The sequence below is a fragment of the Toxotes jaculatrix genome, chromosome 19, assembly GCF_017976425.1.
Source record: "Toxotes jaculatrix isolate fToxJac2 chromosome 19, fToxJac2.pri, whole genome shotgun sequence".
In the NCBI taxonomy this organism is placed as follows: domain Eukaryota; kingdom Metazoa; phylum Chordata; class Actinopteri; family Toxotidae; genus Toxotes; species Toxotes jaculatrix.
The window spans coordinates 19,360,135-19,504,313 of NC_054412.1; the positions used below are offsets into that span (position 1 = coordinate 19,360,135).

Consider the following 144,179-nt stretch of genomic DNA (forward strand, 5'->3'; position numbering starts at 1 on the left):
CGCTGGCTGTTCGGTGCATTCAATGTCAGTGACCGTTGCTTGTGAAGAGCCAGTTGTTCCAATTTGTTATGCAGTGAAAACTGTTTAAATACTGAGCTTTGACTGTAAAGATAAAGAGAAAACATATATATATATATATATAAGATATAAGACAGACAATAAAAAGAGAAATGATAACACTAAACCATGAATCGTCCTGGCCTTCAATGCTAAAGTGCTATGGGGTCTGGGCCTTGAGTCTTGAGCATGGAAGGTCATTCTTAACCTCAGGATGAGTGTGTGTCATTAAATATCTCAATTTCAGGTCAATTTACAAGCTTTTTTTTTTTTTAACACTTCATGGTCTTCAGCATTGAATGAAAGTCTGAAAGTGTCATCATGTGGCTAAATCATGACTGCAAGTGGCAGTATCGGTGAGGAGGAGTTTAATCATTGGCAAACACGTAGGAAATCTGCAAATCCAAAGCAAGAGCACTTGCTTATACATTAATACAACGTACTATCTGATCCTAACGTACTAAATAACAAATAAAGTTGCCCATTGCTAACGTAAATGAGGCATGGCTAGCTAAACACCACACATTTTCAAACAAATAATGATGCACCTGTGTCACTTTTATGCAAGCAAACAATGCAACTTACAGATGATGCCATCTACCACCACGAAGGAGAGGATGGCACTGGACTGTAGCCGGCAACGACATGTGTCTGTCTCTGTCGAAGATCTTAACAGGAAATGAAGTACTTCCTGTTCCTGTAGCGAATGAAAGAAAAAAAACACATATAACAACCAGTAGGGGGTGTGAAATGCAGTATAAAACAGATCTGGTTCCATCACATCGCTGTTAGATGATCAAGGCCAAGAGATGTGGCCGAAAGCCCTGACAAAGACCAGTAAGGGGAACTTGAGTTGGGATTATTTTGTCACAAAGCATAACAGGTTCAGTAGTGTATTCTTAATGTGTGTGTCACAGCTCCACACCTTGAATAATGTATCTACAGGAGGTCATTAGCATTTCATCTCAGCATCACCTCTGACCTACTCCTGTGTGGCTTATGTGACTTTTCCTTCATGTTGCTATCTAAAGCCAGGAAGCCGAGCCGGTACCACTCAGACCTGACGGCACTGATTCAGCTGGGGAGGAGGAGGTTTTTTCCCAGACTCACTCTGTGCAATTTAAGTTCAAACCAAACCAAACACAGCCTTTGTAAATTAGAGTGAATATCAACACATAATCCATTCAGTTTTACCAAATGTCAGTGCATTATTGCCACCCAAGTGAATCTGTTTAACTTTGAAAAGAAAAAATAAATAAAATCATTGTGTGGTATTACAAAAGTCTCTTTGTCTGATCAACAACAGACACTGCTGCTTTGCAAGCTGTTGGAAGTGAGTAAAGATGGCAGAGATATTTGCACCTACTGATGAGACAGTGAAGCTATCACCATTTCACCGTTAACCTTCTGCACTACTGACTTTCACACCCTTTTGTTTTGCTGCTACAAGTGAAATAGTTGTATTTCATGCAGCTAACACTGCTATCTGGATTGCCGGATTAACCTGCTAGGGGGCCCCGGGACTGAACATGAGCTGCTGAGCCCCCCCATTAAGCCAGCATTCCGTTTGCTCTCTGTACAGCGTGTGCACTTTTTCTGTGATGGGATACTAACTGGCCTCGGTTTTGCTGTGTGTTAAGTTGACTAAAAATGCAACATATAAGCATAAAGCTGAACAGGTGATGATCTTAAAACTAGATTTTGACACATGGAGCTAATCTTGAGATCAACTTGTTTTTAATTAAATGTTTCATGCTTCGCAGTAAACACAGTTGTGGCTCATAATGTATATATTATTCCAGTTTCCAGTTAGGGTTACTTATCTGTGCTATGATATATACTTTCCTGAACTTTGTTCCCGTACTTTGTTTTGTCTAGACAATTCAATTTCCCTGCGGAGGAGTTTAAATAATCAATCTCACACCTCTGTTGTTTGCGATTTAAGGGCGAATTTTACAAGATAAAGAGAACATTTCTAAAAAATTTGGCCTAAGGTAGAAGGAGATGAGTTATATATCTCTCTCTACATGCACGTACAGTTCAACCCTTGGAGTGATTATGCAGAGAGTCTGAAGTTAGTGAGCACTGTCTGAGAAAGTGGAGATCGGCCTTTGTGCAGTCATCTACCACAGTCTCAAGGACTTAACACCAAAGGAGATTTCTGGCCTGTGCTCCCTGTTCCCCAAGATGAAGAGGGAGCTCAGTGGTCACCATTTTGACAAGTCCCCAAGAACCCAACTTCTACAAACAAAGGGTCCGGATGCTCCACAGCTGCTGGACTAAGTGTGTTAGAGTTCCCCCACTGACCTATGCACTTTCAAATTGAATTGGCGAGAACAGGTTCTGTTACAGAAAAGAGTGTTCAGGATGAGTCCAGCACCAGCAAAGCTGCTGTTACATTTTTTGGCTGGACCACAACAGAGGTGGGGCCAAGCCCTGTAAACGTGAATATCTGTCACTGTCTGAGCGATAAACTTACATCACTGGTCGGCCAGTCGAGGGTTAGAGTTTCATCCTTGTTCCACTGTCTGAAAACAGAAACAGAAAAACGTGTAAATAAGAGCAGCTTTATTGTAAATTCTGCTGTATGAAATTACTGTATATGTGAGCACAGAGAGGAAGAGAGGAGCAAAAAGATGGCGAGCTGAAACAGGCTGACACCAGGCAGAATGCAAATACGACAAGCAGGCTTTAGCTACTTTCCATTGAAAGTAGCTGTTCTGACATTGACCATATGGGGTCCAGGCATATGCAAGGTTTTGGCCTAATCATATTTGTTTCCAGTCAAAGTCCAAATATCATTTTCTCTGGAGAATCACAGTACTTTTTCCCGGTGTGTTGACAGATACAGTGTTTTTCAGGTTCACTTCAGTTATAATAGCATGAATAGCCTGAAACCCAAACAAGATGCTATGCATGAAATATAAACATGGCATGCTAAAAAACGTATTTAAGTAGTGGTCCTGATTCTACTCATTATTAAAGTTGTATAGTGTGATGTGATTTCCATGTAGGGCCTTAGATCATGTGTTGGTTTGTGATTTTGTTAGGAGCCTCTCCTGAGCAGGAAACAGAGCTGAGATTCTCTCAGCAAGCAGCGAGCTAATGGCAGCAGCACCATCACTCACTGTGCTCTACTGTGTCTTTGAAGAAACCATTGTAACTGCCAAATCCATCAACCTTTCCCACTAAGGCATTTGCCAGCCTGTGATGAAACCGATCATCTACCTTAGGGACTGAGAACCAGTGTGTGTGTGGGGGGGGGGGGCATATTTTACTGTCTCCTTAAATATTTGATGCGGGAAGGTGCCACGGGGCCCAGCCATAAAAAGGACCCCATGAAACCAAGGTGGCCAGGCCACTCTCAATCAGCCCAAAGCATCCTTAGACGCTCTGAATACAGACGTTTGATGAATCTGACTGTGGCTGTAACATTTAATCAAGATGAAATGTAGCTTCAGGGAGAGGAGGAGGAGGATGGGATTGTAGTGTTCTTCAAGGTAAGGCGGTCAGATTTGCATTAGAACCACATTATACTTTGATTTGCCAGGAACAAATGATTGTAATCAACTTGTGGTGTACTTATCTATACGATCCTGTATGAATAACAATGTCTACTTTAGGCAAGTTTCCCACTTGGAGACGAGTATGTTCGCATTATTGTAGACGAAAGCACACAGACAGGAGGTTTTATCCATAGATCTTTATAATAGATAGATTTAATATATAACAATAATTTAGTGAGATCTACCTGAATTAGAAATGTATCTTTCCACTTCACAGACAGTTTTGTAAATGTACTGGGTCCAGGAGTGTATGGGTAGGTAATCTGGATAAAATCCTAATGAAATAAAAGCTTATTTTGATCCAGTCTGAAGCTTGTGGCAGCATAGTTAGAATGGCAATGAATTAAAGCCACAGCAAGACTTTCAGCTCAGTATCCCTATGAATTATGTCCATACTGGACGATTCTGCATCTCACGATTTACATCCTGTGCCAAGATTCAGTGTCCGTGCAGGAAGTAGTGTGTCCTTTATGTGGAAGGTAGAAAGTGGCGATTTGTGTGGCAGATGGACGTGAAGCAATTTTGACATTCATGCATGAGACAGGAACTTTTTTTTTTATTAACCAAATCATAACCATACTGTAGTTGCAATGTGCAAATACTGTAAAAAGCAAGCATCCTTAAAATTTGTTTGTGGAGAATATTTCATGAAAACCAAGACTATTTAAAATGAATAGCCTTTGTTTTCCTTAAATTAAGGGAAAAGTTTATTACCAGAGATCTAAACAATGACTCTCTGCTTTTGTTTTATCTTTATCTGAAGCTACAGATGTGGCATGATCAGCATAAATAAAAGGGCAGATTTTAAAGCCACATCCACCAACTTCTGAAAAGGAAATATTGGCCTCTTCAACTGATTCATGTTCCACTCTATTCATTAGCAAGTTATTAACTTTGTCTATCAGTAAAGTTGATGTAGAGTGGATTTACCAAAACCTTTGGAATAATCGAGCTCTTGGAGACACTGATGACGTCTCATTTAGATACAACAGACGGGCACTGCACTTCTGGTTTTCAGAGAAGATGGAATTTTTTTTTTTTTTTAAAGTACCTAATCTTGAATATTAATATTTATGTATTATTATTATTATTGTTTTTCCAGGAAATAATATTAGCTGAATCAACGTGCTGATCACCAACGTCCTCTCTGAAGGCTGCGTTTGATGATTTAACACCACTGCTTATTATTGACTCGTTTTTCCTCAAAAGTGACTTTCCGTTCAGATGCCCTTGCAACTGTCTCTCAGGCTTCTTAATTACCTCTGCCACAATCATTTATCCGGATCTGTCGATTAAGAGTAAGAGTGGCTTCAGAGGAACGCGAGTGCTTTTTGTGCTGAAAATATGATGTTTACCCTCGTAATGATGAAACCAGAGAGAAGATTAAGCCCGAGAGATGGTGTTTGATTTTCAGATTATTTTGTTGACGTTTGACACATGAAGCCTGAGTAGCTTTTTTCTTTTTTTTTTAACTTACTTACAACATGAAAAGAAAAAATTTGAAAAGAATTTGAACAGTTCTGGTGAGTGAGTGGCCGGGCTGTCGAAGCAGGAGCCCCTCACTGAGATAAATACAGTTGTTATGATGTAATACATTTAATGCTGTTTAAGGTCTGTGCTCCAGTCACAACCAATCACTATGAGGTTAAACACTGACTCACACTTTTGATTTACAGGTGTTTATATTCACACCGATTAAACTGTTTAGGAAGTATAGCCCTGGGAACACTAACTGTAAATGTGTTGAATTGTGCAGTCTCATTCCTCTACAACCTTTGCAATCTTTTTTTTTTAAATAGTTCATTTAATAATTGTTTTAGAAATGATACTTCTAAAACTTTAATGTATAACTTCACACTTTGCTGAAGCGATGTAAAAGTCTACACCACGAGTGTCCCAGTAGCCAAATAGTAAAAGTGCATGTCAAATAATCACAAATGGTTCCTGTCTGTCTCCACACCATCAACTGCCCAGTAAAGGTGCATCAGTACACTGTGAAATTACACTGTTGACTATGGTAAACAAAATCTATCCAATGTTTTATCACACTCACTTTGTGATGGCTCTGGACTTTTTTACTATTATTATTTGAAACATGCAAGAACACATAGTATTTACAACTTAGTCTGATTTAAAAAACACTGGGATTACAGTCTTTCTACAATATCCACAACAAAATGAGACTGGATGTCTGTTCTTCTCCTATAGGCAGGTCACGGCTAAACTTTTGATGAAGCACCAACTCCTTTTTCTTTTTTTCTTTTTTTTTAGGATACAGGCTCCTCTTTCCCCAGAAATCACCTCTATTTTTCTTCAAGACAAGAGCAACAGATTAGGCGTGAAAAGTCTACTTTGTTGCATCTGTAAATACCACATTATATTTCCCCAAAGGATACATCTGAACTGTGAAAAGCAAAGCCTTTGTTTTCTAAATGGGTCATGATCTGTTTTCCGTGTGGAGTCCAACAGGTAAACCATTAGTCAGGCCTGCTCGCTCCTCCTAATCAATTTATACACTTTCAAACCATTCATCTCCATACCCCCGTTTGACTTCTATATTAGATGCAAAATGTCAGATACTGTAATAACGGCGAAGCAGGGCTCAGGATTATTGCAGAATCGCCAAATACAAATGATTTCTTTCCCCCCGTTATCGTCCTCTGGCAGTCTGCCCGATTCCTCTGGTTTTTTTTTTTTCCGTGGCAGCACATCAGTGTAATCGAGAGATGCAGATGAAGACATTTTGTGCTCTTATAAAAAAGATCCAATATGTGATGCATTGCAGGGCAGTGATTAGCTAAAAAAAAATTATTTTATACTGGAATGTAAGCTGATTGCTTTCAGTTACATGACGGTTTATTTGCCATCAATCATCGCTGTTAATGTCTTTTCTGTGAGGTCAGTACAGAAGTAGGTTGGGGCATGTGTTTGGCCAACATTAGCAGAAAGAATAAAAGCTAAAAGCTATGCTAAGTTTAGCTGTGCAGAAAATGGGGGAAAAAAAAACCTCCTGCAATGTCTTCCAACAACCCAAAGCTTGTCTTAATCACTGTATCTATTTAATTTGTGTAGACATAGAAAGCAGACACAGCCCATCCCTGACTTTACCATGAAAAACACTGTATCTTAATTACTATTCATTATATCATTTTTGATAAGAAGCCATTAAATTTGTGTTTGTGTGTGTGTTTATCAGCACACATACACAACACCAATGTATCAGCAATGCATTTTTTCACCATGCCATACCATACCAACTATGGTTTGCATATTCAGTTCTGGCTGTTGCAGTTCAGTGATTTCTGGATCTAAATGCAGACACATGCAGAGGTAGTATGGGTACATGTAACAAACTTACAGTCAAGCCGAAGGATGAGATGGCAGGATGGAATCTAGGTACTCGGGAAACAGAAACTCGATGGAAACTAAAGGAACTCTTCCATGAATAAAACAAAAAAGGTGACAAATCCACAGAAACAAGGGGGAAGGAACAGAGAAGGGAACACTGAAACTGCAATACACAGGGAAGGCAGAGGTAATTAGGAACAGGTGAAACACATCAGGGCGGGGCAGACAATCACAAAAGTGGGGACCATACACAAGGAAAGTAACTTCAAAATAAAACAGGAAACAGAAAAATACCAAAGAAACCAAACAAGAGTCCAAAAAGAGCCTGATCATTACACTGGCTCTTGGTAGTGAATGCAGGAACTTGTGTTGCTAAAAAAAAAAAAAAAAAAATTGCAGATTGCAAAATAAACCAGGCCCTGCTCAAATGAGCCATGAGGGCATGATGCTGCTGGTAAAGTATGTGCTATGGTTCTGTCAGAAAGCTGCTGGAGTTTAGAGATCTGCTCTACAAGGTCTGTAAACCGAATAGCATCAGTGTTCAGTGTCATAAATTAGTCATTTATACCCTCAAGTTAATAATTCTCTGCATGATCCATGCTATGCAGGTTGGGAGTTTATGGCACCGGCACCTTTTATTTCAGTTCAAGCAATAAAAAGTAAAAGTATCCAGATGCATTGACGTTAGCATGACGTTCAGGTAAGCTGCGTGGTAAGACATGTCCACAAACACACTCCTGTCAGGACCAAATTCTGAAACAGTGACAACAGAAGACCTGCAGAAATAAACACAATAATAACAATAAAAAACAACAACAACAACAACAACAATAAAAAACCTCTTTTATCTGCTTAATGTTGCTAAAATATTTATGATGAAGAAAACTTCATGTAACTTTCTCACTGTAGCCTGCCAAGATGTGCAGGTGGTAATATCTCGGAGATAACATTTAACGGCTCGGATGAATAATAGAGGCTTTTGTCTCTCGCGATGGGTTTGAACAGGTTTTCATAATAATGCCTTTAACACAGTTCAGTCAGCCAACTCATGTGGAATGAATCACTGTGTGGATGTAAGTGTAAATGTTGAGTATGTAGAGAGTTGATATTTGGTATGTAGGCTCTGACCCTGTCAGTCCGTGAAAAGGAAGAACCAAGCTCAGCACATTTGGGAGTTACAGGAATAACTTCATCCCCAGGGGAGCGCAGGGTGTTTTGATCCGACCGTATTTACGCCCATGTTCAATTTGCAAAACAGGAGAGCCTGCTGGAAATACTGCAAAGTTTTTGTGCTGTTGCTGAGTTTGAAAATCTGGCGTATCTGACAAAAACAAAATGCAACAATGTGCAACGGAAACAGACTGCAGCGTTAGATCTGTGTGGAGCGATGAGGAGACTGGAATGATCATGAAGGCCATGTTACCATCACATTATGCACACTAATGCTCGAGGCGCTTTTAATTGTGTCATCTCAATGCATCCTCTTCTGCAATGGTTTAAATGGCACCTGACTGCAGAATTAGCACCGACTCTTTAGCTTGATGAACCGTCTCCTAATGGCTGCGTGATAGTATTGAACAGAAATGTGCAATTTGCGATGGAAACTTGACTATAGACACAGAGCTGAATAAACAATCCCACTGGAAAAAAAGGTCCTTTTTGTGTTGCTGTTCTGGAGCTTTCGACCAGAACACATAATCTTCATCAGCAAATGGATTTTGTTCAGTTGCCATAGAACAGAACAATTACCACTGTTTTTCTTTCTCTGTGTGTGTATGTTAGCTGCTTAGTTGTGCGCACTGGTTATTTAAATGTCATTGGTAACTTGGGTGAACTGACCCTCCTTTAACTACCGACTATAAAACAATGTTTAGATTTTAAATCCAGGCTCTAAGACGAAGCACCACAGCACGTTTTCCTCGCAGGCTGCTACTACAACGCCTCTGAAGATGATCTAACCATTTAAATGGGATCTGACTTCTAGCTCAAGTTAACGGGAAGTAGAAGGAGTAGCCACAGAGAAACCAAATGGAAGGAGGCCAAATTCATGTGAAAACCAAACTGGTGCTTCACAGAGGCAGTCGAGCAGGCTCGGAGGCAGCACGCTGAGCCACGGACTTACCAAAATAAATATCCCAACTGCTGAAAGATGCGATCAGGAGAAATCCATTCTCAAGCTCCTTCAAAGAGTTGGAATTTCTGCAGGATTAAATTACAAAACGCGGGAAGACTGTTTGGACAGTTCTGGCTGTCTTATCATGTATGCATGTACAAACAAGTTTGCAAAGTGTGTCCACACTGTTTCTCAAGCACATTGATACACACACACACACACACAAAGCACAAAGCACAAGAGTAACTGTAAGTGAAATCCAGAAGATAATTTTTTAGAATGTTTACGGTGAAATATGTGACAAAGACTAAACAAACTCAAACTAAATCTTTACATATTTGGATTTTAGCTGAATAAATGTGTCGTTGGCACAGATATTATAGATTTCAGAAAGGTTGGCACTGGATTTTCGGGGTTTTGCAGAATTGTCTAAAATCCCCGTCCTTGTCTAACGACAGCGCCGCAACTGCAGCTGCAGTGCAGCGCCAACAGTGCTGGAGCTTAGAACTGGAACTTACTGCATCCTACATCCTTTAAGAGCCCTGTGGCCAATTCAGAAGGTGACAGAGAAATAAATCATAATAAAAGCAGAACTTGGCAGAAAAAAAAAAAAAGGGTTATGTGTAGCAGTATTGAGAAAAGATCACCACGGGATCCTGATATTATTTGAGTCAGTAATTCTGAAACTGGTTTGGGAAGGTTTATTCAAGCTGTTGGGATTGGTTTGATTTTGTGAGGCTCAACACTCTGTCAAACACGCTTAGTTTGTCTCGTCTTTAGATCTTGTTGTCCTTGTATTGTCCTGTTCATCTGAGAACTGCACTGTTTAAACAGTGTTCAGACATGAGACTGTTTTGCTGATGATTAATATTTTCTCATTCTCCTGATGGTACGTCCTGTCTGCAAACAAATAAACTAATCAGAACAAGACTCATATCTGATGTATTCATCAACATGGTACCAGTTTATAAATGTTTATAAGTTAAGTAAGTAATTAAGTAATTACTAACTTAAAAAATGTTAGCAAAGCTTTATAGATCATTTATAAACCACTCGTAGGAACAAACGTTGGGTTATGAAAAATTCCTTTGACTTTGATTGGAGCACATGACCACTTACCTTTCAGACAAAGGGCTTCAAAGGATTTGTACCAGCATCTTATTGGGCATTTTTTTTAATGGATGATCAACATTACAACTGTGTTATTACCACATAACACCACTGCGAGGGGCAGTGTCTCAGGGCTAATGCCTTAGAACAGATCTGTGAAGCCATGGGTCACAACTTATAAACGATTTATGAAGGGAACCTTATTGGACAGAGGCATCAGATCAAACCCTACAGTATCTGCATTTTTAAGAATGAATAAATAAATAAAATAAGAAGCAATTACTGAATCATACAACCTGCCATTTTCTACAAAAGTCAAGTCATTCAGGTGGATTTTAACCAGGAAGTCTATCTGACTAAAATGCTCATATTTGGCTCAAACTAAAACTAGACTAAGACTCATTTGTTAGTGCTTGCTTCAACTAAAACCTGACTAAAATATTAATCAGTATCTTTGAGTAAGACAAGACTAAAATATCCTTAGTTTTCATCAACTAAGAACTGATTACACATATGAAAGATGTGGTCGACTAAATATGACCAAAACTCAAATGGACTTCTGATCTTCAGATTATAAATCTAAAAACAGCTTATGAAAATGAACACCATCCAGGAAAAAAGAAATGATAAAAACACCGCAAAGGACACCCAAAGCTTCTATAGAGATTGTATTATATTTCCAAAAATATATGTACAGTCTATTACAAAGGTTACAAAGCAAAAAGAATTGTCTATGTAACAAGAAATTGTCTAATTAAATGATCTTCTTCTGTTGGGGAAAATACTTTTGACCAGTGAATATTCTCAATACTTTCATCACAGAAAAATAAATAATAAATTGACAATTTGTATTACTGTACAACAAACTAAAAGGCAAAATAAAGACAGAGTCAAGGTAAAGATGGAGATCCTATCAATTGTCTTTGGTCCTAAATGAGAAATTATGTACAACTGAAATCTTGTGGGTGACAATAATTCATCTGCGAGATATAAAAATATAGTGCATTTTCAATGTATTCAGAGCTCTCTACTGAGTAATATGTGTAAAAAAAGAAAAAAAAAAAAAAAGAACAATATAAATAAAATGTACAAGTTTTACAATTAGAACATATACAAAGATTCCCTCAGATCTCGACTCTTTCTGACACAATCAACAGTGCTGCACTCTTTGGAATTATCCACCACCTCGCCAAAGCGGTGAAACTAATTTCCAACTGCTGTACTGCAAGATTTGAAAAATAACTTCATATTCTATCTGCTATTCCTGATTCCAACCAACCCTCTACATCCTGCAGGTTCCTGCTTTTTGTCTCTTTCTTTTTCATTTTTTTTTTTGTGTGTGTGTCTTTTTTTGTTGAAATAGAGCCACAGCGAGTCCAAAGCTGACCAACCTCAAGTTCAGGATGTGGATGAAATGAGCTGAAACAGACAGTAAAGTGACTTCGTCGGTGAAGGTTACAGGTGATTTGGACGTTGAATCGATTTTGTCCGGGACTTAATCTCAATTTGGCCCTAACTGCTGTTTCCCCAGCACAGGAAAAAAAAAATGGGGTGGGGGGCATTTTACCTTAGGGGTGTGTGGGGGGGGCCTCCAGGGGCCCGGTTTTAAAATCGGAGCCGGGGTGGGGGGGTATGGGTGAGGGGGGGGATGATACAGAGTGCTGCCTGTGAACTGGGGAGTTTTGTGCTGACTGAATGCCTTTATGCCGGTATTCAATTCAAAGGTCTGGCCAAGACCCAATTGCTGAGCTTTGCTGTATGGATAAAAGGGGGAGGGGGCGTGTGTGTTACACGGGGGGCTCGGAGCCGCTCAGGGTGAGTCCCACAGAGAAAATGGACCTAAGAGTGCGTCCACGATAAGGTGGACGATTCTGAAAACCGTGTTTAAAGTTTACCGATGTGCATCCTTGCATGTTCAGGTCATTTTCGCAACATTCTCCATTCACTCCATGTTTCACCTCTTTTGGTTTGTGAACAACAAAACAGAGCGTTACAACCAGAGGTGCTAGCTAGTCGTCCTATCAGAGTGTAGAACATCAGCCCAAATATCAGAGAAGGACTCCAATTTTCATATTTTCACTTAGGAAAACATCTTTTTATGAACATACACTCTTATGAACAGAGTTTACGCTTTTAAATGTTGGGTCCAAACACAATTTTTTTGACATATACACATTATATGACAAGAGTCAACGTGTATGGGCACAGTTCACAAGAAACAAAAACAGGAAGATGCACACAGCAAAGATACGGAGCTGGATTCGAACCAATGACCCTGCTGTCACATGTCTAGTCCATCAGGACAGGACAGCTCACACTGACGGCAATGGACACTCGACAACTAACTGAGTTCTACATACAATCAGTAAAGTAGTGCATTGAAGTGAATAACCCAATGACCTGTGAGTTACTGTGGTGGTGATAGGCCTCCTACACCTTTAACACCCAGTCAACAGCAGCAGAAGTCAAGGGATAGAGTGGAGGAGTGACATTCAGAACAGGTCCCCCCTCTGGGTTTAGACCCGGGACCTTTGAACCAGTGGGTCGTCGTCAGCACCTTTACCCCAATAATGTCAGCTCTGCAAGTAAACTGCCCATATTTTGTTTTCAGAACCCTATAGTTAAATATAACGGGGAACCAAATGCAGTTGAAGATTTAAAATTTTTCCAAAAAGAAAGAAAAGAAAAATAAACAAGTGGTGGACCCCCCTAGAGCCTGAACGACCCACGACTGAACAGCAAAGCTTGGAGTATCAAAATAAAAGTCAAGACTTTTGTGCGGCTTGGTCAAATGTGAAACCAGCTGAGTTGTAATAAACTGCATTTGCTTTTTGTGGGTCATCAGTTGTTGAACATTGTCATACTGAGTCTGTAGAACTCACTGCCATTAATTGCAATATAACCTGCTTTTTTTTTTTCTTTAGAGGGTACAGGTTCATGAGTTTGCCATTTTCAGTTACACATTTTTCTGTTTGTGTTGTTAGACAATAGAACAACAGTAAAACAGTGATCTGTGTGTGGCTTACAATTATTACCTGTTAAGCAGGTAAACCAGTAGGACCGGTAAAGGGACAGACAGGGATGGTAAACCCACATTACTGTGGAAGAAATTCCCCATCAGATCTGTTTACTTATTAACTGAAGGTGTCGGGATGCGTTTCCGGCCCATTTTAACTTTTATCCTGCCCGTACTGAGTAACCCACGTGAAATACGCCATTAGAGAGAGGGCTTAAGGCGACAATGAGATGTAGTCTTAGCTTCACTGCACAGCCCTCGCCCATGACGGACAGACTTTGGTGATTGTTTCCCAAAACCTCCATTACACTAAAACATGGAGCAGACGTTCTGAGGTTTTAGCCACTCTGGAGAGTGTTTATGAAAGGCTTAGTGTGGAAGGAGGGCCAAAACAAAGAGAAAAAGATGAGTTTTAAAATGTGGCTGACTTAATGTGGGAATGGGCTTGGAGAGACTGATGAAAACTAATAGTTGTTTTACTGCTTATCAGTGAGCTTAAAGTTGATTCCTGATGGGTTTTTTCCCCCCTCACAATGAATTCTATGCAAAACTTTCAGGAAATGACTAAACTTTGAAAATATAGATTTATATCTCAGGTTACAGCAGCAAAGAAAGATGTTCTAATGGTTTTCTTGTGTGAACTCCACTCCTCTTTAAATGACAGCTGAATAATTCTTATCAAAGTATACTCCACTAAAATGTTCTCAACACGGAAACTTTCTCTTTTCTTTTTTTTTTTGCATTTGAAGTGGAGACAGATGGCACCAAATAGGTTGACTGGCTTTTAGGACATCCTCTGCAAAGCCCGCCCCCTCCCTCTCGTCTCTGTTCTCCATACAAAGCCATATGGAAGAAAAGAGGAGCAATCTTAAGAGACACTTTAATGCATGTTCCATCTATGCCTGGGAGGGATGAGACGCACGAATAAACAAGGGGAGCTGCATGGCTGCCTGGAGAACCGGGACAATGGGATTTAATAGCACGATCTGCGTCTGACACGGACTCCATTGTTGGCGCCTACAGTTTTCATACTCGAAACCCTGAAGGGGATCTTTGATTTCTGGGCGACGCGTTGGTGTCAGAAGACGACGTCAGCAAGGCTAATTGGCACCTTTCTAGTGTTTCGAACATTGCTTCTTTCTTCTCTGCAGCCACTCACTTCAACATTTCCACGCCATGTTAGAATTTCATCAAAGGTTTAGCATATATCATAGTGGCAAAATACGACATGATTATTTCATCGGATGACTTGGCACAGCAGTTTGTTTTTTTTTTTGTTCTGAGCACGTTCCAAACCATTTTTTTTTTTTAAAGTCAAAGAGGTACATTCCTTTCCTTTCCAGCGGCGACTAAATCTTTCCAAAGGGTTTTGTCTCAGCACAGCACACACATTCGTTTATACCTAGCACCTTATAAATCTCAGGTGAGGACCATTACTACCTGGTAATTATTGCTCTGTTTAGTCCATCTCTTCTTCACTGACTGTATCACTTGTGGCATGAAACTGTCTTTGTGGACTTGATTTCAAAAAAAAAAAAAAATTGGGACCATGTCCACCCTCAAAATGAGCCGCAGAGATCATTGCCATTGAAGTGCCTAAAATAGTGGCAATACTTAATCGAACATATTTTAAGGCAGTATTACGTCTACACCTTTCTTGGATCCACCCTTCAACACTGGATTTTGCAGCTGAATAATGCGCCAACAGGTGTGTGCGACATTTTAGGCAAAATGATGGCAAAACAACACGCGGTGGCTTCAACTTCAGTACAATCTTTCCACAGTGCTAAGACATTCTACTCAATAACCAAGGAACGGTTTCTGCATTTCCTGTAGTCAACACTAAGACAAAGGATATTGCTACTCTGATATAAAAGTCTGGTGATTCGAAGAACAGTTCACGTTTTCGCGTCTCCTTTGTGTTGCACTCTTCGGAAAAAAAAAAAAAAAAAAATTCCTTAATAAAAAAAAAACTTGGTAAGGTTGAAACCACGTCAAAAAAAGTCACTCCTGTAGGCTGCAAACAAGCGCGTGAGGATACCACGAAAACACGAATCACCGCAAACAGTTCAAACAGTCCAGCATGTTCTCAGCACAAAAAGTACCTTGGAATCTGCACCTAAAAAGTTCCCTCTGTTTTGGATAAAAGAGAGTTTACCCTGTTGTCAAGTCCAAATAGAAGAGCAAAAAGAATTGCTGCATGCGCAACAACATGTCACTGTGGCACATACGAAGAAAATCAACAAATCCGAAAAACAACAAAGTCAAACCGTTGCAAGAAGACTAGATGGTTTTTGTTTTTTTTTTTTGTTCTTTTCAACGGAAATCCATAACCATGGTGTGCACTTAAAATCAATCGCTAGGTTGAAGAAACATAAGCGTCAAACTCCTTTCCAATGTGCCATTTGATATGTGGTTGAGTTTGTAAGCGTCTCTTAAACAAAAAAAAAAAAAAAAGAAAGAAAAACGGAAGTCTCGTCCAGGTAGTTTCTTTTTTTTGTTGTTGTTGTTGTTTTTTTTTTGCCCTTTTCCTCTCTTTAGTGCCCTTTGAAGATGCAGACCACAATCCTTCACTGAGGAACAAAGGAATGATTTCACTCCGGACACAGCCGGAAGAGTCAGACATAACAGATGCCTGTTTACTTTGACGATTATCCCGGTTACGTCCCAGGCGCTGCTCCAGGTAAGTTCTGTTTTTGTTTTTCGCCCCTGCCCGAGGTGGCCCGTCCCAGTCACACCTGGACACCTGTGCCATGGAGATGCAGCATCTGGGCTCTCATAGTCTGTATGCTGCTCATGATCTTTTTCTGATGGCCCACCAGCGTGATCCCCAAGCTCATCACGTCCCTGGAAGACAGGACAAAACACATCAATCAGTGCACTGGACCACAGCGTGGGACAAAACAAGTGAGACTTATAGCTTCAGGATTTTCATTATTGTGAGTAAGAGGGACCAAAAAAAAAAAAAAAAAAGGCAGCCAACCACACAGCTCTGTTTATGAATCTCAATAACATTTTAACATCAATCTCAAATATGATGTAGCAAAAAAAGTACAGTAAAGTATAATACACCAACAGACTCATGCCACTTTTACTTTATAAATGTTCTCGCGAATGAATTCCGATCATCACAATCAGCTACAGCTCGATCATTTCTGTTGATGCTGACTCTGAAGTTCAACCCGAGAGAGGGAAGAATTACGTCCTTTGAGTTTTAGTCATTTTCACAGATAGTAGCTTAACACTCACTGAAAATAAGGTAAAGTAGTCAATAATTAAAAGTAATTAGAGAATGAAAACCCTTTTTTCTGATATAAAGACACACTCAGACCAATAAAGCCGTGGGTGTAACTTGACTCTGTGTTTTGAACGGATGAAATTAGCGCTGTGGGAATGTACACTTTATTAGATTCACCAACACAACAGGTAAACGCGGAGGAAGTGTTTAGTTTGCATTAACAGCAAATTAAAACAGGTGCAACAGGAGAATCAGTAAAGGGAGAATTATAGAAACAAAACAGGGAAAATTAGAAATAAATAACATAGGCCGGTTCTCTCTGGGTTAGGCCACTATTCGGAAATTTACGGTAAGTTACCCGTAAACCTCACGGGACGGCAAGTCAATCACAACTCTACTCGAATGTAAAATGCAAGAAAGTAGATTGGTTTACTCAGGCTCAGATGGAGGAAAGTATATGTGAGATCACATGGCATTAATGTTCTCTTCTGATGCTTAACCCCTTGAGGGCTCCGTATCTACTTACTCGATTGACATCCTGGCCACAGATTCCAGGGAACTGTAGCCAGCTGCTGTGAAGTTGTCTCTGTATCGTTCCATCTTGATGGCTTCCAGCCACTCTCCCACCGAGCGGAAAGCGGTGAAGTCTGGTGTGCTCTGATCTAACAGTGGACTAATTGGTCTGCGGGATGAGCACAGAAAGATGTTTATGTCTTATGTGAAGAGGAAACGTCCCCACCGCCCCCACCCAAAAACACAATCAAGCAGGAGATGAGACAAAGCGACAACCAAAGGCATCCAGCGGTGCAGCAAATTGCAAGAAAGGGGAAAAACTAGCTGAATGGAGGCTTCAATCATTACACAGATTCACAAATGCAGCATGTCAGCTTTCTGTGTGTGAAAAGTATTTTGGTCAATATCTTTTCAATCCCGAATACATTCGCTTCCATACAGTCTCAAATATAGTAAAGTGCTTTTTAACCAGTTGTAACCTCTGAGTCTCAATCTCACCTCGGGAAAGTATGTTCTGACTGCAAATAGAATTCATTTGAAAGACGTCAGAGTGAGGTCTGGAGTCCCCACTGCACTTTAAAGTACCAGGAACTCATTATAGAGATTGATTTAAAAGCCCTGCTACTGACCATAAAGCCATGGAAGCTGCTTTGGGGTATCGATCCCCCGGGATTTATCTTTCATCTGTGAACTACAGAGGCTAAATCATCCACTGGACACTTTGGATCATCCACTAATGCACTAAAATAAAAGTTCACATTTTTTATCGTATGAAGCAATTTTTTCTTTTCTTTTTTTTTTTTTTTTTTAAATCAATCACTGGGTTTTATTTCCTCACCTTGTACACGTTCCCACTGGGGTTTTCAAGGTGTTAGGGTTACGGATCATCTTATCAAGGATGCCAACTATCTGATCGAATTTGGGACGTTCGGCTCTGTCTTTCTGCCAGCAGTCCAGCATGAGCTGATGCAGGCCTGGTGGACAGTCCATGGGGGCAGGTAGACGGTAGCCCTCCTCTATCGCCTTTATGACCTGGAGAATGCAAAACAGATGGATCATTAGTTTCACCCTAAACCCCAACCCTTAGCCATAACCCTTTTATTATCAACCTAACCCTAACCCTTTAGTATCAGCCTTTGGTATCATCTTAATTCTAACCCGTTCTGGCAAAGTTTGTAAGTTTGTAAACAACAGTAGTGGAGGTTCATCATCAGGCACAGGAAGTATTCCATGTCCAAATCCATCCTCTTTTTAAACAAGGCCGCTCAGATCCTTCTACTGTATCTGCTGCTGCTGGACCTATTAATGATCTTTCAATTTGTGAAGCCTGTCTGTGGAAAACACCGCCTGTTTTAAAAGCTCACTTCACCAAGTTTATATTTTATGTCCATGTCAATTTACTCATCATATTCTACTCAAGTTGGGGAAAAAAAAAAAACCTCTCTGTATTTCATCTTGAGATTAGAGACTTCCAGAAGTTTGAAAGACGTGGGTATTTACCAGTCGGGGAGGCTCTAACCAAAGATGTTCCAGAATCGCATGGTGGAGGAAAGTGTAGGATTCAGCAAGTTTGGCATGTGACCCATTCTAGGGATTAAAAGTCAGGATATCTCTGCCTCTGCAGAACTGATTTAGACATTTCCGTTTGTGATCTGTCTCTCACAAGTTCCCCCAGCTTACACTGTGGAAGTGTAATAACAAACTGCCAGAATACTCCGTGAGATCTGGGTTGTTTTCTGTTTTACAATAGGGTAAGAACATTAACTCAGACATACAGACACGTTTTAATGGCCTAAACAAAGGAAACTGAGATCCAGTGTGTGTAATAAATAAATGAACTTTAATTTGATAGTCATGTTACCATGGACACGTTACCAAAACCAAACCTTTTTCTAGCATTCACTGATGCTGGAAAGGTTACGCGTGCTCTTATTTTGCCTCGGCTTGATGAGTGCAAACTCACCTCTCACCGGGCAGAGTCAGCAAACAACCCCCTGCCTTCAGTCAGAGCTCACAGCTACAGCTAGAATTTTAACCAACACTCGAGGAGATGGAGTCATATTACACCAGTCCCTCTCTCTCTCTCTCTCTCCCTCTCTCTCTGCTGGTTGACTATGAGTTTTAGGATTGATTGTTAAGATTTAACTGATAACCTTCAAGGCAATACGGAGCCATGCTTCTGGAGACATTGTAGGTTTTTACTGAGATGTATGCCCCAGTGCAGACAGAGCTGTTTCACTGACATTGTTCTCTGATGTTGTTTATATGTCTAAACATATAATATATATTTATATCTCTCATGAATAATAGAAAGGATATTCCGAGGAGCCTATATACCTAACGTATTGTCACTCCGCGTCGTTTGTGCGGTTTAGCAGAGTTCATTAAAAGTCAACGCCATGACAACAGTGGGTGCAGTGGGCACTTTGATTTGAGTCCCTTGTTCTCCTTCCTTTTCTTTTTTTTTTTGTGAGGATAAGGAGCTGTGTATGTTTCTGCATATATTCATCAGCTATTCCAGTCAGGACCTCTCAGACAAGAATAAGTCACGGAGGGAAAAGGGGAGGGGGGGGGGGGGATGCAAATAATGTTCTGCCAGCATCCCCCCCGGAGGATGTTTGCTGACGTCTTGACAAAGCCCCCCCAAAAAAAAAAAAAGATTTTCTGACATGGATGTCTGTCAAGTAGCGAGAGTGGCAAAAACACCACATATGCACCACTTTAATGCCCGGACATCTTGTTTAGCATTTCTAACATCTGATCGTTCAATCAGCGGGCCTCTGCTTCGGAGCTCAGAGGAATCTTAATCGTGTTTAGCTCTGATGCTGCGGGTGCTGAAACACACCGGGCACCGTATAGGAATCTTAAGACCAGAACTCACTCGCTCACGCCTTCTGCCATCAATCAAAACGTGTCAAGTGTCCAACAATAAGGAAAAGCTTCAAGTGGTCTGGCGCAGTTTGACTCCCTCAGTGGGAGCTGGCAGGAAAGCAGGCAACAGCACTCAGAGAACTGCGGGTGAGTCAATCATTATACCAATTTGTGACATTTGTAAAAATAAATAAATAAATAAAAAGATTGGATTGAATACGTTCTTTGAGGAAGAAAAATGTGAGCCCGCGTCGTTTACTATATATTTAGTTGGTGGTGAGACAGGATTGGTGTAGAAATGATCATGTTGATTATGAATCATGATTACCCATCTCAGATTCACAAGTCAAATTAGTTTTATCGTTCTGCACCTTTAAGACACATTATCTTATTTAATTACAGAAACTAATAGAGCCCTGAAATCTCCAAATTTCCCTTCCAGCTCTGGTACATTGAGTTTCATAACATCAGCAGTGAGGTGTGAGGAAATTCTGGCACTTTGAAGCAGTGTGACTGTTTATACTATATGTGTGTGTTTATTTTTATTTTTTTTCCCATTCTTCCAGAGCTGCACTGCTACAGGAGGAGGAGGAGGAGGAGGAGGAGGATGGAAAGTCTTGTTTTGACTGTTTTGTGGTTGACTGAGGTTTAAGCTACACGGATTCTAATATTTAAATTAGGGTTATTATTTTATTACTTTGGGATACGAGTACCACCTAATGTTGTTGACTCCTGTTTGGGTTTTATTTCTTATCCAACATAAGTCTTGTACAATTATTGCAATGTTTTATGCACAACAAGGGAGATGTAAACTAATTCCCCCGCAGGGAACGAGTGTGCTAAATATTTCATTTAAAGGTGTCAAAACAACTATAAAGGGGGGGTGCTCAAAGAGGTACGCAGTAATTCAGTATTACACTTCCATAAAGCTGGGGGACTGGAAAGACTCATTTTTTAAAAATGAGTCTGCTGAACTCTCACCTCTTTCGGACCCAGCTTTTCTATTAAAGTCATCTGTCATCCTTTGTGTCTCCTGAGTTAATCCTGAAGACATCACAACAACATAGACCAGGGAGTATTTTCTCAGACCTTCTACAAAGCTCCTCTACAGCTACAGAGCACATTCTAAAACTGTTTTCACAGGCTTGAGTGGCACCGACCAGGATCGGTTAAACCTGATGTGCCAATCTATGACTCTTTGGATTCTACATCTAAAACAAAGCAGCCGATTTGGTGTAAACAAGCAAAAATAAGCAGTGAATTGTTTGCTGCTCGCACCGGTTCCCATTACCATAAGTCATTATGAAGTTAGGAAATCTGAACCGAAAGCATTCTGCATGACAAGTGTTTTCCACTCTTGTTATTTATATTAATGGCACCATGAAGTCCGTTGTTCTGCCCAGGACTTCATTTTTATGCCTGTCCCACTTCAGGACTGTTTCTCCTTCAAACAGATTCAAACTGCATGAATATAGCAAGACTTCTTGAACTAATTAAGGCCAAGGTTACCATCCCCGCTGAGCTGCTCTCATGAGGGTCCCGCGAGAACGCCTCAAAGAAAAAAAAAAAAACCACAAACTGGGATTTTCGTCAGTGATTTTCGATGTTTTAGTGGGATGACTTCATTAGGGGTGATTAGAGATGAGAACGTGGGAATATCCTGTATTCTGGCAATTCATGCCCCGTTTAGATCATTAGTTTAGTTAAGATAGTGGTGCTCAGTGGAGACCCAGACTGGAAGTAATGCATAGTCTCCACTATGGTATCACTATTGATATTAAATCTTAGGCTACAGAGTTAGTAATGTTATGACTTTGCATCAGGTAGTAACTCACGTCTTGATTGGACATGTCCCAGTAAGGCCGTTCCCCATAGGACATGACCTCCCACATGACAATACCATAACTCCACACGTCGCTCGCGGAGGTGAATTTACGATACTGGATGGCTTCTGGCGCGGTCCATCGGACAGGTATTTTGCCACCCTGTTCAGTAAAATGCAGGTCAGTGGCTGGAGTAAAGATCAAATTCATTATATCCTGCATCTTCCCCTAAAACATCAATTAGAGAGAGTTTCACAGTTACACACATGGTCAAATGACAACATCAGTATATTAACAACTTAAAAACATTTACGACTTGGTCGCTAAATCACTGGTTAAGATGTTTCTGGCTGCTTTATTAGAACACTGTGCTGAAACATGGGTGGTCCAGGCTACTTGGGCATGCACTCGTACTTCTGCTCTATTTTCATGCACCGGCTGTGACTTGATTAGAGAATTCTGACAGGTCTAGGGTTAGAGAGAGAGAGAGCAAGCGCTTTAATTGACTCACAGTTGTTGTGTAGACAGCCTCCGGATCGTCGTCTATCACCCTTGACAGGCCGAAGTCAGACACTTTACATACGAGATTGCTGTTGACGAGGATGTTTCTCGCAGCCAGATCTCGATGGACGTATCCCATATCGGAGAGATATCTCATTCCCGCCGCGATGCCCCGCAGCATCCCCACCAACTGGATGACTGTGAACTGACCGTCGTGTTTCTGCACAGGCACAGGGAAACACAAGGCAGGTCAGTCGTCTTCACTGACCATGAAGGAAATGTAGGTCACAGCACTGCAGCAGCTCTAGCACAAGATTTATGATATTTATGCAATGCACAGATCCCACTGCAAAACGGCCTGCTCTTCGGGACACTTTCTAGACAATGCAAAGAAAAGTTTTATAAAAGATGCTGCTTTGAGCTTTCTGTGCTTCGAAGGTGAGACTCACCCTGAGGAAAGCATCTAATGAGCCATTCTCCATGTACTCGATGACAATCATGACTGGTTTTCCTGGTGAGGAAAAGAGGCAAAACAAAAAAAAAAAAAAATGGACAAGAAAAAGGAGATGATTAATTGATACCTAAATTTTGTTTGCTTACAAAATGCTTCACAATAAACGGCTAAGTCGAAACTGCTTCCAAGTTATTTTTAGCTGCGTGTTTCATTGGCTTTTAATTAAAAGTTACCATCTGCTCCTTTTATTACAGTGTCTAAATGAGAAAATGTTAAACAGGGAATGTGGCTAATTTAATCAGATATAATGTCACTCTAACTACGGCGCCTTTACCTCCCAAAGCTAAATATACTCTGAGGATCAGGATTAATATTGTCTCATGGCATCAACACAGACTTCACAGTTTCCGTTTCCATTTCACCTTTAAAGCGTGTTTACCTCTCGTCACGACTCCTTCCAAATGGACAACATTGGGATGGTCAAACTGTCCCATGATGCTGGCCTCGCACAGGAAGTCCCGCCTCTGCTTCTCCGTGTAGCCCACTTTTAACGTCTTGATGGCGACCGACACGTCCCGCTTCCCGGGCAGCTTCAGTCGGCCGCTGCACACCTCCCCAAACTCTCCTGTGTGGAGGGGGGGAAGCTATTTGTGAGTGAGGGACTGGTGTGTGGGTATTTAAAAAAAAATCAAGCATCTCACAATGACAAATTTATTAGAGTATTTTGAGACAAAGCAGCTGTCCTGTGGTGGAATAGAAATTGGAGTGCGACATCTTGTTATACTCAGGGGAGTGTAACCAAGACCTATAATAAGACATGTTAGAGTCGCATAGATACTGTCATTGACCGCCTCTGTAAAACCCATGTGGCAGCAATTTTTCAGCGGCGGGGATCACCGCGATTGCCTCCACCAGACACACATTAATTTGCAATGAACTTTTTTCCCCCCTCTTTGCAATTGCGCTATCAATATACCAATGCATAAAGCTGTGTCCCTACTCAAGGTGTAAATATTTGGCTGTCAGTATGACATATGAGAGCTCGGAGTGACTAAACTGCAAGAGCTGAGAGACACAGGATGGGGCTCACCTGCTCCAATAACCCGCTCGATTTTAATGCAGGAGGCGTCCAGCTCCTTGGCAAATTGATGGACAGCCCTGTTTGGGTCCTCGTACGTTTCAGGGTCAATGTAGGTTTTGGTGCCTGGAAATTTAACTGTAGAAAGGTAAGAGGATTACTGTTACGATTAAATATGCACACTGCGCACCAGCGGAGCGCTTGACAGGCAAACGATAACTAAGAGCAGTGATTCGGAGGGAGCTGCTGAATAGCGAGCGGTCAGTGTCAGAAGGGGTTTCACACACACACAAACGGGAAAATTCATCACAAAAGGGAAGCAAAAGGTTTGAGTAACCCGTACGTGGCGCTTTTACGAGGCTGCCAGTCACCTTCCACCTCCCTGCAGCTGAGACTGCCCCGCCCGAAGAACAGGAAGCAACTGAATTTTTTACAGTTACAATGAACCACTTTTGAATCCTTCACGTTGAAATTTTAATTCCACTTTCCAACCTTGAAATATTTTACTTCGTAAACAGCCTATCAGAATTTGTGTGGCTTGAATTCTCTTTGAAAACTGTTTCACAGAAAAAGGTAGTCTCTGGGATCACATGACCAACAAAATTAAGTCGTTGATGAAGTTCAAATTCTTAGAGCATTTCCGTTGCCATCCCATCAGCCTTTTACATCTGACTGGTGGAAGGTGTTGACACTGAAGAATCAATGATTTAATCAAAAATAAATCATTTAATCCAGATGCTAGTTTATAGATGACAATGAGGGATTATAACCCGACAATGATACTAGAATTCAACATCAGTGACAGGATAACATTCATAAAGGACTGTGGTCTTTTCAAAGTAAGTCTGAAACAAAATGAGGTCTTGTAGGGAAGTAGGGTTCCACATTTTTAATTCTTCTGTTAGACCGATGCCTCGGGCAAGACATTTAGGATTTCCCTTAAAATTAAATCCATGGAATTTCAAATAACACTGATATGGGACTGGTTTGTGAATATCCATGAGGTGAGAGTGGAAGCAGTTTGTAGAAAATAAGGAAAAAACCAACAGGGTTAGAAACAGGCCAGAGACCGGGTGGGGTGGGGGGGTTTACCATTTCGCTCAGTGCCCCAAATTAACAGCAAATTACAGTATTATGCACTATTAGATGAACGGACCACTCATGGGGCCTATTGCACTATTGCTTTCTAAACTCCACTGATAACAATATAACCTGTCAACTTTAGAATTTAATGAGATGGTAAAGCCATAACACACTGGGTAAACACAACACAACCCAACAGCCAGTTCACCCGCTGCAAAGAAACCGTACGGTCTGTGTGGGGGGGAAGGCACGGTGGCCAATCCGCCAGCCGGAAATACAACAAATGCATTGTGCTCCGGCGAGGGGAGGGGGGAAGGGTGGTTGGGGGGGCGCCGGCAGCTGAGATTTCCCTCCACTTGCTCCTATAATTGCTTCGTCCATTCGAGATGTCAGCGGATCTGATAGGAGATGTCTTATCACGACTTCCTCGCCGCTACATGGCAGACAAATTGGGTCTATATGTTGAATTTGTGTGCTATCTAGCTTCTGTCACCCTGGCAGCCTCTCGTCATTTGATAGCGCATGGCAGATCCCTCCATTAAGCTCAACACTAGCCTTGTTTGTGTTTTCTCCCAGTTTTTTTTTTCTTTCTTTCTTTCTTTCTTCAGCAGGTGTGACCTGTGAGCTACTGAGGTGGATCTGTCAGATACTTAGCAGTAGCCAACCTGGGCTCGCTAGCACTGCCTCTGCTCTAGCTCCACGATTCGTGACACCCCTGACCCTTTGTTTCCAAATCAGCAGTTTGCCTACAGCGTGGATCATTACGGCTCCACTTGGGGAAGCTGTATCTCCAGAGGCATCATTAGGGGTGGTGTATCAGTGTTATAAAAAAAAAAAAAAAAAAAAAACCTTCTTACTGATAGAAGGCGTCTGGAAGCAGCACCTAGGACACAGCAAAGTGCTTGTACACCACAAACTCTGTCATTCGCTAAAACCGTCTAAGTTGTGGCTTTTTCTTTTTTTTTTTTTTTTTTTATACGAACACCCCTTCCTCACGGGTCAGCCCTTTTACTCCCTCCCTGACAGCTGTCACATTCATGTGTTTGTAGTTTCCTGACTTCTTCATCTCCACACCCTGAGTCTCACCAATCAGCAACAGATGTTCGCCTGATTGTTCCCGACTTTTGAGTCAAATCAAATGAACTGGGATAAAACAGTCATGCCTGTGGGTGCTAGAGGTTTTTTAAGGTATCCTCCCTGTTCATTATTTCATTATGCAGTGATGGAGATGTCTCTGTCTCTGTGTGTGTGTACATATATATATATGTATATACATATGTGTGTGTGTAGGCTGACGAATGAACGGCACTCACACTGGAAGTAAAGTTCCTCGTCTCCCTCCTGATCCGCTTTGCTGTACCCGCAGTGCCTGCACAGGGGGAGAAGAAGAGAGTGGCAGAATCGTGGGGAGAAGAAGAGAAGAAGAGAGGGGCAGAATCAACTGATTGTGCAGCAGAAAGAAAAAAGGTCTAAATTACAAGAACTTTTAAAGTGGCAAACTAATGCTGTGCATGACAAATCTCTTTGAGAAACCCAGCTGAGCAGCGGGAGCTGGGAGTCCAACAGCCTAGCCTGGGAAAGTAGCTTAAGTATCTCATCATGCAACATGTGAAATAACACACACACACACACACACACACACACACACACACACACTGTAAAGGACTGTTCAACATGTCTTGTAATATTCATTTGTAACATCAACCTGTTGAAAGTTTCCTCAAGCAAGTGGCAGGCCACGAGTGATGGATGCAGGTGTGTATCAAGTCTGTACAGTTCAAAATTTCACTGCCTTTATTTACAGGCCTATGACACTGTCACTACACGTCTTAGCATCTTAGCTCGGTATGTGTAGGTATTCTGAACTATTCTGAGCTCTGCAAACAGCCAGGACGTGGATCTTGTGTTTGTCAGACTCCTTTTTCCAAGAAAGACATGTTATAAGAGAGTATATATATCTATATATAGAGAGAGATATATATTTTAGGTAGCTGTTACATGAAAAACAAAATGTTTTATGCAGGTATTTGGAAACTGTTAGATTCTGCATTTTGTCCCTCCTGCTCTTTTTTCTTTGACATGTGGGAGCCGTGCAGGGTTCCCACAGTAAAACTCTCATTTATTTTAAGCAAAGACTGTGTTTGGAGACATACACCTGAAGATCTTCAAGGCTTAGATGGACATGAAACTCTCATGGTTGAATCATCGGTACAAAAGATGAGCAACTGCATGAGAAAATGCCTGATTCTTTGAGAAAAAAGTCAAAGCTTGCGTACATTCATGACATCCAAGATGCATCCAACCAAAAGAGTTTAAAACTCCGTGACATGAAGAGCTTGCAATGGCTGACATGAAAACATGTTGAAGTTAAAGCCACGCTGATTCCAGTGGGATGTGTGTGTGATAACTGTATATTCTGGTTTGACTAAGTTATGACTCAGAGAAGAATTTCTGATGCAAAATGCACCATGGGAAGGCGAAATCCGATGAAGCTACTATTTAAAAGCAAGCTCTGATGAAACGTGATTCGTGCAGATGAAAACACAGATGAAACATGGGAGGGAAATGGTGATAATGCCAGTGGGCAGGGTGCTTTGTGACGGCGAGCAGTGCGGCAAAGCAGTGCCATACTTCATCCTGCCCTCAGGATCTCACACAGTCACACACACAGGAATGCAGAGCCGAAGCGTTCTCACTATGGAGTACTTGTCTCATAATGGCTGTGTAAAAATAGCTTAAAAATTTTTGTTGGAGCTGGTGAAAAAAAAAAAAAAGGAAAAAAAAATTTGATGCATCACAACCCATTAGCACAGCATGCCACAAGATGATGGGGTGCACGTGTGTGCGCATGTGACGACTCCACAGACAGTGGAGGCCCGTGAGTGACAGAAAGGCTAATTGACAAGCGCAGACTCACAGGAGCGGAGAGTCAATGGGGCCCGCGAGAGCGTACCTTCTCCCGATGATGAAGCCGAACACCATGAACACCAGGATGATGGTCCCCGCCACGGCCACCACCGCTATGATGATGACGGGGTTCTGCTCGCTGGAGACAATCGCAGCTGATGAGACGGACGCACAGAAAACACACACAGACAGACAGACAGATAGACATGCAGAAAGAAAGAAATGCACAGTGTGAACTTCAGCACATCAAAGACCACAATCTGCAGCATATAATTGAGCCCAATGAGTGGCATGGAGATTGATAACCCCCCCCCCCCCCCCACCGCCCACCCCCTTCCTCAGAGAGTGGAGGAGGGACGCTTCTATTTTTGAGCCGTCCTTATACACACGGCTCTACTGTTTCAGAAAGTGGGCTTAATAGTCCCAGACGGCGACGGCGATGCCCTTCATCTCAAACAAAGACACATTCAGGTTGGATTGTTTCCCATTCAGAGCTCTCACAGTGCTCAGACTGTTTGCGTTGACACACTGCCGATTGCTCCGAAAGAATGACTGGCCCTATAAAGTCAACGCAAGTGGTTTATGTGTGTGTGTGTGTGTTGGGTGAGGGGGGGGGGTTTCATGCATTTTAAATCAAGTGGATCTGAGATGTATAAATACTTGCAAAGAGAAGAGTAGGTTTTTTCGGGGATGAAAAACGTGCTGACATTTGATCAGCTGCTCCTCAATCAAGCCTCAATATTTCACCAATTGTCTATTTAGGGAGGAATTAAGAGGACTCGACTGTCATATTACACATTAGCGGGTTTCCCTCATGAGGCTGTCACAGAGGAGCCTAGTGGTTTCACTGTGCTGGTCAAGGACACTTTGACTAGACGGCAAACTTCTAACCTTGTTCCAGGACACACTCTGCGTGTGGTATGAGTAATTAATGTGTCCTTTCGTGCAGAAGTGTTGGATGTAAGGCGGGTGGGTGGGTGGGTGTTTTGGTGGGCAGGTTGGATGGTGGGGCTCTAAACTAAAGAGAGATGAATGAAACAGAGGCTAACGGGGGGTCTTCACGAATCAGAAGAGGGATTTCAACTTAAAAGAATTAAAAATTTAAATAAAAAAAAAAAAAAACAGATGTTACTACCATCAAATGAGTCACTCTTAATAAAGGATAATGAGTTGGAACTAAAACTTTAATAATGCCTGATAAATCATTTACTAATGCTTTAGTTATCAGTTATAAGCCTTTACAAAGTACAACTTCTGGATTTCTAGACTCTTAAAAATCCAGCATGATGCCTTCAATGACCCTCTTACCATGTGGTGAAGTGCTATAGAGCAAAATCCATTTATTATCCACTCAATAACATTCATAACAAACCCTGTGTTAACAAATTATGAATTATTATTATTAACATTACCAACTGCCGATAACTTGGCTATTTACAGAGTAGTTAAATAGCTTGTTGTCCTCCTTTGAAGAGAGAGAGAGAGAGAGAGAGAGAGAGAGAGAGAGAGAGAGAGAGAGAGAGAGAGAGAGAGAGAGAAACAGCCGGCCTGGCTCTGTGCACACTGAAAAAATACATCTACCGCCTCACTAACAAAAACACTGTATGCAACTCGTTTGATTAGCGCACAAAGAAATTTTAAAATGACATTTTGTGCTTTCAGAGGGAGTCACACGCTGGAACTATTTGTTGGTGGACGCAGTGACAGTGCACAGCATCCCAGAGTCTTGGGCTGTGTCCACAGTCCTCCCTGTGTTCACTCATTTCCTGCTTCCTGTATAACTGTCACTGAATAGTTCAACCGATGCTCTCCTGAGCAATAAAATTTGGGATATTAAACACTTTATTATGAATCATAATAATTTTTGCGTCATCACTGACAAGCCGATCCATAAAACATGACCCAGTGGTGGCTTGTAGCTGCAAGTGGAGTTGGTTTCATGGTGAGATTCAATGACAGCACTAAAACATGTAAAAATTTGCATGTACATGTAAATTGCAACACCCTCTGCTTACAGTCATTATGCTAAGCTAAGCTAACCACCTCCTGACTATACCACACAGATTAAAATCAGTCTTCACATCTTAGTCTGGGAAAGAAAGTGAACATATTTCCCAGAATGTTGATATGTTAATATAGAACATGTCATGTTATTACCAACATGTTTACTGTGATAAAGATGGAGCAGCTGCTTTGTTTTCTTATCTATATCTCTATATACAGTATAAAGCTTGTATATCATGCTAGGCATTATTATCCGTTGCACAAACAGCTCGCAGCAGCATCCCTCACCAAAACTCACAATAACACACTGTGACACTCCGGGTAGAGCTAATGTAAGTGATTAGCTTTAAATGAGTTTATCCTCATGACGCTACAGTAGCTTGTCCTTATGCTTCCAGATTTTTCCCATGATGTCTCGTCAGCATAAAGTCAAAGCAATTTGTGTTTGCTTTGCTTGAAAGCAAATAATTTCCCAGGGCTATTACTACATTAGCTGCAAAACATTAACAGGTTGGTACATAAATCTGGAGCTGAAAGCCTGTGTTTGGAAATGAAGAGCTGATATACTGCTGTGGTCAAACTCTGCCTCTGTCGGAGCGCGTGGCGTCGGAGCGCGTGGCATCGGTGCATTTGAAGATATAATAAAATCTGCTAAATAATTTAAGTGCAAACACACACACACACACGGGGAAAGTGGGAGTGAACTCTGAAGAGATGAATCACTATGAGATGAAAAGCATAAGAGAGACTGTAGCACAATGACACAACTAATATGTAAAGTTCATTAATACTGTTACATTATTGTTGTGGCCACTTAGTGTGGGTTTCACTTCACTTCTTTTTTGCAAGTTCCCCATTTCCCTACTGAACAACAAAGCTATGAATCAAACACACTATACGCTATACAGAAGTTGTTAGAAATTGTCTATATTACTTCTTTCTTCACGTTCAGTTGTTTTCTAACTCTTGTTTTCTGACTCTGGCTAAAAGATAAGTGTTAACTGTTCATGGTTCTGGGTGGAAATGATTAGAGTGGAGACAGAATGGGAGGTTTTAACAGGACAATCCCTAACTCCTGGTCCCATCTCCTGTCAGGTCTTTAAGTTGGATCACGAGGTGAAAATAACACCTGCGCAGAGTCAGTCAGTTTTTATTCTGCACGGCACAACAAATCTGGAGGAAACGGATGGAGAGTGATTGAGGATAAACCACTGTGAATAACTGAATTTTGATCTGAATATCACTGCACAGATTCAGGTGCAGTTTATATCGGCTCAGAGCCCATTTTCTCCTCATACCTGAATAATGTATATACGTATTTGTTCACATTCCGTCTATATGCATTAAGCATATAATGCTTAACTGCAGCAGTAGCAAAGGAAAAGGTGTGTGTTCTTGCATATTCAGTCTGTGCGTAACCCTCCTACCTGTGGCCTCTTCCTTGGTGGTTATCTCCAGTCTGGGGCCATAGGTCCCATATCCTGCCTCTGTGAAAGCCCTGATTTGGAACACATAGGCTGTGCTGGGCTTTAAGTTGTTCACAGTAGCTGATGTGGACTTGGATCTCACCGTGGAGTAGATCCGATCCTTCTGATCCTGGGAAGAGAATAAATCATCTTTTATTCCAAAAATTTTTTTTTTTTTAACCAAAAAGGCAAAAAAAAAAGAACATAGAACATCTGACTGAGCTGTGTGAAAGTCCAGCTAATAATTGAGTTCTATTGAAGTGTTGTTATCTTAACGTCTTTGCTTCTAAAATACAGCAGATATACTTCAGAGGATGTAATTACCTGCACTTTGTAATTGAAATGAGTGTGATATAACAATGTTTCATCCGACTAGAATCAGAGTGATGATTTAAGATGAAAATATTCAAATTTAGTAGCCAGTAGCACACACACACACACACATTTAAATATATATACAGTATATTTATATATAGACTTTTAATGTGAAATGTCAACAGGAAGCAAGGTTTACTGACAGTACCTTATCAGTGATCATTAAAACAAACAAATCAGTTGAGTCCACAGAGTCATTGGTGTGGAAATGTGCATTACGCTGTATACAAGCTATTGAGCTATAGCTAATTCTTCCTACCAGCTTTTCTTTGGGGTACTTGAAATTTATTATATTAAAGAATGAAAATGAATTTTGCCATTATGCTTTACACTGCAAGTGCAGAGGACAGAAAACCTCAGATTTGAACTAAAATCAGTGTCTTAACATAAGATACCCTGCCACATTGAGAACATACACACATATGCGAATATCTTCTCCATCAAAGAAACCATTTGGATGCACAGGCCGCACGCGTTGTGTACTTTGTCGGTGAACTGTAAATGTTTTGCTCGGCAAAAGCCCAAATGGAATGCCAGGGTCTGTTAGGGGTGTAGTCGTTGTTTCCAATTTTCCACTTTTACAGCTGGGCAGGCCACAGCCACCGTACGTGACATAGGAGACTGATTTGTCGGCGTGTGTGCGAGAGGCTGTGGCCAGCAGGACCTGCGTCGAGGGGGGGAGCTCTGCTACCCTGCTTTTGATTTGCTGGGTTAAATTCGCTCCATTAAACCTTGCTGTAAAAAAAGCTGATGTGTTCAGACTTGAAACACAGGGAAGCAGCGGTATAATCTATGTGGGAGGGGAAAGGAGATAACAGTAACAGATTGCTAATTCTGGCAGTGCGGCAGCCATGGATTGTGTGTGTGTGTGTGCTAACATGTGCGTGGGGGTGGCTGTGAAGGACTATAGCCTGATTAAAATCTTATGAGCATCTCATTCATTATTGCAATTATGAGACAAAGAAGGTACTCGCACAATCTTGTGAATTCCACTCACAGCAGCATGCAGATAGAATACAAAATGAAGAGTCGGCAAATGTGAACTGAGAGAGACGGGGAAAAAGGGAAAAAGGGGTTTGAGAGAGAAACAAAGGCCCAAACGAATCTACTGCAAACTCACTTTTTCATAGTATTTGATTTCGTATTCCGTGATGACGCCATTGGGTTGCTGGGGCTCCTGCCAGGAGAGCTGGATGCTGCGCTGTTGCACTTTCTCCTTGATGACCTCGCTGACCTGGGACGGAGCTGTTTAGACAAGAACATGTCAATAAGCGAAGGGCAAAAAACCCCCCTCTCTGCACACACACATGCATACAGCCAGCCGCAAATCAAGCTTCGGCGCCGGCTCCTCCTGCCGAAGCTCAGAGAGGTGTTCGGCGGTGGGGCGGCAGCGGTGGAGGGGGGGGGGTGGGGGGGGGGGCTTGTGAATATTCATGGGGACGCTTCAAAATGTTTACACCTCATGATCGAAATTTCAATTACAGTGCAAACAGCGGAAGATAGCGTTACCCTAGCCGGTGGAAAACTGCAACATGTAGATTATGAATGACAATTCAGTTCAATTAATTCCAACATTTCCAGCAGAACAAGCAGGCACTTACTCTCCCTGATGACAGAGCTATTCAGAAAGCCTCTTAGAGGGAGAAGGGTGTACCTGTAACCCTCTGACACCAGTCTTATGCACACCAATTATCTCTGGCTCTTCCAGTGACTCATTTTAAGTGTCTGCTCGCCCGATTAAGTGCTATCACATTTAGATTTGCTAAACAGCGCACATACGCAGTTATATTGTATAGCTGTCAATACCTAAAGCGTAAACGATGGTACTGAACTCAACAACCATGTGTAGATGGAGATTAAGCTTCCGCTGGTGCCGTGTAATGTCTCAGCACAGGCCTACAGCCCTTTCAATTACTGTAACTACCCTTAATGCTACTGCTGCAACAACTGGCACAGCTACTGCTACAAAAACATCTGCTATAACTACTGTTACTGCTGCTGTTGCACCAGCTACTGCTACAGGAACCACTGCTGCTCAATCTACAATTATAGTTACATGCAAAACAAAGAAGACGCAGTCCACAATGAGATGAGAGACGCTAAAACGGAAGGTAACTGCAGAGTTATGGATTACTATTCTTTACAACTTCGATACCGCAAACGACTCTGTTCATATAATAAAAAAACACTGATTGGTGCCACCTAACCCTATAAGTATTTTGTAAAATGAAGGTTTGTTTTCCTTGATTCTTTTGCAGCAAACTGCCTCGTTCTTTCTCATTTTAAGACATAAACGCTGTTTTCTAGAAAGTTCCTGAGGAAACTTTTTTTTTTATTGTTAACAGCCTGAAATACTCTTAATTCACTGACTTTCAAGGTCTTGACAATGAAAGAAAATAAGGCTTTTATGGCTTTGGGTTGGATGAGCTGGAGCGTGGCACTGCTGCTACAGAGTTCTGCAGCTGCGCTCGCTGCTTCTAGTGCAACTTCCATTACCTTCATATCATTATCATCATTATCTTAATTATAATCACCATCATTTTTACAGCACCGTTCTTAAGGACCCCAGTGAGAAAAAAGAGGGCAAGCTTTTTGGATTACTAAACCTCACCCCAAGGAGATGTTGCTTTCAAAAAAACAAAAACAAAAAACTATATGCTTATTGCAATTCTGCACAATAAACAGCCCAAAATCACTTCTGTAAACATACTGTGAAATCTTGATGACTCATGCTGCTCTTGGGGCAAAACATATTAATTAACACGTCTTAGCACGTTTGAAACGCTGTCCCGGGGACGACTTGAACTCCAAGGTAAGAGCCGCTTGTCAGACTTGGTGGTGATTTTGATTTGTTTTCTGGGTCTTTCAACGAATCAGCAAAGTGCTTTCTAAAGCGAAGCATGAACACCAAAGGACGCTGCAATCACATGGCTGCAGTTCATCATCTCTCACTGAGAAATTAACAAATGTGTGTGTTTGAGACTGCACAACCACCAACAAAAGACAACACCCCATTCCCTGGAGGGGCAAAAACTGCTGAAGTGTGGAAGTGTCAGTGCCATGCTCAGTGATCCAATGGGAGTGGACCTCTGTAGCCTTAATACAGCCTGACCCCAGGTTGTTTTAAGATGACCTGCCACTAATAACTCCAGCTGGATTAAAACCTCATTAGGCCTCATCAGCATTCCTGACAGTAACGCACACAGCGGCGGACACCCGAGACCTTGTCAAAAACCTGCTGTTGTGACATGTCCCCCTCCATAATCCACAAAACTGTCCAAAACACCAGGAACAATGTATCCTTTCTCAGCGGAGTCAGGCCGGTCAAAGGGACGATTGAGTTTTCTCTCTTCAGTCGCAAAATGCAGTTAGTGCGGCTTAACTCCATCCAATTTGGCTGCTTTCTCTTCTCCCCATCTAGACCGTGTCCTTGAAATATGGACCTTTCTCTTCCCGCTTCTAATTCTGGTTCGGGTTTATGGGCACTCAATGATGCTTCTTGTCTGTGTTTACTGCTTTAAACTGACATTTGCTTTCATGGCCTGTAAATGTATTTTTCTGCCCTCCATGTGCACTAGATCAGGAAATACACCAATCAGCCACAGCATTAAAACAACTTATAATGCTATGGCTGCATGTTTCATATATATATATACACACACATAGCTGTTCACTTTCTTAAATAATTTGAAATACCGTTCATGTCCATATGAGTTTGATCACCGCTGTCCTAATTTAAAAAAAAAATAGGGCCCTTGCTGAGAATGGCTGCTCTCCTCACTCATGATTTAAGTGGCAGCGGTGATATTGCCTGACACACAGAACCAGCACGCAGCATGATGAGCTGCTTTCCCCGCAGACACTTCGCTTCTTCTCTTTCCAGAGTGTGACGCAGGCTCAGGCACCAGATCTGCCCCATTTACCCCCTTTGGCCTGCAGCTGTAGTAGCAAATGACTCAGTACCAGCCCCGCCCCTCTCGTCGATCCCTTACCCCCCCGCCACGGGTGACAGGGAAGCCGGGGCCCTGTGTTTCCACAGCGATCATGAGATCAGTGAACGGTATTAGCAGACGCCGCGCTCCACGGGCTAAAAGGTGTTCATTCCAGGAAGGTGGGTTTTCAGAATGGAAAAGCAGTCATTCTCCATTTCTCGGGGGGTGCGAATGAAGACCAGAGTTGTGCGTTCGTTTTAGAAAAACCTGCTCTTCTGGCTCTGTCTGTCTCCCCCGCGGATCGCTCAGGAGGCAACCGTGTGACAACCGTTAATGCCTGACTTGACATCATGGAGACCAGAACCAGTCAGTCGCTCTCCAGACTTTTAACGTACCTGTGGGGGCTTAACGCAGCGGAAAACTGTAACTGCATTCATTTTTGCAATATTAGAGAATGTGTTAGTGACCCTGAAAAACTCCTCCTTTAAAGCTAACTGATCCAGAAGCCCGCCGCCGCCGTGCTCGGCATTTGAATATCTTATGAATACATTAGACGGTGCGTTTTTTAATATCCTCTTCTTTCACTTAGCTGGCTGATTCGACTCCGAGGCGAAAAGCAGAGCGGAGGTAGTTCATTACATAAGTGTCTTTCCCTGCCTCTGTGCTCGCTTCATGGACCGTACCAATGCTGCAAACTCGTATATTAATTACTGCTGTTTTCAAGATGTGCTTGTGTATCTTAACGCCTACAGCACCATCTGTGTTGAAGTGCACAAGACTGTTAGTGTTTAGCAGTGTTTCAGAGGTTTTTTAACAGGTTTTTAATTTGAACAGGAAATTTCAACGTCTCCCGGAGAAAATAATAACAACAACAACAAAAAAAATCCTTTGTTTATGTGGCTGTATTGGGCCCAAACATAAAGCACATCTGACGGAAATGAAATATGATTGACAAAGGAAACAGTGCAGACCTCTGGACGTGCTGGAGACTTTTTTTTTTCATTTAGAAACTGAGCTTTCTGTGCACTGGCTGACACCGTGTGCTGAATAAACGCAAACGTGACACATTAATAAAAGTTCTTTCATCATCCTAAGGCTGCACACTTCTTTTTTTTTTTAAGAATCTGTGTTAACATACTTAAAATCCGGCAGGATATATCAAGTATTTAACACATTGACAGCTATTGATGCATTTAACATACTGCACAGTTTCCATTTCGGTTCCATTTTCAGTTCAGGGGAGTCTGGTCATTAGACTGAGGTCTTTTTAACACATCATCTACAGCAGCCTGTGGAAAAAAAAAACGACTGGCGGCAGGTTGGTCCCGGGCTGGGTTGACACTAATGAGGTATGACATAATCAAGATTACTTCTACTTGATGCTGTGACTCCCATAGCAGAGCAGAAAGTGACTGATGGTAAATGCTGACTTCTCTGCGTGATACCCGAAAAATGTTGATGACTTGTGGTGGACACATAAACTTCTACAGAAGGAAATTACAAGACAACCTGGTTGTTTAGTACTCATGCTCTCCTCTAGAGCCATAGAAAACTAGTAAACTGACCTTTATGTGTAAAAATGGTGGAATCCCCCTTTAAGATAAAGGCTGGACAGTTGAGTTTTGCTCATGGTTAAATGAAAACCACTTTAGGTGAAAGTAAAAACTTCACTCAGGTTTGCATGAGTTGAGGATTACACGTGGGTCACTGGATTTAAAGGCAAATGTATCTGAACGATCTAGCCCCTCCATACCCCCACCCATCCACCCCCTGTCTGACCTCCACTCCCTCCACTTTCCACCGCTCTGCCTGCTCCTAGTCGTCTGCTCTCCATCTAATCCCCTCATGGTGGGGAAACGTTTGTCTCTCCCTGCACGGAGGATGCAATTTACATTTTAAAACAGCGCAATCAATTCGCCAAATTTCGTGTGACCTCAGCTGGTTTTTTACAGCTGGAATGCCTGTGTACGTTTGTGCGTGGGTGTTTACTTGCCTGTGTGAACCCAACAGAAAGTGTTTTCTGTTTGTATATATATATGTGTGTGTGTGTGGGTGGGTGTTGTCTGCCCCCAGCTATTGTTCACCTGTCTGAGTATAAAGATGGCCAGACTGAAACACGGCCCTGCTCTGAAGGCCATTCATCCGCTCGGTGGGCACCATACCTTGTGCACAGCTGATTTAAAGACAGAATCCCCTTTCGTAACCGTGTGCCACACTCAGTAACTCACAGAGGAAAAGGACGAAGGACAATAACAGACCGGGGCTCTGATGAATGTGAGGGGAACTGTCAAAACTGGTGTGACGAGTTTCTTGCTCTTGGCTTATAGAGCCAGTGTCTCGCTGCACGACACCGCAGACCAGCCCCTGCCACTCGGTGCCACGTCGCCTCTGCTTAGACCAAAACAGGGAGGAAAAGGCAGGGCTGATGGAGACAGCAGCACCTCTAGGGTTTCTGAGGGGATCATGGTTTTAACTTAACTTAACGACGGTAAATTGTAATAACCGTAACCATACTTTTAAATGACTGTGCAGCTCGTATGTGTTTGAGTTTTCTGGCCCACAAACCTGTCTCTCATTAAGTTCTTTCAATAGCAGGCAAGTGTTTGCTCTGATAACTTCATGGTGTCCCCCTCACTTTGGAAAGCAAACTTACAGGAAGCTATACCATCCAATCAGATCAGTGTAAATCCTTTACAAGCTCTCCTTCGGAAAGATCATGTGGAATTTGGCCAGATGTAGCGAAAGCCGCAGCGTATCCTCCGATCAAAGGCTCGCGGTATCATTTCTGAAATAGTTTGAAAGCCCAATGATTCCGATTCACCGCAAAAACACTTCGGGTGGAGGTGCGTGAAATACCCTTGAACCAACTGCGTTTGAAAAATAGATGTTTTAAAGAGGACAGAGCACTGGCTGCATAACAATGCCGGTCCATGGCAGGGACACCTTTGGTGACCATGCGGGACGGAGGGGGGGGGGGGGGGGGGGGGCTGGGGGTCAAAGGCGGCTCTGTTTGAAAGCAATTAGCCAGGGCCTGATTTGAAGGAGACCTAGCCTGGATCTTTCATGTTCTATAGGTCTGACAGCTCCAGAGGTGATGGGATGATTATTAATACGTATCAGATGCGTTCACAGCTGACAGCTTAACACAGCCATCAAATTTCCTCTCATTATCTTCTAGTTCAAGGACCCTGGCTATCATATATTCACATCAGTCCTGCAGATCAACACAGAGGTATCAAATCCAATTCTCTTTGCCTCCAAGCTTTTTTGGTTTCTTAAGTGTAAGTGTCAACAGGTCTGATAGAAATGTGCTTATCAAATGATGGTGTTTGGCCATAAAGGAAGCGCATTAGATGTCAATAAGAGTTTCTTCGGTTAATAAAATGCCTTCTTGAATTCTCCTAGTGCTCAAGTTTTTTTTTTTGGGGGGGGGGGGGGGGAGGGGGAGTGATTTGGGGATGATTCGCTGAGTGCATCACCCACACTTAACAGCTTAAGTATAGCCCTGCGCTGCAAGTGCGAAAGCCAGGAATCACAGGAATCACAGCGAAAAGGTCAGCGAGGGAAATTGCATTCATGCTACACTGACATGCACACACACCAGCCACACTGTGCTGTGCATGATTGCTCCTCCACTGCTCGCCTGACAAGTTCATTTTAACCTGCAATGGTGTGCTCCGCGCCGCACACTCACGTATAATATCAAAATGCCATTCAATGGTGTAACACATGCAGAAATCACTGGTCAGCTTTGTTACATAATTGTTAAGCCAGCGGGGGACGACCCCCCCCCCCCCCCCCCAACCACCACTTATTGAAGAAGCACTCAGCTTTCTTGTGTCAGTATCCAAATTAGGGAGCAGGGCTGGCAGCCTATCATCAGCAGCTCTTAGCACACACCCTGATTTCTTCAAGTCAGCTAGAATTGGGTCTGCAATAGCCGTATTTATTTTCCCTCATGTAGGGCGAGAATAGAGTCATTTTGATTCCATTGTACCATGGGCCTGAATTTACATAATCATATACCAGTAATGGTGAAATGACAATCCTGTTCACAAACGGACAGGTCTACATCCTGGGGGGTGAACGCACTCATAACACAGAAGGCTTGAGGCTAACAGTTTTTAGCTTTTAAAGATTTTCACAGACAAACAGAGCGGTCCTCTTTTCATATTTCCTTCATAGGTAACATGAAACATGAGCAATGATGCAAGGTATGAACTGCAGTTTCCTCCTCCAGGTCGTGTTGTAGAAGGTCATAATGATTAGCTGGACAGATGGGAAACATGATTCAGACCTCGATGACACGGTACATAAACTAAATATGTGCTGCAGCTTGATTGTGCGAAAATCATTTTATTTACCACAGACATAAAACTGAGCCTCGTGATCTGAAATCCTTAACCGTTCACATAAGAATCACAAGGCCCAGTTGTTTGTAATAAACGTCCCGGGCTGCCAAATAAGAGCGGTGTAATGTGATGCGGGGCGGCAGGGCGCGGTGGGACGGAGCTTAAACGCTTTGAGATGCAGACTTGTTTCAGGGAGGTCGCTGGAAGCAAACGACTGGGTCAAAAACAGAGCTCTGTCAGTTTGTAAATAAACCTTGGTTTTGTTCACAGACCATTTTCATCTGAACCCACTTAATCACAGTAAATCCCCGAGAACTGCCCGGCTGCATGATGCACAGCCTGATATCCTCACTCTTAATTGCCGAATTTCCTGAAATCTGCAGAATTCATTGCCGAGGCAGCCTGATGAAGTCATAAAAATATGCCACGCTTGTCCAAATCCCTTTTTGCTGCTAAGCTGTGTTGCAACGATGCTATCTAACTCCAGCTCAGCACACGGACTGTCGGGGAGAATACACTGTGAAACAAACAGGCGCATGGCCAGATGAGAAATGAAAGCACTGGTACTTGTTATAATGTACACGCTTGGCTTTGCTTATCCGCTGCCTCGCTGACCTTTTGTTACAAGCAGCTGCGAGGCATGTCTTTTCAAATACATGACCAGGCTAAGCAGAGATACGCGCGTGCATGCACAGTGGCTTTATCGTTTATCTTAATAAAACAAAAGAGTGTGGAGAGAAAAGGCACAGAGCCGATTACGGCGAGAACTCGGCACGGTGGCTGTGGATATTTACAGGGGCTGCTAAGCAGCCAAACGGCCTTCCACCTCTTTGCTTCCCTTAAAATGTCAAAGCACAGCCTGAGGGGCCCTGCGCTCCAATCTGAAACCGTGATTGGACATCTGAGCTCCATGGGGATTGATAAGTGAGATAATTCACAAAATGCACTGCGCCGCAGACTGATGGCGCACACACCGGGTCAGAAACCTAAGGCGCTGCTATTATTTTGAGGTTTCAACCCCTATAGTCACACTTATCTGCAGCTTCACACAGAGGCAGCTGCTCCGAACGCCGCTCTCGTTCCCTTTTCATCAGCGAATAAATCTAATGTTTGGCATTCGACTAGAAAAATATCAAAATTTTAAAAATTAAACTCACCGCTGTCGTTTCGCAGAACGCAGGGACATATGATCAGTGAGGGCTGGCATCATAAATATCCATTTATTATAGAAATACCTCTGTCATCAGGAAGATGATCATATTAATCAGTGCTCATATGCTCTTTAATCACAGTCTTGGACAGGCTCCATCCCAGGGAAATCACATCCAGGGCTCCTCCAGCCGCCTCTGTAATTTCGCACAGAGCAGTCTAGTCCAATACACAGCTGATTGCCAACAGATCTAGGCCAGGCCTGCAGCTCTCCGAGACACCGTACAGTTAAATCAGATCAGAGTCTCAGACAAGTCCATCAAGCACAACAAGCACATGCTCAAACTACTGTGGACAGTTGCGTAAGACGCTGAATGTGCTCCCTCTGAGTTGCTGAGCACCTTGAATCCGTCAACAACTTCAGTCCTCTGCCAGTTTGGTTGTTTCATCGCTGGGCTGCTGTTCAGATATTTCATTTTTGCAAGAAGACACAAAACAATCTGCAGCACATCAAGTGGGGACGAATCTGCACGAGTGCAAAAACGCACCTCATTCGAGGGGGATTGTCATCTCGAAAGCAAAAATGACCCAGTTGGAAATGAGGACCAACAACAACCGAAATCAATCAATCAATCAATCAATCACTCACTCACTCACTCCACTGACCCTTCAGTTCAAACTCTTGCTGTTTTATTCCAGATTCTAGTGGAGATCTGAATCTTGTGTAACGCGATGAACAAGACATCCATAAATATCTCCATCGGATGTTAATCCAACCAAGGCTGGTTTACCAACCGAGCAATGTGGTCAACAGCCCCGGGGAGCACAGAAGCACCCGGGATGATCTGTGATAATCTGATAAAGAGCTCATTTGTTTTGAAATATGTGAAGCTCAGTAGAACTGATCATCTGCTCCTGGCCTTGCGATTCTGACGTCTCTGTTTTAAAACTACCTCATGCCATAGGTGTGAATACTTAGGTCACATGCTGGCAGCTGGAAGGTAATCACTCTGACGGTTTTGTGTTTTAAATCCCTCACTGATCCAGTAAATGCCTGCTTCAGAGCTCCTAGCCTAGCAACACCTAATTCTGCCTGAGAAAACAGCCTGAGAGCGGACGGCGATAATGACCTGACACGGAAAGTATAGAACTCATTTCAATGGGCCGCTCGGTTTGAGTCAGTCGCATGCATCTGCAGGGCGCAGAGCTGTGCATAGCTGGGGTAAATGCACCTGGTGATAAGGGATAAGACTGGAACGCCCAGGCAACTCAGCAGCAGCAGCCCTGTAATCAAGGGGACGGCCTGATGCTGGCAGCTGCGCTCGTGATGAGTAACCCCCCAGGCCAGACACTCCAGACAGGCCTTCAGCCAGACGGCATGTGGAAGAGAGAGGGGAAAAAAAAAAAAAAAAGATTGTACAAAAGCCTACTTAGTGGCAGACTGTAGTTTTGGGGATTGGTTTTTTTGTGTCTGTCATCAGCAGTGAACTCTTCTATCGCTCATCTGTCTGCTATGAGCTCACTTGATGTCTTCTTTATGCACAGACAAAGAGCAAATGACAGGACGTGAAGGGAACCAGACGGCAACGCACAAGCGCTTACTGACTGGGTGTGTCGCTTCGCACTCGACAAAAACACACACACATACACACACACCAGGCATATTTGTCCTGGAGGAATACTTTATAGTGGTAATAGCTCATGTGTATCACTGCGTAGAAAGTGTTGATCCTTTAAATGACTGGCCTCCTGAGCCACATCTTTTCATTTTTTTTTTTTTTATATTCGGTTAAGTTATGGAAGCAGCTAACTGATTATGATTAATGACGGCTAAGAGAGACAAGCAGTGACTCCCGTCTCTGTCAGGCTTATGGATATTGTGGGATTTAAAGGTCCCATAACATGAACATTGGTTTCAAATGTGTTTTGTGTGTTTTTTTTTTTTTATAAACTCAGAGGTGTTTGCAACAGCTCACTGTATGTAACAGCCTGTTTAGAAGAATCTATAACTATGCCTCTTTAGTGAGTGTCATGTAAAAGCTGTTAGCAGTGTTGAAGAGATGTCTTGCCGAGCTAAAGTATTCCCAGACTCGGGTCAGAGCAGCCTGACCTCCACCCCTCCGAACAGTTTTCAACCGAAACTGCGGCTGAGTGATCGGCTGCTCGCGGAGACAAAGCCAGCTCTCAGGTTGCCCCGGCTGAACTCGGCACACACTCGGCTCCCTCTGCCCTACAAAGGCATATCTACTGTCCTTTGTCCTACCTATGCCCCCCCCCCCCCCCCCCCACCTCACACACACACACTCTCAGTCACCACTGGCTTCCAGGGTAAGCGACTGGCCGTAATCGCTGGGCACGGAGTCAGATTCGCTGCATGGAGAGATGCCCGGTAATGCTGGAACACCTGCTAGATAAACAAGAGGGTTCCCAGAGAAAGCAGAAGCCTAAATCCTCTTTCCGATTCTTTTCTGGAGGAAGAGGATAATAACGACAGGGTTTGGTAATGACCAAATGTGACCTTTGACCGAGGCCAGAGAACGGCAGGAGGGCTTGCTGAGGTGAGAGATGCTGCTGTTTGCCACTGTGCTTGTTCCAAGTTAAAGGGATAATCCACATTAAAACATTTGCAACGATGGGAAAAAAAAAAAAAAAGCTTTCAGAGCTTTTCAAAATAAGTTTTTTATTTAATAGTAAACTTGTTTTGGAGCATTTTGTGCTCACATGGCATTATGGGTAGCTGACACAAATAAAATCCTCTGTTATGGCAAATATAAATTTACATCTTGCTTACATTTGCAACTAACTGTTATTTATTGATTAATCTATTGATTATAGTTCGATGAATAATCGATTCTTCCTTTATTCTACAAAATGAATGAAACTGTCCGACACAATTTCCCCACAGCCGATGACGACATCTTCAAACTTCAAACTGCTTAAGCAGCATCATCACACGTGTAAAACACTCAAAACTTTTCATGATCACAGAAAAGCCTTTCGAGACAATCCAGCGTTCTAAAACATGTTTTCCTCAGGCCCTGTCATCTTACAGCAACACGCAACGAATGAATGAATGAACGATATATCCGCAGAAGAGACGGAGGTGCCACTTTCTCCAGAACACAGACTTAGAATCCCTCACAGCCACAGGACTATTTCAGTCCGGGTCGTGACTTTCGCTTTCTCTCGACTCGACTTTTTTTTTTTTTTTTTTTTTTTTCCTCCTCTCACTGCTGCTCTCTCCACCTGTGCACAAAACCCACAGCTGACAGCAGAAGTTCACACCGCCTCTCAGAGGGCTGTCAAAAGTCTGGGAAATGGAGGAAATCACCAAAACAACAGCGAATACCCAAAAATAAAACATTATACCTCATCAAAGAAATTCATAGAACGAATCAAGTGAAGCGCTGGACATCAGAGCTCGATAATATCAGCCTGTAAGAGCATCTGAGGGTGATATTCTCATTTAAAGCTGATGTTTAAATTCAGAAATCTTAGCAGAAATGTTTGTTTAAATAAACCCACCTGCAGCTTCTTTGAATATTTTAGTTATTGTCTATGAAATGATTTGTTTTAGGTGAAAAAAAAAAAAAAAACTGCTTGTATGTGGCAGCTCCGTGTGAGCGTCGTGCGAACAAAGCTTCCCTCTTCAACAGTCTGCGCCCTGGCTCACTATCATTCTAATGATGTCATTATTGCGAGATAATTAGCCTTGAAAATGTATCTTGGGAAACAATCTCATAGCTTGTACTTTCTCCTTCGAGCAAAGTGTCTCTGTTTTGCTGCCAACTATATATTGGACTTGATAATGACTCTTTTCTTCTTTGGCTGGTTACAGAAATTTGCTTCCCAATATCCAGCGTGATCACTTTGCCTTAGTGCAGGTAACAGGAATAACAGACACTCTAATGAGATGTCAGAGATCATCAGTGAAGCCGGGGAGAAAATAGCGGTGATATTGAGAAGGAACTTCAAAAACACTACTGTGAGCTGAGCAACATAATACACCCAGCATGCTCAGGGTGGCACCTCGTGGCATTAAGTAATCCAGAAAGGTTTTTTTTTTTTTTTTTTTTTTTTTTTTAGAAACAGCTCTATTAGCTGCATAATGTTTTCTCATTTTGGCTGTTTTTCACAGCTTTGTGGTGAGCTTATGGAGAGAGCTGCTTAAAAACGACAGGAGCATGGAATGGTTACATAAAAGTACAGGTTGAGCAGATGAATCACTTTCCCTACTGGGTAAAAAAAAAAAAAAAAAGACCCTGTACCTCCTTGAAGTCAGCAAACTGATTAAAGTTTGGAAACTGGCCAGACCAAAAAAAAAAAAAAAAAACTCAATCTGTATTTAACTGTCCTTTTTTTCCCCTTTTGCTCTGAATCATATTTCTATTTTCTTTGAGATGGAGAAAGAAGGTACAGCACAAAGAGAAGGTATCAAAGTGGTTTTTTTTTTTAACAGAGAAGAAATTAAAATGGAATAAAAAGCTATTTCTTATGCTGTTTTCACACATGAACTGAGGACAGTGTCCAGAGCCTTTCACACATGTAGCACACAAATTTTTTGATTGTCCACGTCAGCCCACGTTCTCACCTACTGCACATACTCCCCTTGGTTTAGGAGGGCAGAGCATGGAGAGGGCAGGATAGAAACCTCACCAACATGCCCACTCCGCTCGCCGTGAACTCTTCGAACAATGACCGGCTCTATTCACACACACACACACACATCGGCTCAATCGGACGTTACACTGACTTTGTGCTCAGGAGCCAGGCAGGGTGAAGCCCCACTTAATGTCTGGTCCAACTGATTCGGACGTTTGTCTCTGTGTAGTGTCTAGAGAAGTTCAGGGTTGCAGTGCATGTGTGAAAGCAGCTATAATCTATCCCTGCTGCACACACCGCGCTCTGGTCAAATAAATTCTAAGCCTCCACATGGAAATAATCAGCAGCCAATGCCTTGAACGCATTGTGTTGTCTCCTAAAATGCCCACAACTGCCATTAGTCACACAGGGGGACAATTAAAAAAGCTGCCTGTCAGCCTGTCTTTTGTAAATCTGTCTGAATTGCCCTAATCCTTCACTATTAAATCAAGAATAGTTGGTGGGACCATTCATATCTATATAGACGGCTGCTCTGTGCAGCAGACTAGCAGGGCTGTGTGGATTCAGGCTCAGAAAGAAGCAGCAGGGGGGCTGGGGGCAAGGGGGGGGGGGCGCTGGGGTGGGAGGTGTTTGTGATGCAGATTCCCTACTAGAAGAGGACCACCAGCAGTGTGGGGCACAAACACACACAGACACGCTCGCACACTGTGTTGTGTTTGTCAGTATATCAGGCAGAGCCCGGGCCTTGCAGAAGTCATATATAAGCCAGCGTTGTCAGTGCTGTCCCCCTGCTGATGTGATGGAACGAGGTCCAGGATTTCACCCAGCAGACCGCAGAGATGTCAATCTGCCTCAGCCTGCATTAACAGGCCGATGAAAGAACTGAATTCATACTGGTATTCATACTGGCTCGAAAATGTGTCTGTGGCACTGAGCATTGATGCCAAATATCCAGATTTGGTGACAAAAATCTGATCCGATTCACCATCGACTCTTTCGTTACATTGATCTCGCTTTAAATAAATGCTAATGACAGTTATGGGACAGTTTCATTTGGGTGAAGTTCTTGTGCATGATGCATTTCATAACCGAGAAGTTTGAGAGTCTTTGTTCTTGTTGTTGTAAACAGTGTTTTGTATGTATGTATGAATGTAGAGCAGAGTCAAGGTGAACCTGAGTTACTGGCCGTGATTATACACAGACAAACACCCTCACAGACAGTTTCTCTCTCTCTAACAAAGTCCAAACAGCATAACAGCACCATGTGAAACAGGGGCCAAAGCGGATTAAAGTTGTGTACCAAAGCAAGTGACAGAGGGTTCCCAAATTGAGAGATGAAGCCCGACATCCTGATTAAGGCCGGCAAGGTGTCACATCATTGTCAGCCTTTGTGTATTGGCTGCGGGATTTGCCATTACTGTAATTGGTGATTTCTGTCTGATAGGCAGCGAGGGAGACGAGGCTTAAGACTTAGTGGGAGGGCCCGTGCGAGAGTTTGCTTTTCAGGGTGCTGAGCTTCTCCCAAACCCCTTCCCAATTACCCCTGGAACAATGACAGACAGCGGCTTTTGCCTCTTTGTGTCAGACGTCCGGTGTGTTTACTTAGCGTATCCCCAATCCACTTTGTCACCAGTTAATTAGAGAGCGGTGAGTTATTCTAATGCAAATGCTGGGCATGTTCACACACAATTTAAGGCGAGCTAACCTTCAGTTAGCTTGAGGTGACAGGAGCCGTTTTCTCTTAAGAACAAGGTCCGGAGAATCAGGTCCAGAGATTGTCTGAAGTTGCCCCTTTCACACATGCAGCACACACACACACCGGGATTGTCCATGTCAGGCGCGTTCACAGCTACTGGACATACTCTGTTTGGTTTAGGCGCCTGGGTAGAGCGTGCAGGAGGCAGGATGGAGACATCATCAACACACCCACTCGCTCGCTGTGATTTCTCCAGACACACGATGTTCACACATCGGTTCAATCGGACATCACAGGAAATTTGCACTACTTCCATTTAATGTCCAGTTCGGCTGATTAGGACCTTTCCGTTCACACATACACACACACACACACATGTAGCTCCTCTGGGTAATGTCAAGAAAAGCTCAGGTTTGCAGTGCATGTGTGAAAGCAGCTAAAATAACCAAAGCCGTGTTGACAGTCCGGGGGAGAGGAGTCATCCCCTCCTGCAGCACACCATGCTATGACTGTAGGGTACGCACTCGTCTCAAGCGGCTGTCACACTCTGGACTCCCAGACTGAATTCACCTTGTGTGTTATCAACTGCGATTTAAAGCCAGAGAGTACAGGATGTTATCTGTAATACGTCAGATTAACAAGCCCGTACAGCTGAAATACACCCAGTTAGTGCATTAAGTCACTGAATCTTGCAAGCGAGATGTAATTTAATTTTTGCGTGGCAGACAAAATCAAATAACGTCTTGACATTAATAAGTGATTATCTCTCTTCACTGGAGGAGTGTTTTTACAAAAGCCAAGCCTGCTGAAAACACAGGGGTCTCTGCAGGCCTTTCATTTCATCTCTCATCTAGACGTCTACTGCCAAAGTACACTGGTCTTAACACATTGTGACATACTTTTTGGCAGCATTCTGTGGCGAGTCACCAGTGTGATAGGGAGATGATTTGGGAGGAATTTACAAATTTAATTAACTCAGTCTCTGAGGATACAAGCTCTTCCAACTTTCATTTAGATGTAATCTTTCTTAGGAGAATACTTTTCAGCACGCAGTTTTCACAGAAGAACGGCTCACAATACTTCACCGCTCGCAGTACACAGAGGCTGCTTAGTCCCAGGGAGTGTACCGTCAGGAAAAATAGCTAATGGTAAAGGAAAATAATACACATCCATTATTAAAAAAAAACAAAAAACAAAAAAACATGAATAAATGTGATTGAGTAGGAGGTTAAATGGCAGACGAGAGCATCTGTTGGGCAGTGGATAATTTCTGGACAAGTGCAGCTTGTGCTCATTTATATGAGGCAAAGGTGAAGGGACATTTTTGCAAGGCTCAGTCTCAAAAGATTGTTCCACTGTTGCAGTAATTTACTGGCAACACCACAATGCTTCAAAACGACCAATTAAACACATACAACAACTGTCCTACTGCCAAAGATTTAGAATCAACAGTGAGCTCTATGGCTGCAGTTAATTATTTTCATTATCAGTTAAAATAAATAAATAAATAAAACAACCCAACAAAGTTTCCTCTAGCCCATGGTGAGGTCTTTATATTCATTATTTTGCGCAACCAAATGTCAAAAACCGAAATATATTCAGTTTAATACCATAATGGTAATCTCTTTCCTGGCCAAAAGATTTTGGTGATAAAAAGAAAGGTTTTTTTTTAGACCATTTTGCACCAACAAAAAATAGGGAAGAGAGAAATAGGGGAAGAAGAGGTCTAAAAAGAGGTGGAGACATTGAGAAGTAAAAGTAAAAATACCCCAAGTACCAAGAAAATAACCCCTAACATCACAAACTGCAGATATGTAACACTAGAAAAAAGATGGATCCAAAGATGTGCTAATTTCTTCTAAGTAATATAAGCTAATATTCTGTTTTTCTTCGCATACACCTGTCGGTCAGCTGTATCTCTTAAAGTAACTCCTCTATTTCCAGCTAAAACGTCTTGTACTCTTGCATTTTGTCCACAATCTCTAAAATCACAAGGTTAAATGGGCAATTATTTTCTCCCAGCAAGACTTATGGTGCTTCAGTCAGATCCAAACACTTCCAAGTAACTCATTGTCCCAGCTGTCCCAGGATGCAGCAGAATGAGCAGAGAGGACGGTCGGGTGAAGGAGATCATCCGATACAAAGGGACGGGGCAGACTTCGCAAGAGCTCCTGGCCACGTTGCCTTGTCACAGCATCCCTCTCGCCCTCACTAACTTCCTCTAGCCCAGATGTGAAGCCCATCTGCTCTGCAGCTAATACCAACGTCCTTTCAGATCCTTGGCTGCCATAATGTTTTTACTGTTGTTTTATACCAAATAATTAAAAGCAGCCCACCAGATGGCTGTCATACACTCTCCCTGCTTTGATAACAAAAAGGTTTTGGTACAGCGCTGGTTTAAAGCAGTAAGAAGTAGACGGCTGAGGAAGCTAGCAGGTGTGCAGGACTAAACTAAGTCTCGGTCAGGCCCTGAAAGAATTCGAGGCGACAGCTTTCACGGGTCAAAAGGTTGTCCGTAATTGCCAGAGGCCTGTTTGAGTGGAGGCAAATGGACTTTTCGGAATTTTTTTTTTTCTTCCGCCCTCCTTTCTCCAAAGCCAAAGTGGTCGGCCACAAACTCATTATGATTTCCAAGTGTGATGATGATCTGAATAAAAGGGGAGGGGGGTGAAGCAGGGGGTCGAAGACATAATTAGTTTTCCTCACTGCAGGAGACAGTATGTAGATGAGACAATGAAAGAAGGGAAAAAAAAAAGCACAGCTGTCAATCTCACCCGATTCTTTCATCTCACAAAGCTCCAGTGAGTAATGCTCACAGAGGCCTCCCCACACACACACACACACACAGCGACCGCAATGCATGCCTGTGTTATCCAGAACTAACCTCTGCCAAATCTACAACCACGACCCATTTTACAGACCTCTGGAATGAAGCAAAAACAAACACTCTGAACGAGGATGCTCTCTGGCAAACATAATCCAGGTCACGTTCAGTCAAAGTGCTGGAAATGAATATGAAAATGTTTTACACTGCAAATCTGAAATGTATCTAATGTATCTAAGAAGGTCCGTTAAGTTCTGAGAACACTAACTCTAAAGACTGCTTTTAAACCTTCTTAAGGGCACAAAGGTTCTTGTGGCTACGTGTGAGTTGATAAGGGTCTAATTTAAGGGGCTCGGAAACCAAAACAATGAGTTAAAAGAGGCTAAAAAGCTCAGCAGAGCCGAGAGGGACTGCAAAGTTGGATATTATTCCTCGTGAATTTGTCACCACAACCAAGTGATGTTGCCGTTTTCCTTTGTGTGATAAGAGAAACGTTCCCTCTCCTGCTAACATGCTAACACTCGTTATGCTGCAAACAATCCCTCTGCACCACCAGATGAAATACCACTGCCTGCAGGAAACGGCGATCAAAGTTTAGCTATTGACTTGGGACTGCTGCTCTGCGCGTGTTTGCAAGTGTGTGTGTGCGTGCGTGTTTCTGTGTGTGTTGTCCAGCAGGGGGAATTTCCTGCTCTCGGGCACCTACGGAATGCAACCCTGCATGGCTTTTTATTACCCTTGGAAGTCCTTTTAACTCCTTCAGCAGGAAATGAAACACTCGAACGGCTCTATTGCAAAGTGCCGGAGCCATTTGCAGCCGGGGCCGTGAGATTCCCGAGCATGTGTTCCATATAAAGAGAGGCTCTGGGAGTCACAGGTGCATGCTGACATGGTGAGTGTGGTATGCGTGTGCGCGCCTCTGCATTAATGTGCACGAGAGAACGGACGGAGCACAAGCGAGTGAGCAGATAAAGAGAGAAGGAAAGAAAGTATTTTGGTGTTTACTGAGTCCTTACAGTCACCCGTGGGCTGCAAACCGAGAGAGCTGCTGCATTCCACAGCTAAAGCCAGCTGCCTCAAACACACACACACACACACACACACCAACTTTAAATATGGAAGCTGAAGTTTTTCAGTTACAATTGGTCAGGGAGGCAAAGAAGGACAATGACTGGTAAATTGCCTGTGATTCATTGTTGGCTGCAGAGCTGCAAGTAACAATGGCTTTCCTTATCGATTAACCGTGAATTACTTTCCCGATTACTAGATTAATCATTTAGTCCATAAAACGTTAGCAAAAAGATTTATAAAATAAATTTTACAAGTTCAGTCAGCCCAGGGTGACGTCTTTAAAAACTGCTTCTTTTGTGTAATTTACAATAATAGACAAAATCAGCACTGAGTAGCTTAAACTGGTGAATGTTTGACATTTTGCTTGACAAATTACTTAAATGATTAATACATTATCAAATCCAATAGCAGTTCTTTTGATGATCATGTAATTGTTTCCACAGGCTCACAATGACTCTGTGTTCTACAGCTCTATATTTATCTCCATCCTACGCAAGAGTACATTTATGTTTATTACTTTTTTCTTTTTTTTTTTTAACCCAGACACTGAGAAAACCTCATCTGCTGAAAACCTCATCTGCTGATGACCTTTAGATGTAGCTGGAAGAGCTGGAAAAAAAGCCAGGGAGGCGAGTTATTTTCCATGATTGTTTTTTTTTTTTTTTTTATGTCAAACTAACTTTTCCAAAGATGAGAGCAAACTCTCAAGCTCAAATCAATAAGAATATTTCCCATATAGTGTATATCACATTATGTATTATGTATGCAAATACAAATATACGAAATAATCAAACTGATGTAGAAAGCAAAGAGCTGCCATCCACTGTCGTCCATTAATCAGACAAAATGTGGGTGAAACTTCGCTAATGCAGCTTCTGAACCTGGATTCATTCATTTGAACGACCCCTTTTCAGAACAATAACATGACGAGATCATATCATCACAAAACTGCAGCTATTGTGGCCACAAGTGGCAATTAAAGGGTAATGGCACATTTGACTTCCTTTCATTTCCCAAGATTCCTCTTCAGTCGGTCACTTCAGACAATCAGTCCATTTAATAAGTGGAACAGCAGCACAGGTAGAGACAAGTTCTAAAGTCATGGAACTGTCTTAGTGTTTCCAGTCACTCTGCAACAATGCTAGCTAACACAACTAAGACGTACCATAAGCTACTGTTCCTGCAGCAACAAAATTCCTTGTGTGCATTTTATTGCTACAATGCTACAATGTGGCCTTTGTTGCTCAGCTTGGGAACACTGTGCTAAATATGTATATTCTCATCGCAGCTCTTTTGTTCTCAGGTCACACTGTTATTTGTCCCACGCTTCATCTGCTGCACCAGACTGACTACCTCAATTAGTGGCACTCACTGAGAGGGGACATTAATAAGTGTCCAACAAACCTGAGATGGAATACATTAGAGTTCCATTTTTGTCCACAGTGACAATTCTCATCAGCTCAGGTCTGTAATTTCATACTCTCCGCTCGTGATCTGTCACCCTGTGGTGGTGGCATGGAGACGGCCCAGGCGCTCGTGCCTCAGTCTGCTCATGTACAGTTATCATATACGTGGAAAACACAATCCAAATACAGGCAGAAGCAAGTTTAGCTGATGCGTCTTTACACGGTGAGTTCATGTAAATGCATTAAAGGGTCAGTTCAGCCATTTAAAAAAAAAAAAAAGAACATATTTAATCAAAATGTTTTAGCACTAAAACTGAAAATCCATACGCCCCCTTTATACTGAAGAGACAGAAGTCTATCTCAAGGACAGATGAAAACCAAAACTATCCGTATAGATAGATACCACTATTGCTCATTTATCATTAGTGTCTTTTTCACCACTGTATCAATAAGTAGGGAGGAGAACGACACAGGCTGAACACGGCTGTAACATTCTCCCCTCAGAGCAGTTTATTTAGCTCCCTCTTAAGGAAAGATTTGCTCATAGAAGGATCAGAATAATCTGAGCCTCTCTGATACTTTGATAACTTTGCCGGCTCATCACTTTTGGCTCCTCACTTCACTCAGATTGACCTGCAGTGCTGAGCAGATTAACAGTTACATGTTTTTTCTTAAAGACACAGGCTGCTCTGAGAAGGCGACTTCCAATGTTCAACTGTCACTCCTCCTAGCACTCGGCCCGCCTGTCACCGACATGTAAACATGCAGCAGAGTCTAGTCAACATTCTTCACTGTCTGAGCTTCCTGTTTTATTCCAGCAGATAAATCCTTATTTGTTTACAGAGGGGTTTAAGATAACATAAAATGCACACAGACACACACACACACCAATTTAATATCCTGAAAATGTTGATAAGTGCAACAATGCTCGGGGAAACTTGTTTAGTGGCCAACTTCTGCAAAGAATGAGTTGTCAACGTCTCGGCTGGAAAAAAAAAAAAAGAGAGCGTCTGACGTCTGAGAGAGAAAAAGAAATGCTATCTCCAGAAAGGTGAGGGTCTGACTGAAAAGTTTGAGCTGCTCTGTGGAAGGTAAACAGCAGATTGACTGCCAAAAAAAACATTGCCTCCGTCTCTTTCTGCTGCCTCGCAGAGGTCTGAATAATTAAAGCCGTGTCTGTGTCTGTTCTGGGGGAAACACAGCCTATTGGATGGAGCTGAATGCGAATCAGCACTCCCTTTTCTACTTGCACCTATTCCCGGCGGAGCCAAAAAAAAAAAAACACATCAGAATGCTGCAACTTTTCCGACAGTTTTCCAAATGAAATAATCTCGCTCTCTACAAATGTTCCAAATTAACAATGTTGCATCCACAAACACAAACAAACTGGGACGGAGACGAGAGTTTTCTGGAGGAAGAAAGAAAAATAAGCCACAGAAAACACGGAAGAGTCAAAGACAAACACTTAATAGTTAAAGGAGTTATAGTGATAACACTTATACTATGACTACAAATAATAATATCCACCTACAGTAGGTAATGATATATAAATGCTGTTATGATTCTACATGGCCTCAGCTTCAGTGTTAACTCTCTCTCTCTGCGTTAAACTTGCTATTTGAGAGAATATTTCAGTTGCCCAACCAGTAAAACCACCTGTTATTTAGCTGCTGGAACAAAGGAACAAAGAGCTGAGGATATTTCTGGGTATGTGAGCGTCTGAACTGCACATCTTCAATCTTAAAACCATTTCTGCTGATGTCTTGGTTTTCCTTTGGTTCACAACTAGATGCTGACTCCCCCTTTTTTGGGGGGATTCTCTGTGATATTTATTCTCTTGTTGCAGGGCTCCAGTATTGACATATCTGCATTTGCTGTTTTCTATCATTTACTAAAATAGGTAAATTATTGATTTGTTCTGGTGCTAGTATTGTCTTGACTTGAAAATACCCAGATCTGGTCTTGGGACCTGACTACAGTTGAGCCTCTGACTGATACATTTAGTCAATCCTGGGCTTTTTTTTTTTTTTTTTTTAAGTTAAGTCTTTTTTTGTCCAACTCCAATGTGATGTAGATGGCTAAAGCTACATTTTTAAAAAATAAAAATAAAAATCTCCAACTATACAATAAAAAAAACTTTTACAATCCAGCTGCAGATTCATTTAAAATTCACTAATCATATTCTTACTCCCAAGAACAGTGAAGCCTTTTTATTGAAAACTATCAGTGACCTTTCTTCTAAAGATGCTGTCAAACCAAAACGTCAACTTTAACCAAAACTTCTCATAAACGGCGGTTTTACAGAGCCTTTTCATCAGAAAAGCCAGAAAAAAATGAAGCACATAAACACTGAATTCTTGGAAGGATTAAGACATAAAAAAAAATGGTTCATTTTAAGTATGAGACTGGTTTTATTCTTTATTTTCGAACAAATCCAAACCACTTGGTTATTATGTAAAGCTCACAGATACAGTTTCATTTTCAAAAAAGGCTCAATTTCCTAAAACCGGACTATTTTTTAGCAAATGTTACTCAGTCAGGGCGAAGTCTTACATTTGTTGGGGACTATTTTAAGCCGCAGTCTAACAGACATTTAGTGCTCGAGTTAGTATCCGTACAAAGTGTAGTCGACACAACAAAGGAACATGTCACTGAGAGCAACAGTGTGGCTCGTTGATGGGTTATTAATAGTTTATGGGCAACAACGGAGCTCTATGGCACAGAGGAATAAGACATATCACTGGATAAACACACAATACTTGTTGAGTATGAGATATTTATTGTTGCTTTTTGTCCTTTTATGGGTTTTGTTGACAGTAAGAAAAACACTGAATATCAGCAGCCTATCTGCAGCCCTCTAAACTCATATTAGTTGAGGCCCATTCTTGACTACAGCCCTGCGTGGATGTGTCTGCCTGTGTCCTTTCCAAGTGCAGTGAAACAGCCCGTTGCTCCGACAGGCTGCCTGCGCCAAGAGAAAGGACTGTCCAATGGCTGCGATAGGGACCAAGTGAAGGGGAAAGAGGCAACGCCAGCTTCTATGAGGGAGGACTCATTCAAGCACGGCAGATTCGGGGGGGATTTAGGGAGCTCGTCTGCCAGCAATAAAAGGCTGAAACAGGATACTCGGTGAGATTAATTACCTAGATAGGCCATGATAATGCCATTTAAATGGGAAAGTAATTAAAGTGCACCTTCCATGAAAATTATTCATTGCTGACGGATTGGGTGACAGACAAATCAGGAGGCATTTACAGAAAAGCTACAGGTTAAGTGCTCCGAGCTGCTGCTCTGAGACCACCGCAGTTTTATTGCAGCTGTTGAATCTTACTGCTTTGCCCAGCTCTCATCAAATTACTGCAAGCATGTGGAGCAGGGAAGGGGAGGGGAGGGAGGAGGGGGGTGTGTGTGTGAAAAGAATAAGCTCCCAGGTAACGTAAAACCGGGGACAAATGCTACAAAGGAGGATCCGCTTAACTAGAAAATTACACTGGCTGGCGCTGGTCAGTGGGGACTCCTCAGAATCAATCAATCCTTCTGTTTAAGGCCACCATGGCAGATTAGAACACAAAAAGGGATAAATCAATGGTCTTTTTGTTCCCCAAGTGTTACTTTCACAAATGCACTGAATAATATCCATTTAGTGACGATAAAGTGTCGATAAAGCGGCCGTATAGATTACCACTTAGGAGCTGGGTTATCAGCTTGCATGAATATCTTCATGATCACTGCTCTGTTGTTGAGGTAAATAATTATCAAACAATGCAACTAACTCTGCTGTTTTCCTGTCTGAACCTCAAACAGTCAACTGCTGGACGACAGTGACTTTGACTGAAGCAACTGAACAGGAATATTTACCTGTCACGCAGTGAAAGGGCACAGACGATCAAACTAAAATGCTCGGGATTTTTTTTTTTTTTTTCACTGAAGGGAATAGCCTTGTTGTTCTATTTGAATGTGTAAGTAGGTTTGCACTTGAGGGGGACTACAACATCATCCCGCATTCACACTGTTGCACAACAAATGAAGCGGAGAGCGGCTAAAAAAATAAAAATAAAAACACACAGAAGACAACTCAGTTTGCTGATTTCCAAATTCCTCCAGCCTTAAAATGTGTGAGACTTGTATCTGACAAAAAGGCTGGTTTTGAATTGAATATCAGGACTCTGTCTAATAAAAGTGATGGTAGTTTAACATGTTTGCCTGAACATCTGAAGTCGTTGCTGCTGCTTTCAGTAAATGAAGATGGTTCAGGCCAGTGAGTGAAATCTGAGCCAATATAGATGCTGCATTCATGGCTATGGTTCTTTGAGTTCTGGACGACCATCAGTTGTATTTTAGCATCCAAATGTCTAAAATGCTTCGGTTTAAACTGGGTGAGTGTTTGGGGAACACTGGAGCAATAATCCCACAGAGCTATGGGAGGGGTGGGAGTGTCAGCGGTTGTGCTGTAGCACGGGGGGCGGGCGCGGTTTGGTGCCGTGGTGGTGCGTGCCAGCGTTTGAATGCATTTTTTGAATACGTGAAGGGGGCTTGTTCAAGTTAAAATGGGGTGTTAAGCAGCTCTTTAAGGTTTTGATGGTAAACACATTATCATAGAACATTCTTCTGTGGGTACTAGGGGCAAATTATTGTGCAAACATTGTGGCTTTTTTTTTTTTTTCCATAAACGTCCTTTAATGGTGAACAGTTACATTATGGAAACCTTTATCTGAACGACAGATTGACTGATGTACACAGACACTAATCTAAAATTTCAAAACATTTTTTTTTTTTAATGACAGCCATGGCATTCTTGGCATTCGGAGACGTTCCCAGTCAAACTCACCACAGTCTAAATAATGCATCTGGCTACATCTGGCTACACCCCCCCACCACCACCACCACCACCACCGTTTTCTGCTCTGACTCATCCATGGAGCCTGTGAATACTTTGGAGCACAGATCAACTATTATAAAAGTTAGCTATCTGAGTGTACCAGGCTTTGTGCTGCTGGCCGATACAAGCAAGTCAACATTAAAATCAATTTCCACAGGCTCTTCCTTTCACTCATTATATTGTTTATACATGTTGCTGATCGCACCTAAAGCCCGTTTCACCGGTCTCAAGTTGAATGTGTGCACACAGGAGGTACACACACACACACACACACACACACACACACACACGCACACACACACACACACACACACACACACACACACACACACAGGTCCTGTTGCCTTTCCCATAACCAATTTCAAATCCTATTTCCATAGTGATTTTTTTCTGGCTCTGAGATGTGAACACCCGATTGAATAAATATTAATGGTTATTCTATGAGCAGTGCCCACTCACAAGTGTGCTGGAAGAACAAAAGGCCTTGTTTACAAGTGCGCTTGAAGAAAGCTAAAGCGCGGAGGGCCCTCGGAGGGTGGCTCTGTGGCACTGTTGACTCACAATGGAGTGCTGATTGAAACACACTTAACTTAAAGCATATGGCACCCACGAAAACAGCAAAAATCCTCGTGATGTGACGAATTTCTATTCCACCGGTGTGAGGATGGAGAAATCAAGCTCACGAACTCACAGCTTCTACTTAAACTCATTTAAGACAGAGCTGAGAGGTAATTAGGTTTCTGGGAACAATAAGCACTCAGCACCTTGTGTAGCTCCAGCCTCACTCCAGACATTTCCTTTAGTGTAATTAGGGGGGGTGTGAATTCCTCATCAGATGGATCACCATCTGCATTCACACAGTGCGTGTTCATTCCCTCAATCCCCAGCTACGAGCCTATGTTCACGCTGATTATCATGCAGGAGGTGGAGATGGGAGGGATGGAGGAGAGGGCTTCTCTTTTTTAAGGTTCTTTCTGTGCTATGGGGCTCCAGTGCCTCACCACGCAAAGGTTAATCAATTCTGAATGATGAGCCATAAAAGCTTTAATAATGCAGTCATTCTCTAATGAGTGGTCCTGCATGCTTACTCAGGAAGGAGCGTTTGTTTTAGGAAGCGCCAACCTTCCAATTACAAAGCGCTCAAGCATTCCGCAACAGCCCAGAGAGCACTGGACACGATGATGGTCCAGTGAGCAGGACAATGAGCCCTGCAGCGTGGAGCTAATGTCGGCTCAAGATGGGAAAGAGGAGAGACCCATCGCAACAGCCATCAATATCAACCTAATGCTGATTATTGACCTGCCACAAAACTTCATAGAGGGGAAGCAGGGGTGGATGGATGGATGTAACAACAAAGCAGCTTCTCACTGCCTGATTCCGGCTAACAGTCAACACTAATTTCTTTTAACCATGACCACAATTGTCCCCTATCATTTACCAAGTAGTTCTGCAGGCAAATATGAGGATAAGTGCTAACTTTAATGAAGCTTTCATTTTAAGCCAAACCACAACCTTTCCCCAAAACTCATCGAGAGCAAAACAGGTCATTGTTGACCTCACAACATGATTAAATACTTGTGTCACATTATCAAACTCAAGCCAGACTCAGTAAGAAAGTGTGATCCATTTTAAAAACTCTGGAGAAAGCTAGTAAATAGTTCTTCAGTTAAGGCCTGATTAAGTAGTTTAGTTTGGTGGAGGACGTAGTATAATCCTGCACCGTATAAAATTTTTTTTTTTTTCCAGGCACAGCCAAATTCTTGTCCGCATTTCTCAATCAAACAAAACCTTTTGACAAGTACCCAAACATATGAGTGGGAAAGAATTCCTCCAGGGTTAGATCATTTCTGGGCAACTACTGAAGTATATGAAAGCCGGGCATTAAAAAAAAAAAAAAAAAAACACAATAAACCTATGCTGATTTTCTTTCTGCATATTTAATATATTGTTTTCAATACTAGCATCTGTATTTTCAGCCCTCATTTAAAGCTATTATTCTGTCCCTGAATTGTACTACCATTGAGCAGATGGATTGGGCTGCCCTCTCTTGAAGAGCTGCTAACCCTAAAGGAATCTGATTAGTCTGGGTTTCAAAGAGGACCTTCAGTATTGCGTCATGGTCTAAGCAGTGTTTCAGAGGCTGTTCCAGCCTGATACCATGAAACACTATCAAGTAAACCCTGTAACTATCTAAATGAAAATGATCCCATTTACAGATACTGATGATTGGCATAAACCGTTAGATATCAAAACTTAATGGGGTCGATCAACAAAACTATCAGTGACCTCATCCCTCCTGGCCAATTACATTGATTACACTGCTGTAGAAATTTAAATGGTCCCCACTTACTTGAAATGATAAACATGACACATGACACCATCTTGGCCTAGCACGCCACTCTCTTTCACAAAAGCTAATGGCTAAATATTCCACCAGGTTAACTGAGTAATTGTCTGTTGTCAGCATGCCAGGTATAATTACGAGCGACTCTAAAAGAGCATGTGTTAATTGTTTAGTTTTTTTTTTTTTTGGCTGGTTTTTTTCCTGCAGGTCATCCTCCCGCTGACGTCCTCGTGTCCTTGGCCATGCAACCCCTCGGCACATTCCAGCTTATGTCACTGTCACGAACTGAGCTTTGCAAAATACATCATCCCTAACACTGTATCCCACACACACATTTTTACTCAACAGAATGCCTCTTTATCTGTTCCTCCCAAAGGTTCACACATCCAGAACAATAACATACTTAATGTGTCCACAATCCGCGGCCTACTGACGTGTTTGTGTTGAAGGCAATATTGGCAGCTTAATGCTAAAATGATGACGTGAATGTCAGCGACTAAACCATGATGATGATGTAACATTAGCAGGATATAATTGGCCATCACATGGCAAAGAACAGGTGTAGTTAGCCGGAAACAGAGGTTATATATCCAGCTAAAGATTCAGTGCTCTCTTTGCAGCTTTTTGCTTTGCTTTTTTTTTTTTTTTTTTTTTTTTTAAATCCCCATGGTCAGAACAGAGTCTTTTGGGCCAGCTGTGTTACATGGATGCTTGAGCATGAAACAGGAATCTTGTTGGGAGGATCCATAGAAATAATGAATTTAAAAAAAAAGGCTTTAGAGTTCGTCACTGCAGAATACAGCTTTTTAATTATGGTTGATCCCCATGAGACTGAGTAGCAAATACAGTACTAGCGCTTCAGGTACCATTGGGAGTCGGCATCATTGCTGAACTAATAATGTTTGCCACTGTACTGCTGATATACACTTTAAATTAATCTGGGTAATATGCATACTGGAAATATTATGGATCATATCAGACTATGGTCATTAATGCTAACGGGGAATTGTTACCACAGTTTGCATACAAGAGGTTTTCGAAATTAAACTGTCAACTGTAATGCTGCTTATGCTTAATGTTCTATCAGCTGGAGCTAAGGCTGAGTTCCATGCTACCATACAGTTAACGTATTTCCTCAAATAAAAACCAGTGGTCAACTGAAAAGACGGGGTCTCTGATAATGGCCGGAGGCATGAACATTGAAAAGAGCAAGGCTAACTGTTTCTTCCTATTTCCAGTCTTTAAGTTAATGCTAGGCTAATCCAGCTCCGTACGTAACGCGCAGACATGAGATTAGCATGGATCCTCTCATCTAACTCTCAGAAAGAAAGCGTAAGTTTTTCCGCAAAATTTTCTGTCTCTCTAAACTGAAGGAAATGAAAACACAACTAATTCCAAACCACATGCCAAGTCAATGGTTTTCCACAAAAACGTAAACGTGTTGGAATCTGGGTCAGCGGGGAATGGGGACTTGGGGGGGATGATTACAATATAATGTTTATAGGTTTGTTGTGGAAATAAAAATAATTTAATAGACAAACTGAAAGAAACTCTGCTGATATCCAGACAAGCTCAGAATATCAGATGTTTCCTATAAAAATCTTCACTCTTCCTTCCACAGAAATTCAATAAAAAAGTGCTTTGAACCCACAGAAGAACATTGGAGAGACATTTTCATTATCAACATGATCGATAAACACTCACAAACTAAAATGTAAGAATCCTTACCTGCTTGACCAGTGGCGATGCTAACTGCTGCAAACAGCCTCTGTGTACGGCTCAGGTCCGACACCCCATTGACAGCCTCCACCTCAAAAGTGTAGTTGGCATGGGCAAGCAGGTCCATGATGGTGACGTACGTGTCCACTAATCCTGACTGCGCGGGAGAGTATCCCACATTCGGCCCACACGGAACACACTCCTCGGGTTCCCAGCTGCAGCGCCGGCATATAACCCTGTAGCTGACGTCGTTGCGGCCACCCGTGTCAGCCGGTGGGCTCCACTCCAGGCTAACAGTGGTCTGGTTGATGTTGTAGACCAGGTTCTGTGGCGCCGAGGGAGGTCCTGTCAGAGGTGGACACGGAGGAAACAGAATTAAATAACTGAGTGCCAAGGAAAGTGACAGCCAAGACTGTGCATTGACTGGATCTGTGCTTTCACTGTTCTCTGAGAAAAAAAAAAAAGTACTACGGGACATGCCAGCTCCAGCCCTAGAGCCAAACACTGACACTCAATTATAATAAGACTCAGATCCAGAAAAAAGAAAAAAAAAATGGTGCAGGTACACAGAAAGGAAGTCAGCTCAGGCAGGCGCCAAGGTCAGTGTAACAAGGCTGTGAAATCAAGCACTGGAGCCCAGAGTTTCAAAGGAAGAATAATTTCATAGTCAGACTACATGCAATACAGTTTTTATGTCACAGTTTTTATGAACTGTCATAACAGATAAGTAATATACATATATTTATAAACACACACACAGACACAGACACATATAGAGAAAAAGTATATATGTTATGGCATTTCTACTTTATTTACATCACAGTACTGTGTTATTACCACATGTATATACCGTGTCTGTTTCATTGCATATATGGGAATTATTATTCATACCTCACCTTATGTATAGTTCATTTAATGGCTGTCAGAGCTCTACTACTAGACTCTTACACACAAATATATAGAGTCCAATGTATCACAATGGAGAGTTGACCTTATATGTTGTATAATGTCAACTCTCCATTTTTTTTCTATCATTTTATTTTATCTTACTGAAATACTTCCTTTGATTTTGTTACCTTTTGACCTGTCATTGTGCTGCTGTAATGCCAATTTCCCCTCAGGGATTATCTTATCTCATCTTACATCCATATTAATAAGCCTTAAAACTTAAAATGGTGAGCTTGTCTCATAAATATGTCAAAACATGTCAGTAGATTGGGACTTAATTTAGCTGTCGAAGCAGTGCAGTAAAACCTGTAATGATCAGGCATCGTGAGAAACAGACTTGAAAGTTTGCTTACAGGCAACTTTTAGTATTACATTTCTTTTTCTAACCTCAATTTCTTAAGTCTGACAAATTTTGTTTTATTCAGAATTGTGGTGCTGTGCAGGTGATGGTACTGGAGATGAGGAGTGAACCAAAACAGGAAAGTTGCTGATTGTAAAACCAAAACAACTGGTTGCAACTTAACAACTGTGTGGAGCGGATGGGTGCTATGATGGCAGTCGGCAGTGTGGAAATACAGCTACAGCTGCTATGGAAATTACTGAGACATGGTTACATGGTTCAGACAAATGCTTAGCACGCAATCATAAGCCACAGTCAGTCACTCTCTAAGTCTTCCTGCTCTCCAAAAATATACAACTATCCCCCAGTTGGAGGCAGTGGCTTTACTGGTTTTCCCTTGGAAAGGTATATCATGTAGACAGCAGGACTCTTAAAGTTAATGTCTTCCAAAAAAAAAAAAAAAAAAGGACTCGAAGCCTGGTTGACATACAGAATTTATGAACAAGATTTAAACCTGGATTATCACCGTTCTGTAACTGCCATCTACAGTTTCACCAGACGTACAATAACAACCAGCTCCGCGGCATCAAAAGTGAGCATGACCGCAGACCGTTCGCCTGTAAACGTTCACGTAAAGGCAAGGAGATTAGCTCATCTTGTAAAACAATGAATAACAAATTGCTGCTTTCATCTTTCAGATTCCAGGCTGTTGGCTTTTATGACCCATATGTTAATATAAATAAACTCCCTCTAACACAGTAAAGATTATATGACTTGTATTCTTTGTTTATGAATGTTGTCAAGAACGTCTTCATTTTCTTGTCTGGGAGATTGAAATTGTTCTGTTTTCTCAGGAAATATTCTTTGAGGGAATCTGGGGAGGGACTCAACTCATTAAATTTGTCGCATTAACTAACAAAATAGGCCATGCATATGCATAGAGCCAAAACTACTATCACAATATTCATTAATACAGCACTTAGTTGTTTTTCCCTTTTCCACCCATTAGAACTGAGGGGCTCAACGGAGACATCCATATTCATGATTATCGGGTAAGATAAGAGACAGACTGTGGACTGGGAAGATGAAAGAGCCACCTGTGGCAGGTGAAGTGGAGAGGAGTGAGTGCTGATAGCGCCACTCGACTTCAGCCTTGGCACTGACACTCGACCCGGGCTCTCAATCTTCCTCGCGGGAAGGTGTGCCTTCATGCGTACTCGCTCGAGACGCCCACGCACAAGTCCAAACGGATCTTTTATTCTACCGTTTGTGTAGCCACAGCTAGGAGATGATAAGATCTCATTTTGCTTGTGCCACTCTCATTTGGGTCTCAGGTGCCACAGATCAAAGTGCTGATTTCACAACAACAGGCGACAAAAGGAAATTAGATTAGCTTGTTCCTGGATCTGTGTGACCTTTGTCTGTTGTCTTGTTTTCCACATGCACACAACGCTGCAAAATTTTGCTCCTTCAATCTTCTTTCAAAGAAATCACTATGTTTCTAATTAAGAGCTTGTCAGTTTGTCTATCACTGACTGTAACTCCCTTTCCGATGGCAGAATCCGGGCTGGGTTCGGCGTGAAAACTACAAAAAAACGCAAAAGACACAACATTCTTGGAGAGTTCCCGGAATGGGAGAAAGCTACGGCTGCAGGCCTGTTACCCCGCCACAAGTGTGGTCCCCTTTTTAAAAGGTATACCCACTTTTTGTCCTTCAGACGTGGTAAGATGACACATCATTAGACCCAGTTTGTTTGAAGCATACTGAACCCCTCAGTTCTCTTTCTTCTTTTTCAGCCTTGGCGTCTCTTTGTTTCTGTGAACTGGCTCTGTCTGAACTCAGGAATACGAAACTCTTCTGCCCCCAATTCACCTGCAGCACAGATTTGCACTGCATCCTGAGCCCTCCGCTGTCTGTCTGTCTGCTCATCCTCATAGCTCAAGGGCTTGTCGTTCTCCCTCTTCTTTTTTTTTACCCTTTTTTTTCCTCTCTCTCTCACTCCCCCACTCTGTCTTATCTTTCGTGTTCGCTCCTCTCACCCCTCCTCCCAGTCAAGTTTCATTTCACGGATTAGCCTGCCAGCCCCCACAGCCTGAAATGTCTCAATCACTTGCTAGCTTCCCTCCAACGCTGCTGCCGCTGTGACCAAGCATGAGCGAGCGCGCGTGTGAGGGCATTTTTGTTGTTGTGTTTAAATATGGAATATGTACATGCACGGTTTAAGTCTCCTGCTGCGTCATTTGCATGCTAACATGGCACAGATTTAAAGCAGACTGTGCAGTAAACAAAGAACTCCCATGTGCAAAAAAAGGTGAAAAAAAGAAAGCCTTCAGCTGCACAGAGGTAACCACTACGTCTAATAATCTAGCCTACAGAAAACACAGCATAGTAGCAGATCGTTTTTAGGTCAGTTTTCAAAGCCAATCTCCACTCTGTGCAGAGTTGTGAGACCTGACTAAATCCAAGCTTAGGAGAGAAGAATCCGGCGCTTATCGGCCTTGAGATGTGCTCAGGGCTGCCTTAACCCTCCACAGCCTATTAGCTGGCTGTGCTCTAATTGGGGAACTGTGGGGAGAGGGGCGGCAGGGGTGAGTGGTATTCAAATCGCCCATGAGGTAATCCTCACTCTACAAATGTGTGTTGTGACCCCGTGACCTAGCCTCTAATGATGTGGCTGCAGCAGAACCTGTATGAGGGAAGCCATGCTGAAGAGCAGAAGAGCTTGAAGAAGAGTTTTTTTCTTCTCTTTTTTTTTTTTCCCCTAAGCTGAAGGGCTTCCAACTGCTGTTGTCATTATAACCAAAATTTCAATTCTACTTCAATACCACACTGAATTCAATATTGGATTTGCTACTCGCACAAAATGTGTGCTGCGAGCTGAAATTCCATTTCGGCCGCGGTCTCTGGAGAGAGCGCGTGATGGCACGTGGACAGGAATAAAAAAAAATTATGAAAGGAAAACCATCACTAAGACTGTGTTAGAACAATGCACACAATTTTGTGCACTTCAGCTGCATAAGCGAAGAGCTCAGAGATTTCCCTGAGAAATATATGCAAAAACTGAAGTTCTGCTGCCAAGATGCATTTGATGAAAGCGTTTGATGAATGGGACTACATTAGGGTAGGTCTCTCTTGCCATGGCAGTGAAACAAGCAGTCCTACAACAATGCGATGTCTTAATATAAACTCTTAGTTGTCCTTTTTGCAATGGTGGGCTCAACATCACGATGACTGTCAGACATCGGCGGCAGATGATGCCAGCAGCCCGAACCCTAGTTCTGATATCTGGTAGCAACACTAGCCTCTACATTCTACAGCCCTTTCACACTCCTATAGCCACTCCAGGCAGAATGCACCCTCTGACAGATATCAACTTGTTGAGGTGGCACATTTTTAAGGAGGCGGGGGGGTGGGGGGGTGTTGGTGGGCGCGTTAGGGGCCTGGGAGGAGACGACGACCACTCACAACTACTCTTTTCAGCCCCTTGCTTGCACCAGCACTGCTCACAGCTGTTGCATGATTGATGTCCACTCCCCAACCTGTCAACAACTCCAGGCTGTGCCTCGCCTCCGGTGGAAATGCCTCCCCGTAGCCGTTCCTATATATCTCATTTTCTCACAACTTTGCATATGAATGGCGCGGACAAACATTCATCAGACAAAAGCATTTCGTCTTTCCACCCCCTCTCAACACATACCACTTGGGAAACAATGTATTTGTAACTGTGTTTTTGGAACTTCTTCCCTCATCTTTATTCAGCGTGGATTTGGCTTTTCATGTCCCCACATTACATCTTCATCTCATTTCCTCTCAAATCCTCATGGACACATTCTTAATCTCTGTGTGCCAGGGATCTATCTCACTGTTTTTCTAAGGCCTACAATATGGTAGCTTTACAAACCCCTATTTTAAAAAAATCTGTCAATCAAGCTATTTGTTCAGGCAGTGCAAATTCATTTTCAATTACCATTCTTTCCTGGTCTGGATAAGGCTTGGAAAAAAAGGAAATCACAGGGACTATTGGTCACACCGACTTAATCCAGCGATGAATGAGGAAATGCACGTAGAGAAGGCTGTACAAGAATTGCACTGGGTGAATGAGGAGGACGGCGAAGCTATTCATACACGTTAAAAATACATATTTACATATAATGGTATGGGGTCACCGAGTGCAGACCCGAAGTTAATGAAAATGAATAATGGAAAGTGTGCATTAGCCAACTTCAGTAATTATTGCGCTACTTGGCCAAGGTGATTACCCAGAAGGGGAACAGCCAGAGGACACTGCAAAGAAGTGGGAACTTTCTCCTGTTCTAACCACTCGCGGCATGTGTGTCCTGCCCTTGATCAGCAGGAGATGTTCGAGTGTAGCGTTAACATCCGATTAGGATGGTTGGAGAAGTGAGTAATGGACCTGTCTTTTAGAACAAGATCTGTATGGTTGCCTATGTGCTGCACAGAGAGATTGGTAGTTTGCGGTCATTGGCCGGCCTCAGATTTGCTTAGCCTGAGTTATGTCCTTGTTTGTGTCAGTGACAGTGATGGGAATGGAGCTACCAAATAAATCTGAGCTTGGTGAGGAACTTAAATGTGTTCAAACTGAGCTCTCTGATTTCCTTTATGAGACACTGGTCATTTTCAAATTCTACTATTCTGCCATCTGGGATTCTTACCTGTCTGAAATTATCAGCACAAACTAAATTCTGTGTCTCTTCACCTAAAGACTATGTAACTTTTGCTCAACAGCAGCCACTGTACTCACAAGTGGCCATTATGGGATTATGGCACTTCACTATCCTACAATCAGGTGATTCATCAGCTAGCAGCCTGACTAAAGGCCAGTCCATGGTTTCCGCTTGCCCTTGGATGGACGCGGACTGCGGATGCTTTTCTATTCTTACTATATTCTGGGGGTATGATTACATGGACACATTCCACACATGCGCACTGGAAAACATGATGAAACCTCCTGAAGCGCTCCCTTGTTTGTTGTCTTTGGCTGAACGTGAAAAACTGTGTGTGAGACTAAGGATTTAAACAGTATATGCATATGGAGTTCACATGTTTGACACATGCACAGTCGCCGTGCTCCCAGACGTCCGATCAGGGACCACATGGACTTAGGCAAATGATGAAATTTACATCATGAGGAACAAAGCAGAAAAAACTCAGAGAGTAAATTCTGCTACTTTTCTGGAGACTGTAAATCCATCTCACTGTCACCATTTTAGCACTGGGAGAAAAAGGAAATGACTGACTCTCTGGACAGTTCACTAGCTAATGTGCTCAGAGAGCAGTCTGACACAGACCCAAATCCTGAGAATCTTGTTTCCAATTTTATCATGCATGGAAGGGAAAACAGCCAGATAAAATGCCAAATAGGAGGCCTGATGTTTGGAAGATAGTTGGGGAAATCATAGCTCATTAATAATGAGCTTTCTTATCCAGGTTATGATCTTAACATTTTTTTTCCTCACACCCCGTGCTTTCATTAAAATCTGTTTCCCGTTAATATGCAATCAACCATATCATGAACCTACAAAAAAAAAAAAAAAAAATCTATGAAAAGGTGCAATCATTCAAGGCTTCTGCCAAATAATTCATGACTGAGGCGTGCACACACACACACACATCTGGCAGCACAAACACACCTGTGCGCTGACGATATGCTGAAATAAATGGAAAGAGCTTAAAGGCAGGCAGAGACAGAGATGTTGCTCAACACACAGCTTCAGACTCCCATAAATGACAAACAATCATTCTTCATAGGAAAATTACAACATTAAATCCAAACTCCAATCCGTATAATCCCCTCTTTGATTCTCTGATTTAATGCATAGACAACCCGACGCAGCCCATATAAAATTATACTACTTGCATAATATCTCACCAGCAGTCTCTCTCTGTCTCACACACACACACACATGCACACACATTACATTAGAGATTCTGACTTGGCCTACTTTAGGTCTTCAGGGAAAAAGCGGCACCACTCAGGATGTGAACCAGGCATGCTGATTTTCCTGCATATGCATATCGGTTTCTGTTGTTTTTAATTCAACAGAAAACGATACAAAATAAATGACCGCAATGTGAAATGTTAATTTATCTGCCCTTCTTAATAGATATATCAAAATTAAATAAATAAATAAATAAAAAGAATGACATCAGTGTATATCGCGCACCCAGGAGCCAGTGGGCCTATCCAGGGGTCTGGTGATACATTATCAGCAGAATGAAGGCGCACAGATAAGGTGCAGAGTTTCTGTTTAGGGGTGCTGTTGACCTCCAGATAAAGCAGGGTGCTAACATTGCCCTGTTGGGGTCTGCTACTGCCTGTACACATTAGCTGAAGGCAACAGAACCAAGAAAAAAAAAAAAAAAAACCCTTCCAGAAGCACTTTGAAATAAAATATGTTTGAGAATGGATTTGGAAGCAAATGAGCCCACGCCCTTCAGACTGAATCCCCCCGGCCTGTGTAAATAAGCCATTGATGGCTGTCACAGACGTGTTACACTGGCCAGGACAAATGAAGACTCAGGGTGCTGCCCGGGCTGCCGCCGCTGACTGTAATTGCAATCTTTCAGATGGGAAATGGCAAATTGCTCCTCTCATCATTAGCAACCATCTAAGACAGAAAACAGACATGCAAGCCTGCAAACATAATTATAATGACATACTGGGAGGCAGACAAACTGCTTTGGAACACATCTGGGGGCTTTCAGGAGACCACTGCAGACTGAATGAACAGGTCTGGCCTGAGGACCTATGTGTGTGTGTGTGATTTCTTTTTTTTTTTTTTTTTTCCCTCGCATGTGTGACTGTTTAAATTCAGATCCTGGAGAGTGGTCTGCGCTGTGTTTACCTAGCAACGGCATGGCAGACTTACTTGTGCAGGCCACAGACGGAGGGTCAGAGAGCGCTCGGTAGTAGCCATCCTCGCAGTCGCAGCGCCAGGAGCCCTCGCGGTCGTTGAAGCTGTGCGCCGGACAGCGAGAGCACTGAAGGTCCTGGGAGGAAGACTTGTAGAAACCACGACCGCATGCTGCGCAAGGAAGAAAACAAGGCCAGGTTATAAACAGTTTCTTCCCACAAAAAAAAATAAGTTAATGAAAAGCCATAGTTCATATTGCACTGCTGAACATTCAATTGTGTTCAGTTAATTCAGTGCAAATTAATTGGACAGAGTGCAAACCTGTGGCTGGACAGACTGCCAACAGTACTGGTACATGTCAAAATGGCCAGGGGGGGCCCACTGGGTGTGGGGGTCCGTGTGGACCTAACAGCTAATTTTTACCCATGGGTGCTCTCATGTGTTAATATGGCCGTGCTGATTGATGAGATGAGAAATTTCAAGAGATAATCGCTCCCACATCAAACAGGTATCTGGAATTCTCACAGCGATGTATATTTAGTAAACCCCAGCTGAGCCAGGTTCACACAGGATTACATTCAATGATGATCTCAGCAGATACAACAAATCACTGAATGTCTCGGGGTTATATTAGTCCTGTGCAAACACAGCCTTAAAAAGTCTTCGCTTCACACCTGAATTCCCATCAAGAGGAGGGCATGACAGAACAAACCATTGCGTTTGCATCTTGAAGCGGCCTGTATTTGAATGAACCTGCCCCCCTCAGGCTTCATCAAGCAGGCTGAGCCACGGAGCAGCATCGTGCTGAAGCATTCGCCCAGGGATAAACTACAACCTCTCACTTTGAGAAGAAAATAACAAGGCTATTTTTATTCTGATGAATCCTCAGGTCAGCGAAGGGGTCTGGCTTGTTTATAACAAGTCCTGTCTCTGAGAGGAAACATTCTTCTGTAGAGCACAGAGATAAGCGCGCACGTCGAGCACAAGCACATGGATCATTTCAACATTTTACCTTTGACCGAGAATGTATACAAAGCAAAGGCTGATATGACTAATCAACAAAGACTCATCACCGTCTGTGTGGTGTGGTGTAATGGTAATTTAAGAATTACAATCTTAAACCCAACTAATTTACCCACTCATCTTTTTTTTTCTTTTCTGACGTTACAGTTGATTCTCAGCTCCCAAAAGAGCCGTGAAAGCAAGTAATGACAAAGACAGAGAGTTAACAGAAAACAACAGTGATTCATAGCAACCTCACAGTGACTCACGTGTATTTACCCAGTTAATGTTTAAGTGCGTGGAAGGAGTAAAATGCCTGCTTTGGGTCTGGCTGTTTTAGCCTTGAAGTCAGCTAATCCACAGTGAGACCACAGTGAGACCGGTGTGTGTGCACAGCAGAACTACGTTAGCCTGGTTCAAAAACTGCAAACTAGGCCACACGATTTCTAAAACACTAAACAGCTCTTCATACAAACTATCAGATTAGACTAAAGATGCATTTTTCATGAGCAACTGGGGGAAATGAGCAATGGCTTTCATACTGGGTTCCCGACTCTGCAGATCCCATCCGACCACCGCCTCTCGTGACAGGTCAGGAAAAAGGAGCATAGAGGTTTTCTCATTTTAACACTTCCAGAGAAGCATGAAGAGGAAGCCAAGGATCAGGGTATCCCCATTTCAGCTACAACAAAGCCCTGTCATTCTCCATTTATCGCAATGCCACAGCCTCGTGAAACAGAACTTTTTTTTTTTTTTTTTCCTCTTGGAAAAAAAAAAGACATGATTTTATCTCTCGTCTTTCTTTACCTTTTTGAACTAGTAATTGAAAACAGATCCACGAGGAGGCTGTGAGCAGCGGCCTTTGAATGCTGACCGGGCGGAACATATACGGACCGCAAGTGCTTACTCATCATATTTATCTGTTTTTCGCTGTATGCACAGCTCTGATGAGTGATAATGTTGGACAAACAGTAAAGTAAACCAGGCCCATTCACAGTATCTGATACATGTGTAAACGCTCCCCCATGGATGTTGATAATGACACTGGAGGGCTTTCTCCCGCAGGTTAAAGACCGGATGGATCCCGTTTAAGACACTGCTTTCTCCACACCATGCCGCGCTGTTTAAACATTCTGATAAAGCCATCCAGTCTTGTTTGCCTTTGGGTTTCTGAGAGCTCATCTGCTGGGTGGCCGCCGTGCAGAGGGTGGGTGGTTGGGCGGGGGGGCCTGGTAGGGACCTGGGCTATCTGCACCGCATCCACCACTCCAGCAAATGAGGGGATCCACAATGCAGATTAAGACAAGTACACAGACTGGGAGGGGGAGGGCTTTCAAGAATAAACAAAACTTTAATGAATAAATTGTTTAAGACAGCTTATATGTCAGTAATGTATGGTGGTAACAACACATTAAACTAACTGTAAGTTAGTTTTGCTTATGCTTCTGCATCACTTCAACAACCACATCCCCTGTGGGTGGCTCCAACGTTTTTTCCCTCACAAATCTAACAAACTAAAGCTCTGCAGAGTTTTTTTTTTTTTTTTTGGAACACGCCGAGTTGCTAGGATTTCATCATAAATAAGATGCAACACCAGTCCTCGTTTTCTGATCCATCCTCCTTAAAATGCTTGTAAAGTTTTGTTCAACATAATAAACTAAAGTTTTCCCTTCAGTGTTTCAAGGCGACGTAAAAACAAAACTAAATGTGAAGACAATGTCTGACTCTAGTTCATTACGGAGTAAATCTTACATTTATATTTCAGGGTCCACGTACAAACAAGATGTTTTTGTTCCACCAGATTTAGCTACTAGTTAAGTAGCTACTAGCTAAGTAGCTAAATCTGCAGTTACTGGACAGGTAGCCCCAACTTTTATGTCACTGTAAATGCTTCTGATTTCACAGTAAAGGCCCGTTACTACCTTTATATCAAAATGTATATTTCTTGAGAGGCACATGCAGAAAGTGGGGTTTTATCTACAGCACATTTATACATCAGTGTTAGCTCACAGCAGCAAATGGGCAGAAAAGAACAGAAGAATAATGTGACCTAAAACCTAATCTGCTTAAAATGGTCAGTATTGGCACCAGTGCTAATGTAACTGCTGGCCTGTTGTCTGACTGCCTGTGTTTCTAGCCCCTCTGGACTTCGCTGCCACCATGTTCCCCCCAGTCTGAGACATTACTTTGGTTAATTCAGTGTTATAATTAATAGAAATGATGGCCAAAGCTACAAAAATTAGGCCCCTGTTTCAATAAACTGCACTTTGTCCCTTAACTCGTGCTCATGAGCAAAACCCAGTTCATTTTCCATGCGTTTTTCCGTGACAGCCCATGTGTTTATCAGTGCGTCAGACTGGCTTTGGCACCCGGAAATGTTTACAGAAGCAACAAGGCGGCAAATGAGGCCTCAAAAATCGAATGCTTGTATGACATGGGCACCTAAGTGTTTCTGCAACTCTCCCCACCACTGGCAGAGCATTGAGTGACAAGTACAAACACAGTCTTCACGGCCCAGCATTCCTGTCCCACTGCCTCGCTGCTGGCGAGTTCCCGTTCCTGGCACCAGATGCCGAAGAGACGCTCTCAGCCTGAGACACCGAGATGGGGGGGTGATAGCGAGTGAGAGGTTCTTTGTCGGCTGTCCCTGCAGCAACACTTTCCCTCTGAATGGGAAATATCTACAAAGCAATTACACCAAGTGTGTTTATCCGGTAGCCTCTTAGCTGACAAAATGACTGACACCTTACTGGCAAACACTGACGCACAAACATGTTAAAACATTGTACAAAACCCAGGACTCTTCACAACCTGCGCTGACTTTGACAGGGGGGACTTACAGTCCGATGTGTAATTGCATTTAAAAGGATGAAGTGTAGCCTATAAGTGTGACTCCTTAAAAAAAAAAAAAGGGCCCATTTATGTAAGTCTGGTCTTCTTCAGGCACAGATAAAGAGCGACTAATGGCTTGTGCTTGTTGACACGGGCCCGATGAAAAAAGCTCAGCGACAGACACAACAGCCGGCTTATTTACGACACTGAGAAATTAGTCAGTCCTTAAAGAAGAGGGCTGAGGTTAAGCAGAGACAAAAAAAAAACACAAGTCTTACATTCTAGCCAGCTCCTCGGCAGGCTACTGAGGAAGCATCTGTAATTTCCCTTCCAGTGGTCAAGAACTTTCATTCAGTGATGTGTGTGTGTGTGTGTGTGAGGGGGGAGCAAGCTGCAGTCAGCAATTTTATACAGAGAGAGGAAGAGGAGCCTGAGAAAGAAGAGGTCCTCAGAGTGGTGGGATAGAGATAATCAAACGCTCCTGTGACTGCGATGTCTCAATCACAGCACACAGTGGCCCGAAGAGAAAAACAAAGTTTCCTTATCTTATGCAGACATACGTACAGACACACACACAAAAAAAAGGGGGGGGGCGCAGATTTCTGTATTTTTGCAAGATCTCAGTTTATTTCTTTTTCCTCTGAGCTGAGCTTCTTAACATTCTTGAATTACATCCAATTTCTCTCACGCTTTGGCAGTGTCATGACACTCCGGGTGAGGGGACAGAGAGGGAGGGGTGGGGGTGTGGTGGGGGGCAGCACTGACTCCTTATGCGACAGCCTGACATATCCCTTCCTGGCCAAAATAGAAAATAATTATTTTCCTTGTCTGAGGGTGACGCCATGGCACTTTTTTTTTTTTCTTTCTCAGTTAATCTTGTGCCTTTGCTGACAGATCGGATTCCAAGTTTGCCCTTTTCGTTTTCTGTGTAGTTTTCTAGTTTTCTCTGTATTTGCTGCGGCTGGTTAATAACGTAAAGTGCCAACGAAAAGACATCCATAGCACCAACAATCAAAATCTGGATTGAAAATGAACAAGCGTGACCTGCCTGGAAGTGCAGATGACAGTATATACATCATGGGGATTCTCGTGCTTTTGCAGATGCAGAAAGTGTATTTTAATAGCATCAAGTATCAACTATCAACAACTATCCAACCTGACCAAGAACCAGACTATGATTCTGACCCAGAACCCTTGATCTTGTTCAGTTTATACTACATTGGCTGTCTGCACGGGCAGACGTGCTCGCACAGATACTTTGTGACGACTAAGTAAGTTAAGAATATATGCAACTCCATCTCTGTTTGCTGTCAACCTCACCTGTTGCTTCTGCCCTAGCTGGCTCTCCCACAGCAGCATGTTTCCTGCTGTCCTCCTCCTCCTCCTCCCCTCATTAGCTATAGCTACCTCCCTCCCTCACCCTCTCTCGCTGCTTCAGCTGCGGCACTGGTTGAAGCCTGGAAATATTCGAAACAAATTAATTGCATAGCTAATCACACTGGTCGGACTGTTTCAGCTTTCCAACCTGTGCTTTCTCAAGTTTCTTAAGGTCCAGACCATCAGAACGAGTCATTTTGAGTTTATGAAAATACTCTAATATCAATGTTATCCCCTTGCACGAGCAGTCAATGCTGACTAGCAGCTAGCAGCCTCCTTCTTTAAATGGAAAAGCTAACAACAATTCTTCCAGTTTGCAGTTCTTCTACTTCTTTTTCTCCTTCCAACAATTCAGAGTGTGCACAGAGAGAAGGGGCTAATCATAGACAGGTCTGAGAGGGAGCGGGGCAAAGGAGGAGCTGAGTGAATCAATGCGCTGCGTGCAGCTCTACGATGAAATAAGATTTTACCCATCTGAAATAGTAGAAAAATAGAAAATCGATATGTGGCGGTCAATGTTGATATTGTGGCTGCCCACCGCAAATAAGGCAATGTATGGGAAACACTGGCTTTAGTTATCAGAAAGTAAAGTATTATGTAAAGTAGTGTTTGGTGCCAGTATCAAAAAACCTGTGAAGACTGCCTGTCATGGAAAAGCTGGAGACTTGAGTGTCCTTGCTCACTTACAACTCACAAATCCAATCAAGGTTACAATCCTTATTACTGCTCGGCACGGAGGGGACTGGCTTGTCCAAGCAGGGCAGCTGGGATATTGAGTTTCTCCCCATCCATCTCAATATTGCTGCAGACAGGGGTCAGAGTGAGCTTCAGTGTGGGAATGTGGGAGATTCCCCCTGTTTTTCGCAGACTGCCAGAGCCAGAGTGAGACTGACTAGTGTGGGCCTTTCTGTCTCCACGGTCCTAGCATGATGAGTCCTGTCAGGGCCAGGCCTCCTCCCTTCTCAGGCTGCCCTCCCCGTCCGGCCTGATTATGTGTTAAATCCGCCCATGTGTCGGGATGGATGTGGAAAGAATGCACGCTGACGGGAGCCGAGCGGGGCTGCAGAGACCCGGAGAGAGCGGCCTGGAGATAGCACCCCATTAGAGTGATAAAAGAGGCAGAGGGAGGAGAGCAGCCGACAGGACCAACATGCAGGCCCCCGTTGCTGATGAATGCCAGGTGGAGCGGGTCAAGCGTGATAAAGGAAACACCATCGCTTGCCGTAAAACGATTGCCATGGCCGCTGCCAGTTTGATAGGGAAATGTCTTTATAAGTATCATCTCTAAACCCAGGCATCGTACGACGAAGAGCCTGTCGCCTGTCGTATGTTTCCTCCAAGTGTCTTTTCCTCCGTCTCTGTCTGATTCTGACACCCAGTGCTGAGCTGACCTCCTAGGGCTTAGTATTGTTGGAGATGCTCCTATATCTATATTTATTCTATTTTTTCCCCTAATTTCCCCGATATATATATATATTACACAAACATACTGTATGTTTCTAGCTGAGCAATTTCCATTTGCTGGGATGAGGTTGGGCTGGGATGAAGCTTTGGATAAAAAACTTTTATTTTACCACACTATTTTATTTTTTATTTTTTTGTATTCATTTAACAAAAGAAGCCAAATTTTTCAGATTACAAACCATGCAGAGGGGGGACAGGGACAACTGCCCCAGGCCCTGAGAACTCCAGGGCCCCCAAAGGCTTTAATGTGTGTCAGATGTGCTAATTTGGGAATATGGACCATAAAGCACAATAGTGACACGGGCCTTAAAGTGGGTCTTTCTTGTTGAGGCCTGACTTGAAAACCGGTCCTGCGTCAAAATCTAGTTTCAAGACCTTGATTTTAAAAGTGCTGCACATACATATATAGATTACATTTTCCCCAAATCATTGCGTTAAATCAACTGATTTTAGTGAGCAACTAACAAGAAATGAAGCGCTGTCTTCAGGTGGTTGACAGACATCAATAGTTCTATGGACACATTTTGGTTTGGACCTAAAGAAATATCCCTGCTATCCAGTGCTACCTGTTAAATAAACAAAACAAAGGCATTTTCTCCCTCAAACTTGTCTGATCACTTATATTACACTGCAATCCAAAGTTAATACTACCATAAACATTCGCTGTCAGCCATTTCAAAACACCCTGTGTCTAGTTGGATGTTCAGACAACCATGAAATGCTGTTTAAAAACCCCACTCCTGCATTATGTTTTTCAGTTTTACTTTCAGGGCATACGATTAGGACCATGACCGTGCGTTCCGATTATAGAGAAGGATGTCAATAGCTCACGCAGAGCTTATTTCTTATGCATTAATGTAGCCTCGGGCCGATGTGTGTGTTGCTTTTATTAGATGTGACTTATGTTCTTTGCCTCAATAAATAGGCCCGGGTGTGGACATTCATCAGGCTGTGTTTACTGGCATTTTATGCATGCTGAACTATGGCTGCATCACTTTTACAGACCAAAGCGTGTGGTGCTTTCCCCTGCAATGTAAGAGCCAGTACATCTTTTGAGTAATTTCAGAGCAACGCAGGCAGACAGGCAGGCAGACCTGGGAAAAATTCTAGCTGAGTATATTTCTTCTACTTGAAAAGCCAAAGGACAGCTCAACTGATCTCATCTTGCGGGTGATGGGTGGACTTTTGTTGCTGCAACGGTGTTGGAGAAATCCAGCGCACCTTGAAGGGGCGACATGAGTTATCTCTTAAGCTCACCGCAGTGTTTGCTTACATTTTATTCCCAGCTTTGCATCATCTAAACTGTAGTCACAGTATTCTAATATTATGCTAAAAAATTCTGGTGCTTAATACTTCTTCATTTTTCACATTCAAACACATTTTGTTTTTCAGTCCACTCACAGGAGTAACAAAGGTAGCAGCAGGTGTTTGTTTTTGTTTTTTTTCCTCCTTTTTCCTTTCTCCTCTGAGCACATTGCACAACTCTAATTCTTCTTTTTTTTTTTCCTACCAATAATGAAAGAGATGCTCAGGAGCTTGGTTTTTGCCTGCAGACATGATAATCTCCCACTTATAAAAGGCAAGGCGCCTACCCAACTCCGGGAAACAGTCGCAGAACACAAAAAAAAAGAAAAGCAAAAGAACTGAAGTGGTGCTGAAAATCTCTTTACGGGAGGGAGATAGGAGTTTCTCAATGTCAAACCCCTTCCAAACAAGCTCATCTGATAGCTCAGCAACACCTCCAGTGGGCTTGGGAATAAAAGGTGGGGAAGCTAGGACATGGTTAGCCTATAATGAGGCTAAAGCAGAGAGGTGAGATTAAAAAGAGCCACTGAAACATAAGTTTAAACAGTTAAAAGAATCTCATGTCGTATTGTGCTGATATCCTCCCTCCACCCCACACATATTTGGAATGACTCTGTCTGGCTGCTGCTACACTCCACACATACAGACAATCGGCCCATTCAGCTGAGGTACCTGTGCTTAGCAGGAGATAAGTAGCTTTCCATGAGAAACAAAGAGAAGATTAGCATTCCCTTACACTATGTTGGAGGGCACGGAGCTTTGCCCTCCAAGCAAGGAAAAACCAGAAGGAAATGGCTTGCTTGGCTGTACACAGCAGAGATCAAAGTCAGACACTGATTAAGTTATACTAAAATTTAAGCTAACGCTCCTGCTGTGGTGCTAAAAGTAAATCTACTGCCAGTCCAGTGAGTTGACCCCAAAAGTGGGACAATGCGGAATTAAACATCAGGTCCAAATCAAGATTACTGTCACTTGCAGTAATCTCCATTTATGTTTGATTCAGATTACCCGCTTTGTAAAACAAGGAACTTTAGCCGTGCTAACCACAGAGCCTTTTAAAGGTCCAGTTGACCCAAATTTGCATTCGCATTTGCAGTCGAGTTTATGACTTATCTCCAGCGGCATTTGAGATATGTGAGTCCAAGACTTCTGCCTCAAACCCAGTACAGTGAAGAAATCATGTTCTGCTTAAGAAATGATTCTTATACAATTGTTGACAGCATTTTCTGTGGATCGCCTGGAACAACCAGGGCCAGTGTTTATGGATTTTTCAAATTCAAATGCTCTGAGCCCTAAAAATGATATTCGTTCACTTGCTTTTTATTGGGTGGAGGGCAGAAATCACACAAACAGATAGCAGAACTTGGACAAATAAAACCAAACCTATGTGCAATGCTAGATACCCGTGGAGGTAATGGGGTGAACTGACCTTATCCAGAGTAAGGCTGGTGATAATCTATATTTTTTCTTAATGTCAACAATAAGTTTCCATGAAAGCCAAAAACCACAGACCTGTTTATTTTGAGTCAGTCCCTCATAAACCATCCTGCCTTTATAAATACTCAGTAGAGCAACAAATGTGTATTAACAGGCCCCAACAAACTACATTGCCCATCTGTTTGGATTACATATACATTTATGACTTATCTTTCTTTATCTATTTACATCTTAGTAGGGATTAGTAGGCTTGGGGCTGAATGGCACAGGAATGGCATTGAAGTCAGAAAATACTGTACGACAGACTAAAGCTGGTTTTGGTTTTTTTCGTGCCATTTGTTGACAAGACAATTACAGAACAGCGTCAATCTCGTCCCGTAAACCTTACTTTTCAAGGTTAAATCCACGACTGTGAAGCTGAGACCATCAAACAAATGCATCTACTAAGGTTATGACTGAAATACAAAGGAGGAGGTAATATGATCTCACAAAAGACAACTGCCGCAGCTGCATTAGAGTCGCTGCTGACAGCAATACAAATTGAAAACAACAAACTTGAACACCTGTTTTCTCTTTCAGCTCTCCTGCTGATTTACTGCATGGATTTGGAGGTGGAAAATGAAGGGCATTTTAAGATTAAACTCATTACATCAGTGAATTTATGGCCTCTCTCTCTGCCTGAGCTGCATCTTGAGTCTGTGCACAGTCCTCCTAAGAGGTCCCTGCTTCTCCAAGTTATCATGCAGAGTGAGCATTTTGAAATGGATTCTCAGTGACATGGAAAATGTCCCTGCCTAATCGTCTTTTGTTTAGTTCATTTAACTCACATGGAAACAGGAGAGATGGCCCCGTAAGGCCAGCCAGGCGGCTACCTTTAATGGATGAGGTGGTCAGCTCTGAAAGGGAGCTGTGCTAAAAGACACAGCAGATGAAGAGAGGACTCTGCATTCTAGGGATGAAAGCACAGGGTCCAAAGGTCTGACCGATCCACAGCCCCCCTGCAGCCCGAGAGAAATCGGCACTGAAAATGTCCCCAGTCAGCAGCTGAGCATTATCTCTGAATTGTGCCAATGCCCATCAACCCTCCCCTCCTGACCCAGCCCCCGCCCATTCAAATCCACCACAACCTCCAGTCCCCAGAGCTGTGGCAGAAAGGAATGAAACAATGTCAAACAGCCGCTGCGGCCCACTCGCCATGCCCCCCCCCCCGACAAAAGACACTTAGACACTTGGCCTCAGATGACCACCAGTGATGGTGCAGATCTGGACTGCTGTGAAAGGGTTGACTCATCTAAATTACAAAACAAACATATTTCTCATTCAGCCCTAGTGGAATCAAGCCAAATACTGCTAGGAGAGAATAAGGTAGACAGATTTTATTATCCACAGGAATTACTCCCTACTTTCTGACATTTTATAGACCAAACAATTAATCAGATCATCTAGAAAATCATGAGCAGATAATTCAACAAGGAGACTAATCATTAACTGCAGCCTAACCCTAACCTTAAACTTATTTACTCTCACACACTGAGAGAGTTTTGCAGAGGATGATTCATTTTAACACAACTCTCTGGAAGAAACGTCTGAATTTCTAGCAACAGAGCCATCCCAAGCACATGTGAAGTTTTACTTCCTCAGCTCTGGATGTGAGTGGGGGGAAAAGTGTGAAGTTATGTAATAAGTTATGGATTTTCCTCTTAAAGGAAGACTGAAGTACAGAGCCTGCGGTCTGAAGCCTCCCAGAGGAGCAGCTCCACTGACAACAGGGCCCTCGCCGATGCCTCTTAAGGTGGCGGGACCCTGGGCCCAGTCACATATCACTTTCACCCTCATGCCACAGGGACACAACACAGAACACCACAGACATTGTCTTCTGACATGGAGTTCGCCTGTCTGATCACATCCCTTTCCAGCAGTCAGCAGGCGAGCAATCACAAAAAAAAAAAGACATCTGTGCTGCAGTTTGCTAGCTAAAAAGGGCAAAAGCTTAGGATTGCAAGGGATATGGAGGCAGGGATCGATGGAGATGTCTGAACCTGTTAGTGCAAGTGGAGATGAGGGCTGCTGCACCGTGGGGAGGGCTCTTTTGTCATGCAGGGAGAGGGGGGCCGGAGAGGTGACTCTGCTGGCGATCAAGGGTCAACTGCTGCGATCATCCATCTTCCGTCTTGACAGTGTCCTGTCAGCCCGGGCGCTCAAGTTACTAAACACAACAGGCAGGCCTCCTTTGTGGCGCTGCGCTGGTCTGCAGCCATGTGTAAATGAAGTTAATATTCACTGACCTCATGCATGGCCTAATGCGGGCCCTGACATCACCTTGGAAATAACACTATCTGACGCAAAGTCACAAAGGTCTCCCTTTCAGGGGGTTTAACAAAGTCCCCCTTACCAATATAACTGACCATATGGCTTTGTTTGCCAGAGAATGGGGGATGTTTACTTGGATTCTGTCTTTTCATATGATGCAACGTAGAGTCTCAAATTTGGAGCGACAGGTCAGATTCCAAGACCTGAATAATGGCAACTCATCACTCCCTTGTTTTTTTTCCCCTTTTCCTCGCTGTCTTGAAAGAAACAGCATTAAATAGCTGGTTAGTGCATCTAAGATCACACCCTTTCTTCTCATTACACATTTGCATACTCCTGGAATCAGCTTACCCTGTCCAGAGATATCAGTATCCCTGTTTTGCATCGAGGGTAAACATCAACATCAAAATACAAAATGTAGACTTTCTCCTCAGTGTCAAACGTAACCCTGCGGATTCTTGTCTGTACACCCATTTTTTGACAGGACTAAGGCTTAAAAAGTCCTATCAACATGTTCTTATATCACTCTCAAATGGTTAAGACCACAACAACTTGCAGCTATTCCATGTAAAGCCTGTAAATAAAGCAAAAAAAAAAACTGAGCAGAAACAGGCAAATGTGTTTGCCAGTGCTTGGAAAGAAATCTCCATAAGATTTGTTTTCGATGCTCCCAGTATTGTTTTCTGAACAAGGTTTGTGCCTCTACAACAGTTGAGTGGATTGAGCTTTTCCATCAGCTGCTTGATATTCATGTATGCATGAGTCAGTAGCTGAAGCTTATCAGCAGAGGGGAGAGACAAACCCATTACCAGTGACCAGGCACCGGCAGCCTCCTGTCCCTCTTTAAGTTCAGTTCTCTGAGCTTAGATTGTGGGTTTCAGATCTGTCTTTACCTCGGTGCGATTTCTCTGAACGCAGAAACCAGTTGGAGCAGATAATTAGTCGTGACAGGCCTTTTGTTTCCTTGCCTTTTGCTTAACATATGAATAAGTACAGTTCATATGAATATAACTTTGAGACAAATATTCACCAAGCCAGACGACTTTGTGAATGAGCTTCCCTGTGAATGTTTTTTGAAAATAAAATGAGGCGTTTGTATTTAATTTGACGTGTCGACAAGGCAGCTGGATCCCACAGAAAGCGCCGCTGGCACCGGTTCAAGCGCGTGTATCCCGGGAAACAACTTCTTTCTTTTACTTCTCGTTTGAAAGTATATATTTAAAAGGGTCATTGGATGTGGAAGTAAAATAAATGTTCATCATTACAGCTTGCCAAATGATGATTTCAAACATTCTGCCGTCTCTTCATCCTCAGAGGAAGCAGCTGCGGTTTAGTCTTCTCTAATGAGGGGGAACTAGATGGAGCAAAAGCACTGCACAGGAATACAGTAATATCTGACAGTCATGAAGACAAGTCTGCATCTGTTCTTCGAGGCGTAACTCCCACTGAAATGTACCACCCTTTTGACTAGCCTTCTTTTTTCGTAATTTCAACAACTATTGTTCTTTCTCCTGCAGAAACTCACTATGTAATCATAATTTCTATCACACAGAGCGCAGGAAAACAACTTTTTCAGGGGATACTGAAAATCCTCTAATGTAGAAAATCAGGGCTAAGCTAAAGACAAATCAAGCTACTTTTAGGACAGTGGGTGCAACAAGAAACTGGAGTATTATGTTTTATAATAATATACAGTAACTCTTGAAATGTACTGAATGGACCCCTATAATTGTGAGACATCTGTTGCAAATTCTTATTACAAATCTTATTTAGAGTTAAGTCAATTAATTAACTCATTAGTACATCAAAAGAAGCTCATTCTGCAACAAATTTGTTGATCAATTAATCGTTCGTATAATTTTTTAAGCAAGAATGGCAAAAGAAATCCAAGGTACCAGCTTCTCAACTGTGAAAATGTTCAGTTTTTTTCTTTTTTCTTTGTGTACTATGATAATAGATTTAATAACTGCAGGGTCTGGACTCTAAAGACCGAAACAATAAACGGCATAGAGCTGCAACTCGCAATTATTTTCAATTACGTCTATCATGAGACCCCTGCCTAAGGTGTTGTCTTCAAATATCTTGTTCTGTCTGAAATCCAAAGACATTCCAGCACCAGTAATATAAGACAGAGAAAAGCAGGAAATCATCACAGATGAGGCATCACAGGGAACCAGCCAACGTTTGGCATTTTACTTAGATAAATGACTTCGATGATCAATCCATTAATCATTTTCGCGCTAAACATTTTAGATTCTCCAAATCTCATGTCCCAAGTCCTCCCCTAAGTGATCAATTTCAGGACACTGTCACCTGCATTGATAGTAACATCCTGAGCAGAGAATACAACATCTTTTGTGCGTGAGTGCTACCTGCCAGGCCAAGACAACAAGGAGGAAAAGCCCCCGGGCTGTGGAAGAATGCTACTATTCACAGGAAACAGACACGGGCGGTGACAGGACGAGCTCTCATCCATCACCAATTTATTTCAATCTGGAGTGATTTAGGTCCCTTTGGGTCTCCTGTGGATTCTGCACACACCTGTCATTTGCATAATTAAGCTCTGGAGCAGTTGTAAAAGACAGCCATTTTGTGTATTAAATTCACACCTTATCAATCAGGGGAGCGTCAACATGTATGAGGACCTCCTGACTCTGGGCTTCCCGGCTTCATTTGAAATGCTAAAATGCGGCTTTTTCTCCGGCCCCCGGGAGCCCAGGGCTGGTAGCCCGGGCCGCCTGGTGGCTTCCATACACGTTACTTGTCGTGGTCAGACCCCGACGGCTCAGCCCCTTCCCTCGAGGGGCTCCATCATCAATCAGTCTCAAACTAACTTCTGTCCAACTCCCTGACAGTCAAGATGGATGGTGCCAGCTTCTACAGGATGCTGTATCCTCTCATTAATTCTCTTGTTAGCATGCACTGATAGCAGCAAGATATGGTCTGTTCTATCTGTTTTCCACCAGACAGAGGTCTCTCCCTTTTTTTTTGGGTGAGGGTCAACAGTTAATCATGTCACAGGCACTGGTTATTTAGTGCCACAACGATCTGATGTGTCAAAATCGGACAACATACATTCCCGGGATTGAGCGAAACAAAGAGACCAGTGTCCCCTCACAAGGGCCCTCTCTCTGTCTAAACGACTCTGTGGCTCCATTGCAACCAATAGCCAGCGCCAAACAGCACCAGCGAATGAATGGGCGCTATTTTCACAACACGCACTTCTTCGCAAAATGAAGCCTGCGCAGGCTGCGGGGACACTTCAACTGGCCTTTTTCAACACCCATTGCACTGAGACCGCTGAACACAGCAGGCGGAGAAGAAGAGTGACATTTACTGCCACAGATTGCCACACAAAGAGTTAAAGAGAGACAGGGGGAGTGAGGGGCACAGGGGTGAAAGACAAGGGGTCCCTCTTCGCTGACGGTGATGAATGAGTGGATCACAACACATTTCAGAGGAGGCCTTTGCGTCCTCGGAGAGAGCTCCTCAAATGACATGACTGACAGCTCGACTTGCTTACTCCACCTGCACCCACCCTCTGAATATTTTACTCGGTGACCACTTTATAACCATAGCGCTCTGCAGATGCTAAAAAAAGGCCAGTTAGGGGCCGTCTAAAGGAGTCAGTTTGCTTCAGATAAAGTGCTTATCAGATCACTGAACTGAAATCGCCTCTCGGACGACGGGATTCGGGAGGCCACGCCCAACAATTTGAGTTCGGGAAGGAAGAACCAAAAGAAAATTTGTTTGAAAAGTTAAATGAATGTGGCACTAATTCCTAAAACACTCAGTATACTTCAAAGTGTCTGTCGGATCCGAAACCCTCTTTCCAGTGTCGGAATCAGGGGATTAGGGACAATATTTATTCCTTCCCACTTGCCGTTAGACATGTTTTGACAACACTTGATACAAACTTGTGCATTTGAGGCATGCCGAACGCTTTGCTGTAAAGGTGTAGCATCACCACGACATCCACTCAACCGAAAGATTTACAGAACAAAGACAAGGTAGTCTAATGTCCAAAAGCCAGGATCTCACATTTTTAATGGTCACAGATAGTTGGACTTATTGCTCTGCTGTTCAGCTGATAGAAATAGTCTGAATAGCTTTTAGATTGTTCTGGGGGAAACTACTGAATGGACAATTTAATGTCAGTGGAGCCGCTGGAAGAAGTGCTGATGGTGCACCGTGATTCTCATTTTATTTAGATTAACTACCCCTTAATACAAAGGCTTCTCATGCCTCAGTGGAGATAAAGCTCATAAAGGTGCAGTACCAAGACTGGAACTTGATCCACCTACACATTAAGGAACCTCGTTCCTCAGACTTTAAACAACCTAAAGCCAGGTTCATTGCACAGCTTCTTATATCTACAGGTATTTGTTTTAATTGACACATGAACAGATTCATTAATGGAGACGTGCAAAAGTCGTCCGTTCTGAGGGTTTTGCATCAAGACGTATTAAGAAAAAGTAGCTAAAATTACTCTGACAAGCCCGAGCTATTGGCTGTTATGCTGCAACGCTCTCTCTCTCTGTGGAAATAAATCATGGGCTTTCTTTCCACCTAAGGGCACAACTGGATCTTATATCTATGCATATTAAAACAACAAGAACAATAAAAAGGGAGCTCCGTGGGGCTGAGGCGGTGATAGCCTGCTAACATTAGAGACATAGCACAACTTGAAGCAAGCTGTGCTGCTCTAAATTACATGTCCTAATACAGTATATTTCATTAACACACCTCCCTCAGAGGGGTCCCTAATGGATGACAGCGTGGCATAAAAGCTTGTCTGCCAGGGACACTAATTTGTTCTTAGACACATTTCGTTCAATTATTACTGGCTGCTGCTGCTCATAAGCTGCTTAGATGGAGGCTGCCCTCTTTGCACAAAAAAAAAAAAAAAAAACAACAGCTTCGCTTCGCTGACAAGACAGACCACTTAAGTTCTGTGACCTAAGTCACCCCCCCCCCCCCCCCCCCCCCTTTAATCCATAGCGATTTTTATCTTTAAAATCAGGTGGCCACTGAAAATAATCCCCTGCGTGTTTAAAGTGACCGAAAACACACGTAATTGTTGTCGGCTGTAGCTGCACAATCCAGCACCGACAACGGAACACATATGAACGAGCCACAGCGAGGCTCGGTCTGACCTTCCTGTTGGGCTCCTTCATAAATATCCTGAGGCCTAAATGCCACAGTACAGCGGCTATTTGTTTCCCTTTCTGTCAAGGTCATTTGGCCGGGGCAGAAAGATACTGAAAGACTGGCTAGACTTCCTCTAAACCTGTGTATTCTGCGAGTGATTGCCTTGGCTCCCTGCCAGTAAAGAAAGAGAGGAGTGTTTGAGCTGAGGAGCTAAACTCAAGTTATTATTTAATCCCTGTGTCAACAGAATCACGGCTATAAATTAAGAGCCTCACAATCAATTAACACAAATTCCACTTATTACGCTGAGGATGTTTGGCCTCAATACTTTATCCATCTTTACTGCTGTCAGATCAGCTGCTTTAATCCCATTTGCCAACACAACTATTAAGTCTACTATGCCTAAGTTGTCATTTACCTGCTTTGCATAACCACAAATCCTCTCCTGTTTATTGCCGATTTTTTTTTTTTTTGTGTGTCTTCTTAGCACAGCTTTTGTTGTGTGAAACCCAGGATGTCCCTGACTGATTGCTAAAGGTTAATTCAACAAGAAACAACCCTGGGAATGCTAATGAGTAAATGACATTCCTACTATAAAAAAAAAAAAAAAAAAAAAAAAAACATGCTTCTTTCCGATATCATGAAAACAAAAAGGTACAGGCACTCACGTTCACATGCATCTCCTTTCTGGTGAAATCCAGCTTTGCATATACATTTCCCAATGGGCACCAGCCATTCCCCCTCGGCACTGCAGTGCATCTTGGGAGAGTTGTCGGCCTCCTCCTCGGCGTCGCTCACGCACATGCCCTCGACCTCCACCAGCGAGGAGAACTCCGATCCCGTCACGGTGTCTGGGAACGTGGCCAGGTTCTCGATGATAGACCAACACTTCTTGTAATAAACTTTGACAGACACCAGGGCGATACACGCCCCTACATCCTGGAAGGCCAGGTAAAAGCCCCGTCTGGACAGGGGACCAATAATGCGTACTTCTGTGTTCAGCTTCATCTTCCTCTCGCCCAGGTCACCCTGAGTGAAGCTCTCATCTGCAGCGATCGTGTCAATTTTCACGTACTGGTTCTCCCGTAAACTCCTGCCCACCTCCGAATCTGTTTCCTGGTAATACAAGTTGAACGTCTCCTTGCAAGTGCCCACCACACCTGGTAGGCTGTTACAATCCCTCAAGGTGAACTTCAGTTCCACAAAAATTCTCTGAGCATCGCCCTTCTCTATCCAGTTAGTCCGAAGCCAGTTATTCTGATTGGGCTCCATGACTTGGCAAACCTGGTAAGTGCGTATGGGTGTGTAGTTCTCATCCAAGCCGCTGATTTCTTCCCACTGCGAGAAGAAAGCATACATTATCATGAATGCATCCATCAGGGAACATCACCGCGTTGAATTTAAATGCAAAAGTTGTCTATCTATCACAAGACAGACATCTAATGATTAGCAATCAAACCAAACGGGGGGTGATTACACTGTAATGAATGTGACAAAAGGTATATGAAATACAGTCATTTCAGGCAGCGCTCTATATAATAAACTGCAGTGAATGAAGGGAGATTAGAAGCTGCAGTTTTATCGCACAAACACATCTTTGGAGAATGATTGTGCTCCAGTTTATCTGCTTCTGTTCACATTCTTTATTTAGAAATGAAAGTTTCTCCCGGCCTGCTTTTAATCAGAAGAGCAAGTGGGAAGTGGTTCGCTTCGGGCCTTTGTGCTCTGAATGTCAAAAGCCACGAGAGTTCAGTGGCAGAAACATCCTCCTGTACTCTTTATCTCGTGCTCTGGAGAGACTTTTGTGAGGAAAGAAATACGAGGCAGGGATCCTTATGTACATTTCAAAGCCTACTTTAAATATTATTATTCCTCTCACAGATGTGGAACATCAGGGAAAGCTAGGGAAAAAATATATATATATAGATATGTAGTGCATCCATGTGCCTGCTATGCAGAGATTCTGCAGACTTACCCCATTGGGAGGATAGGAGATCCACTCCAGTTCTGTCTGCTGTGCCTTGGAGTCCAGCAGAATCACTAGTGACAGGAAACCAAGAGGCAGGTGGTTAAATCTCACCGGGGTACCGGGGCTGGGTGTTAGTGATAGGCCACACACACACACACACACACATATGTATATCTATAACGCATATACACGGCCTCATTTCTATCAGCAGCAGCTAAAGCAAAACAAAAAACATGTCATCTGAATGCATGCATGAGTCCAGAAACAGACACACATATTAGATTGTCTTTGGAATCATTGCGCATTCGCTTTACGCGTATTTCATCCACTCATTTTTACGCAACAGTTTATTAAAACTCCATTTTTTTTTTTTTTTTTTTTGTTGGAGTGGAAGTTGTTGCGTTAGCGTCAAAGCAGCTGCTTCTGTCTCCATCCTGACGCTCTCTCTCTTTCTCTCTCTCTCACACACACACACACACACACAGAACATGCGCTGGTATATTTTCAGCTCCAAACGGCCATAAAACTACAGTGAAAGCACCAAACAGGCGGCTTTGTTTGCGGTTTTACTCAGCGAAGGGAGATTCGACAAAACAGTTTTATTTTATGCCCCGGCAACGCGAAGCGGCACCGCGGCGGCTTTTTGTATAAAAAACGAAGTTGTTTTAATTGTATGTAATATCAGCATGCAGCTCCATTATGAGAGGAGGCGGGGGTGTCTGCAGCCAGGACGCATCGCTGTAAAAAATAAAAATAAATAATAATGATAATAATAATAATAATGCTCGGTTATGTCTTACAGGTGACTGTGATATGGAGGTCTGGAAAGCCCCTATATAAACACCGAGGATTTTCAGTTCATATCCGCGGATCGTGCAGGGTTATTACAGCCTACTGTAGTTTTGGTGGTGAGAAAAATCAATACCTGAAAAGTGATTTTGTGTTTTTACGCATGAGATTATTTCATCAGTTCAACCAGAATCCCGTCAGCTAACAGTATCCATACTCAGCCCTTTGGACTTCTTCAATCGGCTCTTAATTTTTTGGCGTTTTATTGTCTTGATGCTGACCAACTTGAGCGCCTGAAAGCAGATTACGGCTCCGCATCAGGCTGTTGTGTATTTCTTTTTTTTCTTTTCTTCCAAGAAACAAGACTCGCCAGGACTGTCAGAGCCGAGGCCACTTTGGAGGAACTAACCCTCCGACAACTGCGTCCAGAGAGACGGCTCACTAACTTCCAGTGAGGCGAGCCTGCCGGAGCGATCGATCCGCCGATATTACCTAGTTGGTCATGATAGATTGTTAATCTGGCTACTTAAGCCGATAGCTCCCTGGCACTGGAGTGATTTTTTTTTTTTAACAAAAAAAAAAAAAAAAAAAAAAAAAAACACGATCATCTGCGTCTAATCCGTATTCCACGGCTTTTAATTGCAGTGCGTAAAAGCACCGTGAGCTCGCTCGCAAACAGCCCGGGCACAGGCAGCTGCTGTCATCCCCCGCACACCGGCCTCATCAAGCTGCGCCGGGCACGGTACACGTCCACATTCTGAGTTAGTAAAATTGCGTGAGATTTTAAAAAATAAGCAATAACATTTAAAAAAAAAAAAAAAAAACAGGACGCTGTCTGTTTGAATTTGGACACCCCTCTGTCAATTCTGAAAGATTGTCTCCCCAAACGCGATGATATGCATGGGAAGAGAGAGTCCAAACTTTACGAACTTACCTTCCTTCGCATTCTGTGCTTCCCCGCTGTTTACATGACAGCACACATGAAGGCAAAATATAATCCACAGACACGGGGTGGACCTGGAGAGCATGGTGCAGCCGCGGATTTCAATCTAGACCGTAACTCGCTTTGTCACTGTCTCGCACGCTTCCCATTGACGACACTAAACCGGCTCTATGTACAACAATCCGCTAGTCCCCACTCAAATAGCGTCTGCTGCCGCTGGGAGGAGACTGAGGCTCCGCTGATGTCTGTCACGGACACAGGCGGAGAGGCTGTCCAATCACAACCTGCAGAGGGGAAACGTCATGGAAGGAGAGGGCCACTAGACGCGCGGAGGCTGCTGGGTCTTCTTTTTTTTTTTTTTTTTTTTTTTTGGATGGGGGGGGGGAAATGTTGTCACAACTTGGATCAGGTATTTTTGGTTTTCTTCAGGAAAAGGGCAAGGGATGCTGTAGTACAGTTGGTGTCTGGACACCAACACAAGCTCACACACACACACACACACACACACACACTGACACACACAGCACAGCAGTGGTGTCTGGGCGGCTGAAACAGCTCTTTCTGACAAACAATGAGATGCACAAGCTTTTACACTTTAGATGTCTGTCCCATTTTCATGTCACCTCTGAAACTTTGTCGCCCATTCAGCTGCTCGTTGTGAGAGTTTATCAGAAACACACAATTATCTCTGTTTTAATACACGAGCCACGTGGTTCTAGCAGCAATTAGAACCATTTCCATTTATTATGTTCATATTTTTACCGATAAACCCATTTTGTCTTAATTGCAGATGCGAGGCTCAGCTTCATCCTGGGAGTTAAACTGATGTAGAGCTCAGGAGGAGGAGGAGGAGGAGGAGGTGTGTGTTATTGGCAGGGGACAAATCTGCCAATCTGTGCCAAGACTGAGGCCGGTAACATTAAGGCAGTGTAGACAAACAGAAACTCTGCTTATTTCAAACGTGAGTTGTCGCACTCAGTCTCCACAGACCTGTTATTCACTCTCCAACCTTTGCATCCATTCAGTGGTTCTCAACCTAGGGGTCAGGGCCCTCCAAATAGACACAAGGTGAATCTGACTGGCTGATGATGGGGAGCTCTGATTTAATCTTTGACAGTGTGTTGTATTTTCTGAGCTTAATCTGAAAAGTAACAACAGCTGTTAGAAAAAAATACAGTGGAGTTCAAATTTAAATATTTCCCTCTGAAATAATTATGGAATTCAAGTATAAAGTAACATAAATGGAAACACTTAAATTAAGCAAAATTATATCAAAATAAATTTTGTACTTCGCTAAACATACTTTGTTATTTTCCACCAGTTTTGCAGCACTGCTTCACACTGAATACAGATTATCTCCATTGTGGGAGAGGTGCTCACTTCTTCCCGTGCTTGGATCGGATCTTAACCCACTGAGAGTGTGTGTGTGTGTGTGTGCATGAGGAGACAGCAACTCCGAGCGCTCAGCTCTGTGATTCTAAAGCCCACCATAAGTTTCTAAGTTAACCCACAGTTACGAGCTGGGAATGGTGTCGATTATTCGCCACTGACACAACTTTTTTGCTTTTAGAGCCCAAAGTAACAAATTAGTCTCAGGTTTCTTTGTGACCCTCAGTCCTGATGAGAAAAAAAAAAAAAAAAACCTTCCTGCCGTTTCTAATACGTGGCTGCGTCTGAACATTTGAGGCAAAACATAATTTTTGATGGAGAGACATTAAGTAGTGTTTTTATCTGTGGAAGGTCACCTTAAGTAAGACAAGGGCCCACTGAGAGCGGCCATCCACACGACGGGGCCTGAGTCATTATTATTGCTCTGCTGCTTGAGAGACTTTCACCATAAAGATGGAACCGCCGGGGGGCCGTAAATAACAAACAATGATAAACCAAAAAAAAAAACAATTAAAGAGTCTAAAGTTAATTCCCCTCTTTCTCAGATGACTTAGCATATCACTTAAATATTAAAGCGTAAAGCCGAGCTCATTATCCCTTTACTCATCCAGCATTTGTTGCAGGTCACTAATTAATCTCCATTACCTCAGAAACAAGCAAAACAGCTGTAATTATGGCCAACAAATATTGATTAATAAACTGTGTACATAAAAATGGACAGACACAGACAAGGACTCTTTTCAAGGTTTATTTACCTCTGCTTTTTTTTTCCCTGTTTTTTTTTTTTTTATTTGTTTGTTTGTTTGTTTGTTTTTTGGCCTGTTTATTATGCAAATTGCAACTAATCCTTTTCGCCCTTGATACACAGTGGAGCCCTGCGTGGAAGTGTACAGCTAATGATTGTGGAATTAATCTGGATTAATGTTACTTTTGTCACAAACTGTCCGTGTGACACCGTCACTACACCACACCTCCAGTGCAGAGAGAGAGAGAGAGAGGGTGGATGTCAGAGTGTTTTGCTTTAACTCAACACACAAACATTCTGCACCGCTTTTCAGGATTTCAATCAACGGGATTTCAATACGTCAGCTGTCGCTGCTTCCCCCTGACAGGAGGAGGCTCCAGATGCAGAGTTTCCTCTTTGAAAGATGTTTCTTAAAAGTTAAAGACAAGGAGAAGCGAAGCAAACATCTTAGCATCTTATTGCCTGTACATCCTGAGAGGATGATTCTGGTTTTTACAATTCGGGGCTTATTTACACAGTCTTCTGTTATGACAACACTGTAACAGGGCTGAGTTCTTGTCCTCAGTATTGACTTTTCTTTTTGTGGGTTTTAAAGACCTGAAGAGGAGTTTACATTCTAGTCATAGTGAGCGTGTAAGTGAAAATACTCATTCTGATGTTCCACAGTCAGTATCTTTTACCTTATTTTTATTTATTTGCTTATTTATTGACAAAGGGATTTCTGTATTCCTCCAAAGAATTTTCCTCCAGTGAGGACTGAAAAAACTCAAGCTCACACAATCAAAAGAACCCAGAGTCATTTTGGTGTTTAGTCAAATTTTGTCAGGGATTGTGGTCTGGGCACTCCTGGGCAGATTTACATATTTTGTTGCTAGTTAAAGGGAATTTCAAAGGGAGCTGTGAAAGCCACGGCAAGATCCGGAAGACCAAAAAACGAAAAGGGCAAAGCAAAAAAAAAACCCCCATATGACTGCTGAAAGCGTCTGAAGTCTGCAAATCAGCATTTGGATCAGCCGGAGCTGTTTTGGAAACAAGTGCTGCGGACACATGAAGTTAAAACTGAACTCTTTGGCCAAAATCACCAGAGGTAGATGAAAACAAAAACCTTTCCATCTGTTAAGAATGGAACATCTATATACATCCTCTCTATTCTCTGTATTATATCTATGGGTAGATCCTAAACTTGCTGTGTGTGCAGGGCAGACTGAAAATAGCTCAGAACTTGAAGGGATCTGCAGGAAGAGCAGCTGAAAATTCATCAATCATGAAGAGAAAGACTCTTAGCTGGCTAATAAAAGTGTTTTCAAGCTGTGATAAGGGAGGGGCGGGCAAAGTACTGACTGAGCTGGATGCACAAACTTTTGCACAGGCCACAGTTATTGTTATTTTCTTTTCTCTTTTTTAGTTAATGAAATTAAAAAAAAAAAAAAACATTAACATTTGAAGAAAGGCCCATTTGTAATATCTGCTTCCGACCTGTCAGACTGTCTAGTTCTCAAACTATAATACAATGAATCATGATCCTGGATCACCACCTTTTCTTTTTTTTTTAACTTGGACATTTTAGTCACTGAGAGGCTCATAAAATTTGTTGTAACGATAAATTTGAAACTGTGAACTCAGGAGATGGTGGTGGTAATCTTCTTAGAAACCTTTAAGATATTTCAGGATGAGAAAAACAACATGACTGAGAGACGTCTGTTTCACTGAAGTCAACACAAACTGTGCACTGTGAGCTCGGTGTTGCCAGAAGAAACAATGGAGGCTGCCATTTCACAGTGTTCAGTAGTTTTGCTGTTATTGAAACTCTGGCCACCAGTGGAAGCTTAACTACAGAGGAGCCCTCCAGTTACATGGTTGGTATTGACTTTGATGGAAGAGAATAAATCATGTTCTGTTTGTCAGTCTCCAGCTAACCGTGCTCGTCTCATCACCGTCTTCCTGTAACAAATATTCTGAGCTGTCTGATACATGTCTGAGCATCAGGCTGCTTCTGTTTATTTCCCCTTTGCTACGTCACCATATCTGAGTAGTGCCTATGGTGAGTAAAATTTTATGTTTTCAATCAACAATACTTGAATATTGTAAGGTATCTGTTCCTCCCTCTTCACTTCTTCTCTGAAATGTATACGTAAAAGTTAGGAACACGATGAAGCCCAGCAAAGATGTTTGTCTCTTTGTCTTTCCTGACTTAACTACCTGCTTTACTAACACGAGACACCTCACTAAATTAGAAGCCGTCTGTTTCGTCTCATTGTACCGAACCTCAACGTGCTCAGTGTTGCCACGTTATCCTCTAATTAAAGCCTTCCTGTTATCTTCATATAGAAGTGACAGTAAGCATTAGATGTATTCTGTTCAACACTGACAGTAATGAAGCCGCCTGTCGTCTGGCCTCGTTGTTTCTAAATTGACTGGCTAACGGAGAAAAGTGTAAGCACGTCACGTGCCGAAAGGTCGCTCTGAGGCTGTGCGAGCTGTGAAACTTTACGTGTCAGCGTGGACCAGCTTCCTGTCAGCGAAGCCTTTTCCAGCTAATTTAGCTGCAGTGGGCGCTCTGACGTAAATGGCAACAAAGACGCAGCTGTCGCAGCAAGACGAAATGTGGACTGACACAAACTCAACGAAGCCAGATTTTAGGACAATTCAACTTTATTGCTAATATACTTGTGTGCAACAAAACATAGCCTTGTCATTCTGAGATACTGCAACTTGTTAAAAAAAGAGAAAAAGAATAAATAATAATTATGGATTGCAAAAAACAGAATGGTTCCAAAATCCACCCCCCAAGACACAGTTAGTTTTTTTGTTTGTTTTTTTGTTTGCAATAATTTGGATTTTTTCCAAATAAAAAAGTTATTTGCACTTTGTGTTATTTTGATCATCTCAGTTTTATTTTCTTGTAAAACTGTTATTCTCGGCACGAACCTCTCTTCACTACCAGGATTAAAATTCTTATAGAGAAATACTGAATTCTTTAAATTTCAGATAAATTTAATATTTTTTGGTTGGTCTAAAAGAAGCACAAATTCAGTGTATTGAGTATATTGTGATCATCCCATAAAACAAATACATCTGTTTCCAGGGGAAACATATCTTACGATCTCTGTCAGTGGATGTAAATGACTGAACAAACTCAATCCACCAACAAAGGCTGGGACACGAATTTGAAATCTCCCACAAAGCCGTTATTATTCTGCAGAAAATGTGTGTAAACAGTAAAATGAATATGTTTTCTTTTTGCAGTGGTGTGTGTTGCGCCAGGTCACTATGTGCTCCTGAACTTAATATTTATAAAACCTTAAGGCACCGTGTCAATGGGAAGTTTTAGTGTTCAATGATGGTCTAAATGTTTAAGTGTTTAAAATACACAAGCACGTTCACAGACATTTACAATCTGTATTCCTGTCCAGAGAAATCTGTTAAACATTCATCCAGTGTCCTCATCGCCAGGCAGCACTTAACTCCTCTCCCAGTGTTTCCTCCCTCCAGGCTCGAATTACATGTCTTAGACAGAGTCTCACAGACTGCTGAGATGTGTAAAGAAGTTGGAAATACTTATGTACACAGTTGTATCTTGTTCCCATGCACCTCTCAGGCTGAGTCAGTAAGTGGCGAACACGCCGTCCACAGCCGGTGGGGCTGCGTGTGCGCAGGCTGATCTTGGCATCCAGCAGGCAGGGTGGGGGCAGTCTGAAGTCTGCCTGTCAGGCCCTGGAGGAAAACACCACCCAGAGCTTTAATAGCGACCATGAGAAGCAGCCCAGAGGCCCTGTCAAATGGCGGTTTGGTTGTGCAAGCAGGCAATTTGCTTCTTTTTATAGATCAGTAATATGGAATGGCTGTCCCAGAGGAAATCTCGAGTGTTGAAAATTCAACTGGTATTGTTGTGGGGCAGCTCAAAGCCATTTGCACCTGACACCGTTTTGTTGATATAATCACATTCCTGCCGGAGTCTGACTGCGACTCCGGTGAAGTTTTAAAATGTAAAGCGCCGAAGAAAGAGTAATCATTCCATACAAAATTTCCCCTGTGTTTAAACTTGTGCGCCTTGGGTCGCAATTATGAAAATTGGTTCATCAGGAGACAAGGAAGTACACCAGAAATCCACATTTCTTTGTGATCCAATTAGGAGATTCAAAGATAGAAATATGCAGTTGTATTTATTAAGCACATTTCTGTCTGGCATGTTGCTCTAGTTTTTAGTTATGTAGGTACAGCAGAAGTTTGGTGTCTTGCATCTTAGTTAATGGGTCACAGGATGTGTGATATTGCAACTTCAGAGTGAGCAAGATATTATAACTAACAAATTTTTTGCAGCAATACAGAAGGAAAATACTTTTTTTTTTGCTGTAATTACAGGAAGAACAGCAGCCAGAATGGGAAATGAGACACAAACAGGACTAATGGAGCCTCAAATGACTCAACAGTCTCACTATTCATAAAACACAACTGTAGTAATTGATGTATTCACATTAAAGACAACCACATGTGAAGACAATCCCTTTAAATCCAGTTTGATGTTTCCATGTAAATGAAAATTAATTAAAAAGAGCTAATTAATTGGGCCTTGCTCACATAAGACTCCGCTTTCATAGTCCAATTTCAAATTATTCCAGAATCACGGCTGTTCGTTCACTTTAAACTCATACAAATGGTCTTTGTCACAAAAATTACTTTGTGTCAGTGAAATGTCTCGACACTGCAGTGTCCTGGCCTGATGACAGCTATATTTCATCTGTCATTGCTCTTTTCAGTACGATTACTGAATTGTTGAAATCATGGCTGACAAATAAACATTTCCTGACGTCCGCACTCCGACGTCTGAAACGTCTGGTTAGTATCACTCTCCATAATTCATGTGGAGTGATGGGACTGGCTCTTCCACCATCATTGTGTTGTTTATTTTATTTAGGACTGATTAAAATGGCTTCCTTTTAGCTTGGCCAGAATCCCACAGTCGAGATGTCTGAAAACAGCTCCCAGCAATTATCCTCAGTGATACATGAGCAGTGACATAAATCAGGAACTACAAACTGACAGTGATCATAGCTCAGCTACACGCAGCATGATATTTTTCTATGTAGTTACTGATGCTTACAGGGAGTGGATGCATGCCAGGACAGAGCCTTTTCATGCATTATACTAGCTTGTGGCACGACATTGCGTCACAGTTGGCTGCGTTGTGTAACAGTATGTTGATGCTAGTATGCAACTACAAAAGGGAAATTTATAAAATGTTAATTATCATAAAATAAATAATCACACTGATAAGTTTTATTACTTATTTTTGAAATTAACTAAACCTTGTCTATTTTTAAGCTTAAAAATGCAACAGAGGACAGCAAGCTTCCCAGCTAACTTTCAAACTATCAGCACTGGTTCTTGTTAGCTTGTTAGCTGGTTAATTAAGAAATGGCTTGGAATTAAATTCAATTTAATTAATTAATTAATTTATTAATTAATTAATTTATTTATTTATTTACTTCTTTAAATATCCAGAGGGAGCAAAAAGACAAAGACCATTTCCTTTGGTTTTGCATTAGCCAACGGGGGCTAGCTAGAAAGCCGAGGTGGGGCGGATAGGTGGTGTGATGAAAACTGACAATATTAAACTGATGTGTGACCGTGTGCTCAGATTTAACACAAAGTGAATTTCACTTTACTTTCATAAGTTTAACCATTGGATTGTTTTTGCACTCTGTTCAGATGTTAGCTGTAAGCTAGCTGGTATAACATCCACTGACTGTGTGTGTGTGTCTGCTTATTTCTGTGTTCAGTCCAGACTTTGACTGAGCTACAGGAGATAAAGCAGAAACATTTTCAGCACAGCTAAGTATTAAGTAACTTTACTGTAAATGCAATTGCGCTGCCATACTTGATATTTTATCATGTATCACATCATATCCTTGTATGTTTTTTGCCATTTATTCCCATGGTTTCTCATAACATCTCATTTATATAGTCAGTATTCGCCTTTTTGTAGTTGCATAACACTGAGATGTCAAGGCACAACTGGAAACATAGTTTAGTGATGGGATTGTTCAGCTGCTGTTCAGCTATAAATCTCTTTTTATGAAGTGAAATAGGATTAACAAGGCTCTCAGGGCTCCTATTGCTCTGGCCAGGTACTGAACACATCAGACTGTTAGGTGTACTGTATATCACTCAAATCCAAATGTAGCAACAGTGTTGTGTTACTTAAGTGTCCCTTATATGAACTTCCTCCGTGAGAGCTCAGTGTTCAGGGTGCAGGGTGAAGGACTCAGGGTGTCCATGACATGAAAGAGAAGAAGGTGGCCCCCTTGAATCTGAAGGAGCAGAAAGGTGTTTTATTCCACTGTTTCTCCAGCTGCCTGTGCTGCAATGCTGACAGCATCCAGTTTAGGAGATGTTTGGCCTGCGTCTCCCCCGGGCAGTCTGTCCAACGGCTGTCCTCTGCCCAGGCACAGCCTTCAGCCACACTGCCTGTCTGGCTCTCACAACCCCTGAGAAATAGATGTCTTCTTTTTTTTTTTTTTTTAACAATTGCGCTTTAATCAGCTGCCCGCACAATGGGCTGACTGTTTGAACGTGCAGCTGAAGCTGTTGTAGGTATGGGAAAATTTTATTTGGTGTCCAGCTCTGTTATCCAATGTCTTTTTTTTTTTTTTTCTTGGTGCATTTTGCCACTGGAGAACATGTGAATTTTAGTGTTTTTCTCTGCTTTTGTAACAGCGCCCAACAGGCAAAGGCCATTTCAAAATAAATTCACTGTACATAAGCAAAAAAAATGCATACCTATCATACACACACACACATATATATATAGAGCGAGAGAGAGAGTGCATGTCCCTGCAAATACTGGTGACATAGACATTCTATGCCATAAGAACTTAAAAACTCTTTTGCTCTTCACATCATCTTGACATTCTGCTGAGCAAGGCTTTACTGCATACACAGATTAGGGCTGTGGTGGATACAACTAAAATCTAAGATTAAGACCAAGTTTGGGCCCATGACCAAGACCAACTACCTTAAATTTAAGTGCTCTCACCAGACCCAGCTCCAGTAAAGATTCAATAGACAGTGTCTTTATTCTGTTACTTGAAAGACAGATAATTTATTTACTTATTTACTTTATTTAGTGAAGGGCTCATAATGACTTGTTTAGGACCTGAAACAGAGAGATCAGGCCTTGGATAATGACTTTGTCACACCTCCTCCTTCATTGTGTTGCGATGTCTGTTCCTTTCTGCCAGTTGATGTTATAAATTCTAAGCGGTAGATCGTTAGCTGAAGATGGCTCCTCAGCAAAAGCTCACATGAGATAATGGTCACCAGGTGAATCATATAAATGGAGAGTGTTTTATTATCAAAAACTAAGGCCAGGTACCACAGCCCTGTGTGGTTGACCCCATAACTGTGCAACCACTTTTGTGTTAATTTTCCTGTTAATTAGCCAAACGCACAGGATTTCATTATTGTTGCTGTGTTACCAACCATGGGACCCATAACACCTGCAATCCTTTCTCATACATGTTACAGTAATGTAGGAATTCAGCCCTCAAAAAACAAAAAAAAAAAATGTCTCCATCCTCTGACAAGTCAGAGAAAATGTGTAAAATCCTCAGCAGGTTTCCGTCAGACTCACAGCTTTCCAGCAGAGCAGCAGTAGCCCTGGGAGAAACCCGCTATCATTATAACATCAATCGCCTCTCGCCTCTCTTAAACTCCTTCCTCATCACCACTCATTTCAACTGCAGTACATCAGCAGTGACTGAGACAGAGTATGGGAGCAGGTAGTCATCCTTTAACATCGGCTCCAGCCCGTGTGTGTATATATTAATGAGACGCCACTGGCTAGCTCCAAACTTTTCAGCTCGTCTCTGTCATTAAACCACCCCACATGCACTTTTGACTCCAGATTCAGTTCTTTTGGCCCTTTAGGGAAACAAAAGGGGGTTATGTAAGATTTATAGGGATTGGCCGACATCTAGCCCCATCCCCTCCGCTCCTTTTTATCTTCTGATTGGGATAATCATTGGTCGGTGGAGGGAGCAGGAACAAATGCAGAGCGGCTTTGAAGCAGGAGGTGGACAACACTCACACACAGCTCTGGAGAGCATCTCGCTTTCTAAATTGGCTTCCTCCTCTACATTAAGTTTGAGCCTCTTTTGGATTAAATTTGAGCCCCATTAATATCAAGCCCCTGTTTAACATTGAAATTGGTTTGAGGGAGAGTTACTTGGTCCAACTAAATGAACAAGAGTATATCCATCCACTCAGTACACACTGTGCAGCATCTTCAGCTACCAAACCTCTGACTGAAATGGGACAACATCGCTGTGACGAGAAAACAGTTTAGTTTATAGATAACATAACTGCCATATATATATATATATATATATATATGTGTGTGTGTGTGTGTGTGTGTGTGTGTGTGTGTGTGTGTGTTTTTCCCATGTATGCTTGTGATATGTAACATATTAACACAAATGCACTTCATACATTCACATGTTTCTTTTCATTGCTTATAATTTACCACACAGCTGCTGGTTCACTTCTCTTTGTTTTGTATGAATGAATCAAGTTCTATTTAACCTTGTCTTTATCTTTATACTTGACTACATTTCAGAGGAAAATATTCTACCTTTCACTCCACTATACATTTATCTGACAGTTAAAATTACTGGTTAGTTTGCAGATCAAGATATTACATATGAAACGTATAATCAGCTTATAAAATGGGCACGGTGCTATTGATTAAACTAACAAAAAGAATATAAAATAGTTACATTTGGAAGATTAAATTGCTGCTCACACTTGAATGCATCACAGAAGGGTTATGTTATTTCATTTCCTTTTTTTTCTCTCTTTTAATTCTCTCTTATGATTTTTACCCTTGAAAATGAGATCTCAGTCTCAGTGGCACTTACCAGATTAAATAAAGGTTCTGTAATGGAGGAAAACTATTATTTGTAGCAAGTATGTGTGTTTCTAATTTTTTTAAATTTTGCTGTGAGTGCTGGACTCTTTTTGATACAGTGACTGTGCTTCACCGTCTCTCTCTCTCTCTTTTTTTTTCACAGATCTGTAGGATGTACCCTTAAGCTTCTTTCACAATTACAGCTTGGATTGACCACGCTGACCTTTGAGATTTAGAGAACGCTCCACTGAAAACAAATACAAAGTGCTAACAGTATATCATTTTGATTAAAATGCAGAGGATACAGTTGTAGCATTGTAATTTAGCCCTTGACTATGTTTACATTGGCATTAATATGCTGATGGCATACTTTGACTCAGAGAGAGGTCACTGTTGCGTGCCCACTTCCCAGAGCGACTGAATTAGCATGTGGAAACGTGCCACTCGTTTAACTTGTGTGACTTTGGGTTCTGTGCTGCTGTCAGAACCACAGACGCAAGACTTTGTTTGTTGTTTTGCGATGTAGATAAAGAGGGGAAAGGAGGCCCGGTTGGGTGGGTGTGCGGAGGGGGTAGCGGATGCGATGGCGTGTGGGCATAGGGAAGAAGGAAAGGTCTGAAAGATACAATGAAGAGTGTATTTGAAGTCTGTCTAGACAGGTTTAAGAAAATGTATGAGATATTGTAAAAATGAAAAAAGAACACAAAAGATGATGGAATAGCAGATAACTTATGTCCTTGGTTGACATAATAACACCTTGAAAGACTGCAGCCTTTAGATTTTATAGATGCTGTACAAAGAGCTGCAGGTCAGGACTTTTAATTCCTCTTTAATGGTAAACGGCTTTTAGACTGAGCCCAGGCAACTTTCCCACTTCTTTCTTCCAAGTCACTTGATGATTATCTAGTCACAGATCGTCGTGCTCGAGGCTCACTGAAATTAACAGCTTTGTATGTTTACTTTATTTGCATACAACTGATAGGCACCGAGCACAGAGTAAAGAAGTGAACACAGTGTGGGCGGGAGTCATAAACCTCAATGGTCCTTTGAAAAAAAACACACTTTTACTAAAAAAAAGAAGAAAGAGCAAAGAAAAAGGAGTCAGAAGAGAGAAAAGTTTAATAAGAAATCAGACACAAATGAAGCACTGAAGAGCGATTAAACCAGCATACAGGTAGTTAAGAAAACCAATATATGAGAGAGAAGTAGACATTTTAATATGGTCAATAAAATAATATGGAAGGAAAGATGAACAAATTAAAACATAAAATTAGTTTGACATTAATTTTTGAATTCCAAATGAACGACGATAAAAGTAGAAGAAGTGGACAGGAGAAACTTTTTGATTAACGGCAAAGTAGAACTGTAAAAACCTTCGCAGCCTCGTCTTTTAACACGTGTGATAGAAGGTGGGGATTGGAGCGACACATTTGTGATTATGCGAAATCTGTCTGCGTTCCTGCTAAGCCAAAAAAAGACTGTTCATCTTCCAGGGTCCGCGGCTGGGTCAGCCCACTCCCCCTTAAAAGAACGAGCCAACGTGTAATTACATCCCTGTGGTAAATCCATATGGATTCACACCTTTCAATCCATTACAGCTCACTGTCACCAAACATATCCAGTGTGAAATAGTGTGAAGCCCATAACCTTCCACGTTTCATAAATAAATCCCACCACTATGCCAATAAGCATTTCCAAGAGGAACCTGTAATGGGTTTACTGAAGGCTGTTATGCAATGTTGAGAAGGAAGAGACAGTTAGAGACATCAGTCCAAAGAGGGAAAATGTTCTACTGAGACTGAGAAATGTTCTTCATGAAGCTGATTTCTTGAACGTGACATGAATTTGTTTAATCTAGCAGAGATGTGTAGCAACTTAATTCAAAAGAAAGGAAAAAAAATGAGAAAAAGAAGAATAAAATGAAACGAAAATGTGCTCAAATGAAACCCTTAACTGCAACATAATACCTGTTCCTACCTATGTAGTTAATTTTCATGACTATGGGCTTTTTAGACCATTTCCACTCTATTGTTAATAAAGCTGGAAGCTCATCTTTTTATCTGGTTTGAGCTTCATCCACGCTAAAGCAGATGGTTTTTACCATGAACCTTAGTTAAATGGTCCATTAATACTTACAGTGGCACCAACACATAGTGAGTTAGCACAGTCTTCTATAGGTATGCATTTCTGCTTCAGCACATAAACACATCAAATAATTAGCGAGGCTTGAGCTGACTGATCAGCACCACAAACATCAAACCCCCACCCATGTTCCAAACACACCGTCACCATAGCCGGCATCATTTATGGACCACGAACCACAGAACCTGACCAGTGAGGCTGTGGGGTGGCTGGCGGTTAAACGATGAGATGAAACTCACTATGAAGTAGCTGCGTGCCTTCAAGTGGCTTAAACCAGTCCAGGATTTAAACGTAACAAACTTCCAAGAGACACAAAAGCAGTTTGTTGTGTTTGAGTTTGCTTCTGTCTACATTACATGACAATAACCTTCGTCTGCGTGGCGGAGATCAGACACACACAGTTTCCTCTTATTTCAAAGAAAGACCTGAGGGGAGCAGACAATGTGGAATCAAAAGATGGAAGCAATAAAAAAGTGACAGCGTGATTTGTGACTAAGAGGATAAATATGAGGACGAGGACGGCAGACACAGGATGAGACAGAGATACTGATCGTTTAATGATCCCAAAGATGCTCAGAAGAAAAGGCTGAGGAAGCTTGACCGGAGTCAGGACTGACAAGACAGGGGCAGCACACGTGAATTTACAATAATTGGAAAGTGCATACTTCATACAATGTTATCAGATAATTAAATCTCAAAACAATTGTGCCTTGAGTCTTCTTACATGTCGGATTCAACATGTGAAATCAAAAAACTGCCACTCTGACCCACAAAAGCCAGAGAGGAGACACGGACGCTTTCTTTCCCTGACGTATCACAACATCAGAGGATTATAAAGAACAAGAGCGGCCCTTATTCTTCATTTCAAGAGCTTTGTTTAATAACAGCCACCATATAACAAAGCAAGTGTGAAAAACGCACTTTATGGGGTTGGTGCTGCTGTAAAGTTATATTTCCCGTTAAATTGAAATCCTGTTCCCTTGACATAATAGATAAGGCATCTGAAATCATAATAAGTCACTTTAACAGCTCATCAGCTTTACAGTAGCTGCTGGCGCGCGCGCACCGCTTGGCATTGTCGTAGCTTGAGGGATAATGTCCGACCAGTCAAAAGTGCTGAAACATGAGTGACACCCCGTGACAGCTGCGGTGACACGCTGGCTCCTAAGCACCTCTCTCTCCACGTAGGTTTTTGAAGATGAGAAGGGGGAGAAAAAAAAAAAAAAAGCTCCATCTTTTCCCCATGGTGGTTTTGCACAATAATTGTTTTTCCACACCCTTGGGCTAGTCATCAGTGTAGCTGCCACATCACCGCATGATATTCACGATAATCCCATTAGTCTATCTGCTGCAGTGTCTCGCAGTCCAGAATTTTTTCTGTAGAATGTGACAGAGAGTGGATACAGTTTGTTTTTTTTTTAAATGTGTTGAGTACTTTCTTTTTTGGTTTCCTGTCAGGGCTTGATGATCTTTTTAGATTTACATTACAACTATTTTTTTTCTCCCACATCTGATAATCTAATGGCTTAAGGAAACAGTTGAGCACGCTTGAATCCAAGTCCTGCACAGACACGCTGATCAAAGTCCTCCTCGGTCTGTGGTGCAATTTTACAGTATGTATGCAGGTTACATCCATCCGCTTGGCTTTCAGTGGTCGGAGGGAGAGAGCATCCCGCTGTGCCTCATGTATATAGTAAAGAGACTGTTTCCCTGCTTTACAGTTTATGGCAAAGAAAATGTGCAGTTAATTGAGGCAGCAGTGGAAGGGCTGCTGTGGTTCATTATTACTGCAGCATGAGTGTCAGCACTGACCACTGCTGGGGGCGAGGGGGCGGGGGAATTTTTTACATTGTCATACAATACACTGATGGGTTTTTTTTGCAGTGTTTTGTCACTAGATTCATTTGAACATTTTTGTAATCTATTACCAGAAAAAAAAACCCAAAAAAAGACATAACACCCAGCAGCAGAGATCATGGTGCAAACTGAGAAAACGCCTGACTGATATTAAACGCTCACCGAGCTATGGAGATCACTATGGACACTATGGAGATCTGTCTTCACTGTTACCATTGCAGTGTTTACCTCATTCAGTAATTTATCAATGAAAGTGAGCAAACTCATTGTCTTTTATTTCAGTCAGAGTCTCAGGCCTCCTCAAATTCCCTCTCTCTTTAATCTTGTTGTACATTTGTCTGTTGCTGCTATCTGCTGTTTTATAGTGTTGTATAGAGTGAACTGCTGTTGGATACAAACCTTATGTTGGAAAATAATAAAAAGTATAAATCATAAAAAAAAGACCCCTACAGGATTAGGTTAGTAGTTCAGATTTTTTTTTTTTTTTTTGCACAGTCTTGGTTTTGCTTCATGCTGTATTCACAGTGTATTTATTTCACAGACTCTTCGGTCTAATAATGCAGTATCAAGTAAGTTGTTTAGATTCCTACGCTCCTTTTACTTCCATTATTTCCTTGTGTATTTACTTTCAGTTTCGCTGTTTCTGGTAAAGCACTGTAAGAAAACAAATTGACAAAAAAAAAATAAGCAAGTAAACAGTCCTCAAGTCGCCAGACAGTACATCTGTTTTATCTGTCACTTCCTGTAGAGGGAACAGAATAAGTTGACAAAAACCAAAAATGTGTGTCAGTTGTGCTGTTTACTGACGTAACAGCTTAAGAAAATATTGTAACTATGGTTGTTGTGTATTCTGGTCAGGCTCTGTCAGTCCTTTTAGAGCAGGTTGAAGTTTGTGTTTTGGGGGCATTTTGTTTACATCTGCACTCACCAAGCACTTTATAGGAACACCTGTGCAGCAGTGGAATGTATAAAATCCTGCAGAAACAGGTCAGGAGCTTCAGTTAATGTTCACATCAAACAGGAAAAAAATGTGATCTCAGTGATTCTGACTCTGGCATGATTGTCGGTGTCAGACAAGCTGGTTGCAGTGCTGGAATTTTCACACACAACGGTCTCTGGAGTTTAACTCAGAGTGGTACCAAAAACCAAAAAATAATCAGTGAGCTGCAGCTCTGAGGATGGAAACGCCTTGATGATGAGAGGGGTCAGAGGTCAGAGGAGAATGGTCAGACTGGTTGGAGCTGACAGAAAGGCTACGCTACAACTGTGGTGAACAGAAAAGTATCTCAGCCTTAATACCAAACATTCATGGTTTGAATGCCTCAGTGTGTCTGAGTATTGTTGCTGACCATGTTCATCCCTTCATAGCCATAGTTCACCATCTTCTAATGGCTACTTCCAGCAGGATAATGCTCCATGTCATAAAGCTAGTCTCAAACTGGTTTCATGAACATGACAGTGAGTTCAGTGGACTTCAGTGTCCTCCCCCAGTCTCCAGACCTGAATCCAGTAGAACACCTTTGGGATGTGGTAGAACAGGAGACTGGCCACTTGAATGATGTGATGAATAATGTCAACATGGAGCAGAAGCTCAGAGGAAAGTTTCCCACCTGACACAAAGAACTGAGGTTGTTTTCAGTATTAATATGGTGTTCCTAATAAAGTGCTTGATGAGTGGAGGTTATGTATTGTATTCTGAACAAAAACATCCAAATGAAAATGCAGCCACAAATATATATGAACCGTGTCATTTAGGCTTTGAAAGTTTTTTTTGCCTTCTCAGACTTTGTCCATCTCTGTCACTTGATCCTGGTCCACTTCTCAACCAGTTCCTCTCCCTTTCCCTCCTTTATCTTCTCTTTAAATCTTGAATCCGACTCCTCTTTATGTTTACCAGCCACAAGAGTGTGCCTGGTTTTGTTTTCACCTTGTGAGTCAGCATGTTTCTGTGTGTGTCATCATGACAAAACGTGGTGTCCTGGAGACACCAACTGCAGCGGGAACTACCCCCAGAGGCGGTTTTGAGTAATTTGGCAGGTGTTTATAGGTCTGTCTGTCTGTCTGTCTGTCTGTCTGTCTGTCTGTCTGTCTGTGGACAGATTTTGTCACCACTATAAAATCACAGCTGTTCAAGATGAGTACTCAGTACTAATGGGTTGGACTACACCCATCAGTACTGAGTACTCATGTCATAACGCAGTACTGAGTCCTCGTGGGTCTGAGCATCAGCGTGCTGACGGGCGTCGCGGCTGGACTGATCCCATCGGAAGTGTTGTGTTTGTTCTGTCGCCAGTGTTGCTTCCTGTGTTTTTCCCCTCATTTCTGTCTCATTCCTCTTTCCTCCCCTTCTCTGTCTGGAAATCCAAAGAGCTTCCTGTTTTCTCAGACAGTGCATGTAACAGTACATTAACTTTCAGCTTTACTTACAGCAATTGTGGATAAAGAACTAACGTCTTTGCCTGGAGAATCATGTAAACTGCAGAGTTTCCATTCAGCTTAACTTAAATGTTCAGCTTAGCTACAGTAGCTACCTGCTTTTAGATGTTTTCTTTGAAAGATTACCATTTAGTGCAGCAGGTATCAGACAGTGTCTCATGTCTCTCTCTGTCCTGATTTGTTTGTCTGCCTCGTGAAATCAGGCCCAGATCATGTTTCTGCTGCTGGCTTCAACTCAGAGGGTTCGCTTGTTTTAACTACCTGGTAAGCACCCAAGTGGGTGGTGGGTTGATGGCTACTCCATGTTAACTCCATGTTAAAAAAAAAAGAAAAAAGAAAAAAAAGATGAATCCCAGGGGGAAAAAAATATATCTATATCTATATCTATCTATAGACGTGTATATATATATATATATATATATATATATATATATATATATATATATATATATATATATATAGATATAGATATAGATATAGATATAGATATAGATATAATCACCACCATAATAACAGGAGCAAGGCAACAGGAGGAATCTTAAAAATTGGTTTAGTAGAATATGATCATGAATATGACTTTAACTTTAACTTCCTAAGTAAGATATCCTAAGTAAGATTTGTGAAGAAACTAAACTGTGCCTAGAGTCTTTGGGTCTTTGGCTGCATAACAAAAGAAATAAGTGACTTGAACCTGTTTGTTTTATTCTTTAGATGCTGGTTTCATGACTGCATTCTTCAGAAGAATTTGCCTTTAACTAAACCTGTTGTTACCCTGTTCTTCTTCTCTCCCCGTCCCGATTGTTGTTATCGTTTCTCATCTTTCAGTTCCTGATAAATATCTCTCTCGGCATTCTCTCCTTTCATGACCTGTCACCAACGCTCAACCATTAAAGTGTTAGCTGTGGGAGTAGGTACATTGACTCTTTTGTGCGTCCCACCCACAGAAGTTCCACACATAGACGAGTCTCCCTCCTCACCATGTCCCCACTTGTCTTTCACTGCGGCTCGTAATCGTTTGTTTAGAATTCCACATGTCCCACGCTGACATCTGTCACATATAATCATTCATCTATTTGATGTCTCGCAGTACTAAGCTGTTCAGACGTCCCATCAGATTCCTGTCAACTTTATTTTTACCTGCAGTTTATCATCACAAGAACTGGAGCACATGCACAGATGTGGATGCTGTAGCTTCCAAACTTTCCCTTTGGATTTTCATTCCAGGTCATGTTTTCCTGGCAAATACCAAAAATCTATTCAAACCTCAAATAGGGCACTGACTAACAAGCTGTGGACTCCAGAGGGGACAGGGGATGTCTGGTGGCTCAGCTGAGGTGTAATTGTAATGTCTAAGGTACAAATTCCGCTTTAGACCTTTGATGCTTTATTTCCCATTTCCCTTTACTTCTCAACAGACTGTGAACTGTGTAATAAAGCAGAAATGTCATGAAAATGATCTTTAAAAGGGCACGGCTCCAGAGGTGCTCGCAGGTCATGAAGATAGGACGCTTCCCTCGGAGGAAAGTAATACAATTTTTAGCCATATTAAGTATGGCGATGTCTGTCCATGCAACACTTTGTTACACGGGAAGAAATCTGAACAACTGCAGCCCAGATTGCTGTGAAACACGATACGGGTTTTTAATGATCCCCAGAGGACGATTCTCCATGATGCTGATGATCCCCCTGACCTTCTCTACAGCACCACTGTCAGGCTAAAATTTCAAAGCAAAATATGTAGATTGTAAAGACATCAGCACATTCATGTTCCCCAGAGGATAAAAGCCGAAGGATTTAACCCAGGGGGGTCAGAAGTTTTGATTTGAATGACCTCATGGCCTCTCCTGGCATCAACCTGTGGACAAGCTTTATGTATTTTTTTTTTTGCCCACTGATCAAATTTAAATACATTATTCAAGTCATTTAAATGCAACAAAAATGATTTATCCAATTCATTCATTCATGCCTAAGGTTCAGTTAGGTTTAGGAAACCAGAACTAACTGGTTGAGCTTAGGTAAAGATTGTGCTCAAGGGATAAAGAAAATACTTTTGCTATTTTGCAGTTATAAGACAGTTACTGTCAATAGGTGTAGTAGCACAAGTAGAGAAGAAAAAAGGTGCCACAAAGCAATGTGCTGTTATATTTATGTCATATACACAACAATATCTCATCAAAGTTAACTTTACACACAAGACTAAGAGAGGCTGTAGCAGCAAAACCCCTGAGTGTACTGAATTAAGCAAGGCTGCAATAAAAATGCACACAAGGTTACTTTTAAGAAAGAAACATAACCATGGGCTGTTTGGAGAATTATCCACATCCAGTTTCATGGCAATCTGCTCAATAAAAGTTATCCAGTAGTTTAAGCTACTGACAGGAACTAGACAGCTACTGATCAACCGTCTGATGAATGTTAATCCCATAAGGCTGTGTTCAGACACACAGCACTGCTGCATGTGTCAACAGAGAATGACACAGCAGGAGTGGCAACACAGAGGGCTTGTCTGACATAAAGGTTCATTTCTACCGTTTCAGCCTGAAAAAGAACACACATGAATAATGCGCATATACTGTACACTCAGTGTATCCATATGTTGCACTAGATGTTGAAGCAACAGCTCTGGCTTTCACAATGATCAAGCCAGACTGGTGCACTTATGCTTTCTACTTATAATATGTTCTACCATTCTATAATAAAGTGTTTTGTGCTTTTTATAGCTCAGCCACCGATGTTAACCAGGATAAGGGATGTCAGTGTGCTTTATATTTGTTGAACTGTTAAGCATGTGATTGCAGCAAAGTGGTAGCAATCTGCGAAAGTGGAAAAACATGAAACAAAAATATTTCTTTCATTCAATATTATGTATTGTTTTAGTGTCTTTTAGCTCTTTGTTTTGGGTTTATCCACCTGTCCAGCAGCAAACAGCAGACACCTGTGGCTCAGGCCCCCCCCCTTACTTGTACCCCGTCCCTGTGTGGTTAGTTTTCATATGTACGTTATCATGAGCACTCTGCTGCTCCTGTTTGAGTCTTACATGTGAGTAACACCACATTACATGACATCAGCTGTTTCCCACAGCACGGGCTCTGCCTCAGAAAGTCTGGCTTTTCACCTAACTCCAGTTCAGACCTGCATTTTAAGTTGATAGCAGCTAACGCATTTCTGACGTGTTCCCACAGTATCATCCCTTACTTACTCACATGTCTGCTCTGATCTGCTGCTGGTAAGTATTGCGTCTACATGTTTGTTCAGTGCGTAACAGGAAAAGCGAGGCGTGTCTCTTCTTCATGTGGCTGAAGCTGTGACTCACTGGTTGTGTTGCTGCTGTGCTGTTACAGTAGATCCCTAACAGCTGTGATGAGGCACGCTTCATGGACAGACAATACCAGATCTGCACAAACAAGTATTGACATGTTTGTTAAGATATTAACATAATTTTTTTCACTGCCACACTGAAGCTGCAGCAGAGGACTGTAATTAATACCTTCAATGTCCAGTTAGAATGTGGTTCTTTTGGTTGCTCCATGAATTAAAATTCAAATAAATGATATCTGTCTTTCAGCCGACTGCAGTGCTGATAACACACAGCTGAGAAAAATATTACCCAATCGTTAGCTAATTCCTTAAATTACCCCCTATTATTTTAAATGCTGTAATTGGCTTTTAATTTTGATTATGTAAGAGTAGTTTAAACTTTAACCTAAACTCAGAATATGATTATGTCTGATGCTGATTTTGCAGTTTGGCTTTTTTTTTTTTTTAATCACCATAATTTCAGTCATCTGTGTTTAAATGATACAGCGCAAAATTTCCATTGAATTTTGAATAAGTGCTTGGGGGGAGAAAAAAAAGCGTTTAATCTGTCTGATTAGGCAATGATTATTTCATTACATACACCGCTGTCAGTGATGCTGAAATCGACAAGAGGGGGCCGGTGATGTTTGTTAGCCCACCGCACAACACTGGAGGCCTCGTCTCTCTTCATTCAATTAATCCACGCTCACCATGTGCACTGAGAAAATAATTGCATTTTCATGTTCCATTATTCATAATTTTGTGCGAAAAGAAAAAGCGCTGGTGCTAATCAGGTCGAAATAAACGTGATCAAATAAGTGGAGGGATGTATTGTAGTGTGGAGAAGACATTACAATAATGAGCGTGACACTTGGGAGTTACAGCGAATCAGACCGTGGGCTCGCCCCGGTGCTCATTTGTGCACTTCAGAGGCCCCGCCGATGTCTGTTGGATCAGGCACTCAAGTCTGAACTCCCATTGGTCACATGGCACTTATCTCAAAGAGGATTATCATTAACCTCTGCATACTGGACAAATTCCCAGCCGGGGCTCCCTCCCCCCCCGTCTCCACCTAATTATCCCCAAGTTTAATTGGCTAAATAAATCACTGCTTTGCCTTAACAACTTTGGTGTGGGGTGCATGTCTTGAACTAAACAGGCAAATAAGGATATTGAATTCATTGTCATTCTGGACATAATGGAAGTTCCAACAAGCGACGATTCCCTCAAGTAACCGTATAGCTTGCGGAAGCCAAGATCAGGGCAAAGCTGAGGTCGTGTTTGGGCCAGTGGAGAATTCACTTCAGCGAGGTACAGCCCAGCTCACTGTGCTGCTAATGAACTCATGGAGCTGTGATACGTTTTTAGAGAATAATTCTGGGTGATTACAAATTGGGTCTAAAAGCTCCTATGCAGTACAGTTCTGAACATGGAAACATGGTGAAATCCAAAACTTCTTACTGTGTGACTGCTGCTACAACCAATGTCTACAAATTAACCAACTGGAACCCAACATTACAAGGATAGAATACACTGGCTGATGCAACATTGTAAGTACCATTTTTAAAACTGCTTTTAAAACAGTAAAGATAACGATACCACCACAATTTGTCAGGTGTTCCCTAAAATTAATTTCTGACAGACTTTATTAGACTCCTCTTGTATAGTGCAATGAACTTGCAAAATCACTACTATCAGACTGTGGAACCACTTTATTTTTATGTGTTTTTACCACAACAGTGCTTACGATAACACAATACTTGCTGGAAACCAACGGGGCGAGAAAAATGAGACACTTTGTTCACAAGCCCACAGTTCATCCAGATGATCTAACCAACTTTGTTTGGACCTGAACTGTCTGCAACAGTCCCTCACTGCACAAGAAAACTGTGTGTGCAGACAAGTTCAACCAGGAAGTTGGTCTCTAAACACTGAAGCATGTCGACAATGGACAGTTTGGATAATGTTTTTTTTTTGTTTTATTTTTAAATGTACAGGTTTATTATTGCGGATTGGAATGATGTCGCAAAAATGACAAAATAAGACCAGAATTCTCCTTTAAGCTGAGTCCAACATTAATGTGCAGCATTCACACCCTTCATTATGCACATGCAAAGGATTAGAGATAAAGAATAAAAGATTAAACCTCACTGTATGTGATTATAGCTTAGCTCAAAATAGGCTCTGAAAGGATTCTCGGAGCCTGTGGCTGTAACACTGGTGAGAAATGTAAGTTTATTAGAACCCAGGTGTGCACCGAGCACATATCAGGTGGTAAATACATTGTCAAGCATGAACCTGGAATTCCAAGGGCAAGACTGGAGGCACGAATCTCGTCTCATTTCTCTGCCGCAGTACTTTAAATGCTGTGAATAGCCCCGTACCGGCTGATCCGGCACTTGGGTTAGACGCAACCTGCGGTGTATCTCTGAAATACCTTTCTAGATCTGTCACAGATGAAACCCATGTTTAATAAAGGTAGTGTGTTGTCAGCTCATAACCAGAGAGAGGTTTTCACACCATAACGGCTTATCCAGGGGGATTTTCCTGCTTCTATGCATCTGCTTAAGATTTCCTTCAAGATGGGATTTTTCTCTTTTTGTGTATGTGTGTGCGTGTGTGTGTCTTTGTGAGTCAGGAAGTCCAATGCTTAGACGAACAGCATGAGTCTTGTTCTGTGTGGGAGTATACGTTAGAGAGTAAATTGCTTTGACACATTCTTTACCAACTATTTCTTTGTGATAGAAACCAATGAATAAAAATCCAAAGCTATTTGCTGTCCAGAAGTGAACGGTGAAGGACAGAAGAGGCTCTTTTAATCCATGTAATGGGTTATTGACTTTGACCCCAGGGGGAATATATTTGCAGACGCAGGATGACACTTTTTTACTTACACTACAGTTCAAGCAATAGAACAATCCAAATGGATCTACACCTCTATTTTCTCACCTTTACTCTCATTCGTTTAGGATTCTGACACAAGTGCAGATAAGCCATTTTGCTGGAGAGGACTACAGAATGTCTTTTCTACCCATTAAACGGTAGAAATACTGCCTTCTACTACTTATACTGCCACTATTGCCTCTACTACCAGGCAAGTGTACGTATTGAGAGTAATGAACTGTGTGGGGCCATGTAGGCCATAATTCATTCTTTTTTTCTGCTCTTCACTGTTATATATTTTATACATCTCTCTCTCTCTCTCTCTCTCTCTCTCTCTCTCTCTATATATATATATATATATATATATATATATATATATATATATATATATATATATTCTTTTTTATTTCTTTTTTTTTTTTTTAGTAACTCATAGTTCATTTGGATGAACTTGTTGCAACTGGTTTGTTCCATCAGCTGTTGTCGCCAACTGCAAAAATGTTGCCACTTTGTCACATTCACTGGTGTTGCGTTTGTATCTGCGCCTTATCTCAGGAAAATGGAGTCATTAGTGTGTATCCTTGAGGCCTAACAAATGTGGTGAATGAATTTCCTAAAACATTTGCAAAGCCAATTTATTCTTCTCAGCCGGAGACCTGCATTGTTTCATGTCCATGTTTACCAGCTTGCAGTCCTCTTCTTTCCTGCCTTTGTTTGCCCAGTGCTGGATGTCTTGGCATGTTACCACCACCAGGTAGGTCAGTGGAATAATGTGAAACCACTGGTAGGTATGTGTATTAGATCAGACCTACTTTTGGACCCTACTGTACCGTATGCGTGCATGCATGAGACCCCACTCAAATGGATCCAAAGCATTGCTAGAGGTTAAAAAAAAAAAAAAAAAAAATCCACAGGCAAACTTAAAGTAATAAACCTAAGTATTGTGAAAATTTACATTTTGAGCTGCTGGCGGTGATAAGGGAAAAGTCAGCGGATCACCGAAGTTATTACAATTCATCCCCTGAGGACCACGAATGTCTGTACAAAATTTCATGGCAATCCATCCTATAGCTGCTAAGATATTTCAGTCCAGACCAAAGTGGAGGACCAACCATCCCTAAAGCCATGGAGCTTAAGCCTGAGACAGAACATTTCACTTTTTCACTAGGTAACCAGGAAACATGTGTTTCACTTGTTTAATTCATGTGGAAACTAACTTGAATGACACAGACCTGTTATCAGTGATGACAGGTCATCCTGTTTGCTTCACAGGGTGAGAACGTCTCAAGGTTTGTGAAGGTTTGTTGAAGGCAAAGAAACAGGGACGCTGTCAGGACACTGACAGTATGGACGTTTCACATGGATGTATTCTAAACTGCTTACAAAGAGCAGCATGATGAATGACCCACAGATACTGATCAGGTTCAACAAAATATATTTTCTGTATATTTTTTGGGTAAAAACAATAATTTGATATATATTTTCAGTTAAAGTTAATATATAATTGAATATAAACAAAAAATAAGGCAGCAAAGCACAGGGTTCTTTGTTGTAAAGATGCAAATATAACCCATATAATCATCATCATGTAATTTAACTATTACCATTATATTTTAAATGAAAAATAAATGTACATGTAAAATTTAAACTTCTCCTCACAAACCTAAAATCTCCAAATACCCTTTGACAATACTGAGGACATGACCTCAGTCAGTTGTAGCTATGGTGAATGAAACTGAAAACTGAAAAACTGTAGAAGAAGCAGACTTTAAACACGACTTCAGGGTTGCAAAGTACAGAAATCTGTGAGTGAGGATGGATTGGCAGGATTGTCTGTGTCTTTGAGCAAAACAAAATGAGGGCATGTAATTCTAAACATAATATGCAAAGGATGAGGAAAAACCTTCTCTTTTGTGAAGACAATTCTGAAGTCTCAAACCGAGATGCATAAATAAATTCAAATCCACGCTTTTGATCTCGTTTGGACCGCGCTGCCCACACAGTCATAAGAGAATGTCCGTACGAAAAAAAAAGAAATCACCTGTGGACAGCCGTTTGCCTGGCTATTCTCTGAGGTTGAATAGCCTTTATGATTCTGTGGATTGCCACAGTCAAAATCCCGTGTCAAAGTTTGTTTTAATTATTCAAAACAGGTGTTGCAGAGCACGAGACAGATAACAGAATCATCAACCGCATTTGCAAAACAATGCACATAATGCGACAGATTTGTCCGTCATTTAAAAGACTTTGCATAATTATGCTCCCGTTGAATAATTCTCCATAATTACTCATGCGCTAATGCTCACCAAGAATAGAACAGTGTGCAGTAAACCGTCAATAAGAAAGTATATTTGCTGCCGTCCGGTCCTTATGACCTCTGGGTTTGAAAGGCCAAATGTATTTAAATCTGCATTGTATTTTCCAGATTCTCATTTGGACGGCACATTGTTCAACAAAATACAGTAAATGATATAATATCAGCTAATGAAAAAGAACCCATTCACACCGAAGCCATGTGAAACAAGGTGGCAGTTTGGTCCTGCCCACGTTTATTCAGCGTGCGCCAACATGGCTGATATGTCCTTCTCCTTTTCCTTCTATGCTGTATAACATGAAAGCCTTTCATTAAATACTTGCAAGTTTTCCAAGTTGCTCTTTCCTCAGAGATGCAAACTTGTGATTGAACTTGTTCTGCTTCGTGTCAAGGTAAAAGATGAATCTAGGTCCATTTGGCCTGGAGAACCTGCTTAAGCCGTGGTCAAGCTCCACTCAGTTCTTGGCAGCCCCACAGGGCCCACAAGGTCTGGCTGAGGTGTTATGAGCTCCAGCATTGTCAATTTCTGATTCCTGTCTGGGAAAAGTAGAAGCAGACATCCCTGTTTTTTTTTTCCCTTCCTTTGAGCAGGTGCCAACACCTGAAGGTAAACAACATACAGAGGGCAACAGGGTCAGAGCAGCGTCTGGACTCAGCCGCTCCCCACAGACCAAGCCTGTCAGAGCCTGGATCTGGCCTGTCTGGAGCGCTGAGAGGAGCTGAGCCACCATGGCGCATGGGCTTGACACCATGTCAAGCACCAGGGCAAGGACTGTCATGGAGAAGGGGGCTGCTTCCTGAATCCCAGGTTCAGTTTCAGCATGCAAACCCTGTGCAGCAGGGCTCATGTTTTGGAGTCAGAGGCCAGCTGCTGCTTTGCAGTGCTAAAGGGCCAGGCAAATGAACCCATAATCCCTCACTCTGAATTTATGGGCGAGGGAAGAGGACGGAGGGGGGGGGGCGCACTGGCTCACAGTGAGGTGCCCGGGCGTATCGAGGTTTGGGGGGGGGGGGGGGGGACATCCAGAACCCTGTATCAGCGATATCATTTGTAGCCCTGCAGGTGCCCGCCCACGCTGCTGTGGAGGTATTCAGGGCTGAAATAACTGTGGTTGCGTTCCTGCTGCAGAGCAGAGAAACAAAATACACTGTCAAAATAGTCAGTATCAGTATCAGAGTCCTGGCAATCCATAAAACATATGAAGAGTGAAGTGAGCTGCTGCACAGCAACCTCCGAAAAACAGACTGCGACACTGTTGGCAGGATAGAAATCACATGAATGCCTCGCTTCAGTTATTCACACTACATCACCTGTAAATGCAGCTTTGAATATCTCCTCTCTTCATATTTGTCTCTACTACAAGCAGATACACACATTCTGAGCTGCCTGAAGAAGATTTATCACATCATGCACTCTCCTTATGTGGTGTTAAATATATACATCAATTTTTTATTTGAACCAGAACAGTTTTGGACTTTGAAGCACTGGCTGGCAAAAGACAAAAGGGGGGGGGGGGGGGGGGGGGATCAATATTTAATCACTATTTGGCAACTTTAGCCAACAAATAATTTTCCCCACCTTCCTCGAAAACCAACCCCACCGTCACACATATACCAACCCGCCACAGTTTTAGTATTACCAGTCATTTTGCATGGTAAAACTAGAATATACAAGGAATTTAAGCTGAACAAAATCAATTACAGATGCATTCAGGATGTATAATAAAAAGGGAATAATGAACCTGACGATTTAGTTGCTTTTTTAGGTTTAGGTTTCATTACAGTGTGAAATTTTGGACACAATCTGAAACAGACCAGTGAAGAAAAAAAAAAAAAAAAAAAAAACTCCCCAAACTCAACATGAATCTGCAGAAGAAGAGACCCAGTGCAAAAGGAACTCAGGTACAGTCAGATTCAGACAGACTGGAGTAAAGTGTAAACACAAACAAACACAAACAGTGGCAGCAGTGTGATGGCTGTCTCATTCATTTTCCTTGTATTTCATAATTCACACTCTCAGGTAAGTAAACACGGTAAGGTTTTTTTTGGTTTCTTATGAGGATTATGATGCACTACATGATAGAGAGTCCACGTAGATCCGCTCACACATATTAACACACACACACACACCCACACACACAGAGTCTTCACACAGACGCACTAACCAGACTGTAAGACAAGGGCATCAGTGGGCTACTGAACATAAGCTGAGACACAGTTGCAGCAGTGGAGGAACAGGAAAAGCCAATAACAAAAGTTGCAGTAAGAAGAAATGACACCGTGCACAGCTGACTAAGGATCCCAAGGATCATGTGTGGAAACTGGTGTTTCAGTGACTGATCAGACAGTGTGAAGGACGCTGCATGAAGTCAGCCTCTACAGACCAAGAAGAAAACCATTGCTCACAAAACTGCACCAAACTGTAAGATTAAACTTTGCCAAAGATCATTCTTTGGTCTGATGAAACCAAAATAAATGAGTTTGGATCAGATGGAGTCCAGCGTGTTTGGCGTGGACCTGTCCACTGTGCCCACTGTGAAACATGGAGGTGGGAGTGTGCTGATATGGGGCTGCATGAGGGCGAAAGGTGGAGGGGAGAGGACATTTATAGACGACACTGTGAATGCGGCTTTGTACCCAAACACTGAATGAAAAGACGACTCCCCAACATGATGTGTAATTACTTAACATTTTAATGTCATTGACTGGGGTTGTTCTCAGTTTTTTTTTTTGTGTCCTTTGTTTGTAGTTTGGAGTCTTGGAGTCTTCATGTGACCCAGCACCACTCACTGGGGGTTACTGATTTCTACGAGCTGGCACTGAAACCAACCAAACTGTGGGTTTAAACAAACTGTGTCAGTTGTTTTGAGGTTTGCTGCTCACGTTCATTGAACCCAACCCAGACCAAGAGGTTTTGTATGTCATATGTCATATGTCTGAGAGAAAGCGAAACAGCAGAGGTTCCCATTTCCAGCTAGGTGGCCAGTAGCATGGTCTGAGGGAGATTAGGACTGCTTGTGTATCAGCTTTAAAGTGGGGGACCGGACAAGCACCTCAGCCTGACCTTTTCACTTCCCTAGTGGACCAATTGTCCTGCAAATCACCAACATGGCAAGGATCATGTTTGAGCAAGAGCTTAAAAGCTCAGGAGGCCTGCAGGACGGGGACTTGATGACTTATTAGAAACAGAACGAGGCGTAGAGAATAGAGTAGCTTTGCTCAGTCCCACCCTCCATACGGCTGCAGATGGCTCCCAGGCTCACCCTGTTCCCATGGTACTTGATTAGTTTGTCATGTTGTAATACAGACGTGTGGGAATGCTGACAGTGTGTAAATGAGACGCCTGGTTGTATCAAATGGTGTTTGGTTATCTTTTGGGTGAGAGTATGTTCGCCCCAACTCTGCTTTGTTCGGATTCTGGAGCCTTTTTCTCGTCTGGGTTCATTGGGAGAGATTAGGACGATGCAGTTTGAACTCAAGCCTGCAGCTTGTTGGCTGAGACAACTGGCTGAGGCTTAAGATTTTTTTACTTTTCTTCTTTTAACTTGTTATCATGGGATTGCATAGCTTGCTACTTTTAGGGGCATTTTGTGCGTCGTGTCTATGCTTCTAAACTTTTTTGATTGTCATTTAATGCCTTTTTGGGTGGGGTCGGGGTTCATCGGTACAGAAATGACATGACATGAAATGACACACAAAAATCAAAATGCATAGTGATAACACTTGAAATGACTTAAGGCAATTAGCATGTTGTTCATGCACCATTTGTTGAGACCAAGCTGCACATTCAGTCCACAAATTTAGCTTTGCTCATTGTGGCTTGTAAATGTATTGTTAGGATTTGCTTCAGTTTGGAGTGTTGTCAAAGAAGTGTAAACTAAAAAAGCTTTAAAAAAAAGAAAAACTCAATCTTTAACCAAATGATAGAAAATATAGGTTATCTGCTTTAGTCAAAAGTTAAATGAAAAGCAGTGTGGTTTGTGACAACTTGGGTTTCAGTAATGGTTGCTGGTTACCACACTGGGCTCAGGACAAAGGACTCAACTTCTCGACTCAACAAATGACCTAGGAAGTGGAAGGTTTTTGCCTTGTCTTTGTTACAGGCAAGGTTCAGTACACAAGAAGACCATCACAACTGGCAGAAGTGTCCAAAATGTGAGGCAAAATCAGGAAAAACCACAAGGGCTACAGGAGAGAAACATGGCTGGAACACTTGACACAAGGGACAAAGACAGTCTGGCAACAAACAAAAGGGAGGACATGACTTAAATAAATGAGGAGGCGGGAAGACAATTGGACACAGGTGCAACACATTAGGGTGGGGCAGGTAACCAAACAGGTGGGAAACGAGCAAGATGTGGCACAGGTGATGAGTGTGTGTCAGTTCTGCCAAATGAATAACCATTATTTTATTTGTATAATAATATAACACTTTGTGTAATTGCCATGATCAGAAATGATCAAAACCCCTAAATGTGTTTTTAAAATGCTCCCTGTGACCTACAGCTTACACACTAGGATGTATTATATGTCCTGTTGTGAGCATAATAGATGTTATAGCTGTAATCAGAGCCCAGTGCACCCTGAGAAATATTGTAGTTTCTACCTGCTTTCAGAGTTTTGGGATTCACCTAATAATGAAAACATACCCAAAAATACCAGGTTTTCATGGGCATTAGAAGACAGAAATTGTCTTCTGATAGCAAGCAGTTGCAGCTTAAAAAGCTTAGCACAACAAAGGAAACTTGAGTGCAATTCCCAGTCATGACTGATGCTTGTAGTCAGCTATTTCTTCAAGCATGTTTAACCGGCGTGAACAGCAGAGAGAGTAAATTACCTGAAATAAGTCCATTTTGCTTAGCTAAGGTTACAGGCTGTGATCAGATTTGTTTTGACGTCTCTTCAATGGCCAGACGGCGCGAGGGGAGACACACACAGGCAGGTATTCTCCCTCCTCAGATCCATCACACCCAAGATGCATTCCTCGGCAGAGCAGCTGTCATGATTCTTCGGCTGTGTACTTTGCAATGACAAGGCTCCGAGCACAGCAAAGCGTGTCTGTAGATCATCGCAATTATCCCTATTTAGACTTGCAAGAACCTCAGAAAAGCCTGGTTTGCCTTTTCTTTTTTTTTTTCTTTTTTTTTTTTTTAAAAATGGTTTAACAAGGTGATGTGACCTGGCTCATTGCCCGGGATTGATCTCAAACGAGAATGTTAGATAAATTCAGTGGGTTTTACAGCGTTTGGCTGCACAGCACAAGTTTGTTGCTCTGGCAGTGAGGTTTAAGGGGTGAAATTTAAGTGACCCCCCCACCCCCACCCACCACCACCCACCACCTCATCACAGCCATGCATAATAAAAGAGCTGCTAAAGCTCAGAGACCCAAAAGTACAATAAAAAGACGTGTCGTAAATTTGTGAAGATTTTTTTTTTCTTTGTTTCAATTCCATGAATCATTTGGCTAACTCCCAAAATTTTAATGTGTCACTTGTGCAAACCCAATACTATTTAGTACTTAAATGTGGCCACCTCTGGCTGTGTCAGCCTCTCTTTTCTATCATAAAACTACTTTGTCTCTTTTAAGATAAAATAAGATGAACTTTATTAATCCCACGGGGGGAAATTTGCATCAGTACAACAGCAGCAGGACCGAGACGAGGACCTTCGACACCAAGAAAGAATATTTACATCAGGCCATAAAATTTGTGTATTTACATGAGGTGAAATATTACACACTGTTTTCAAGAATAATATTTCACATTGTTTACATAGTGTAGCATTGCGCATATGCTGAGCAAAGGTGAGGAGAAGAAGCTGTATGCTTTACAGTTTTACAGGGAAATATTGCACATATTACTGTCCATTGGTGATTAAGGAGTGTCTGGTGGGTTGTTGGGAGCAGTGCTGGTTGCACAGTCTGACAGCAGCGGGAAGATAAGACCTGCGGTACTGCTCCTTTGAACGCTGCAGGTGGAGCAGCCGGTAGCTGAAGGAGCTGCCCAGTGCTGTCAGAGGTCTCATGCAGGGGGTTGGAGATGTTCTCCCTTAATTATGAAAGCTTGGTCATCACCACCCCCCCCCCCCCACCCCCCCATCTGCACTGTATCCAGGGAGCATCCCTGGACAGAACCTGCCCTTTGCTCCCCCAACACCATGAAGAATGGCTGACGGCACCATAGAGTCTTGAAAGGTCTTAAGTAGTGCCCCCTGCATCCCAAAACACTCCAGTCTCCTCAGAGAGGAGATAGGCCAGGACCTGCCCCTCAAGAGCTTTCTTCAGGTGAGAAGTCAGTGCCACTGGCCTTTAGTTATTTAGGTCCTTCAGGTGTGGTTTCTTCGGCACTGGTACCACACAGGAGGTCTTCCACATGGACTGGACTATCCATACAGCTGGTCTGAGGACTTGAGAATCCTGGAGCTGACGCCATCTGGACCTGTTGCTTTCCCCCACCTTTGTCTGTATTGGGTTTCTCCTAACCTGGTTGTGAGACACAATGATGAGCAGACGGGTGAGGAGTGCTTGTTGTGTTTGAGGGAAAGAGGCACTGCACAGGAGATGCAGCAGTCAGCAGGAGGGGTATGGGTAACTGTGGGCTTGTTGCCGCCACCTGTGCAGCGCCATCTTGAAATAAAATGGCGTCTCTGGCCTGTGACAGCATTTAAGGTCCTAGATTTATCATGACAGTAAAATTACGGAGTTAAGCATGAAAGTTCCTCAGAAATTAGCCTGATAATCTGACTGAGTAGCCATTTAACTTCACTTTAATTCATTTGGCCTGACATTTGGTTCAAGTCGGCCCCCAAGTTCTGTTATGACAACTGACGTATCAGTTCAATGTCGTTTTCAGTCACTAAGGAAGCTGTGGCAGCAGTTGCTAGGATCAGTTAATGTATTGTTTTTTCAAGGCAACTGAAGAAATTTTAGAGTGTAAGAGTTGTAACAACTGTGTTCACCTTTTGCCCTATTTTCACAGATGTAGCTTAGGAGCTAGTGAGCTATGCAGGAAGGTAATGTCAACATTTGAATTGCTGAATAAACCAAAAACCCAAGCTACTTGGAGATAATAGTTTGACACAACAGTGCCAAGTTCTTGAGTGGGGATTGTTTTGATAAAGCTTTTCCAAGGTTTAAAAAAAAAAGAAAAAGTCTTAAAAATGCTATGGATGAAATCATAACTGCCACTCAGCTTGCATGTCAACAAATCCATCTACTTTACGACTCAGAAGACGTCATCTGCTGATCAAAACCGCGTGGTTGAAAAGTCTGGAAAAACTTCTAAGTGGACCTTGAAAAAAAAAAACCAATGAAGTTGTCAAGTTGTCATATGAAGTATTTCAGTATGGTATTGTGTTCTATTATCAAGACCTTGGAGCCAACTCCAAATCTTTCCACTCTATTTGTTTTTAGCCACGCTCAGGGCATGGCTTCAGAGTCTGTCAGCCTCTAGTTCCAGGGGTGTTGTAGTGAGTTGGGGGGGGGGGGGCTCACAAAGTCATTCTAACACAATACCAGAGACTTCTGACAGAATGGTTTAACATGTGAGTGCATGGCTGGTTAGCTAATAATATAATAGGCAGATGAATGAAAATGCTGATACATGAGGCAGGGCTGTTTTCGGTTTGAGAAACCAAAGACAAGGCATGCTGTTTATACACAGTGTTCCTAAAGTAATAACTTTTGAAGCATGTTTAGTTTACTGTGGTGTTTTCATGAGTTTTACTGATGGAAATATTACTTCAGCAGCATCAGAAAAGTTGAATAACTCTAACTAAGTCATTATTTAACATGTCTATCTATATCAAGAGCAGTCAGTCAGTTTGACAAAGATAGCAGGGTTCAGTTTTAATACCCAGGCTACCTATTGTGCTTATTTATGTATTGTGTCTTCGGGTTTCTAAAGTTCTATCACATTTCTTCTATGTTGGAATAGATGCTAATGAATTCAGCTTAATTCTGCAAATAAAACAGGATTCCTATTAGATCTTTTTTTCATTGTTTTTATGATGAAATTCAGTAAAAGAGTGATCCTTTCAGAGTGCAGGAGCCAGAGTAAGGCAACCTTCGACCTTTGTCGACTGTGACATAAACAATGTTCTGTAGTATTCTTAAAACTCATGGCATGTTGAGAAAAGCAGCTAGATTTTGGGAAGATGCCCCACTGAGGCAACATGTATGGGACCCAGATTTTTGTGCTACGGCCCTGTGCCTTTCCGTCACTTGAGTCCAGACTGAAAGAGGATGAAGCTTACTGACTTACTGACTTTGGCGAGCCCCTGACTTTTCTTCTAGCTAGGCTGACATTTTTTGTTTTAATGAAGATGGATTGCCATGCCATTTTGTTCAGACAGTCATGTTCCACACAGGATAAACTGTTATAACTTTGGTGATTGGAATCACCAATATATAACTTTGGTGATTGGAATCACCAAAGTTGTAGTTTGGTTTCTGACCCTGTCTGCAAAAATTTAATTACATGCCCATTACAGCTATGCTTTGTGTTTAATGCTTATTAGCAAATATTTACATGCTGAGATTCTAAACTGAGATGTGATAGCCTTTAACTCAAAGCACTGCTGCAGACTCTTATCCTGGAACTAAAAATCCATCAAATGATTCCATCTGACAACTTGAGAAGGTTGAGACGTTCTGTAGGAGAACACAGGTGGCTGCAAGAACCGTTCACGATGACTACAAGAATCCTGACGTCCAAAACGACAGCGTGACAAAGCTCATGGATTTATACAAGAGCTGGTGTAATTACATGGTATAGCACCTAAGTGTAACTGCTACATTTGGAGCTACAGTTACTGACCTGGATGTGTGTAAAAGGTGACAGTCTGGGATTTGCCTGTGACCAACAGTGTTATTTGCATATTGACTCATGTTCGTGATCCCACGTCATGCGCGGGATTTGTGTGTGTGTGTGAAAATGTCGTGCTGATGCTGCATTGTAAACTCGCTATACCCGGTCTGCAGCGTTGGCCAGATTGACACTCATCAGCGCACATGTCGCTCCGCTGCTGTAGGTGGTCCACCACTTGGCAGTAGATAAAAAGTCATTTTTTACTTCCCCTGCAGTCTGAGATTAATTAAAATGCATACAAGCTGCGCCTGTTTCTCTTCATAATTTATCCATAACCCAAGACACTAAATAATAATAATAATTCTACTTTAAAGGGGTGTACCTTTGAAAAATTCATGGTAGATTAATTAAATGTCTCTTTGTGTCTTATTTCAAAGCCCAAGGCGCTCTCATGCCCTCTGGCCGAACCCGCAACTCCTAATAATGAAACTTCCTTTCAGCCTCTGTATTGGCAGCATTATGTCTCTGTGCATGTGTGTAAATGTGGATATTCTGTACGTGTTTTTGGATTTTGTGTTCATGTGGATGAGTACGTGGGCGTCCTTGTTTGAAGACGGGATCGATCCAACAATTAAAGCAACAAACATTCTCCGTGTGGGGGGGGGGGGGGGGGGGGGGGTGTAGCTGCTGATGGAGAAAAAGAAAAAAATAAAATAAAAATAAAGGAAAAGCTGTGTTTATCTAATCCGGGATATTTAGATCTCACTGCCGCAGAAACGCCAACGTGGTGCTTGAGTTTAAAACAGTGAAATCGCAATCTCTCCACACTTTTCCGCAGTCAGTTGAGATTACAGTCATTGCAGCCCGCAAGTGCATAAACAGCTTAACTTTAATGTCTGGAAGCTTCTGACAATAGTCCCTTTGTGTAGCTAAATACAAGCTGCATTTTCACAATAGCCCTTTTTTTTTTTTTTTCCAGTGACCAAAAATACAATTATGTGAAGCTCCAAAGCTGCAGGTGACAGAGGCAGCAGCTTACCACTGACAAATAAAAGTAAGTGACCCGCTGGGGTGCTTTCCATGTTGGCTGTGGTAGAGAGTGGTAAGGGAACAGAGTCTTTTGCTGCAGCAGCTGCAAGTCTCAGCACTTTGAGTTGATGTAGCAGCGGAGGATTGACGGGGAGGCCGCCCAAACCCCGCCAGGCTGTTTGTTAGTGTAAGGCATCTGCTCTGTTTGTCAGAGAGATGCCTCTGGCACTGCACCCGCCTTCCTCCACCAACACAACACTGTGCAGCATGGCAGCAGGTCACCTCTGCAGGGTCTACAGCAACTACACACTGAGATTCAGGGGGAGGAGGAGGAGGAGAACGAGAGGTGAGGAGGGGTGGGGGGTAGGCGGGGGAGAGAGAAGAAATGTTCTCACTGCAGCTCAGAGTGCTGGGATTCTACCCACAGATTCTCTCCTCATTAACATGAAGAGTGAAAACCTGCATGGAGTCACATCTTAGCTTTAGCTTTTTTTTAATTCTTAGAGCATTAGCACTGATGACGATGACCGATCAAGAGTAAACCTGCAACAACAAAAAAGATCTAGTCCTTATTTATGGAACTGCCATACCCAAAATGTTGTTGATATCATTTGTTTCTTTATATGGTGAAATAAACTGTATATTTTATGGACAACAACAGGGTTTTATGGCACAGATAAAGAAGCTAGATCAGGTTTTGGATACAGAGACAATACTTGCTTGTAGGATCCATTCTTTGTTGTTTTGATTCTTTTCATGGGATTTGCAGAGTGTAAGAGAAACAACAATTTGTACGACTTTTATTTGTTTACAATGAGTATGTACTTCTGCTTACGCACAGGACTCCAATTGAGCAGGCGGCCTAGAACACTCGGAAGAATCGGATCTCAAATGTGTCCTCAAGGTGCATTCACACCTGCACTTAGAGTTGTTCACCTGTGATGGGATCACCCAGGTCTGAACAGGGCCACTGACAGTGCTTTCTATATCTGTTAAAAAACGTTGAAGCTAAAATAGGTTGTTAAGTTGTTCCTTAACTCCAGAAAATGTCTGGGTTTTGAATGAAATTGACTTAGTGGCTGTTACATTACATAACAAGGAGTCGACCAAAGCAGCATGTGTTTGTGAGGATTGCTGAAAGAGACACGCGAGTAGCGGTTTACATTTGAGCATGACGACCCGCAGTGTGAGCAGCTAAACAGGTTGGTGTGTGTTGTGTAAATGAGTATGAGACAAAAGAGGCGAGCAGCTACAGAGAGAGTGAGATAGACCGAGGCAGTGAAAGCCACAATGAGGCGACACACTGTAGGATTATATTGATCCGAGGCTGATTGAGTTCCAGATTGCCTGATCTGATTTATTGACCGTGTACATCATCAGTGTGAGTAATTACGGGCTGAGCGTGTGCAGTCACGCTGATCTCCACGAGCTCTGGAGCTTACGTCTCACTGGAACGAGTAGGTCTGGTGGTTGTATATTCAGAGGATGGAACCGTGAGGCGGCGTGTCAGAAAGTGGATGTCCATCTGGCATCCCGGGGACGCGCGGGGCATACCAAAGCCTGAACCTGAGCCTCTCACTGGAGGATAGAGAAAACTTCAGTGTTGTTCACGCTCCGGCGACTTTCTGTCTGCTTCCTCAGGAGTTGCTCTGTGATTGAGCGTGGCTGGAAGGCGAAAGTGTGTGCATGTCCGGGCCACAGGAAACATGAAAATCTCTCAGTTTGCGCTGAGAGCTGTGTTCATGTTTCTCACCCAATACTCTTGATCTGCTGTACAGTGATCTCAGCCATCGCTCTCCCTGTCCCTCCTCATTTACATGTACCTGCTTACATATGTCAAGCTCTGGCTGCAGCAGCACATGTTTACTTTGCCCCCTAACCACCTCCAATCCAAACATAAAGAACATAGATCAGCTCTGCCTGCCCCCTGGCCAGTTTTATTTTACACTAAGTAAACACAGTGGAAAAGAGATACTATTACTATTTTTTTATACATATTTTTGAATAAACAACCCTTACGATTAAAATTACAAATGAATGCTAATTGTCTTCTCAAAGTAAACAGAAAATGATGCTAAAATAAGCATGGCGTGACAGCAGAGGGATTTAATCTGCACTGCTGGGGGAATCTGCATGGTTTCCTAAAATAACCATAACACTTGAGACAGTAGAGGAAGGATTTGTTCATATCTGACACACACATGCTGTGTGACATGATGAAAATTTGAGATTACGTTGTTCTATAGACAAGGCTTTTATTCCCTCAATATTTGACACAGGACAATGAATTAACAGGTCTGCGAGAGAGGGGTTGAGCAGCGGAGATGTCTCTGCTCAGGCCAGCACAGATTGTCATTTGTTAACATGCGAAGGTGAAATGGGTAAATCGCAGAGAAAACAACAACAGGGGAGCTGCAGTCAGTCAGAACCATGCTCATACGCATTAACACGGCGCTCAGTCAGAGCGAGGAGTACGTGTGGGCGAGTGGGATGGAGAAACAAAATGGACAGAGGGGGAGAAAGAGAAGAGGTGGAGTTGAGAGGAAATGCATTAAAAAGGAGAAGCCACCTGCGGGAAAGTGACTGCAACTGCTGCAAAATTACAGATATTTTCCAGCAGCGACATGATTAATGTTTTTAAAAAATAAATCAATAAAATAAAAACACAAAACTGGCAGCGTAGCTGTCAGCATGTCATAACATCACAACACCAAAAGGTATGTTCACTTACTCAGGCTACTGTATGTAGGAAAACAGAATTTGTATATGCAGGGAAGTAATATAGAAAATAAACAGCTGTGTACCATTTCCTGAAGTATTTATTATAACATTTATAATAAACTACAGGAAAGTTTTATTCCAGGAATATTTGTGCCTGTAGGTGCGTGAGTGTTGAAACTGAAGAAACCACCCAGAACAACAACAGCTGCACCCTTACTTTCCTGGCCTGCAACGCTAAAGTACAGATCTAGAGATCGTGGTGTATCAGCACATATCACGGGTGCTAACGTTCTGCCTCAGTGAGAACCCTTCAGTGTTTGTTTGAACTTCCCCCCCTCGGAGAGCCGGTGCATGACAAGGAAGGCTGCCACTCCGCAACTGTGTTATATTACACAGTGAAGTAGAGGGTGAGCCTGCCACGGCACGCAGTCAACTCCATCAGCGACTGAAGTCGGTGGACACGTATTTACTCTGTTCATCGCGTGGATGTTTTCAAAGCATGTAAAAGCAGCTGCGGCGCTGAAGCGTGTCCCACAGCTCTGAGGGCGATGCCGTGCAGGCAGCCCTGACCTCTCTGTAGAAGGGAAGAGAGAGTTTCCCCACAGGAATCAATAAATTATCACATCACACCGCATCTAACGCGCTTAACAGGCAATTGCCTTGAAATTATCTGCATGTACGCCTCTTGACCTTGTGCCAATTTTGCCTTCTTTTCAGTGTAGCTGACAACTGGACTTGTCTCCTGTGGGCTGCATCTGCAGCACTTTGTAGGTTTTCCTGCACCGTCTCGTTTCCAGTCTGCATGATCATCTGACTTGCTCACGCTTCTTTCCCTGTTGAACTTTGCTTTAGTGATGTGAGTGCAATCTTATCATAACTGACAACACACAATATATTGTTTAGGTATGTGTGCAAGTGTGCAAGCGTGAGCAAGCCCCTATCTCCCCCATGCCCTCTGTTGGGCCTGCATGTGTGTGTGTGGGTGTTTGTGTGTGTGTGTGTGTGTGCTTGTGTTTTCCAGACCAGAAAGTTTCATTAGGCGCATTTCATCCTGGTGATATCACAGACTCCTTGACCTCCTTGACCTTGCAATCTCCCACACAGGTTAAAAGTAAACCCATCACACACACACACACACACGCACACACACACACACAAGCTCAAAGACAGGAATGAATAAAGTCCCCCCCCCCAAAAAAAAACTTTTGGATGTGATTTCTAACTTTTTACTTTGCATGGCTGTGATTCTTTGTTTTTCCAAACCAGAGGAAATAAATAAAGAAATAACACAGATAATACCCATCAGGGTCCTCGCCTCTCTCCACTGAAAGTCTCGTCTGCGGTGCAGTGGACATTTATTTCCCGATTTCATGACAGTCATATTCTGCCCACGGGGGACAAAACCTCCTTATGTCTTCCTGCACACATGCAGCTTCTCACACAGAGATGTTTAAAAAGATTGGAGGAAAACAAAAGACGCAGAGAAAAGGCAACGTTTTTTCTGTTGTCACCGAAGGGATTAACTACAGTGTTTGATTTCAGCCTGATAGGCGATCCTCCTGAGGCACGCAATTAATATTTAACTCGATAGGCTGGAGAGACAAGCTCTGAGCGAAGTGAGGACACATCACAATAGAAGCAATTTCAACGTGTAAAACAAAACTATTGAAAACTGCTGATCATAATTCATCTGTGGGGTGCGCTGAAAGAGACGGTGCGCTCGGCCGCAGACTCAACATTCAATTAAAAATGTGCCATTTTATCCCCACTCCCCATGTTTCTACTGCTCTTTGTGAAGTATCCACGATCATATCCATTACCCACATGTGAAGTGAAGCTGCCTCAGTGTGGGTCATTCCCCAGCTGCCAGATTCAATGAGGAAACGTATGTCGTTTGCAAAATCACTGTAACACTTGTAATTACCCTTTTAATTGATTGTGCATCGTTCACTGACCTTTGACCCTGTCTTTGCTTTCAACTTCTCCTAAGTGAAATCCAACCATCTCCTCCAAACTATTCTTGGAAGCTGCTTCACCCCCCATCCCCCCGACCCCCCAACTGAGTCTGACATTCTGCCCTTTCCTTGCCCAGTCATATCTGGAGGTAAACATTCCAGTGAAAGAAGAATGCTGTATTCCAGCGTTCAGGTTTCACCAAAGCAGAGCTGCAGAAAAATATTTGCACAAAACATGTCCACCATTATGTGCGTGGGTGGAGGTGGGGGGCAGGTGTATATATGTCCCACACAGACAGTTTGGGTTGAATTTGCACAGGTCTTTGCCTGTGGGATTTCTGCTTTCTGCTCGGTGAAATTATCTGTGCTGCTCACACCTTAGAAAAATTATATTTAAAGCAAATCTATGAATGCATTTTTTTTAAAGAACAAACAACACAATCTCTAACAATTGGGGTTAATTGGTTTTGACTTTACTTGGTATTTTGGTCTCTTGTAACCAGTAGTTTACACAGGCAAATGTTAATAAAGTCACAGTTGTACAAGCTACTCATGTGGATTTGGTTATTTTCAAATTTAACCTGTCATTTTTTTTCTTTCTTTTTCTCCTTCTGACTGTTCCATGTGCACCTGTGTTACAAACAGATATGCAGAGTCCATGCAGGAGGACTGAAGAAAAAAAAGTAGATGTGACAAAATGATTTTTATTCGATGGTCAGCATTTTCAACCCCATCTTACAAAATAACACCTACACCAACTGCTGCTGGTGAAGACTGTGACAGTTGACAGCTTGAAAAAAAACTTTATTAAGACGGCCAGTGAGTTAAGAGTATTTAGTGTTAAATACCCTCAGAAAGTGTCACCATTACTCCGACCAGTGGCGCGTCTTCAGAGAGAGAGACTGTCAGCACAGGAAGGACAGGCGAGCACAAAATCATGAGCCCTGAATTTAAGAGAGATTTGTGCTACTACTCCTCCTGTCATGAAAAGGTAAAAAAAAAAAAACAGCGACAGGAAAGAGATGTTGCTGCAGAATGTATTTTTTAATTTAATTATTCAATCCTGTGAGCACCATAAATAAAACTCCATTCTACTCCATCGTGTGTGTTTTTCTTTTCTCTCTCTCTCTCTCACGTTCTCTTATTTCAGGTGAACTGGCCTTTTAAGTAAAAGTAGAAATACCACAAAATACATTATGTAATTCGGTGACAGAAAGGGTCTCTCGGAATAGAAACGTAAAGTGCCTCAAAGTTCTATTTATTCCCCCGACTCTCGGGAGTTTCATGAGTATTTTCCAACAGTTTGGAATCAGAGCTGTAATTTAAACTAAACAGCAAAGTGACTGCAGATTTAGTATGCAGAGACAGAGCAGCCTATTTACTAGTTCAATCTGTATAATGAAAAGGCCATTACACACAGTAGATGTGTGTTTTGAGTAATTCTCTCTTTTTTTTTTCTGCCCAGAAGACTTCGGCAAGGGCGGGGGTGGGTTGTCGAAATGAGCAGATTAGAGGCTGTCACTCTTTCTCAGATTTTTGCAACTAATTTGCAATCATGCTTCTGGGTCAATATTTGAATTGGCTGATATATTCTTTTCTCCTCTCCTTCCCTCTTTGTTAAACTGTCAGAAGCTGATGTCTTTGTCAGGGACGCTTGTGAATAGCCTCGGGATCTGCCTTCGCCTCCCGCTCCGGTGGGTTGCATTAAAGGCGATCGGAGATAGAATTATGGAAAACTTAAAAGATGTCATCAGCTTCAGAAGAAATAATTGATACAGGCTGTACCAGAGAGGCAGTTTCTTGTCATTTGTGCTGAGTAGTGTTACCTTTTTAGTTCTCCGAAAGCTAGCGGACATGGATGTATTTACACTACATGGAAAATCCATTTCACCACCTTTCCAATAAATTATTACCTCCTCCAGGAGAGCTATATATATATTTTACAATTTTTTATTTTATTATTTATTTAATTTTTTTTTAGAATTCATAGGCTTTTACTGAAACGCAGGAATTATGGCTTTGTGATGGATTCCTCCTTTATCTGTTGTGACTTTCTACTTGTCTAAGACCATAAACATTTTTGCAGCCGTTCTGTGCATTTGAAGTGTCAGCTACCAGCCTTTCTCGTTCCAGCCTCCCCGCTAGATTTCTATTGCTGCAGCTCTAAAAATATCCAGGGGCCATCAGACTCTCAGCCCCCGCTCCCGCAAAGACCTACTGGGGTAGCACGGAGAGAGGGCCGTGAAACATGCCATTAGATAGATTTGAGGAAGACAGATGACCTGCGCCGGGCAGCGCCGAGTGTGTGTGTGTGTGTGTGTGAGCAGGGCTGGGGTTTTGGGCAGAGAGATATCCAACTATCAGGGAGCCATTTGGAAGAGGTTGTCACCGAGAAGGAGGGAGGGGAGGGAGGCTTTGGGGCTGTTCGAGGGGAGTGATGCTCCTCTCAAATGGAGCACTGGGGCCGATTAATACATGACCACAGGCATGGGGAGGGGTGGGGTGGATGAGTCGGAGGGGGGGTTGGAGGGCCAGGGTCATGAGGGGGAGTTAATGCTGCTTATCAGGATCACAGGGAGGCTTTGGAAGGCGGGGATGAGGCCAATTTAACACACGGGGAGACACACTCAATGCCGGAATCAGCCGGAGATAGAGACTAGATTTACGCATTTGTTTGTCCCAGCATAGAGAACCCACACTACTTCCTGTTTATCAGCTGGTTCACTGGCTTTCGTGACAGTAACTGTCCTGGGGTTTACTGCACCATATTCTGAGATACATTAGTATCTTTTATAGAGTTTGACGTATATGTAAAGTGGGGTCCAAGTGTTTGTGCAGAACCTGATGATCCCTGTTATCCCAGCATGATCTGACAGTGTCCCAAAGACCTTCTTGCCCCCCAGTGTACCCAGCGTTTACTCAGTGTATTAGTTAGTAAATTTATTATACAAGGTATTTGGGCACAGCCAAGAAAAGGCCTTTTCCCCAGAATGAGATTTTCCCATTTCACAGTAGGAAAATCACAGGAGTAAATAATGGAATGAAAGATGGCTGAATTCCATTTAGCTGCTACAGTTTGGTGTTGCTCATGCAGGCTCACTGTCAGCCTGACACGGCTCGAAATAGTTAATGTTATTAGTAACACCTCCTGTGCTTTCCCTACTATTCAAAGTCAAAAATGGAAAGTGTGTGTTTCGTCATCTTTTCGGTTTGTTTACATCAGTCACTGAATTTCATTGAAAAGTTGTTTTCTTGTTTACTTCTTCGTAACACCCAGATTAGTCCGTAGAACCAAGTTTTTGTCACTGTCTTTGTTTTTTTGAGGAAGGACTGAATGTGGTCATCAAAATTTGACAAAGTTCGGAGACAGAACCACATAATCCTAAAGTCACGAATTATCAGCGTGATTTACTTCTGGAACAGAATGTTCTGGGGAAAAAAAAAAGTTCTGGTTTCCTTTCTGCTCTCTGCAGGGCTTTTCCACTCTGCCTGCATTGACACCGGTTAGGGTCTCGGAGCTGAGCTGACCCAGGATGGGCAGCGAGGAATTTTTTGGAACACAGCGGCCCACAGATGCTCCCCAAAGAGCCGGATAAGCTCCTCTATCACAGAAGACATAAGCACCCACTTCAGTCTTCCTGTACTTGGAGAGGAGAATGCAAATGAGCGGGCTGTTCTCTGTAAATAAACAAGAGCTGAATAAACCCTCCCAATTCAGCAATTCATTCAGGAAACTCACCTCAGCTGCCTAATGAGCTGGCTAATTTGTCTCAGATTCAGTTTTACAAGATGCAGCCGTGTTTGTGTTTATCTGATAGCACTTGTTTGGTTAGGGGGAAAGCGGAGGAGGAGGGAGGAGGCTGATCATCATTCTACACACCAGCTGGAGACCAGTAGGAGCTGGACAAACCTCCCTTCTCCTCGTCCTCGCTCTCAGCACAGTTGTCCAACTGTGAGCCGTAGATCCGCCGGCTCTCTGCCGATGTGGAAGGCAGTCATTACGAGAACAAGTGATTTCTCTTTCAGCTCGGTTCATGGGTCAATTGCTCTCTCCCTTTCTATTTCATGGCAGAGTTGGTGGGATTGAAGCTCTCCTCTAACCTGAGCTCCCCATTCCCACGCATTCTTTGGGGCTATTGAATCCTCCGGAGCCTCACAGTTTGCACTTGTGCTTTCGCAGCATTGTGTTTTACTTTATTGATCCTAACGAGGCGGCGATCTGTGTCATCCGAACAGGCCGGGGCGCCCTGTTTGTCCAGATTTATGTGCCCTGCCTTCAGTGAAAATCCCTTCCCAGTAAAATCTTTAACACCCCTTGCTGTCCTCTTATTGAATAACTGTCAGCTGTCTTTTGATGACAGAGTTTAGGGCTTTACTTCTTTCTGTGGCCCACAGAGGTCTCATCACACACAGTCTCAATAAAGGCAAATACATAACTGGGCCGTAAAAAAAAAAAAATCAATTTTTTCCCATGTATGTCGTCAGTGTCACAAAACATAATACTGCTTTAATGAAGGCTGGGAGCCGTTCAGCCGGCCAGGGTTTGCCGTATCTCTCAGGAAGTCCAAACTAACAGTTTTACAGCCAGTATCTCTGAAACAACAGATGGTTCGCTCAGTTTTCACGTGGAGAATTTTATAGTGTTTCTGCTCAATTTGATTTGAAACTACAGAAACAAAAACAGGAGCAGAGAAAATGATCTCAGAGATAAACTGAACGTGAATAAAACAAAGGCCAGTGTATAATTAATCAAGCCTGAGCTTTTCTGCTGGTCTCTCATTATCAGACAGTTAAAAAGTATAAATGTTTAGTGCCTTTATAAGCAAGCTGTACAGTAAATACTAAGCAAGGCATGAAAACACATATGTAATGTAAGAGCTAAGGGTAAAATTCAATCTTTTTCTTCTGCTTAAGCACGAGTAATGTTGTTGTTTGGCTTTTGACTCCAATTATTTACATTTACTCAATAACTGAATCAGAAAAGCAAACACACTCCATCCAACCCCTCAGCATGGCTAATTAATCTGTCTCTTTTCACACCGAGCTGGAAGATCCTCAAGGAAACGAAACAAACCTTGGGCTTCAAAAAAAAAACAAAAAAACAAAAAATTTAAATTTAACCATTTAATTCCATACAATGGGATCATACCAGCCCCAACACCAAATCAGTGTGTAATGGAACATACAACACAGGTGGTTGTGGCTCAGGAGGCAGAGGGGTTTGTTCCCTAACCAAAATTCTGGTGGTTTAACCCCCTGAGAACAATGTGATCAACTCTATCAAATGCTGTGGTGAGTGAGAATTCATCTGCCTCAGTCGGTGGCACAGAATTTACTTCGAGAGAAAGAATCTAGAAAGTATCTAACATATCTTAGACCAGCCTCCCTGTGATCCTGATATACAGGCATGAAAACAGGCAGGGAACACAGACGAACCAACAAGAACACAGGGAAACAACGAGACTTAAATACACAAGGCAATGGGCAACAGGTGAAACCAATTAGGGTGGGGCAGACAATCACAAAGGAGGGAAACAAGACAAAGACAGGAAGTAGAACAAGACAAGATACACAAGGGCAGTGATTTCAAAATAAAACAGGAACTATAAACAAAACTTAAACAAGAGTTCAAAAGTCCACAAAAGAGTTCAGAACATAAAAGGATTCCCAAAAACAGCCCCCTTAGGGACTAGTCATGACTATATGCAGAATCCTCATTTGGACCTGATATGAAGTTATATGACTGAACCCTTTTCCACACTTGTTTTATAGAGAATTCTTGTTTTCATACCATTTCATTTGTGTCTGTGTGAGGATCAATACATCAGATTATAAATAAATAAATAAAGACACTGAGCTACTGTTACAACACAAAGTAAATGAGTGGAACTAGCTGTACGTTAGCTGTCAGCCATAGGGTAATCATATATCTGCAGTGGGCGTGTTGTTGCCAGGCCACGTGAACTCCTCTAACATGTGGTGTTTCCAACTTTGAGAAATTTATAGCAGGCTGTGTAAGGTGACCAACTCTGAGGCTTCTGACCCGTGTTTACTGAAACCAAGTGGAAGCTTCGTATGGGAATTACAGATGACTTTGGTGTATTTCAGACTCTGTAAAAGTGTTTCTGTGTGTTTCACCTTACAGATCAATACATTGCAAGTATATAAGTATTCCCTATTTGTCCGTTCAGCCAGTTTTGAAGTGTGTTTCAGCCAGTGCAGAGAGTAAAGCTTGTTGTTGTTCTAACCCTTAAAGCATCTCACTTTGACGTGATTTACAACCTGTGGTTTAGATAGGACACACCAACTGTATATATGATACATGTAATAACATATGTGGTTCAAGTATGGGAGGATATGTGGTTTTTATCTGATCATTTAATTGGATAAACTCTGTATCCTCTCTGCTATCAGACTGTTTTACAGACAGGATTTCTTTGTGTACATGAACCTGTTACTGACACACATTTTACTTCATGTTCATTAGGTAACTTCCTGTGTACTTGTGGGAGTGTGAGAGCTCTGCATCTGAAGCAGACGATGATCTGGTGCTTTTAGTGCTGCATGATCTGCGTGTCGACAACAGTTAATTCCATTCTAAACATTCATTCATTCATTCATTCACACAGCTCTATGTCTCCTCACTTGCTGACCCCAAACTAACATTCCTGCTGCCAGTTTCTTTCAAACAACAGATGTTTCTTCCCAGTTTTATGTGCAGAATTTTTATGGTGTTTCTGCTTAGTTTGATCAAGACACATGGAGATAAAACGTTGTCAGAGACAGACTGAATGTGGATAAAATACATTCAGGTGGTCTTCGCTTTTAACAGAAAGTGACTTTTTTGGCTCCTGGTTGTTTTTACAGATCCTGCCACAGTGTTGTCTTTAAACAGGAAGGCAAATTTAACAGAGGCAAATATATTTCTAATGTCTCTGTACAAAGTCATATGGACTACAGAATACTTCTGCAGCGCTAAGAAAATGAACCTTATACTGTGATTTCAGCTCTGTGTATGATGCGTAATGCATGTGTGGTTAGACAGTTCTTCTTGTAAATAAAATAATTAGAATATTTCTGCCCTCAGATCTTTACAGGGAAGGAATTGTGTATGCAAATAAGATGTTAAAAATGTATATGCATTGTTTGTTGTTAAAAGTGATTCCATATTAGGTCCAGATGCAAATTGATTTGTTTTAAATGTCTATATAAATAAAACAAGAAACCTGGTTGGGGGGTGATTAAAATATATATATATATATATATATATATATATATATATATATATGTACAGAACGACAAAACACCCATCCCACTTCCTGTGAGCTGTGTCTCAAAGCGACGTCAGCACTTTGAATTTTCTGCTTTTGAAGTGTTGTTGTTGTTTATTCATAGAGCCATTGCACTTAATACTGTGAGATTCGACATAGTATATAAGTTTATTTCATCCTTTACATAAAAGTGAGACTCACACACAGTGCTGTGAATTCATTAGTCCTTACTCACTGACTCAGTCAGACACTCAACAAGTGTTTTGGTTTTTTTGGTCTTTTTTTTTTGTTTTTTTTTTTACAAGGACAAAAAAGAAAAAACAACCAGAGCTGGTCGGACTGGATCTCGGGTCTGCTGGTGTGATGGCCTGAGTTTGTCCACCATTATTCACTCAACACAACAAGGTAAGAATGATCCCTGAGGAACTCGGAGACCCCCCCCTCCTCTCCTCCCCACCGACTTGAGTCATAGAACAATAAATTAAAGCATTGTTCTCTGCTCTTTCTTCTTCTTTCTCTTCTTCTCTTGCTGTATTTGAGGTGAGGGGGTCAGCGCCTGTTATTACCTCATCTTGTCCCTGTCCCCGGCCTCCACCCATCTCCCCCGCTTCGCGCTGGCCCTCACTTCTAAAGGCATTTGTGTAAACACAGCTGCGTTGTTGACTTTAAAGCCTGTTGCTCCTTTGAAACCCCCCCCCCCCCCCCCCCCCCCCCCCCGCCACACACTCTGAAATATTGGAGGGCATACCCTGTCCCCTGCCCCCCCTCCTGTATGAATACACATGTGTACTCGACAAAAAAAAAAAAAAGAAAAAAACAGTCATTAAAGTTGCATCAGCCCTTGAAAGGCAACAGGATCTCCTTGAAGCTCAGGTGCGACAAGTCACACAGTGATTTAGCATCAACAAACAAGGACGAACTGTGCTACAGAGAGAGGGAGAGAGAGAGAGAGAGAGAGGCAGGCAATTTACACACTATGTACACAACTGAGAGCAAACTGCAACCTGTGCACACAGAAGTCTTCAAGGATGTTGATATCTGGTGACACTTTCACTCAGGGACGAAAAAAGGAAGCTGGACGCTTTTTAAACAGACAAACTGTTTTATACAGTGAGTGTAATGAGACTGAGATTTAAAGGGTGAGTTCAGGTGCTGAACGGTGTGTCGGAGTAAATAAAATCAGCTCCGGAGCACGCCGTTCATCTGAGAGCACACTTTTAAATTGTAAACTTACATTGTAAAACTTTTTGGTACAGCAACAGGAAGGGAATGGAAAATAAAACCTAATGATTCAAGTGACGTGCAGCTACAACAGTGTCTAATTTCAGGGTGGTGACATCACTGAAAGCATTAAAATGCATCAGTGGGAGAAAGTGATGCGGAGTGGCAGAAATGTGCAAACCATCCACCGAAATCAGCTCTGATTTCTCTGCCTTATTAATTAATAACATCCCAGGAAGCCGGAGGAATTAAGCAGATTATGGGGCCAGCGAGCTCTAAAGGCATGCGTGAAACCCAACACACCCCGACGGGATCTGGGCGCTCCTCAGCGTTTCTGGCTGCAGAAAACGAAGGAAATGTGCTTAGTTGAGTTCAAAAACAAACCATAATTTGATGGTATTCTGTATTCTCCTATTTGGTTTGGACAGAGCCCAGGTGATTGATGTGGCAGCAAACCTGACTGAGAGAGGCTGCGTGTTGTGTTGATGGTCTGCTTCACTCCATAATCAGGTGGAAGGGGAGTGTGTGTGTCTGTGTGTCTGTGTGTGATTGATTCTTCCAGTTGGTGTGCCTTCCCTTTTCGCTGTGCATGTGTGTTTTTCAAGGCCGCTTGCTACTGCTCGGGATTACCTAGCCGGTTTGGAAATGCCTCCCAGTTTTGTGTTGTTTTATTCCCGGTGGCAGATTCCCTTCCTGTGCTGAAAAGACAGATCGCTCCATCTATAATATTCAAATCAGTTCCAGAAAAAAAAAGAATACTGCTGCGGGGAAAGTGAAAAAAAAAAAATCTATTTGATTTGGAATTGGGTCTGCAGCTCTGTATGCACACCGCAGACACAACACTTTGTGGACTGATATTTTATTCAGAGCTACCGACATATTGCAGAGGCATTTGGGGGAAATGATACATGTCTTTTTCGCTGCAGTAGGTATGAATCTGTTGCATGGCTGCCTTGTAAATCATGACTCCTCTCCTGAGTAAAAGGAGCTTTCCCACTGCTACCAAGAATTGCCATTGTGTTTTATTATCATTACTGTTATTTCTCTGCTCCTGCTCACTGTGGCTGAATGCATGAATGCAAAGAAACAGCCTTTATTTTAAGCTGCTGCTGTATAATCATCCATAGCATGATTGTTGCCACGTTGGTTTTAAACATAGACCAGGCAGCACAGGCGTGTAGATGTAAAATAAAAGCAGTTAAAGAGAATGTGAATATCAGCTGTCTCTTTCCAGAGGACGTGTGCCACTAAGAGGAGTTTGTTGATGACGGCGCGCTGATAACGAGAAGCCACGCTCCAGCTTTTCAATCACGACGTTCTGTGGAGGAGGCAAAGAAAAACAGAGGCAGCGCCGCAGGTGAAGCAGAACCATCCCCTGCTCAGACTGAACATGTCGTGTCACATGTTCAAGCGTCAAACCTCTCACCGTCTGCGTTCGCACCTGATCCGTCATCAGCGGCGGCTGTCGACACACACCGACGGCTGCCAGAGCACAAATTCTCTTGTTCAGATGGTTGACATGCTTTGTAGGGTTGTGTGTGTCTGTGTTTGTGGCTCGGTAAATGAAACCTGGTGATCACACCACTGTACTGATCAGTAATAAAACCACTGTACTCACTGAGATAATTGCCGAGATTCTAGAAAATATTAAACTAAACCTTTACTCAACCAAACTATTACCCAGCTCTGAGTTCAAAAAAATATAAATATAATAGGCCGCGTGTCCCTGTGCACTGTACTGTTACTAAAAGTTGTGTGACGGACATCAACCACGCTGCAGTTTCCGAACTTCCTGTTCCAATTTCAGATTCAAAAATGACTGTAAATGAGTTTTTAGTTTTGCGAGCTGTCAGTGGAGCCATCACTCCACTATCACCTTTCCCCAGCTGTGAGTAGATCCTCCGCTTCCATTATGCGATCAAGTGACTTCCGATTGCGTGAACTTCATCTTGCCAGTTGTGAAGTGTTAATAGACTATATGCTCAAAATAGAGTTTCTATATTTAGTACAATGCTCAAAACTCAGAGTTTAATGAAGAAATAAATTTCCTCTTTTTTTTGTGGTGCTTCATAGAGACAGAAAAACAGCAGAGGGGGGAGAAAAATGATCAGGTCACATACTTGCTGACCCTGTAGATGTGTCGTTCTCAGCCGAATGCAGGGAAACTTCACAGGCCATAAAGGATCCACAGGTATCACCTTCCATAGCGGGCTGATTCGGTATCGGGTGTGATATCGGAGTGAGCGTTGTTTCCACTCGGATGGAATATTTAGCGAGTTTGATGTATGGTGGGCAACCCTGTCTGTGTGCGTTTCCTCCAGCATAAATAAATCCTGGTACAGGGATCTCATGTGAGAGGAAACAGAGATCAGCCCCCGAGATGATAGGGTCTCCTGGGTCCGGGCTGCGACGGCCTGCAGGAAGGAGGCCTGGCGTGGCACCCATAATGACCAAACACAGTGCTGATTGGACATCTTGCATGCATTAAGGCGGGTTAGATGATGCACTGTGTCCTTCAGCCCGGGAGATCCGATAACAAAGCCGAGCTGTATGGGAGTAAGGCGATCCCGGCGCAGGGCCACGGCTGCAGGCCGCTACCTCTGCTCCCAAAGAAACACCTCTCTGTTCTACTGCCATGAAAGAAGAGACCTTGAGATGAACACAATAAACAGCCACATGTGGACGCAGACATGTGGAGAGCACACAGGAGGACGGAGGAAGAGCTGTGTTTAAGAGGTCGTTCCGTACGAGAAGCAAAGCAATCGGCCGCAAACTTAAAACAAGGAATGACTGTTTAGGAACTTTCAAATCAGTATAGTCAACTTTCCTCATGTTGGGAAATTCTCACTGATCAAATGGAAATTTTTTCATCCGCTTTTCTTTGTTTCCTCTTTACAGGTTTTTATTTTCGAACTTTCACAGAGAAAAGACGACAGAGTGACAACGACAATCCTAAAACTGATTCTTCAGTTGTTTGTGTCAACACTTCTCATCTTTTTTATTTCTGTCACATTTATTTGACACCAAAAGAAACATGCTGTATAAAACACCTTGGAGTCACTGTCATCCTTTAGTGGCCGCAGCAATAGAAATAGTCATGTGACCCGGGGACCACATGACCTGATAACATTTCCAAACAGCTCCTTTTTTTATGTTAACCCCAGAAAAGAAAAGATTAAGATAAAATGATAGCAGTAATCATGAAACAACTGAATAAAGCCAACATGGAGGCACCTACAGGAGCTCAGGTCCATGGAAGGACTGAAGGTGAAGATGCGGTTGAAGACCATGTGATGAAGCTTAAAACGTGGCAACAGCTACTAAATGAAACCTGGGGTGAGACTAAAGAACGACGTAATGTGGATCTAATTACAGGTCATTTTTTTTATTCATCATTCTTTTATTATTGGAAACTTCATTCATGGTATATGTTGTATGGTATGTTTGCATGTTCAGCTGACCTGCTGTCCACTGGCTAAAAGACTCATGATTAATTCACTGGAAGTTCAGCAGCTGAACTCGCTGTGTGCAGTGGAGCATGTATCACACTGCTTATGTGGTTTAAAATGTACCAACAAAGCCTACTTTGTATTTTACTTTTCCCTTTATGATTAATATAACTCTCCCATTAGAAAAAGAAATATCCATAACATCATTGATTATATTTATTTGGGCAAATTTTGAAGTTTTTGATTACTGTGTGTGACTATTCAAAAAACAAAAAACAAACAAAAAAAAAAACGTACTTTAAAATTTAATGTTACATGACCCTCAGAAACATGTTGCTGCTGCATGGCTTGAAATTGATTGTCTAAAATATTTCAAATTTGACAGATATTCCACCATCACATTTTTCATTTAATTTTACTCTGTTATAAAAATAAATTAATAACCACTTGTTTTAAAGTGAAGTCAGAAAAACTAATTAAAAACATGAAAGATGTCAAGTTGTTTACTTTAATCTGTATGTATAAAGTAAAGAAGTGAAAGTACTTGTGCATACACCTTACAGGTGGGTTTATACTCTCGTGTTACAGTGTTGGTACATTTGCATTTATAGTGTTATTTATAGAATTTTTTATAGACATATTTTTTCCACAAACGTGGGGAAAAAAAGTTACAGAAAACATTTTGAAACAAGTTTAAAACTTTTCTTAAATATCACCTCACTAAATATAAAGTGACAGACTAGTCTAAGCCTTGTTTGTTTGTTTCCTCATTATCAAGCAAAAAATAATATTCTCTGATCGCAGCTTCCCAAATGTGATGATTTGCTCTGTGTTTCTTTTTGTTGCATCATTGTACATTACACATCTTTGTGTTTTGGACCGTGGAACAGACAATTTTAACAAGTCACCTTAGGCCTTGGGAAACTTAATAAGCATTTCTTCAGTTTTCTGAGTTTAATAAACAATGAGTTTATTGATCAAAAACAATAACTGATAGATTATTCAATAATGAAAACAACCGTTGGTTGTAGCCTTAGAATCAAAGACTCAGATGAAGAGTTTCCATGTTTATTGCACCTATTTTTAACTTCGTTAAATTCTTTATTTATTTATTTATTTTATTATCTACTGCGAAGTTTTCACAGATATAACTGAGACTTTTTTTGTGCAGTTTCCGTGCTGCTCCTCACCTTCCAGCATAAAAATAAACAATAAGGAAATAAGAAAAAGCAGAAAATGAGAGCTTGGGTACTGAAAACTCTCAAAACTCAAAAGCAAACTCACTATTTGGTCAGAAAATTCTGAGATTAGAGCAAAAATTTCAAATTACTCTAATCCTTTTTCCTATGTCAGTGTTCACTGTAATTTGTATAGGGATCAGGGAAAACCTCCACAGCTACCAGCTAACACTGCTCAGATAAACCTGTTGTGGTTTTCAGACCTCATGCCTCTGCAGCCCACACAGATGGATGGTGGGATTATTCCTGACAGAGAAGTCAAAAGCTCCATCTTTAT

General features: G+C 42.3%; 1 protein-coding gene across 3 annotated transcripts; it reads right to left on the reverse strand.

The window, feature by feature from the left end:
* Positions 1 to 15,709: 15,709 nt before the first annotated feature.
* Positions 15,710 to 90,386, reverse strand: epha7 (eph receptor A7). Of its 3 annotated transcripts, none has more exons than XM_041063946.1 (17): positions 90,232 to 90,386; positions 88,515 to 88,579; positions 87,208 to 87,877; positions 69,677 to 69,832; positions 61,507 to 61,842; positions 32,644 to 32,768; positions 31,110 to 31,278; positions 27,725 to 27,833; positions 26,085 to 26,140; positions 23,701 to 23,814; positions 23,050 to 23,235; positions 22,606 to 22,667; positions 22,167 to 22,376; positions 21,668 to 21,817; positions 17,800 to 17,993; positions 16,975 to 17,130; positions 15,710 to 16,057 (listed from the first exon to the last, which is right to left on the reverse strand). In XM_041063946.1, the coding sequence occupies exons 1-17, from the start codon at positions 90,323 to 90,325 to the stop codon at positions 15,943 to 15,945; spliced, it is 2,967 nt and encodes a 988-aa protein (XP_040919880.1). In that variant the 5' UTR covers positions 90,326 to 90,386; the 3' UTR covers positions 15,710 to 15,942. The 3 variants fall into 3 exon arrangements, with proteins under 3 accessions (XP_040919880.1, XP_040919879.1, XP_040919878.1); XM_041063945.1 differs by having other exon boundaries at positions 23,701 to 23,826; XM_041063944.1 differs by having other exon boundaries at positions 21,668 to 21,883; positions 23,701 to 23,826.
* Positions 90,387 to 144,179: the final 53,793 nt, after the last annotated feature.

Coding starts and splice junctions, on each gene's coding strand:
- epha7 (XM_041063944.1), bottom strand. CDS start 90,325: ATGCTCTCCAGGTCCACCCCGTGTCTGTGGATTATATTTTGCCTTCAT. Junction 22,668..23,049: donor GGAAGGAGTCGTGACGAGAG/GTAAACACGCTT, acceptor TTTCCTCACCAG/GAAAACCAGTCATGATTGTC. Junction 21,884..22,166: donor AGGCTGTCTACACAACAACT/GTGAGTCAATTA, acceptor TTGATGTTTTAG/GGGAAGATGCAGGATATAAT.